This window comes from Myxocyprinus asiaticus, chromosome 44 (genome assembly GCF_019703515.2).
Source record: "Myxocyprinus asiaticus isolate MX2 ecotype Aquarium Trade chromosome 44, UBuf_Myxa_2, whole genome shotgun sequence".
Classification (NCBI taxonomy): Eukaryota; Metazoa; Chordata; class Actinopteri; order Cypriniformes; family Catostomidae; genus Myxocyprinus; species Myxocyprinus asiaticus.
In genome coordinates, this window is record NC_059387.1 from 5,896,109 (window position 1) to 6,040,287 (window position 144,179).

The 144,179-nt window shown below is 38.8% G+C and overlaps 1 protein-coding gene across 2 annotated transcripts; it reads left to right on the forward strand.

Moving 5' to 3' along the window:
* Positions 1 to 10,673: 10,673 nt before the first annotated feature.
* Positions 10,674 to 79,207, forward strand: LOC127434416 (procollagen-lysine,2-oxoglutarate 5-dioxygenase 2-like). 2 transcript variants are annotated; one of them, XM_051687150.1, is made up of 20 exons: positions 10,674 to 11,077; positions 32,724 to 32,815; positions 33,879 to 34,015; positions 37,923 to 38,086; positions 44,784 to 44,896; positions 45,122 to 45,185; positions 46,560 to 46,657; positions 51,425 to 51,526; positions 57,681 to 57,806; positions 57,902 to 58,023; positions 60,523 to 60,627; positions 61,944 to 62,069; positions 68,229 to 68,370; positions 69,518 to 69,580; positions 71,474 to 71,587; positions 73,003 to 73,068; positions 74,578 to 74,682; positions 74,999 to 75,145; positions 77,581 to 77,706; positions 78,101 to 79,207. In XM_051687150.1, the coding sequence occupies exons 1-20, from the start codon at positions 10,981 to 10,983 to the stop codon at positions 78,254 to 78,256; spliced, it is 2,265 nt and encodes a 754-aa protein (XP_051543110.1). In that variant the 5' UTR covers positions 10,674 to 10,980; the 3' UTR covers positions 78,257 to 79,207. The 2 variants fall into 2 exon arrangements, with proteins under 2 accessions (XP_051543110.1, XP_051543111.1); XM_051687151.1 differs by lacking the exon at positions 69,518 to 69,580.
* Positions 79,208 to 144,179: the final 64,972 nt, after the last annotated feature.

The following is a 144,179-nucleotide window of genomic DNA, read 5'->3' on the forward strand; positions in this document are numbered from 1 at the left end:
TCTTCCATGCAACACAAAAGGAGAAGTTTAGCAGAATGTTCATGCTCTTTCCAATTAAGTGAATGGGGAAGGGTTCTGTTGAGCTACAAAACTAATAAAAATCACCATGAAAGTATCTTAAAAGTAAATCATCCAACTCATGCTGTATATTTCAAGTCTTCTGAAGAGATACGAAGACCACAGTTAAAATGTTACTTGTTGGAAATCCTCCAGCGTTGCACTCAAATCTTTTTCACGATTCTGCATATTGAAACTTGCCACAAGAACTGGAAGAACCAATGGCATTTGGGATCATTGACATCAAACCTGGTGTGATGCTTCATGATGTGGCATATTGGAATATATGCGAATGCGGATTAAATTTCAGAGCTGCAGTGAAAGGAAAAAGTCCTTTAAAAAGTACTTTTATGTTGCGTTTTAGTCACTTTGGAGCTCAGCAACCTCAGTCACCATTCATTACCAAAATGAACATAGAACCGTGCTTCAAAGTTTAATATTTCCCCACCCACCATTCATTACATTTCTCAATAAATAAAGACGTCTTGACATACATAATGTAGCAGTCCTAAGTGATAAGAAAATGCCAGAACACCCCCACACAACTGGGGGAGATTCACATTACTTCAGCCCAGATTGTGCACACTTAACCTAATTTATAGTGTTCAACTAAAGTACACATGTCAGGAAAGACAATAGTGTGTTTTAGCTCTAAATAATAAAGGTTGGGAGCAATTTCCTTTCAATAACCAGACAAAATGATAGCTTTGTAAGAAAGTTGATTAACAATGTGTCGGTTTGCTTGCAAACAAAACAATGATCTCATTGGCTACATACACAAGCTGCAAGGACTCCTGGAAACAACAAATGGAATTTCCTGTATCTATGTGTGAAGACCACACATCTAAACAGAGGTCCTACAAACATCTGTGCAAACAACGCTGGGATATACAGTCTACAGTAGGACGGGACATTGAGAACTGGCTCAGGATGTAGTGCAGCTGATCCAATGAATATAAAATTGTTTAAGCAGCCACTCTGGAGTTATTGCCTATGTATGGCATAGCATACTACCATACCACTCTTACTATTTCTGCAGTAGACAGTATGTATACTATATTGTGAACAGTATGTGAATTTTCTGTATGTATGAACTATCAGTGTAACCTCCTATATTTGCCAAAATATACAAAATACAACCAGAGCACACTGCATGGATCACTGTATCCTACAATGCAATGCACATGATCTGACCATCCAAATAATATTTGCTACAATTTCAGACTGATCTCACACTGAATTCAGGAAGTCAAAAGTTCTGCTGCTGGAATTGGTCTGTGCTTACCGAAATTCAAATCACTGCCCCCAGTGGCCATAGCTAAAAAAAAAACCTGTGACTCTATAGTGCCAATACTTCACAGTTGCAGTGACTGACCATCTTTTGTAAGTGCCTTACCCAATAAAGTTTAATGAGATGACATGAAGTGGTGGCCTGAGGTTAGTTACGTAGATATTATCAACTACTTTGAGATGTTATGACAGCCAACAACTGAACAATATGAACCTGAACTCGTTTTTACTCCAACTAACACTTAAAATGTTAGTTGTTCTCCATTTGGAACGCTCGTATTGGTCATTTTTACATCGCTTCTTATGGAGACTAGAACGAGAGAACAGTTCAGCAACAACCAGAATCATTATGGCGGTGCCCAGTGGTTGGACAGGAAAACTGTAGATAGAATGCAATAATGTTGAGACTTTCCTCTTGGGTTTCATCCACAAACTTACATGCTCTCCTGAGATTTGCCTAAATGTCCAGAGAGCTGACCATTAAAATCTTGCCTACAATGCACATTCCATGTGAGGCTGGCCCTTCCTCATCTTTTTTCTCCTGAAAATGGTGATGGTCAGGGTGTATAAATACATCTGAGAATCTTATTTCAGGAAGGCCTCTAATGATCATGTTTGGTATTACTCTAATGAGAGACTGCTCATGAAACTCATCCTGTATAATTAAGCTGAGGGTGAAGAAATCTCCCAAAATGACAACTAAAGCTATCCACTGAAGCCCCACCTTTGAGCCACCTCAAATCTCACTGCGTTATAGCTATCTCACTAGCCAAGCTTATGGCACTACTCTAGTGAATTTCAGTCTGTTCTTTGTTGATTTCCATTTTTGGCAATCAATGAAAATTTAATTCAACAAATTGCACCAGCCCTATTTGCTTGGCAGATAGACTCAGTGTCCTGTACTCTGATTGTCTCGTGACCAACCCTGTTATCTGCCCTTTTTTCAAAGTTGCAAATGGTGCCATTGTGGATGCATGGATTGCATGCTTTAATGCCCATGAATGATGTGATCTTAATAGATGTTTAGTGGAAGATGACAAATGTGTTTCTCCTAGTGGTCAAGTTCTCTTTGTGATTTTGTCTTAAGTGTAGGATTCTGTAATTCCCTGTCCTCCAAACCCCTAACCTCACTCAAAACAGGGTACAGATTTGGAAATGAGGTGGTCAGGTCGAAAGCGGAAAGTTTATCAAGGAGCCACTGGACCTCCGTGGGCCAGCTTGTAATTAAGGCAAAGAGGCATGATCAAAGACAGACATTTGAAATGTAAAAAAGAAAGCTATTATTGGAAGAAATTACAGCAAAGACATCATCATGTTTATGAGACTATGGCGTCTTGGATGAGTGACTCATCATTGTGATGGAGAAACCATTTGCCAGACCTGCCTGTACCACAAGATGAAAAATATGGGATGTATTCTGGGTTTACTCTGTGTAATTCTGGGAAAAATAGGTGGGCTACAGTTTTAGATTGTCTTACTTTGTGATTCAAAACCAAAGTTCCCAAGGCCTGTTAAAATGATTAGTCCGGATTTATTTATTGGTTCTATAACTGCTTTGCTCTTTCCTCTGCATCAAAATTTACTGTATTTGACATTTTAGATGAATGGAAATAAAAGAAGAGTTGTAAATTATAGATCTATGTTCTGCTTTATTGTCTGCAGACATCCCAATCTCCTTAAACTAATGACTTTGCCTTTCGAGAACATTAGAAAAAAAGATACTTAAATTAAGATTTTTGAGGTCCTTAATGAACCAAAAATACTTCTAAAATGACTGTCTTGAATAGACACCATTAGCCTGAAATAAGAGAAAATTTTATTATAATTATTTTCCTAGACAGTCCTGTTCCAAGATAATCCACTTCCTGTTCCTATACAGTTATGCTACTACTTACAGAGAATTATGCAGGGGCGTGGCTACAGGTGGGTAAGGGTGGGCACTGCCTAACCAAAAGGGCTGCCTACCCACCCAACAGAAAATCAGTCAAATTAAAGTTGTACTTTGATGTTTTTTTCTCTCATAGAAACTCTCATTTCTCTAATTTTCTCTCTATGTCACACACATAGAAAAGGTGTGTCGGGAACCACAGGTGTCAGTACTGTGTTTCATGTAGGCAGTCTGCTCGGACTGAATGAAACAGGGAAAATAACTCATGGCAGGGATGTATCTAATACAGAGGAATTGTTAAGCATGAGCTTTAATTTTGTAATATGGTGATTACTATTTATTAAGGTTGGCTAGGTTCCAAAATCAACAGTGTAAATGTAAAATGGACAAAGACTAAAACTGACAAAAAATAGAGACTTTTAATGTCATCTTCCCCTGTGCATTATTTTCACGTTTTCGAAGCCTTAAAAGAAATCATATATTCCTTTTTTGTTATATGATTCCACGTTAAATATAAACAAATTACTTCTCAAGGTGTATGAAGTACACATACAGGTGCATCTCAATAAATTAGAATGTCGTGGAAAAGTTCATTTATTTCAGTAATTCAACTCAAATTGTGAAACTCGTGTATTAAATAAATTCAATGCACACAGACTGAAGTAGTTTAAGTCTTTGGTTCTTTTAATTGTGATGATTTTGGCTCACATTTAACAAAAACCCACCAATTCACTATCTCAACAAATTAGAATATGGTGACATGCCAATCAGCTAATCAACTCAAAACACCTGCAAAGGTTTCCTGAGCCTTCAAAATGGTCTCTCAGTTTGGTTCACTAGGCTACACAATCATGGGGAAGACTGCTGATCTGACAGTTGTCCAGAAGACAATCATTGACACCCTTCACAAGGAGGGTAAGCCACAAACATTCATTGCCAAAGAAGCTGGCTGTTCACAGAGTGCTGTATCCAAGCATGTTAACAGAAAGTTGAGTGGAAGGAAAAAGTGTGGAAGAAAAAGATGCACAACCAACCGAGAGAACCGCAGCCTTATGATTGTCAAGCAAAATCGATTCAAGAATTTGGGTGAACTTCACAAGGAATGGACTGAGGCTGGGGTCAAGGCATCAAGAGCCACCACACACAGACGTGTCAAGGAATTTGGCTACAGTTGTTGTATTCCTCTTGTTAAGCCACTCCTGAACCACAGACAACGTCAGAGGCGTCTTACCTGGGCTAAAGTCCTCTTTTCAGATGAGAGCAAGTTTTGTATTTCATTTGGAAACCAAGGTCCTAGAGTCTGGAGGAAGGGTGGAGAAGCTCATAGCCCAAGTTGCTTGAAGTCCAGTGTTAAGTTTCCACAGTCTGTGATGATTTGGGGTGCAATGTCATCTGCTGGTGTTGGTCCATTGTGTTTTTTGAAAACCAAAGTCACTGCACCCGTTTACCAAGAAATTTTGGAGCACTTCATGCTTCCTTCTGCTGACCAGCTTTTTAAAGATGCTGATTTCATTTTCCAGCAGGATTTGGCACCTGCCCACACTGCCAAAAGCACCAAAAGTTGGTTAAATGACCATGGTGTTGGTGTGCTTGACTGGCCAGCAAACTCACCAGACCTGAACCCCATAGAGAATCTATGGGGTATTGTCAAGAGGAAAATGAGAAACAAGAGACCAAAAAAAATGCAGATGAGCTGAAGGCCACTGTCAAAGAAACCTGGGCTTCCATACCACCTCAGCAGTGCCACAAACTGATCACCTCCATGCCACGCTGAATTGAGGCAGTAATTAAAGCAAAAGGAGCCCCTACCAAGTATTGAGTACATATACAGTAAATGAACATACTTTCCAGAAGGCCAACAATTCACTAAAAATGTTTTTTTTTTATTGGTCTTATGATGTATTCTAATTTGTTGAGATAGTGAATTGGTGGGTTTTTGTTAAATGTGAGCCAAAATCATCACAATTAAAAGAACCAAAGACTTAAACTACTTCAGTCTGTGTGCATTGAATTTATTTAATACACAAGTTTCACAATTTGAGTTGAATTACTGAAATAAATGAACTTTTCCACGACATTCTAATTTATTGAGATGCACCTGTACTCCTTAAGATGTAAGATAATTTGTATGTCAATTAATTGTCATAATTGTGAAAACCATATAACATACAATTAATCTTCATAATAGCAATTATTTGCTTGACATGTAATTGTCAGCCAGACTGCATAACCATGACAGCCCTATTTGTGATGGCATTTAATTTTAATTTAGTTTAGTTTCCCACCCAACATATCCAAATGCCCACCCCAGGACAGCACCCTTGTAATGTCACTGTAGTCATTAATTTCATTATATATTTATATATATATATATAATAACAGTTAGTTCTGGTCCTCAAATCTGACTGGACGAGAGACGTTCCATGAGCACTGATGGTCTGACACCATTATCACTCGGACGCTTCAATGTGTGTATCACGCCGCTTGTGTTTGTGCTGTTCTAAACTAAAGTGTTTTACAAAGGTTAGCCAGCAGGTGGTAGCAAAAGATCATTTTTGTGTGTAATATGAGCCAGTTAGGTGATGTGAAGTGAATCCGCGTCAGTCAGTGTTTACATACAACTGCGCTCCATGATCGTTCGTATTACTACTACACTACTAAAGCTAGAAAATATCTTTAAACCACTTTAAACGAACAACTTAAGCATTAAGGTTCATCACAGCTGAGAGACACAGACAGATTAATTACACAACTCAAGGCACTTACCCCTTACCGGACTTTCCACATTAGAGAGAAAGTACTGTTCAAAATGGTGGAGCAGATTGCGGTTTCTATAGTGAATGACCTTGCGCACCGGCTACCGCGAAATAGGGAGAAATACCCCCGCTTGGATGGCTATTTTTTCACTAAGAAAGCTGATCTTCAGAAAGCTGACAGCATCTCTGCTTGGGAGTGGCAACAGGTGATCGCACACACTCCATCTGTCTCTCTCTCTCTCTCTCTCTCTCTCACACACACACACAAATCCATCCATCCTTGTTTATTCAATAACTTGGTAGAAACAGCACAAGCCGTGATACTATTTCTGAAGTGACATTTTTGAATTACTAACAAAGGCTTGGACGCATCATTTGGTTTGAACCAGCAATGGCAGATTCTGATCCGTCGCGTAAGAAAGTAGTTCCATGCACAAATGCATTTTTATGACCTTACTCAGTTTTTCCTAATTTTTTACAATTTACTTGATCATTGAACTGTTGTATATAAGTAATATCACACTCGCAATCGTGCTATATGGCCCTAAATCAGCATTGCTGAATCACAGCAGTGCTGATGTAGGGCCATATCACACTCTTGCTCATGTGATATTGCTTAAATATATATATATACAGTATATACAAAATAATACAAAAAATAACGTGTGTACAAATATGCTATATGTACAGATAGTCAGTTAGACAGTACTGTAGATAGATGGACAGTTTTGTGCAAGGGAATATAATGGTTGTAGGGGCAGGGTATGTTGAATAGATATTAATTTAAATAAGAGTGAACTGTTATTGCACATGATTAAATTGCATAATGGTGAGTCCTTGGGTGCAGTTGTAACTGTTCATGAGGTGGCTGGCCTGAGGGTTAAAAAAAACTGTTCTTGTGGCTGGCTGTTCTAGTGTTCAGTGCTCTGTAGTGCTGGCCAGAAGGCAACAGTTCAAAAAGGCTGTTCAGGGTCCAGAGTGTTTTTTCTAGCCCTTTTTCACACGTTGGAGATGCACAGTTCTTGGAGAGTCAGCAGGGGAGCACAAACAATCAATTCAGCACTCCGAACTGTCCTTTCTAGTCCTTTGTTCTGTTTGTTAATTATGTAAATTATTGTCAGAGGATCTGTCACAAATAAAGTATGGAGTCCCACAAGGCTCTGTCTAAGGTCCTCTCTTGTTCTTCTCGTACATGTTCCCTGTAGGTGATATCATAAGGACAAACTGGGAATTAGCTTTATGATGATGCTTTACACAACCGGAATATTTGATTCTGAGTCAGTTGTGATTTTCTGCTGTAAGATATTTATGTATAGTGACCATTAAATTGTATATTTGACTGTTGTTCCTGACAGCCAATTCCCACTGTGTTAGTCCATGTCTCTCTTCACAGTCTCTTTATTCTCAAATTCTCAAATAATTTAAACCCAATTCAATATTTCACATCTGATTATTTATCAATTTATTTGATTAGTAGCAATGTAATAAGCGAGATAAAACACAGTCATCATTAAAAAATAATTTTGTCATTATAATGAAATAAATGCCTAATCACACTTTCTGTGCATTCTCCCTACTTATATTTCCTTCCAAGGTTTCCTTCCTCATCTACTTAAACATCATAGGAAGTTTTTTCCTTGCCACTGTTGCCCTTGCCTTGTTCACTGGAGTGATTTGTAAGGCAGTTTATTCTGTAAAGCTGCTTTGAAACAATATGTATTGTGAAAAGCGCTATAAATAAAACTTGTATGACTTGACTTAATAATTGTATATGGGGTTTTTCTTTTTTCTTTTTCAAAAGGAGCATTTCAATATTTTTTGTTTTAAATCATTGACAGTTTGTTCTTCTTCAAGCTATCAACAACATCTTTTTTCAATGTTGTAAAACCACTCTCATACAATTTGACTGCCCGCAGACAATGCATGTAATTTGCACATGCATGCTCACATCTATTCTGTCTCACATCTGACTAACCAAGAACAGATGTGCCAGATGAATGCAAGGTTAATGGGTTTCTCACTGTATAGTACACAAGTGATTTCATCTGCCGATGGTTTAGTGGTAGCCTCGGACCACATCCACCCCCATTACACAACAAACAATCCTAACCGTCTGTCAAAGCTGTGAAATGTCATGGGATGTATCGAGAAGACTTTTCTGCCATTATTTTTCATTTACGCCATTATTTATCTCTGCACCGTTGCACTGGGGGTTCAAGATGTGACTGAAACACTTTCCATGTGACAAAGTCTGCAAGGATAATTTTAAATGATCCACAGACAATTGTGAACTTGAACCTGTGTTTCGCTTATAGCTATATGCATGAATGTGACTTTGAATCTTGTAAAAAAGAATGAATGGGAATAAGTTGACCACAGTGACATCAGTCAGTGGCTGTTAAGAGTCTTGGATTTAAACCAGATTACCTCATTATAAAACTGAGTGAAACAACACCATATGCATAAAATCTTAAGACCAAAATAAAATGCAAATAGTATTGTTAAGGTCCAAATATATAGGTTTATGAGTTTATGTATGGCACAAAAGATTCCTCTTTCCAGTGTTTTGCAAGGTTTTTGTGATAAATCATTGTGGTGTTGTAAATGAAGCTCGGTTTGTCTGCATGAAAGGTGAAGGATAAAATTATTCAGTACAGCAATAATCAAGTGGTCAGTGCATGTGTACACACCAGTGCAAATTAAGCTAATTATTATTACTGTAGACTAACCCCAACTTTAAACTACAACGTTTAGTATTTTAGAAGTTGAAAAAATTACATTTTCAGCATACAGTATTTATAAGTATTTTTTTTTTTTTTTTTTTTTTTTTTTACTTAGCAGACACCCCAACAAGGTTTTAAAGCTAACTTCAGCAAACTATTTCAGCAATTTTGTCCCCAAAAGTGAAACTACCCTTATATAAAAGTTTTCTGGCAGTACCAGCAAACAGTGATGGAAGCATATCTGTGGCATGGGGGGAGTGGTCATGTGTCGGTCTGCGGGAGAGGGAGAGCGTTAAGGCTCGTCACCTGGATCGAAATTATCTCTAACACCTGTCTCTCATTATAGTGATGGCGGAGGGAGACCTGAAAAGGCTCGCCAGAGTGTCAGAGAGAGGGAAGAGTGACCAGTGAGTCCAAACCCTTAGAGTGTTTTCAGTTATTTAAATGTACATTTGTTTTGACGGTTACCATCAAGTGCGTTCAAGCTGATTGTGAAAAGGACTGACCTTGAACCTGCTTCGTTGTCTCCTGACTCCTCCATTGCCCACGAACTACGATCGTTTACAATATCTTAATAACATTTTATTTTTTATTTTTTTACTTTTTGTTAGTGTTACCTCTTTTTGACTTCTATTGCTTTTAAATTAATTTAATTATAATAAGGCTATTGGGTCAATGGTGCAGCATTCTTTTTTTTTTTTTTCTCAGATCTATTAAATTATTCAAAAATAAATTTAAAATGTAATTCACACAAAACAGGTAGTCTGTGTCAAACTGTGATTTGTTGCAACCATCCGAGAGAGAGAGAGAGAGAGAGAGAGACAGACACAAAAAACAAAAACAAATAAAAAACAGTCTCATTAAAAGCTTAAATTCTTGAAAAAAAAAAAAAAAAAAAAAAAGTTTTGCAGAATAATTTGTCATATTATTTCTTAAAAAATAAGCAGTGAAACTATTTTGTTTTAAACATTTAAAAATAAAACACTACCCAAAAGTAATATTTTAAACACTTTTGTCCACCACATCAAAGTCATGTGGTGTAACAAACATGTATGTATATTAAATCTCATTATGTTTTCATATCATTACATATAAATCTTAAATACATTTTGTTCTGGTGAAATGGAGTAACCCTGAAAAACTTCTAGATATTCTTGACTCACAAATGTATGGTTACATTTTTGGTAGAAAATTATATAAATGTTTTTCAAAAATTTGTGAAACCAGCATGGACACAAATATTACATTTCTACGAATTTGACGAATGTGTTGTAAACTAGATTTTTAAAAGAGTTCTAATTTTTGTCACCACAGACAACCTTATTTGTCACTGACAAACCCCAACCCAAACCCTAAACTTTTGACATTGCTATAAGCAAGGGTGTAGCCAGGAAATTACTTTTGGGTGGGCCTCAATAAAAAATGGATGAGCCAAGTTTTTGTCCCAATTTTATTTTTACCTAATTTTCCTTAACAACAGAGAAGTGGCACATTCAAACATTTCTTTCACACTTTCAGAAATTAGAATGTATGCATAACTGTTTTAAAAATATATATTTGAAGTCAAAGAATAATCTCTAATACTCTGGGTGGGCCTGGGTCTAATTTGGGTCGGCCCAGGTCCACCCCGGCCCACTCTTGGCTACGCCACTGGGTACAGGCTTTGTGAAATAAGACACAAAATCACTTTATAAATTGTTCTCTGTCCAGACAGACATGTTGGCACAAAGTCCTGACATTGTAGATTTGTAAGGTTTTACTATATGTGTGTTGAGTTTGTTATTCTTGTTTCTAGTATCATTCCTCAATTTGGAACATTATTGAAACAAACTTAATATTCTTATAGGCTACTTTTGGTTTATTTCTTGTAGTCAAGCTGAGCCTTTATTTTGGACTGTGGGTGTGAATGAGGGCGGTGCAGGGGGCATTATTTGAGCTCATATATTTGGACGAAGGGCACCGTAGGAGGCTGAGGGGTGCGCTCAAACACAGCTGTACTTGTTAAATCACACAAACTTCTGTCACCCTGTCTGGGGTATCGAGGGCACCATAAGCAGTCAGCTTGTTCGTGAGGGATTAACCACCATATTACAACTGATATATACAAGAGAAATGACCTCATCTAGGTGATCTACGAGTTTCTACGATTTTATTTATAACTGACCCCGGGTCTGCTCGGAGTTACTGCTCGCACTGACCAGTAGAGCCACTTAAAAACTTGGAAACTTCGCTCACGCGGTCTCGAAGGACTTCCGTGGAAGCTGCGATGGAGCGCCAGCGGTGCTGTTATGTTCTCTCTTTGATGCTGATGTTTAGTGTTCAATATTCCCAGAGCATGGAGAGAAAAAAGGATATTCCAGCAGGTAAGAGTCCGTTACATTTTAATTGCGCGCTGCTGCCTGCCGCCTACTCTGAACGCGACGCAAGTACAACGCGCTCAAGATATCTAGTGGCGTAGATGTGGGTCAGGAGAGCAATAGACAAAAACTTATGTCAGGTAGACTTTTTTTTTTTTTTTTTTCTTCACACATACGTGTTATGTGAGAATGTTTGTCTGTGGGATACAGTGGGGTCCAAAAGTCTGAGAGCACATGGAATATCTGGAATTTTTGTCCTCATTTAAACGGATTAAGGATAAAGTCGTAGGCTTTAAACATAAAACGAAAACATATGTTTAATATTTTGGACTACAGGCTCTAGATTATTACACAAACCCATACAGAAATCAGATACTGCAATATATGCAATATGTTCATATACCCAGATAGTACACGTACATCTCCGAGATGTCTGTTTTAGATCTTTTCATCTGGAAAGCATCTCAATCAAATTAACATCTGCTAAACATCTTAAAAAGATCAGATTTACAATCATTCTAAATCATAAACGAATCAGAGACATCTGCTGAATGTCTTATTGACATCCAAGAGGAAACGTCTTATAGTCGTATTGCAGATGAGCAAACAACCTAAAAAATGCGTCTTCCAGATGTAAACACACATAAAATAGACGCCTGGGTGATGTACGTGTGCTATCAGGGTATAGTTTTCATTGATACAGAAAAGGTCACATGTGTACATATATGCAACATAAATTTCAAATATACTACAAAATGTAACATATTTTTTGTAATATATGGAATTTAAATATGTACATATGCTCAAACACACACACACACACACACACACACACATATATATATATATATATGTGTGTGTGTGTGTGTGTGTGTGTGTGTGGGTGTGTTCATAAATGGCCATATTTCAGATTTCTGTATGGGAGTGTACACAAATGTATGACCTTTTATGTTAGCTCATTTGTGCAAAAAGTCAGATTTCCTTGCTTCAGTTGAAGCTCACAAGATGCTCTTTGGAACTTTCTTAAATCATGCTGGATAACAAACAGGTGGAGTTCATGCCACTGTAAGGGGAGCCAGCTGGTGCATGATAGCTGTGCGGATGTGTGTAAACTTCACTCCCTGGGTTGCACCAGCTCTGCGTAAGGTCTCACTTAAGATGAGACGTAAAGTTCACACTAAGTGCTCAGTAACTACTAGTTAATTTGTAACTAAATCAGTACTTAATTTGGTTGCACCACCTGTTCATAAAACAAGACTTAACTAGCGGGTCCTAAGCTCTCCATAAAGTGATGCATAGTCGCATAATATGACGTTTACCTGTATTGATCCAATAAGCAGCCTTCAAATTGCACACAGAAGTGTTAAGTCATGAATTTCAGTTTTATCTCGTTACAGTTGATGTTCAAACCTTGTTTGCTCACGTAACTGTCAGCTGTAATAAATTATATCCCCATTAAAATATGATACGTAATAAAACAAGATTTAATTCATGATATAGGCTATTTAGCTTATGTAAATAACAATATTCAACAACTGTATCTAAAATGAATAAGGGATAATAAATAAATACTAATATAACAGGCTGGAAAAATAGACATTTATTCATTTTAATACCTTATATATTTAGTATATGTTGAAACTTGACACCGTACACAGGAAAGTGCACCTTTAGATTGGTTTCATGCTGAAGTAAGTTTTTTTTCATAATGTTTTCTCCTGTAAATGTAAACGAGTGTAAATGCCAACATCATCATTTACATGTTGAGAGGACTGAAGCCTGTCAACCAAAACATGAGCTCATTGATATCATTAAGTGAGTCTGCTTTTTTATTCCAACTGTCGGAGGCTTCCGTAAATATTTAGTTTATACGTACGGTTATGTCCTACCTAAGTTTAATGGTGCAATGCTCAAATATTTAGTAGTGTGTAAATTGTGAGTTAGTGCCCATTTACACCACAACTAGGCTAAGTATGTATAGCCGGTGCAACCGGCCCCTGGCCTCAAGAGGTGAACTAGCAACTGAAGCTAGTAGCTATAGCTTTTAGCCTCCTAGATAGCGCGTCTGCCGGCAAAGCTGGTTCGAATCCCGCTCTGAGCGGGTCAAGCAGGACCGGTGATAATGGTGGCATGACCCGGATGGGAGTGAGGTTTAGGGGGGTGAGTGTAACATGAGCCAGCTGGTATGTGATAACTGTGCAGTGCGTGTAAAACTCACTCCCCTGGCCTTAAGAGGCGCACTAGCGACTAACCCTAGGGGCTGTAGCCTTTAGCCTCCTCGTTAGTGTGCCTCTCTCCCATGCCAGTGACGCCGGTTCAAATCCAAGCAGGACCGATTACACCACCATGAGTGCAAACTGTCATTAAAGGAAAAGGGAGCCATATCAAATATCAAAACTTTTTTCATTCATAGTTTAATGCCGACAAGATAATTTGTATGGATTCTTTTTATTTGTATTTTTATTATTATTATTATTATTAAATAAGAAAAATGCAAATTAGGAGCATTTTCACCAATGGTCTCAGACCTTTGGACCCCTCTGTAAAACACGATGTAACTGGAGGGCTCAAAGTTCTCTAGTGCAATTACTACAGGGATATAAAATGGGAAATTACACAGTTAATCCACATAGTAATGGGTTAGGTATTTCTTTGAAACATAAATAAGCTTTTTATTATTATTATTACTTTCTGGGTTCATTTGGTGGTACTGTAATTAGTTTATGATGGTAAACATTTACAGTCTTTTAAAACATGCTTAAATAATTAAAACTCTCCAGTGTTTTGCAAACAGTTGCCTGTGCCTTTTTTAAGTTGCTCTGTTGAGTGCTCAACAAGCCTAGTCAGAAGGAAAAATATGACCCATACAGTTTTCATTCATTTTGATATTCATCATTTCCAAGCAACATAACTGCAGCAATCTTTATTCTTGACAGTTGTAGAGCTACATTTACATTGTATACACGAGGCAACTACGCAAATGCATCCATCAAACCAGTTCTGGGACAAAGTGATGGGTGCTTGTGGATGCAGTGTATCCCTTGGAAAAATGAAAAGCATTTTTTAAACAATCTGCCATACTGTGGATCATCTCGGAAAGCAATCTTAAGTTCGTCTGTAGATAAAAGTAAAGCAGATTCTGTGTGAATGCAGCATTCAATTTGGTTCCAAATGCATAAAAAATAAATGCTTCGACAAAAGTTACAAGTATAATTAAATAGAAGTCTCATCCTAGAAGAAACTTCTCAGAAAGGTCCCTGGTTAAAATTTGCCAAAACCAAAACCCCTAAGTGCAGCCATATGTCCCATTTAAGTATTCTACGACTGCTACTTCACAAAAATGGAGAATAAAGGTGCACATTTCCTGTGAATATGGTAGTAATGTTTATAATATCTGGAGTTCAATATAACACAACTAAAGTACAGTAGTGTTTTTTAAGGAGTCAATCTTCTGTTTCACACTTGAAGCCTTTGTAAAGAGTTTCAGTAACGTGAGGCAGTGAGCCTTGTCACCTTCCAAAAGTGATGTTTCCTTAAACCTTGTCACTGCCAATTTACAAATTTCCTTGATTTTAACTGCTCCTGTATTCATAAATGCTCCCGATCTTTTGGTCTTTCAAGGAATAGTTCTCCCAAAATGGAAAATGTAGTCATCATGTACTCTCCTTTATGTCGTTTCTAACCGTATCTTTCTTTTTTCCGTGGAACACAAAAAGAATGATCATGCTGCTCTTTCAGTGACCAGGGGCTGTAAACTTTCCAAAAGTACCCAAAAATGCTACTATAAATGTAGTCTGTACAATTTGTGCACTCTATTTTACATCTTCTAAACTCATACAATAGCTTTGTGTCAGGAACAGACCAAAATTTAAGTTGTAATTCACGGAAAATTCACCCCTCCTCCTCCATGCTCAAATCATATTCACTTACAGTATGTGCATGTTCAAACTTGGCATATGAAGATGCATGCATGAATTCACTGACACCAAACGCCATTGAACGAATTTGCAGTGTATGATTACTCAATGAGTAAATTATGACAGGATGTTTTAATTTTGGGTGGGGTTGTCAAATTTTCGCCATGCAAATGTGGGACGCTTGAGCATTTTGAACTCAGACCAGGGGTCCCCCTCAAGCCTTTGCCCATCAAACCTTGGGGCTGGATGGTGTCCCCCTTGAGCATTTTGCTGCTCCAATCTGGTACATGACACGGTTGGTTTTGCCAACCAGTCGCTTAAATACTAGGCAATAGAAATCCCATATGGGGCGTCTTCATTTAAACATTTTAAATGAGAAAATAATTGCATGAGTCTTGATTTTATCTATTGGGAATTGATTGGATTATAAAAAGTGGACACAGGAGGGAAGGAAACTCGTGACGTCAGCTGAAAAGGAAAGTTATTGCAGAGGTGTAACAGGTTATTACAAAGACAAACTTTTTCTTTATTTAGAATAATGTGCACCAATGAATCATGCACAATAACACCAGGACCGTCTATTAAGAAAGTAAATAGAGTCAATTTCGATTTCATGTTGAATTTAAACCACCCGCACATATTGTTCTCAAAAAAATCTGGCTGCAAATTTCACAATTTAATGTGTGCAAAAGATTTGAGGTTCTGTGTATCTTTGCACACAGTAATTAAGTCATTAGCAGTTACTGGCATCTAGATGACGCAGACAACTGTTGCTGCGTCCCTAAACACGGGATGATATAGAAAGAAAAAAGAAAGTGAGACAGAAAGGGTGTGAGCAGCACAGGAAACCTCTGGCTTTTGCGACATGACATCACTGCAGTCTGTAAACACATCCGTCAGTATATCCTAGAGACTGGAGTGTTTTAAGTCTGAACATTCCAGCCTGTGACTCTTGATGTCGTCTCTACTGGAATGCCTGTGGGGAAACAATCACCTCCTGTAAATTCTCAATATCCACCCACGGTAGACCTCTATGTCCAGTTCACGATGAAATACATTCTGCAGTGTAAGATTTATGACTTCCGAGTCCAAGTTAATCATACATTATAAAACAGAACATATATGCTTGTCCATACTGCTGACTGCTGTACTTGGCAGGTCTAGCCTGCAATTGGTCTTGTCCAACATGTTGTCACTCAACCACAAACTTGATTAAAGAAGTCTGGTTTGTATAAAAAGCTTTGCTGGATCATGGATGTGTTAGTTAAACTGTTAAATGATTGTCTGTGGTACAATAATCAGAAGGCCATTTGCAAGCTGTAAACAAAAACAAAGCAGTATCATTAAGTCCTAAATTTGTGCTGTAACCTGGCCTGGTCTCTGGTTCTGTCTGATCAGTTCAGTTTCATTTATTTGTTGACTGCTCAGATTTTGAAGGGAGATGTTCAGATTTTGCAGAATTGATCATTTCTATGTCTGTTGCTTGTATCTGATGTCGATTGTGAGTGCTGAGGGGCATTTTAGCATGCTTGTCCAAGCAAACAGTGCATAATGAGCATATCAAACATATCAGCTTTCAGTAGCATCTGCTTTAACCCTCTGGGGTCTGCGGGTGTTTTGGGCCCTGGAGAGGTTTTGACATGCCTTGACATTTGTGCTTTTTTCAGTTGCTTAAAAACATATTAATGGCTAAAGTCTGATGACACTGTATTCAGCACAAACTGGGGCTACAATAATATGTGAACAACATGTATGTACATGTTTGTATTTTTGAGAAAATAACATTTATGCGTGGTTTTTGAAAAAACAAACATTTTATGTCACTGAAATAAGGCCATATATCACATACTAAACATTTGTTCACAAGACTTTTGAGAACTGGATCTTGTAGAACAAAAAAACTGTATCAACAAAATGATGTGAAAACCATCCTGATCACTCATTCATACAAAACAATATAGTCATTTAACTTTTGTAAGACACTTTTAGTGTTAGAAAGGCCATATGCGAGGAGGCGTGGATGATCATGAATATTGATGTGATTCACACCTGAAGAGACAAAGACCCCTCCCCTGAGAAAGAATGAATGTGAGGAGACTGTCGCAGCGGGGGCGTGGTCAAGCATCTCTCCGGAGAGAGAGAAAGTGGTAAGGGCGCCTACACCTGAGCTAAATTATGTCTAACACCTGTCTCCAATTTCAGTGAGCACGGGGAGAGCGGCATAAATAGAGACACACCGCAAATAGAAGAGAGAGAGCCTGGGAACCACAGACGGGAATGAAACAAAGAGTGATATTATTACAAATGATGAGAGTTTATTTTGTGTAGCGGTGTGCAATTGGAGATTAACTTAGTGGATAACGCAAAGACTGTGAGACTGTAATTGAGCTACAGACGCAGAAAATAAATCCTTACCTAAACAAGGAAAGCTGCTTCTCGCCTCCTCCTTTACAGAGACGTAATGATTGAATGTATTATCTGACTATACATTTTCTTTACATAAAGACTTTACTTAAAAACATTAGACCTACACTACCATTTCAAAGTTTATAGATTTGTAAGATTTTTAATGTTTTTAAAAGAAGTCTCTTCTGCTCACCAAGGCTGCATTTATTTGATCCAAAATACAGCAAAAACAGTGATATTGTGAAATATTTTTACAATTTAAAATAATTTTTCTATTTGAATATATTGTCAAATGCAATTTATTCCTGTGATCAAAGCTGAATTTTCAGCATCATTACTGCAGTCTTCAGTGTCACATGATCCTTCAGAAATCATTCTAATATGCTGATTTTCTAATATGGGCATATTTACAGCACATTTTACACATTTACACCCAAACAGATATTTGCAAGCACAAGCTTCATTGATGATAATGAGGCAGCATAAACACTAGTTAAAATATAATCTAAACATTCATATTATTTTTATATCATATTACATATCATATTTATATCATACAGCATACAATTTAAATACCTGCTTTAAACAACATTTAAATGTAACTAAAACTTGCCTATTAGGACATATTTCAAATTTCAATACTCTGAATACTGGCTGGCAAGTCTGGAAATAGTCCAGCTGGAAATAGTGTCAACTAGTGTAAGTAAAACTAAATGACTTACTCATCCGAAATTGTATCCTCGGCTGGATCAGGATGCTCTTCAAAATGCAAACGTTCCTCGTCGGATTCCCGCTCTTCTTCTGAGGAAAATGTGAACTCTTCGTCACTATCCAGGACCATCTGTAGAGCTTCCTCACCTGTGTAGCGTACCATCTTCCAAACGTGCAGGAAAGTGAATGAATCTGATGATGAACTTGATGTTTTTATAAGGCATTGTTGTGGGGGCGTTTACCGTTTGCATTGTTTGCCTATAGCGAATAGCACACTCTGCTAGTGGGTGTGATCACATTAGCGATAATTAGCTGAGCCAGGAGAAACTGTACATCGCTTTGTTTCATACAGATTACATTGCAGGAGAATATTTGTTTTAAATTTGAATTGTTTTTTTTAAAGTAGACATTTTTAACTTTCTTTAGACATATGTTTCATGTTTGTGTGATAAGTATTCGCGGAGTTTCACTTCATTTTTGTGACATGTTTCAGAAAGATGCTCGCGGAGACAGAGACGGCTGAAAGCGCACCCTGTTTATTTTCTTTATTTTACAAAAGCACAAGGTTTTGTTGTTATTGTGAGTGTACACAAATAAAAGTAGACCCTTTATAGTTTCTAATGATGTCTTACACTTATCTGTATGCCCAAAAAGTTGTTTCCACTGTTATACGGAAAAAATCCAACAGGACGCACCGGCACGTCCATCGACCCCAGAGGGTTAAAGACTATAACAGTAAAATACAATATTACAATCCATTTTACCTTTCAAACAAACCATAAGAGTCATTTTTAACAAAGGACTTTTTGTTTTTATCCATTTGTCTACTAAAAGCTGGATCACACTACACTATTAACACATTTTAGCCCTGAATTTCAGTCAGGCCGAGTCAGCGCTAGTTGGGGCTATTTGGTGCTAGTCAGCTAAAGTCTTTGGGCCAGCCAGAGTTGACAGATTTAAAAGAAAATCAACTCTGATTTCTTAATGGCTCAAAAATATCAAACAGTTTGGATATCCTCCGACTAGATGAATTGTCCACGACTACAGAGGAAATCTCGTAGTGTAAGATGCTCCACAACTCATATCTGAAGTCATATGGTGAGCTGCCAATGGAAACTCAGAACGCACGGCAATGCAGCTCAATAAATGGAGATGCCGAACAGGTGCTCAAAGTGAAGCTTAAATTGTTTTTGCCACTCAACTCCAACTTTCCTTATAGAGGCTGTACTGGCTACGTCTTCCCACCCAAGACCACACCCAAATGCGCTTGCCCTGTGTCTTTCGTGACTCAGAACTCAAGAGTAGCAGCAAGAAAAGCAGCACTCCCTAATATCCATGTAGCACACTGTGTGAACAACCTCTAAGACACAGGTTCTGGTCTCATGGGAACCAGGAATTAATCACGCTCACATAAACAATGGTGAGTTTGATTGTGGTGGTGAGATTGCATTTTCGCTCTAGAATTATATTTTTACCCCACTGACATAATTTACAACTAAAAATACAACTTGCTTCTGGCACCACCCTGTGGACATTTCACCTGGAAAACCAGTTCTTGCTTCAGCCACTGAGGTAGCAGTTGTTCGAAATTTTGGTAAGCACAAACTGATTTCAGCAGCAAATCTTTTTTTTATTTTTTTTTTTAATTAACATTTTATTGTTTGATTCTCAAACATAACACAAAACAAAGAAAAACATGCATTATCCCCATTAATTCCCTATCTCCCTCCCAGTCCCCCACCACAACCCCTAACATGCATTCCCTTGGTCCAAACCTGAGTATACACATATAAACACAAATAGAAAAAGAGAGAAAAAAGAGAGAAAAAAGTTCTCTCCACGTGGCCCTTACCGAGAGCCTTCCAGAAAGGTCATATATTTGTCCCATATCTTACCATATGCATCTAATCTGCCAAGCTGTTTGTATGACATCTTTCGAATGCCGCCACCCTGGCCAATTCGGTGAACCATTCTTGAAATAAGAGAGTGCCAGCAGCAAAACGTTTGACCTCCTGTTGCCGAATTCAAAGTAAGGACATTTTGTGAGGTATAATTCAAAATGTGAGGTCTTGGGACTCGAGGTTATGATGCTTTCCATAACCGAACAGAAGCTGTAAGCTTTTTGGCGTGTATAATTGTTCCAGCCAATACAGCATTCCAGCTCCACAGCAATGCTTGACTCATTAGGTCACTGCAGGGGTGACGTCAACCAAATGACCCCCATTTTTACTCTGTTCTTCATGCTTGTGATTGTTTTTTCAGTTAGGGTAAATTAATAAGAGTTACTGGTATATTCAAGTCCCAACCCAACCCTTGTGGGCAAGCCCCATGTTAAACCAGATGCTTATGATGTCATTCAATGTTCCATTTTGCAGGCATTTAGAGCTGAGTTGAAGAGGTGCGATTGAAGGCGCTGCCCCCTCTGCCGGTGTACTGCAAGATTCTCGGCTTGTAGTAACAGGCGCATGTTTAAACAATCAAGGAAGTTTCTAGGCCCGGAGAGAGTTCTTCCTATTTTAGTTGTGGACAGCTGAAATAATGTCTGCCTAACAATTGCCCCACCAGTGTTTCCCTGCTTTTTTTTTTTCTGGGCCCAGCCTTCAAATTAGGTTTTGGATCCCTAAGTGAAAGCACATTTGGCAGGCACCTGGCTACGGCTGAAGAGATTTAGAAAGTGTTACGCAGTATCTGCATGTCTGGATTTATAGTCAAGTATTGAATCATAATTGTCATATCCAAAGCAGCTACTTGTGGTTACATTACAGTTGTGTTGTTGGGTGGTTGTTTTTCTAACGTGTAATAGGGCATGAGTTTGACGTCAACACAATAGATATTTGTGTACAGCAGTTGATTTTGGTGATTTTGTTTGGGATTGTTTTTTTTTTATGTCATTGGAGTGTGACAGTATCAGTTCCTATTTACTTTAATTATATGCAAGAGCAAACTTTTGTTTCCATGGAAGAAAGTTTGGGACAACAGCTTTAAGTCATTTTGGAGTTTGAAAGCCCCAATCCCCCATTCACTTTTACTAAATAGTACAAAGTGGACTGGGTAATCTTCAAAAATTCACGCTTTGCGTTCAATGAAAGAAAGCCATAAGTGTTTGGAACAACATAGGTTAAACAATTATGACATCCATTTAGTTTTGGTGAAACTATTCCTTCAACATACTCTTATGTTACTGTAAGTAGGCAGAAAACAGGGTGCTCCCTACAAAAAATCGGAAGTGCTGGTCTGCTGGATAAACACAGTGACATACTTACAGTTTGAATTAATGGGTTCTGTGGTAGAGTCTGACTGTTGATGGATCAGACCGTTTAATAAGGTCATTTATGTGACTCAGTGGAGTTTCTATGTTCCCATGAACTGCATTCAGTGAGATCACTAGACATGGTAGGAACAATATACTGTATCATACAACTTGAGATCAAAAGACCACTCGACTGACACACTGTAAAATGTTCCACTGATATTAGTATATTTTTGTGTGTGTACTCCATTTTTGTTGATTCAGCATTTATTTTTCTTTTGGGGGAAAAAAATGCTTTAGCAAATATCCAGTTGGATTCACTAGTGAAAATGCTTCTTCACACCACAGTGAGGAATTTTAAACTCTTATTATTTAATACAAATGTTTTCATTGCAAATTATATTAAAAAGTAGTTGTATAAAAACTGTTTGTTTCCCACATTAAGAACAGTGTGCATTTACTTTTAAATTGTAACATAATTAGATTTAAGTTTAGCATGTTCAAATCTATAAGATGACTCTCCAACCCAGGGCAAGAAGTTAACATGTCCCAGCTGTCATCTGATTTTTATATAATGTATAAAATACAGTACATTTGATATCATTCTTAATCAAGTTTGTTTTGTCATCTAATGTAAAACACTAAACCAAATATTTCATGTAATCATCTTAATCATAAATCGTATTTTCACAATTAAGTTGAATAATGACAGACATAAATGCATAAATAATGTTGTTGCAACCAGTTGCAACAGTGAGAAGCAACATGCATCAAGACATTTTGTTGGTTGCTTGGTTTCTGTTTATACTTGGTAGGCCTGCCTACATTGAAATCTTTTTGGTCCCAAATCCCTCTTCACATAAATTAAAACTTCGAAGATGCTCTGATTGTAAGCATTTTTGATTTCAGTGTAGACAGACAACTGGAAACTGGTCACGTCACTCCTGGTTATGATACAGTGTTAGGGGTCATTCAGACCAAACACGCTCTAGTGCTAAAAAAAAGCAGTCTGATCTCAAAATTATTTGACTGTGGTGACATTTTTGCAAAAATTACACTACATGGTTCCTTGTATGTATCATGCAGTTCCAAGGTGAAATGTCTGCTGTGTGGTGCTAAAAGCGAGTTAAATATTCCCCCAAATAGATGTGGTTTTACGGGAAATGGTATATCGAGTTTTAAATCAACAAAACCTAACAAAAACCTCCCTACCCTGAACCTTAAACCTATGTGTCAAAAGCAAACGTGAGATGAAAACACAATTGTTGAAGCAACTACATCATTTATTTGTGCTTCAACAACACTTTTGGCTCACGTATCGGCTTTTTAGGATTTGTTCCCTGGTGTTTTGCATTGCAAGTGCAATGCTGTATCAGTTAAGCTATCATGCAATTTGATCATGCTCAAACAAACTTGTAAATGTATTTGGTTATGTAATACAGATGTTAAAATGTAGCTCCTACTGTATTAGTCATGTGCTATAGTAAAAGTGATTTTTTTTCCCCAATTTGGCATTCCCAATTCCTAATGCGCTCTAGGTCCTCGTGGTGGTGTAGTGACTCACCTCAATCCGGGTGGTAGAGGACGAATCTCAGTTGCCTCTGCGTCTGAGACCATCAATCTGCGCATCTTATCACGTGGCTTGTTGTGCGCGTTTCCACGGAGATGTAGCGTGTGTGGAGGCTTCATGCTATTCTCTGTGGCATCCATGTACAACTCACCATGTGCCCCACCGAGACCGAGAACCACATTATAGTGACCACGAGGAGGTTAACCCAAGTTACTCTACCCACCCTAGCATCTGGGCCAATTGGTTGCTTAGGAAGCATGACTGGAGTCACTCAGCACGCCCTGGATTCGAACTTGCGACTCCAGGTGTGGTAGTCAGTGTCTTTACTTGCTGAGCTACCCAGGCCCCCCAGTAAAAATGTTTTGATATCATGTTACTTGTGATTTCTGTGAAGGTGAATAAAAGTTATTGTTTTTGTAGCGCCCCTAGTGTTCATTTTAACAGTAAACTGCCGCGATATGTACAACGAGCCTCGTAAAAATAATTTAGCAGTGATTTAGTTAGTAACGTGATTATATCAGGTTGGAAAAAAAAGTGTCTTGAGACACGTTTATAAAAATTATTTTTTAAACTGCGTTTAACGGAGGCAAAAATGTGTTCACAGTCAATGCTGTTACTGTAGCTGATCAGCTGATAAACCTGTCTATTTTGTTAATTAGTTAGTTGCCATTTAGTAGTCACCTTTTCAAAAACCCATTTATAGTGCAACAATGGGGAATTGTAGAGTACTCTGAAGCAATCTGGGGTTAAGCATTCCGCTTAAGGGTTCAAAGTGATTATGCAAGATCTTAATGATTCTCCAGTGCCTGGATCAGTTCTACTTGGAAAGGGACCCACAACCATTGTGTAAGTATCCCAGATTTTTAACAGTCAAGGCCCACTATTATTTTAACCTCTTGAGGAGAATTACTTTGACCAAACTTTATATTTTTCTCTGTATAGCAGTAAATATTTGTATTGTATTATAAAATATAATCTTGGTGTGAATAGGCCTGAACAGGAATGAGCACAGTTCATTTCATGATTTACTCACCTGACATACGTTGTCCCATCAGAGACCAGACTATAAAAAAAGTGTTAGAAGGCTACGTTTTTGTAATCTGTGAGCTTTCTTAAACACATTCAGTCTCTGGGGCCCCAACCTTTGCTTGGAAGATGATCTGAGATGGCTACAGAGATACAGTAACAGTGAGTGTTCTCTAGTTTCCCTGTAAGAAAATGTGAGAAAAGACTTAGATTAAAGAGCTTGGTATTTGGTATTTCTTGGAAACAGATACACAGTTTCTCCTACTGAGAATTGAGTGTTCTTTGTGGTAGAAGTTTGATGAGTGCATCATGGTGCTCGTCCAGTGCAGTGTGAAAAATTACACAGACGACCCTGGACTGTGTGCGCAGGAACACTTTTAAGCACTACTAGGTGAAATGAAACAGCTTGCCTGTCTGAGGCGACATTCCTTTGGACCTCATCAGACTGTGTACTACATTCAAAATAGCCATCTTCTAAAACTCCACACAACTTTTTTTTCACAATTTTTTGCTTCAGCTACATCCAAAAACAAGGGCCTACATCAAGGGCAGAAAATGAAATTATTTGGAGTGTTGGACCTCTCTGTCTAGTGAACGTCTGCTTGCAGTACATTAAGTACTGTCTGTAAACTCCATTAACACACATTATTGCCCTATAGGGGGATACTCCCATAATACAACTGCTTTTGTCATTTTTTTTTTTATTGATTTACATGTACAAGAAACATGGAAAACACATTTAGCACAACATATAGACTGCATTATTATTATTATTATTATTATTATTATTATTTGTAGTAACAGCTACTTAAAGTGATTACATGCTGTATGGTGCCTTGGTTTGAGAAGATGCTTTAGAAGACATTTTATTACCACTAATTTCTTCAGTTCCTGTGAAGCTGACTTTCTCCATATGGCAGACATGTCAAGATTAAAGATACGCTAAACGATGACAAATCAGTCATTAAAGACGCTGTACAATGTGGATTTTCTGAAGGAAATAAGTGAAACAGCATTTTATCATCTTAAAGTTGAAATCACATTTAGTTGAGGGAAAGGTGAAAGGTAATAATCTTCACTTACCAAGCACCCAGGTGCGTGTTTCCCATCTAACGACGTAACTCACTGTTTTACTACCATAGTATGATGCATAGTTAGAGAAATGAACTAGCTAGTTATGACTGTTTTTCTGAAACTGTAATGATGTCACTTGTTCATTATTTGTTCACGTTAACTAATGTAGTTCTAACTAAAGTTAAAGGATAGTTCACCCAGAAATGAAAATTTGCTGATAATTTACTCACCTTCAGGCCATCCAAGATGAGTTTCTTCCTTCATCAAAACCAAATTTATGATTTTTAGGATTTCATTTCAGGCCTCCTCCTTTAAACAATGCAAGTGAATGTTCTCCATTTTTTGATGGTCCAAAATGCATATTTAGGGTGCATCAAAATAATCCACACGACTCCAGTCGACAAATAAAGTTCTTCTGAACCCAAAAGATTGATTATTTTTAGAAACAAAACAATACTTATATACTTTTTAACTACACATTTTCACTTCCATACAGCTCATTGGTAAGGTCCCACATCACGTGGAGGAGGAGTCAGGAAGCGCGTCATTGTTTACAAGAGAAACTTGCACCGACCAAGCGCCGTTCGCAAACCAAAACAGTCCAAAACAATTTCAAAACGATATAAAATAAAAAATAATTTCCAAATAATAATAAAAAAATCCATTACTCCAGTAAATAACCATCCTTTATTTTGGAGCAATGCCGTTGTGTTATCTACTTATGCTTTTTATATAGCAGAAACATATAGGCTATATGACTGTCAGGAATTCAAGCAACATAAATTGTAGTTAGTGAAACCAAGTGTCCTTTGCATGAGACTTGACAGTGAAGTGGTGTGAAGGTGAGTTATTTATGCAGGCAGTGATGAGCGAGTGAATTGAGTGCAGGTGCGGTGAATTAGAAATTGGGTGATGAGAAGCGGGGTGCTGAGGGAGGCGTGACAATGACAAAGAGTTCGCTGGAAAAACAGCACGGGCACAGCTCATGAATTCAGATATCGACCCTTTGTTTCTTTCGATGGTCTGAAATTCAATAACCTGTAGAACTCTTCCCTTGTCTTGTTCCAAACCCAATGTTTTCTTTCTTCATTGGTACACAAAAGTTATTTTCCTAATAAATCATGGTTAGGTTTAGGGTTTGGCGAAGGGGTTAGACTTTATGGTTAGATTTAGGTTTTAGTTGGGGTTTAAATTTAGGAAAAATCGTAATAAGATTATTCAATGGTTCATTCACTTTTCTTTATGGGAGTAAAAGTTTTAGCCATCTTGGGCCATCTTGTACTATACACGAGTATAGTATAATAGCTTTCGCTATTGCGCGAAATGTTCTCTGTGTTTATATCCACGTCTCCTGCTGAACATGCTACACAATATCGAACAGCCTTTATGTGACCCCCCCCCCCCCCACCCATATTTTACCGAAATGGAATGTGTAGGTCACCTGTCTAGGACTTTGCAGACTTTAATTTATTTGACTGTCACAGCACCAGATGCACATCATCAAACGCTGGTGTGTTTAATGTATAGCCATGGCAACTTAGTCTCTAAGTTTGGTGAACTGGACTTCTTCCCCTCAATCTCATCAGCATGGCTCAAAAGAAGAGTGACTGGAGTACGCTTAGCAGGCTGCCTTGGCCATTTGTTTTCGCTGTTGTCTTTAGGGTTCAGGAGAAGGTTTAGGTCACTTGTGGGTCAAAGCAATTGATGTTTACTTTCTGGCCTTAGAGAAACACTACAGAGAGAGAATGTAGCCCCCCAAATCTCTCACTCTCATTCATTATGTTTTAAGATGCCTGCTTCCCTCAGAGGCATGCTGGGTAATGCCCTCCAAATGCTGCAAATCGATCCCTTTTCTGGTGTGCTTCTTAGTTCTGTGCAGCCCCAATGGAATACAGCCAGATTGATATTGTGTATGTGTTTGATTATATACAGATTTGGATAAGTATGAAACCTTTTTTTAAGCAGAATTAGTTATAGTTATAGAAAGCTACACAAAATCAGTAACCACACAAGGAGAATCCATTTAAAGATGCTTGCTGATTGCAGAAACCACAGTTCCAGTGGTGTAATACATTCTAGATTTGCGGAGAATGGTGTACACCTCACTGAAATAATTTGCCATATTCTGAAATTAGTGACATTTGTTTGTCAATTTCCAATAAGATGTAGCTCAGTACATCTTGGTTAAACAGGATAGCAACAAGCAATCATTGTTATATCTGTAATGTGAGTTTATCCCCTCTGTTTTTTTTAACATGACCCATGTTCAAGGCTGACCATCATGACTGAATGAAAAATAGAAGAGGAGGCCTGGCAAATATCTCATTTCATGCAAAGTAGCAGTCTAGACATAATCATTGTTATTGATTTCCTCTGCTGTTACCTGAAACTTTGACCTGACTCTACAGAAAGGTCTTTCTCAGACAATGAGGCTCAATGAGACCTGTATATTTATGGCATGACCATCACCACTGCTGTCTAGCTGAGATTTACCTTTTGTTAGCTATTACATTACAGTCTATGTATGCAGATAAAATATCACATTGAGCAACATGTGAGTAATGCATGAGTGTAAAATCAGGGGATCATCTCGGTTCAAATTAAAAAGCAATGGAGCTTGTATGTGATGGTCTCTAGTGCAGTCTGGCTTCTCTGGAAAAATTCTTATCCATTACAAAACTGAGTAATGTGTTCTTCAGAATTCATTAGCTCTTAACATATGCCTTGACTTGAATGCCTTTTTTTTCACCTTTTAAGCACCAATTGTGAGGGAAAAAGGTGAAAAAAAAGGCATCCAAGTCAAGGCATATGAAAAGAGCTAATGAATTCTGAAGAACACATTACTCAGTTTTGTAATGGATAAGAATTTTTCCAGAGAAGCCAGGCTGCATTCACTGGAATATGGTCAAATGTATTGAAGTCCAAATGAAATGGCATTCACAAGCCATTTTACTTTGGTAATGTGACACATTACCGGTCAAAAGTTTTGAAACACGACTGAAATGTTTCTCATGATCTTAAAAATCTTTTGATCTGAAGGCGTATGCTTAAATGTTTGAAATTAGTTTTGTAGACAAAAATATAATTGTGCTACCATATTCATTTATCTCATTATAAAACTAAAATGCAATAAAAAAAAAATAAGTGCCCAACATAGATGGGAACTCCTTCAATACTGTTTAAAAAGCATCCCAGGGTGATACCTCAAGAAGTTGGTTGAGAAAATGTCAAGAGTACATGTCTGCAAAATCTAGGCAAAGGGTGACTACTTTGAAGATGCTCAAATATAACAGTTTTGATTTATTTTGGATTTTGTTTAGTCACAACATAATTCCCATAGTTCCATTTATGTTATTCCATAGTTTTGATGACTTTACTATTATTCTAAAATGGGAAAAAAATTATAATAAAGAATGAGTAAGTGTTTCAAAACTTTTGACACTGCCTGCATTTTTTAAAATGTAGGGCAAGTCCTGACTTCATCCTTAGGTAGTTGATTGAACCGTGAAAAGTGGTCTTTATATGACAATTCAAGTCAATAATTTTTATTTGTATAGCGCAAAACTCCATAAGATGTTAGTTAATGGAAAAAAATAACATTGGGGCAAACGAGGCTCACTGTGGGGGCCAATTCCTATCTGGCTAAATGGCCTGAATATAATGGTAATATTTTTTTTTTTTTTTTTTGTGTGTAGTGCAAGTCATGGTTTACAATTATTAAACTAAGTAAGTGTTAAGGGTCAATGTTTAAACAAAAAGATTTTGTATGAACTCTAAGATTAATGACTAATGTCTTTGAAGTTCATCCTGGATTAATTGCAGAAGTTCACATAGATGCACTGTCCTTTGCAAATAGGCTGATGAAGGCTTTTGTTGGCAATTAATTGATAGTCTATGTATTCCAGTTTTAAAGTGTAGTTTATCATTAGACCAAGGTGATACAGGCAGAGATCAGTGAGGTGCATCGCATTTCGACTGGCAGCTCATTTTGGTGAGGTCAATCATAAGTCCAAGGTTCAGGCAGTCGCACATGAAGTATACCATGTCTTACTGTTGGAGTTTGCATCAGCTCATTCTCTGTGAAGTCCATCACAGGAGACTGAAGTGATGTCTGGCTGGTACAGCCTGCAGTTAGTCATCATACTAATAGTGAGTCTGACACCTAGCAGGAACGGAGCTGGATCCGTCCAGCTCTGGTAACCTCGGAAATCCCGAGGTTGAGACAGGGAAACAAACAGAATAATATTAGGGTAGATGCCATTAAATTAATGCAGAATTATAAAATATGAGAAGTGTTTCTAGTTCTGGCAGACCTGACTAATGCAGCATAAATATGAGTTGATGGATAAATTAGGTGTATACCTGGCTAAATAGATGAGCCTTTAGTCTAGACTTAAACTGAGAGAGTGTGTCTGAGTCCTGAACAGTGTTAGGGAGACTATTCCATAGTTTAGGAGCCAAATAGGAAAAATATCTACCTCCTTTTGTGGATTTTGATATTCTAGGTATTACTAACAGGCCAGAATTTTGCGATCGTAGTGAATGTGATGGAATATAGCGTAATAGAAGCTCACTTAAGCAGGGCTGTGGCTAGTGGGGTGAAAGGTGGTAATGATTCTAGGGGCCCAGAGGTCCAGGGGGCCCCACAACAAATTCTAAACTGTATATTTTAATAGGAAAGGGGCCCAGAGCAATATACAGTCTGGGGGCCCAGATTACCTTGTTACGGCCCTGCACTTCAGTATTGTGGGGCTAGACCATTCAAGGCTTTGTATATAGTTAAAATAATTGTAAAATTAATACAAAATTTAACAGGTAGCCAATGTAATGATGATGAAATAATGCTGATATGATCATATATCTTGGTTCAAGTCAACACTCTAGCTGCTGCATTTTGAACTAATTTTATTTTATTTATTGAACCTGCAGGACATCCTCAAATGATTAATTACAATAATCTTGTCTTGAGGTCATGAACGCATGAATTAGTTTTTAATCAGAAACAAAAAGCATGTTCCATAACTTAGCAATATTTCTGAGGTGGAAGAATGCTGTTCTACAAACACCGTAAATGTGATTTTCAAAGGACAGATTGCTTTAGATGTCCCTTCTGCACTGTAGAAGGTGATGTAACAGTAGATCTATACAGAGTCAAATTATGTTTTAGCGGCTTATTTTTGGTCCAATAATTAGTACCTCTGCTTTGTCTGCATTGAGTAGAAGTACATTTCTAGCTATCCAATATCTGATGTAATTGATACACTTTGTCAACTTGGAGAATTGTGAAATTTCATCGGGTTTCAAAGAAATATAAAGTTGGGTATTGTCGGCATAACAGTGAAAACTAATTCCACAATTCCTGATAATGTCTCCCAGGGGAGGCATATCCAGTATAAAGAGAAAAGAAGAGGCCCTAAAACTGATCCCTGTGGCACTCCATACTTAAATTTAGTTTGATCTGACAGGTAGGTGGTGTGGAGGTGCTGAAAAATAAAAGGGATTGGTGACATCTGCTGAAAAGTAAATCTGTTTCAAAGGTGGATCAATGGGATGTGAAGAGATTTTTATCGAATTCTGTCAGCGCAGATTGCATGCAGGCCCACTGATTTAAGAAAGTCAATTATGTATCAAAAGGTTTGATACAAATATGTATCTAAAGTACTCAAAAGGTTATGGGAACTGAAGGGGTCATAACACATAAGAAACTTTCAATTCAATTCAATTTTATTTTTGATAGTGCTTTTCACAATACATTTTGTTACAGCTTTACAAAGAATAGTGCCTCATATACTCCCAGTAAGCAAGCCAAAAGCTACAATGGCAATGAAAAACTCCCTGTTTGGTAGGATGAGGAATAAACCTTGGGAGGAACCAGGTCAACTTTGCATGTTTGTCCCTTGAGTGTTGCTGTCCAACTTCAAAAGATTGCTTGTAACTACTTACTTTGAAACCTTAAAACCTGACATACATTAGATTTAGTAGGAGACAATCTTTATTGATTTAATCTTTATCAAAATTGAGCCCATTTACTTTCTTAACACACATTCCTGATCTTATTATGCACGAGTCTTCAGTGCATGTTATTCTGAAGAAAAGAAAATTGCTTATGCCACCTAGGCCATGCACACTATTGGATCCTTTTAATTAATAGTGTAAGTTTTAGCAAACTCACGTTAAGGTCTGGTATGGAATGCCCTATTTTCACAGTCCAGTGAATTCCTGATCAATAAACTGAGTTCTGCCTTACATTTTTTTTTTTACTCATTTTTTTTTACGCTTGAAAGTCTTTGGGTTTTATAACGTGTAAATGTTCATGAATTAAATTATAGTTAGGCTTTTGTCAAGTATACGTTTGTTCACACTATATTACTATGTCTGGCTCAGCACATACAGAGGCCTAGTACTCTATGCTAAACTGGCATAGTTAAGCCATTTCATGAGCTGCGAAATCCGGTTGCTCTTGCCATAACTCCTCGATTCAGAGCTGAGAGTGAAATCATGTGTTCCTTCCAGAATAAGGCAAAGGTGTTGACCTATTGTGACTTCCTGTTCAACTTGGATTTTTGCCCACCCACACTGTTGCTCTTGCAATGAATACATGTGCAATTTTTTCAATGCTAAAATACTTTCTTCAGTCTTAGTTTAATGTGAAGAGTCAAACATAAGTAAGGTGATTTTCAGAATTACTGAATTTGCAGAATTCTGGTTCGCTTGGGCCAAGGAGGTTATACCTGGAGAGAGCTACGCATTAGGTTTCTCATGAATAGTTGCTCGGACGGTAATTCAATTTCATGCTTTTAAAGAAATATTCCGGGTTCAAAACAAGTTAGGATCAATGGACAGCATTCATGACATTATGTTTATTACCACACAAATTATTTTCAACCTGTGTTTGTGAAGGCCTTGCCAAGGTGTGAAACAACCACTGTGGCTTAATTCTCCATACAGTATGTGTCATTTGTTGCAGTCTGTATGGTTGTAAAACCTACACTACTACTACAGTGCTACATATGACGAAAACACATTCTTTTTTTTTTTCACCCAAGTTTCCTTAAGATTTCTTTGGGGCTGTTCGCCAAGCCCCAGAGATGACGGACGATTGAAGGTCCCCAGTCTTTCACACCCTAGTGTGGAATTTATTTTCACACCATTCTCTACTGGCGAGTCTGGCCCTGCCCCACGGCACGTCTAGCAAAAATGTAGCGGGTGCTTGAGAAACTGAGACACTTCTCTGCTAGCTAACCATTCACACCATTGCTACCACCACCGAATACACCACTATTACTCATTATACATGGTGTTCTGCCAAAAACGTTTCAATTCATGGGGATTTTAACTTTACATGTATTGTCACAAAAGGAGTGCATGAACTTTTAAAATCAGTCTTTGTAGTGTTGACATGGGTTTGAGGTTTGGTTGTAGTTTGGTTTGGAGTAACTAGATACCCACTACTTCATACTGTAGGCAAAGAGCAACATATATACTTTGGTAAAGAGGCTCTTTTTGGAAAGCTTTAGGCTCTAGAATGCTAAATGCCTCAAAGCTTGTGAGGAATATTGCCTAGTTCTTCAATTTCAACAAGGTTTCTAAACCAAGGTCATGCTACTTTACTCTGTGCATACTGTATGTTATGCTTGATATTTCCTCTTTTATGCTCATATTTACTCTCAATAACACTTTATTTTCTTCTTTTGCCAGAAAACCTGCTTGTACTTACTGTTGCCACACAAGAAACAGATGGATTCCTTCGATTCATGCAGTCAGCAAACTACTTCAACTATACTGTGAAGGTAAGGCCTATTTGTTTCACATTAACCAATCACACAACACTAGGTCACGCATTCCCTTAACCAGGGTTGGGAGGGCTACTTTTGAAATTTATTCCACTACAGATTACAGAATACATGCTGTAAAATGTAATTTGTAACATATTCCGTTAGATTACTCAAGGTCAATAATGTATTCTAAATACTTTGGATTACTTCTTCAGCACTGGTAGATTTTTTCACTTGTTTTGACTATAAAAACTCTGCCAGTACAGTAAGACAAAATACACATGTTAAAAATACATTCTCTGAAAAACCTAAATATCTTATGCAGTGTTGTTTCTAAAACAAGATAAATCAAATTGATCTTGTTTTAAGGATTTTTTGATATTTTTACAGGAAAACAATACAAAAATTATTATCAAGAATACGATTTTTGCCCTAATATCAAAGGTCTTACTAGAAAAAAAGAAATTATGATCCAACGTGAATTTTCTTGATAAAAAAATATGATCGTGCCTGGTAATGTGCATGTAAAATGGCTAGAAATAGCATTTTAGCTTAGCGTAAAGCTGACAATTTACACAAGGTTTATTTCTATTTCTTCTGCTCCAAACTTACTTCAAACTTACTTCTCTGTCTGCTCGTATGAATGTAACACATCATAAGAAAGTGTTTCACCGCTGTTCAAATGCACTTTGTATCGCATCATTTATATGTATAAATTTTTCCATCTGAAAGGACTAAATATTAAATGAAACAAATGACAATAAAATGCAAAGTAATCTCTTCAGTAATCAAAATACTTTTTGAATGTAACTGTATTCTATTTACCAATGATTAAAATTGTAACTGTAGTGGACAGTTACTTAAATTTTGTATTTTAAATACGTAATCCCGTTACATGTATTCCATTACTCCCCAACCCTGCCCTTAACCCACCATGCTAGTATGTATAGGGCCATTGCTTCTCACCTGAGCTGTACTTCATTTAGCTTCATCAGAACTAAGGATGCAAGTATGACAGTAGTGTGTTGTGTGAGACACATGTCCATATGTCCTGAGAACACGTCTTTTCCTGTCCCAGGTGTTGGGGATGGGCGAGGAGTGGAAGGGAGGTGATGTGGGCCGTTCCATTGGTGGAGGCCAGAAGGTTCGACTGCTGAAGGAGGCCATGAAGGGACTGGCTGACCAAGAGGACCTGGTGGTACTTTCCGTAGACAGGTAAGTTTGGCATAGCATGGATGAGGAACTAAGGTTCCTTTATAACTGGGAGAAAAGCAAAAGTTTTCTGGTTAAAGGAATAGCTCCGCTAAAAATGAAAATGTACAATTACATGTATGACTTGTGAAACAAACAAAAAAATAGGTAGAATGTCTGGGCAGTGGATGGTGACTTATACTGTGAAAAAGTAAAAAAAAAAAAAACACCATACAAGTATCTGCGTGGGCCTTAAGCTAAAATCCAAAGCTAGCCTTTTGCCAAGAACCGTATGACCCGACCCAACTGGTACCATCAAATTGTAAGCTTAAACCTAATATCGCTCACTCTATTTATCATAGGCAACATTAGTAACAGTATATTAACAGTAAACACAGTTTACTACAAGGCACCGTGGTCCCACAGCACACCCGAATAAAATGGAAAAACTTTGACGTACAGTTTATCAAGCACTGAAACTTTGCTTGGTGAAGAACTATCTGGAAACATGTGTAACAGTGTAACAGTCTTCTAAATTAAAAATTATGTTGTTTATTAACTTTATTAACACACTGTTTCTAAAAAATATTACAGTCCTTCACGAGATGCTGTAAAAAAAACGAGACGCAATGGTCAAAGACATCCATCTAGCAAGTATTTACATAGAAAAAAAACAATGAAAAGCAGCACAGATGCAATCAAAAACATGTTTGGTTTGAACAGTCCCTAACTCCTCAGTTTGTGTGTGTCTTTTTTCATTATTTTACAAACCCAAACCCGACGAAAAGTTATATTTGAAAAACTGACCTGAACCTGGCCCGAAACCTGGTTTGTTGGGTCCCGTCGGGCTCAGGTTGGATAGAGTAGCAGTAGTCAATATCATGCATGCTATATTTTAAGTAGGGCTGTCAATCAATTAAAAATGTAATCAATTTATTTACATGACATGCCGATTAATTAATTTTATTGAATTAATCACATTTAATTGCATATATAAATATTTGCTGAGAAAGCCCCCCAGATAACACTAATTCAATATAAAAATGATTAAATAAATAGATTTGAATAATTATAAATAAAAAATATATTATACATACAATTCTAATAATTAGAAATGCATTACATTATTGTGGCAGACAGGTAAAGCATTGATAAGATAATATAAAAAAGTAGCTTTAGAAGACAATATATTTATTTCCATATATTTTTTTAATTTACATTTTTTTTGGAATGCCCAATTCCTACTACTTAGTAGGTCCTCGTGGTGGTGCAGTTACTCACCTCAATCCGGGTGGCGGAAGACAAGTCTCAGTTGCCTTTGTTTCTTTGTGCATGACACCGCAGAGACTCCCAGCATGTGGAGGCCCATGCTACTCTCTGTGATCCACGTACAACTTACCATGCGCCCCATTGAGAGCAAGAACCACTAATTGTGACCATTGTTTGCTTAGGAGACCTAGCTGGAGTCACTCGGCATGCCCTGGATTTGAGCTCGTGGCTCCAGGGGTGGTAGTCAGCGTCAATACTCGCTGAGCTACCCAGGCCCCCCTTATTTCCATATTATTGAACATAAGCCTGTCATTGGCCTACAAAGCAATCCAGTTTGCAATTGATTTCATCAGTCTGTCCGAGATAGATTTATTATAAGGGCTTTTCTAAGGACACGTCAATGTAGGAATGCATCAGCCGGATGCTTTTGGAGCATCTCACTTTGGTTGTGTCGCATCATAAACACATTTTTAGGTCACTATGTCAAGTTAAATGTAGTTTGAAATAAAAAAATAAAATAAAAAAATAAACATGTTTCAATCAACAGCCCTAAATTTAAACTCCTATGATAGCTTTGTGTGAGAAGTAGAACTTAATTTAAGTCATTAGTAACTGTCTTCCTCTTTGCCATACCTCCCATACCTTCATAAAATAAAAAAAATGGTGCCTGTAGACTAGGGTTGTCAACTGTCCCATATATCTGGGACGTTTGTATATTCTGAAGACTTATGGCAAAATGCTCAAAAGTTGGCAACTCTGTGTTAGACACGTCACGGCAATTTTGAGGTCACTGATGGCAAACGCTATTGGAGGAACGGCATGGGGGAGACTATTAGTGAGAAACATTTAACAAAATAACCTATGAACGGCCCATTTTTTACTAAAATCTCCACTTTCACGTTTACATCTGAAAGTCACATGTGGTGTTGTTTAGTTTCACTTTCACATCTGAAAGTAAAAGTTAAAATGGAGATTTAGAGTAAAAAAGGACTTAAATATTGATCTGTTTCTCACCCACACCTATCATGTCGCTTCAGAAGATATAGATTTAACCACTGGAGTCTATGTATTACTTTTATGTTTTCTTTATGTGATGTTTGGAGCTACAAAGGTCTGATCACCATTCACTTGCATTATATGGACCTACAGAGCTGAAATATTCTTCTAAAAATCTTTGTTTGTGTTCTGCTTAAGAAAAAGTCATACACATCTGGGATGGCATGAGGTTGAGTAAATGATGAAAGAATTTACATTTTTGGTTGAACTATCCCTTTAACAATTTCAAGTGTGAAAAGCCCATACATGACAACAAATGTACTGTCAACAAGATTGTTTATCAGAGAATAAATTTAATCATAATAATTATTCTAATGTAAATTCTCAATGTGGGGACCAGCTGTCTCTTAAATACACTCAATTTGCACCAAAATATTTTGCCACAGAATTACTTAATAATTTCCTGTAACTGAATGCAAATTATTATTAGCAAATTATCTAGCTAAACTCGCTAAAGGTATGTAGTAGCTTTTCAGTCGACTGTAACAAATGTGCCTTTATTGTAAATGGATATCCATTTTCAGCTGCCTCAGCGTGAGAAATCCTGCAACTTAATGTCAACCTAATGGAAAAATAGCAAGATTTTATGTGAACGCAAACCAGTTAGGTATTTGTTTAACAATTATAAAGGCCCACCTTAGTCTTATAGCCAAATGGTGGCTTTTCGCTCAATTTATGTTAATCTGCCATAATAAATACCTTGTTATTTAACTTAATCATTCACTGGAAATAACAGCATGTCAATTTATAATGAAAGTGTAACGAGGGTTCTTCATCTTGCCACGCAAGTCTGGGTGTGCTCTGTAGAAATTAGCGATTTATTATGGTCACAGAGCAAAAAAGGCCTAGTGTTTGAAGATAACTTCACACTTACCTGCCAGTGATTTTGTTAATCGAGGTTTATATATATATAAATAACGCCCTACCTCAAATCGAATCAAGTCCTTATTACAGGCCTCTCTGAAGTTTGAAGCTATGTATTCACACCCATATCTGGAGTTATTTCTAGGTCTCCAAAACAGCTCAAGAGTTCAGAGGAGTTTAAAATAACAACATTCAGGGGCTAACTTCTGAATAGCTAGCCTTGTGTACAACTGAAACATCTAGGTAAGTAAAAATATACAGCTAACAAATCAAAGTTCAGGATTCCTCTGTTCTTTTGAAATATCTTTCATAGTAATACATTTCCTTTAGAGGTACATTTGAAACAATTTTGCAATATTGAGGTTGTCAGATATTCCATAGATGAATTTTAAAAGTCATGATGGGAAAAGGATTTGTTTGCACAGGTGTTGCCCAGATGAGAGGAAACCTTGGTTCCTCCCCACAGTTAACTTCCTCTGATGACATTTATAGTTACTCCCGTTACCAGGCATATTAATAGTGTCAGAAATGCAAGATCTACACGGCTGCGAAATGCCTTTCGCTCCCTTCCAGCATGTCAATGAAAATAGACACAGCTGATTAAATAAACCAGTGCTGGATTAACAAATATTGTTTGTACAACTGTCTTATAGTGTCTTACATGTGAACATTTGGCTAATTGCTGATCATTTGATAAATTGGCAAGCATTGTGAACAGAATTTATTTCTTCTTTTCCCTCAGTTATGACCTCATCTTTGCTGGTGGAACTGAGGAGATCCTAAAAAAGTTCCAACAGACAAATCATAAGGTGGTGTTCGCTGCTGAGGGCATTATCTGGCCAGATACGCTACTGGAAGAGAAGTACCCCTCCGTCCGCAATGGGAAACGGTTCCTTAACTCTGGAGGTGTGTAAAAAGCATGTTAACTCAGAGGGAAATTATGGGAAATTTCATTGACCCATTCTGATTTCATAGGAAAGTTTTTACATACAAAGGTTTAACTAGCAAACTGGCCCAAAGGCACTGTGCTTTTCAAATTCAATTTGATTGCCACAGCACTAGCACTACATATCGTTTCAAAGCAACATTGAGATAACAAGACTTAGTACTGAGACATGCACAAGCATGTGAACAAAAATTGCTCTAGCTACAAAAGCTTGGTTTCATGTATCATTGTATTGAGAAAAATGTCAAAATAATACACATTACATACAATGTGCATTAGCATAAACTCTTCTTCTACAGTCAGTTTTTAACTTTTGTCAAGGCAGAGCAACAGTTTGAAAATAATCTTTTTGAGCTAGTTAATTAGAGTTAGTTAAACTGTTGAAACTTTTTTTAGATAGCTACCTGGATAACACATTCATTTTAATAGCAAAAACTTTTGAAAGTAACTATATAACCCTCTTGTGTACTAAGGTCTGTTACCACAACAGTAAAATAAGAACCCACGATAAAGGAATAGTTCAAACTTTTTACTCACCCTCATGCCATTCCAAACCCAAGTGACTTTCTTTTGTCTGAAGAACACAAAAGGAAAGATTTTAAAGAATGACACAAGTGTTAATTTCCTGATACCTTAAAAAAAAAATAAAAAAAGATTACAAATGCATCATGAAAATAGTCCATGCGACTCGTGCATCATATACTAAGTCGCCTGAAGTCATACAATCATATGATGAACAGGGATCATATAAATGTCTTTTATTTTTTATTTTTTTATCCCCTTTTCTCCCAATTTGGAATGCCCAATTCCCACTACTTAGTAGGTCCTCGTGGTGGCGCGGTTACTCATCTCAGTTGCCTCCGCTTCTGAGACCATCAATCTGCATATCTTATCATGTGGCTTGTTGTGTATGACACCACGGAGACTCCCAGCATGTGGAGGCTCATGCTACTCTCCGCGATCCACGCACAACTTACACGTGCCCCATTGAGAGCGAGAACCACTAATCGTGACCACAAGGAGGTTACCCCATGTGACTCTACCCTCCCTAGCAACCGGGCCAATTTGGTTGCTTAGGAGACCTGGCTGGAGTCCCTCAGCATGCCCTGGATTCGAACTCACGACTCCAGGGGTGGTAGTCGATACTCGCTGAGCTACCCAGGCCCCCCATAAATGTAAGTCTTAAAGAAAGTTAAGTTGTTATTCATACTCAAATAAAATCATTGTAAGCCCATTTAAACAATGCACAAATTCAATATGCCATCAGTAGCATCAAACCTCATTGGTTCTTGTGTCATGGCGTTATGATGTTTGGTCACAAGACGTGGAAGAACCAATGAGGTTTAATGTTATTGACATGTTGTATTTGTGTGCTGTTTAAATGGGTTAATGATTTGATTAAAGATAATAACTGTCACAGAACACTGAGGGAAGGACCCAAACATAGGAGGCATATTACATGGGCTTTATTACAAAATACAAACAAAGCTCTCTTGAGGGAGAAAAACAACTATAACAAGAATAACCAAAATTAGTCTTAAACATAAACCAATACCAGACTGACTGAGAGAAACATGAACTAACTGGAGACGTGAACACAGAACAAACTGGCAAAGACATGAGGGATGATGGCACAATGTATAGAGGAAAAAAAAAACACATGAACAGGTGACAACAATTGAATAACGAGCACTAGATGAGAGTGTGTGGTGAGGGGCAACAAGAAGGCAGAGTCAGGAAAGCACAAGGCTGACACACACAAAGCCAACTGACCCTGACACGCATTGACCCAGCGGTCTCTAGAGAGTTGGAGAGGTCATCAGCGGCCACTGGAAAGGGACTGACTGGGGAACTGAAGCTAACTCTGACCCCTCCAGGCAAGCTGCAGCGGACACAGACACAGGGATCCATCCCTTCCTCCTCTTGAGGGTGGTGGAAAGAACTGCAGCTGAGACGGGCACCCCCTGGAGGACAGCGGCAGACTCGGGCGCCCCCATGATGGTCAACGGCGGACTCGGGCTCCTCCTTGCGGTCGGCGGTTGACTCGGGTGCCTCCTGACAGTCAGCAGCGGATTCAGACACCTCCTCGGGTTGCTGCCTTTAAAGTGGCATCATTGCAGTCCCACCTGTCAGAGGCGATAAGGAACTCACAAGTGAAACACTGACATCAGACTTCCCTTGACAAAGGGAGTCAGCTGACCGAGCTGGACTGCATGCTTTCTAATGGAGCCCCGGTGACTAAGTGCAGGAGGCAAATAAAATGGGCTTTATTACAGAATACCTCAAAATACAAACAAAACTCACTCAAGGGTGAAAAACAATTAAAAGAAGAATAACCAAAATAAGTCAAAATGAATTTTCATTGATTTAATTCTCTTTAAATACCCGTTCTGTTATTTACAATCAGATTCATTCAAACACACAGCACGGATGTGGCAAAGAAACCACTCAACCGATACGTTCGCTGAACTGTTCTTAAAGAGACAATACCATTTTAGCGTTTGTTATACATAATGCAAACTCAGTGTAAATACTTGTATATACTACAAATTATGCATACAAAAAACAAGTAAGTGACTAAATGTGTATTAAATGTATACATCTGCATATATTTACAGGGGCAGTAATACATTATGAAATATTTTAACTTCATCAAGCACTTTAAATATTGAAGAATTTAACAAATAGACTCCGACAGCAAAGAGTTCAGGCAGTTCTGGCTCGCGCTGCCATATATTGTGTAACTCATCTGAATTATGTTGTGTTCCATTTAGAAGTAATCATCCCTAAACCCTGTTTCCTTCAAAGACTTTACCTTCCATTTTGAGAGCTTCAAAGGTCCTCCCCACAGTAGAGCCCGAAGGGAAGGGCTCAAAAATAATGGTCATTTGGTCATTTTATTGTAAATTCCTTTTGGAACGACCTTATAGCTTGGCTACCATTATTATTATCCTATTAAAAAGCCTGTGAAATCATCATTTAAGCCAAAATCCCCTAGACTACATTACATTGACAGAATGTTCAAATAAGCTAAAAGTCTGTTTTTGAATGTCCAGTTATTTTTTGTAATAAATGTTTTTGTTCGACAGCACTTTTCAAAGCATAAAGATGAGTGCATCACAGTATGAAGGTAGCCATTTTGGAAATTATATTACAAAGTCTTCTACTTCCAGAAGAGCATGGAAACTTTCACCACGAGGCAGTAGACATCTAGTGCATTGCATACAACCAGGTTTTCAGCAAAGTTTTGATCATGTTGATGATGTGGAGGATTTATAATGTCATGTATCAAATATGAAACAACTTAAATTTCAACCTTAGTTTCACTAAAGATATTATTGGGGAAAACTGGTCAATATGGTGACAAGTGTAGCTTTCTTTTTTATTATTTGATAGCAGGTCCATGAATCAGCATTTGCTTGGATGGCCAACATGCTGTTTGGTCTGCACTGCAAAGCTTGTAGCAGGTAATGGTTTACAACAAGCCATGTTATGTGTACACATGTTCTCAGGTTGTCCTCCTGCATTTGGGAGGTCAGGTTACAGAGTTCAACTCAGGCAGTGTATCACTGGAGGACTTTCTGCACACAAAATAATGGCCGGCAGCCATTGTAGGAGGGAGTTGTATCGTCATAGCACAGTTTGTCCCAGACGCTTACCCTAGAACAATGCAAGCAGAGTGATTATAGAGGGAAAAGAAAAACAGCGCAATTTCATTATCTCTAGAATTCGATTGAGAAAGTGTTTTCTGTGTAAACCAACAGGCAGTGGCCAGTCACCCTGTGGAATTTCCTGCGGGCCACCAAGAATAGTGCGCTATTCATTCAGGGGTCTGTGTAAATGGTGCATTCATCTGAGAGAGAGAGTATGTATGTGTGTGTTCATCAGTGTCAGAAATTTACTTTTTAATATGACTGTAATATTTGCCCGCTGGAATTCAATTGCAGGGCCATTTTTACCTTTATGAATGCAATTTTCCTAACCAAATATAAACACACAGTTTGCCGTACATTTATGTCTTTAAATACTTCAGTTGAATCTTCTGAGTAAAATACATTCTCAGTCTCAGATCATATCGTAACTGTATGGTGGTTTCTATATGGTGTGTGACTGTACTGCTTGTAGTTATGCCACTGCTTATTATATAAAGAATTTGAAAATAGTTTATGTTTCAAAAATGTTTTGGCTGCTTTCCAAATTATGTTTTAGCATCCTTAAAGTACAAAACTTTAAGTTTAAATGTTCCATACCAATGAATAATAATGACATATTTTCCCCCAACATTTCAAAGGTACTCTAAGCGATTTTAGCATTCTGAAGATTTCACGTGACTGAGCCGTTTAATTAGCCACGTCCCCTCATTCCAAAACCCCGCCCTTCGAAATTACTTTGAGACCAAAACTGAGTGAAAGAGCAGCATTGTTTGTTCCTGTGGCTGTCAAATTCAGCAGTGGCACAATAGCACCCTCAGCTGACAAACATTATGAGCCATAGATTCAATGATCTGCTTCAAATACAACTCTATGAGAACGAGCAAAATGATTGACAGGTGAAAAGCGTCAATGTCTGTGGTTTGCAGCCACATTTTTGTTTGCTGCTTACAAAGTCTACAGCTGTCACAGAGACCAGTGTGATATCTCAGGACACTTATTTCATTGGAGTAGGGACATTTTTTGCATACTTTTCCATGAAAAAAAATCGCTTACCGCAACTTTAAATATATTAGCCGATTTTGTCTTTTTTGTGGCATTTTTGCCCCTAGCTCTGGTTAATAAATGAATGAATGAACGTTACATTTATATAGCACTTTTCTGACACTACACACAAAGCACTTTACACAGTAAAGAGGGAACTCTCCTCAACCACCACCAGTGTACAGCATCCACCTGGATGATGCAACGGCAGCCATGGTATGCCAGTACGCTCACCACACACCAGCTATTGGTGGAGAGGACAGAGTACAGTTATAGAGCTAATTAATGGATGGGGATTATAAGGAGGCCATGATTGAGAAGGGCCAATGGGGGAATTTGGCCAGGACACTGGGGTTACACCCCAACTCTTTATGAGAAGTGCCCAGGGATTTTTAATGACCACAGAGAGTCAGGACCTTGGTTTAACATTGCATCTGAAGAACGGTGGCTTTTTACAGTATAGTGTCCCCGTCACTACACTGGGGTGTTAGGACCCACACAGACCACAGGGTGAGCACCCCCTGCTGGCCTGTCTAACACCTCTTCCAGCAGCAACCTTAGTTTTCCCCAGGAAGTCTCCCATTCAAGTACTGACCAAGCTCAATGCTGCTTAGCTTCAGTGGGCAACCAGTCTTGAGCTACAGGGTGATATGGCTGCTGGCCATTCCTGACCCTGATGTTTGTCATTATTGCCCAGTCTCTCCACTGAAGAACAGTAATGTCAACCCCTCCATACCCATAAACTCTGTGTGTGTCATTAACAGGGCAAGTTTGATTGTGTTGGGCCTTCTGTTCAATACCGTGTACATCCCAAATGAAAGGTTGGTTTTATTCCGTAGACTGCCCACGAGATTGCGGTGGCTTCTGTTTTGTTTCGGTTGGATCGGAGATGTTGTGTTGGCCACCATGCTTGTGGAAAGGAGAAAGACCATGTAACATGGCTCGTCTCTTTCGGATCATCCCTTGCATTGCCCAAATGCAAGGTTGTTGAAGGTAGCAACGTTTCATTTGGTGGGAAATAACGATCTCGATTCAAAATTCAAACCACATGTCATAATTCCTTAACATATGGCTTCAGCTACAGCTTTCGAACCTGGGAATTATGTCAAGGGTTTTACTTTACTGCACTGTAATAAAACAAGATTCATGTCACCACATCTGAGTTGACTTCTTTATGACTTTGATGATCTGCTAATTTAGCAAATGAATTGACTTGTACTGTAAATCATACTTGCCTTTTTTTTTTTTTTTTTGGCTTTTGGCCTTTGGCTTTCGCTGAATTGAAACATCAATGACGTTAATAAATCTTAATGACTACATTTCTAGAAATTGTTTGAGTTAGATGGTGCTTTTCAAGACTTTTGTAATCCCTATTAAAGCCATTGCAATGGGATTTGTGTGAAATGTATAGTTTTAGGATCAGTAAATGAATTTAGCTTATATGGGAAAGCCCCTAAGAATATTAAGAGTAAATAAAGTATAATATACAGTAAGCACAGTTCATGAGTCCGGCCAAATTATGGTATCTAAAACTGCACAGAAACCCATGTGAGAGCCAAACCCTAAATTTTTTTAGCTTTTGTCAGTGAGCTTCATGAAAGCAATGAGAAATCTGGACACAGCTGCTATTCAAACACAGAGAGCCAATACTGTACATAACTGAGGACCAACAGATACTGAAACAATGTAGACAGTTGTCACTATCTGAGGTTATATGTCACCACTTAACACTTGTTGCTTCTTAATTAGAACTTTCTGCCAGACTTCACACTATTTTGAGGGTTTGAGGATCCACACCAGAACTGGGAATGAGATTTTGGCTTTTTAGAGTAGACGTTATTGAAATTGAATAAGTTGAATCTTGGCATCCCACAATATCAACCCTTAACAAACCTTGTTTTACATTCTATACATTCTTTTACACCACACAGTCTGTAAAAATCCATTGTAATGTCTTTCACAGGCTTTATTGGTTATGCTCCATACATACACAAGATTGTGAACCAGTGGGACCTTCATGACAATGATGACGATCAACTGTTCTACACAAAGATCTACGTGGATCCACTGCAGAGGGTCAGTGTACAAACTTGACATTGTAAGGCAAGAGCCACTCTAAGAAAATAAAATTTGCTTGTAACTTGACCACATGTTCTTATTAAACACTTGAAAATGCATCCATACCACTCAAAAGCAAACAAACTGCCTATAAATACTCTCCCAAAGAGTCTACACAAGGACAAAGGTTACTTGGTCACTTTGTCATAAACTCTAGCTTGTTCTCTTGTTTCTTAATTTTAGGAAAGGCTTAATATGACGTTGGACCACAAGTGCGAGATATTCCAAAATTTGAATGGAGCAGTAGGTGAGTGAATACTAGATTGTTTCAAAATTTTCAGTGGGTCATTCCATGTCAACTCTGAAGTCTGCGGATCACAATTATTATTATTATTTAGTTGGTTAGTTTTTATTATATATTTATTTTACTGGTAAAAGATAAACATAAATGATGATGAAAGCCAAAAATATTAAATGCCAAGGATCGATATTTACTGATTAATCAGTTATTGTGTAGAGGGGTTCAAACTGACAATTTTCATCTATTATTTTGTAGGCAAACTACAGGCCAAAAAGTAGCCTAAGCATGGTGGCAGTATCATTATTTTATTTTCAATAAAGCAAAGGCCTGAAGTACAATTACTCTTGAAACTAGAAAGGTACCTTTATTTATTCATATAACAGTAAACAGTAATGTCAAAATCTTGATTTTCGAGAGTTTAAAAATACACTATTATTAAGAATAAGTGTACACTTCTAGTTGTAGGGCCTTAAAAAATAAAAATAAATAAATATATATATATATATATATATATATAAGGAAAGTTGGTTCTCAGCCAGAATCTAAAAGTTTATTTAGATACTTTAATATTTCTGTAGTTATAGGCACTCTAAGTCAACTAATTTTAATAATAGACCTACTTAACTCTGTGTACAAATAAAATAATGGCACTGCCACCTTTGTAAGGTTATTTTTTGACCTGTAGTTTTGCCCTAAAATCATAGGCAAAAATTATCATTTTGAACCCACTCTAAAAAATAATAGCTTACTCTGTAAATACTGATCCATGACATTTAATATATTTTGCCTTTTATATCTTTCTTTAGAAAAAGTATTAACAAATTCAAAAAGTTCAGCTGGGGAAGTTTCTGAAATTCGGTTGATTTGACATGGAATAATCCCAAAACTTTTTTCCAAACACAATTACAATTTCTGTTTTGAAATAGAGCACCATTTACAACCCATCAATAAAGAGTTTTCAGTGTTCAGATTGACATTTTTCATCATAACAATTTAGGCCTTTGGACCTATTTAGATCATGAATGATAACACAAATTGTGCAGCTTGTTGAGTGGAGGTGTTCTATTAGTTTTCTGTATGATTAGAAGTAAGATTTTTGCCTGGGGTATGATAAAATGGTAGAAAAACTTATTGACTTATAGAGCCATCTCTAGGCATGAGAATATCATTGGGACTTGGGGTTTGACTTGGACTAATAAGAAACCTAGCAACTACCTAGCAACACCATAGATCCACAACTTGCTAAAAATCACTTGGAACACCTTAGCAACCACATAGCAATGACTTAGCAACCACCAGAGGTGCACGGAGCAAATATCACTCCAGTTTTCCTTTGAAAATGTAAATATCTAGTTTTTAATTTTTATTCTTTGCATTTAGATGAAGTTCTTCTAAAGTTTGGGACAGAGCGGGTGCGAGTGAGAAACACAGTCTACAACAGTCTTCCAGCGGTAATCCACGGAAATGTGAACACCAAGGTAAATAACTTCTTTCTTGTTCTGAAATCAATGAACAATGCCTTGAGAATACCAAAGGAATCAAAATAGTGTTTACATTTCCTATACGCTGACTTCCAAACAACCTTCAGGCACAGACAAGCACAGATTTGTGGAATTTCAAAATGAAGACTCTGTCTAACAGATATTAATGTCCTGGAACTCGTCAGAACCTCAGAAGGAATATCACATTTCAGTGTACAGTCAGTGATTAAATACTAGAAGGTCTTCTTGCCAAATATCAGTCATTGCAACACTCTATCTGCCAAGACGTGGAGTTTGACATTTAGCAGGATGTCTGGGTGATACTGTAATCTCAACCCACAAATTGAGCTGAGTTTTCCTTTTGCGCTCTGTATGGCTGTAAAAGATTAAGCAAACACTGGACTATGTTGAGTCATTTTTCTGTCCACACTGAAATCGAAAATGCTAAGCATCACAACAAAATCACATGTACTGTAGTGTAGCCCGTCACTGTTGCGCCTGTTTAGGACAAAATGTAACCAATATGGAAGAGATTTTAATTGTGTGTTGTTTTTGAAGCCTGGATAAGACACTGCTTTATGATTTATAATTCAGACAAGCTGCCACATTAGTCCCGTAAGACATGCAGCCCATCCCAAGACCTCCAGGCTATTTAAAATGCCTTGGGGAATGCAGATGTTTTATCTGCTCGTAAATACTCACATACAGCAGTAGCTGATGACCAGATTGCAAAGGCAACAGCTCCTCTTCATTTAAAATGAGCCGGCACCTCCCATTTTCTGTCTGTATTGTTTAACCAATTGACCTCAAAGCCAGAGGTCATGACCTGAGTCTCCAAGGGATTGTCTGTGTTAGCCACTAACTAAAATGTTAAATTACCGGCAACTATTTAACATGCCTGAACATTGGATGAACTGCAAAGACTGCATCTGGAGAACATCTGTAATGCGGTCGAGGCTGGATTGAATTGAAGTTCCCGCCTTAGTTTTACATTCCAACTTCCTGTAATCAAAAGCAGCTTGACAAGCATGTGTGCGGCTCTCCTGCCAGAGTCCCCATGTACAAATTAAATGGGAAAGCTTTACAAATTAAATTAACTGGGAGGTGCTTTACTTTCAAGGAACAAATGCTCAAAGCTGGTCGTCTTTTAACTAAGTACAGACAACGGGCAGTTTAATAGACTGCAGCTCACTGATAATGATGTTTAATGTTGTTTTTACATTGTAATTACATTGTAACAAATTCATAACCACATAGAGGCATTATTTTTCTTTTTATCTTATCTCTACTTTTCAACAGTTGCACTTCTGCTCTAACTTTTGAATGACTCTGGTTTGCCCTTGAAATTCAGTATTGCGACACTGTTAATATTGTTTGCTATTGTATGATACATGCTTGTTTTTTTTTTTTTTTGTTTGTTTTTTTTTCTCAGCCAAGGACATATTTGAGAGAAGCATGTGCTAGATTTTTACATGTAAATATAGTGTCACATTTTTCACAACAATGCAACAAATACAGGTGATCTGTTAAAAAAAAAATAATGTCCTGTAACCTTAAAAATGTGCTTCATGTTGTTAAATCTAAATTAACTTTTTTTTTTATTTTTATTTTTATTAAAATCTTTTTATATATATATATATATATATATATATGACTGTTAATGTGCCTTTATTTATTTATTTATTGTTACTGCACATTTATGTCACAAGACAGGGAACATTCCAACATCATTAGAAACACCTATAAACAGAACCAAAAAAAAAAAAGGGGCAGGGAGAAATATTTAGGATGGGGTAATGTATGAAGATGCTAAACAAGACTGCAGTAAAATAATAGACATTTTGACATACAGGAACATAAAACTTCAGTCTTTTGATTTTGTTTCTTAAAGTACTTAGTAGCTCTGAAATGATGTTAATTAGAGGAATGAAAATTAGAGGGTCTACATTATTAATTATATTTTTATTTTTTTCTTATGATATTTACCCAACAAAAATACCATGCATACAGTGTCAGAAATAGGGGGATTCTAATGGCTCTATGAAAAAAAAAAAAAAAAAAAAAAAATCGTATAAAATAATTTATCAAATAAAGTCACAAAAAAAAAGTGTTTCAGAAATGAAAGAGCAGAAGCCAGAAGGATCCATTCCGAACTGGTGTTTTCTGTACAATGGATAAAAAAAAAGGATTTGTTCCTTACTGAAGTTTCAACATACTGACATTTCAATATTTAAATGATGTGATAGATAAAGCAGATTCACAGTTCTACAGGGAATGATGTTGCTCTTGTGATTGCATCGTTTACACATACGGAAAACATCTGGGATTATCTTAGATCAGGGGTTTGAGACATATTTACAAGTTTCCATAAACAGGTTGCCTCCAAATTTGCTGAAACAGTCAATCTTAAAAAAATTGTCTTTCATGGAGGTTGATTTGTGCGATAAAGGTGTCCATGTTTTTCAAAGCCCAACCCTTTGTGCAACCCAAGGAAAACAAGATTAAATGTTATTTATGTTTACCAACATTAGCTTTATCCCAGTAGCCTTTTACCTGAAATTGTCCCCTCAAGGATCCATTTCTAAGCCAATGATTTTGAATCTCTTCATAATGAGTCAAAATCATTATGGAACTCTATACCAAATCATATTTTTTAGAACTACTGGTGGTCTTGAGTTTGTGTTGAAATGTAATTATAATCTTTCTGGAATTCCTTTGAAGATGTGTAATTTTTATAAACAAGCACTGCTTTTTGGAAAATTATATTTATGCACGACTTTTCCCCTAACAATTCCACTCTTTGGAATAATAGGGCTATGGTTATTAATAGAAAGTCTCAAGTGATTGGCAAGATTTACGGTATTGGATGGTGACTGCAATTTCTTATCTTAAAATGATTCATTGATAATTATAGAGTAAGAATTACATTTAAAGATATGTAGGGCTGTGCCCACTGGTTTGTGAGACTAATTCAAAGTAGTTCATTCTTTATCCAGGCCTGTTGCTTCTCAGCCTCCTTTGAAAATATGTAATGTGGACCTGATTGATAACAAGTAGCAAATTTATTTACAAGGAGTTTAAGCAAATCGTTGTTGGCTTAGAAATGGATCCTTGAGGGGACAATTTCAGGTTAAAGGCTACTGGGATAAAGCTAATGTTGGTAAACATAAATAACATTTAATCTTGTTTTCCTTGGGTTGCACAAAGGGTTGGGCTTTGAAAATCATGGACACCTTTATTGCACAAATCAACCTCCATGAAAGATAATTTTTTTAAGATTGACTGTTTCAGCAAATTTGGAGGCAACCTGTTTATGGAAACTTGTACAAACCCCTGATCTAAGATAATCCCAGATGTTTTCCGTATGTGTAAACGATGCAATCACAAGAGCAACATCATTCCCTGTAGAACTGTAAATCTGCTTTATCTATCACATCCTTTAAATGTTGAAATGTCAGTATGTTGAAACTTCAGTAAGGAACAAATCTTATACAAATAAATACAGTATATACAAAGTCTCCCTTCCTGCGATGCATGTAAATTTCCAGCTCAGATACACAACTACTCCCATTTGTTGTTTGATGTGTGTTGTACTATAAATCTTAAGTCAAAATAAAGCAGAAATTACAGTTCAGTCACAGTATAGTTCATGAAAATCTGACAGCAAGTATAATTTTTGGTCTGCTGCCTCTACCAAAATCTGAGCAGGAGCAGCAGTGAACATTTCCAATCCATAAAGTAGCATGAATCAGCTTGACCACCGATAATAAATGGGTGTTTCTTCAACTATGGACATTGTTGTCCCATGGACCCTTAAAACATGCTTTACACTTTTCATTAGTTTATTTAATTTGTCATTTTTACAACAACAACATTGAACAACAACAACATTTCCACCCCAATTCAAATCATGTGCTTAGATTCTGTGGCGAAAATGACGGTGATAGAAATGGCATTTTAAACACGACTTTGTCTTGCGAATGCTACTTTCCGAGCAAGCATATTGCCTAGCATGTAATTTGACAGGTTGATGGAGAAATACTATTGTTGTGATGGATTTTCATATTTTAAGATTAAAACTCTGGGGGTCCTGGGTAGCTCAGCATGTAAAGACACTTACTACCACATCTGGAGTTGCAAATTCGAATCCAGGGCGTGCTGAGTGACTCCAGTCAGACCTCCTAAGCAACCAATTGGCCCGGTTGCTAGGGTGGGTAGAGTCATGTTGTGTTAACCTCCTTATGGTCGCTATAATGTGGTTATCGCTCTCGGTGGGGCACGTGGTGAGATGTGCGTGGATGCCGTGTAGAATAGTGTGAGCCTCCACACGTGCTAAGTCTCCACGGTAACACGCTCAACAAGCCAAGTGATAAGATGCGCAGATTGACTGTCTCAAACACAGAGGCACTACACCACCATGAGGACTTAGAGCGCATTGGGAATTGGGCATGCCAAATTGAGGAGAAAAGGGGAGAAACCCCCCCCCCCCCCCCCCCCCCCAAAAAAGATTAAAAGTCTGATCTATACATTAAATACATATGAAAAGTAGCAAAAATAAATAATGATGGTGTTTCCAAAACACTTTTAACGTGACCGCCATACTTCATAACAAAAAGAAAATGAAATTAAACTTGTTTTTAATCAAATCAACTCTTATAATAAATCTACAAATAAATAGATGCTACCTTATCTATCCCAAATGACATAACTGAACTATAACTAAAATGTGTTTTTTTTTTTTTTTTGTTTGTTTTGTTTTTTCAGATATACTTAAATTACTTGGCCAACTACATCCCCAATGTATGGAACTATGAGAGAGGCTGTACCATCTGTGACCAAGACATGGTGGATTTGTCTCAGCTTAAAGTGAGTCAACAGTGACTTTTTTAATTCCTTTTCCTCTCAGAACCAGAAAGTTATATCCTAGAACTCACCATTAAAAACAATGAAACTATTAATACATGATTGTATATGTTAAATGAAGAACTGAATATTCCATTTCAGTTTTCACTTTGAAATAATCCAAGAGAAGTCAAGCTTGGGAGATGTACTTTATGTGTGTTGTATCCAACTTTAGCAAGTGTCTTGCCCTGTGTCCCTTAGACACTCATTAAAGAAGTATAAATGCCCATGAGGAGCCACTTGAGGAAGAGGAAGTTGTGCACGACTGTGGTGCAGGAAATGGCTTTTAGTTTTTAGACAGCTTCACTTACTAGGGTGTTGCTGTCAACCAGACCTCTCTTTAGCGGGCAGCTCAGTATGGGTTTTATCCACAGGGTAACGTACAGTGGTTGGCCTGAAAATTTGCCACAGGGTACTGCTTTGGCTGGCGTAAAAGGAGTTTTGGAAGGTCAGTCATCCTGTTAAGAGATTGAGCAAAACGTATCAGGAAGTCAGATAAATCAGATTGATCATACTGTGAATTCAGCATCAAGAGGTCAAAATTGCTGCTGCTGAAATCGGTCTTTACTTACCGTAATTCCAACCACTGCCCCCAGTTGCCGAAGCTGGAAGTGTTGTTGAGGTGAAATGTCCACAGAGTGATGCCAAAAGTGAGTTGTATTTGTTGTAAATGATGTAATACATTCAACAGGAATGCATATTTTATTAACTTTACCTCCTAATTCAAATTCAAACCCCAAACCTTAACCTAACCGTCAGAGTTAAAATGTATGTTTAGAGTGAAAATGCAACCTCAAAAACTATGCTAACCATTGTTTAGGTGAATGTGCGTACTTCCAGGTTTACAAGGGACCAAAATCCATTTCTTAGAGATTGTATCAGTAGGGTGTGATGCAAAAAAGGCTGATGGGGGATGTTGCTTTTCAGCAATTCAACAGTATGAGGTTGATTTCAGTGTACATTAACTTTCGGAAGCAGCATGTTGATTTTCCGTGTGATCGTGTGTTGGATAAATTGTCCGATATTTGGCCATTTTGAGAATATCATATCAGTTGATGATAACCAAGCCCACATGGCCAATTAACAGAAGTGTTAGCTCTCTATTTTGTCAGTTTCAAAATCTTGTCAAAGGAGAACTTTTTCTTTAATTTCAATATATATGTGTAAATCTCAATTACTTCAATTCAATTGTAATAACCTATATCACATATATTTTTTTGGCCACCCCAATTTCTAGTTATCATTACAGGCATCGACCAATTAAAAAAAAAAAATATTGATCAGCATCTAATTAAAGGAATATTCAGGTTCAATACAAGTTAAGCTCAATTGACCGCATTTGTGGGACAATGTTGATTATTATGTCCTTCCTTTGCTTTAAAAGAGCAAAAATCTGGGTTCCAGTGAGGCACTTACAATGGAAGTTAATGGGGGACAATCTGTAAACGTACTCATTGTTTCAAAAGTTAAGCCACAAGACATAAACAAAATGGGGCAGATTCACTAAGAATGACTTGGGGCCGGTATTAGCAATGTTTTTTTTTTGCATGCGCTCTCTGCGCTGGTTTAGCGCCCGATTCACTAAAGAAATTATGCAGATCAGGCAACAGTACAAACGTGCCCACAAAATCACTGCTGAGAGCAATTTGCATGTGCAATTATGATCTTGCGGTCCGTTTTTGAGCGCTGTATGGTGGAGGATGCCGCAGATCACCGTATTTGACACACCCTGCCGAGACTGTACAGCATCACTTTGATTCAGATATCTAAATCATCTCTTATACATACTGAACGTACACTTGACAACACCGCACATCTGGATATATGCCAGGTTATAACGCTCTTCTCCATCATTTGATGATTATTTGATGAATTACTGCTGATATTATTTGTTGAAAATTATATTTTTTAAATAGAAATTTATTTTACGGCCTACTTTCTTTTGCTGGTAATAGTGTGATGTAAATTGCACAAGGCAAATTAGCCTAATTTGCATAGAAAGGAGGCGTGTTTGCGGAAAGGATTGACAATGACTTCACTTAAATACTCAAGACAGTGCTTATAGCGCCTGCTAAAATAGATTGCGGGTGGTTAGAGAATAAGACACCGGTGTTTGCGTTGAAATACCATGTGCAAAAGTGGCGCAATTGATTAGTGAATCTGCCCCTTTGTGTGTTAACATGATTTTAGTCTGATAAAATTGCTTACTAACCTTTTCTGTCTGAAGTTAAATACAATTTTAAAAATGTGTTGCTATGACAACGTGACGCCATAAACCCTAAACCAACCTACGATTTAAACAACTTTACAGCTCAAATAATACAAGAGAAACAAATGCTTCCAGAGCAGCTTCAAAATGAATTCCAATATCTAATGAGCATGCCAAAAGTGACAGTGGCATGAATAAAATCCCTAAGATTATTATTATTTATTCTTTTTTTTTGTGTGTGTGTGTGAACAGGCCTTTAGGAAATTTACACTCCCTATATCTATCTATACTATTAGATTTGAATGGGGAGTTCATCCGTTTAACCTTATTGAATCCCATGAATGGCCAAGTGAAACCAGATGCTTATTTTTCAACCCATCAGACACATTTGATTTATTGCTAGAAAGCCATTGGGAAAGTGTGATGAAACGAGCAGGTCCAGCCCAGTTCCTAAAGTCTGTTGTTTGTCAGGGTGTGGCAGTAGATGGGTCATACCTCCCTTATCTGCTTTGTGGTTTTGGGTTGGTTATTGAAGAGCAGACAAGGGTTCGGATTCTCACACTGCTTACACTGAAGTTGAAAGGGCCCTGTTAAAGAAAACTGTCCCAGTCTGGACTCAGCAGAATCCCTTGTGTCTCCTCTTTAGTCCCTGCTCCTTTGTTGGGAACAATTTACAGTCCTCTGGCTCGATCCAAGGACACTCCCTTCAGGAACCCAGAGTCAAGGTTGGAACTGGGAAATTACATGGTGCCACTGAGTTCCTGTTTCATCTAGTGAGCTGTGTAGACTGGTCAAGAACCATAAAAGTAGTGCTGACTGATCCATGTGACCTTAAGCTCAGTATCATGGGAAAGAAGCGCCTGCTTTCTCTAAGAACTCCTGCAGAGCTCTTCGCTGCATGAAAACTATAGGGCTCGACCAACATGATCTTATTTGTATCTGTAGGTATTCATATGTAAAGTAAAGGTTCTATCACATGTACACTTTCGCACGTTTGCATAGACACTGAAACATACAATGCTGACGTATTGACAGTAATGTTTACGAATCCTTTGATGTTTCGGAATGTCCTTGTCAAGGGTCCAGTAATTTCAATCAGAAGTTTTGAACAGGTATCAGAGGATTGATAAAGATCTTTACATCTCTAAAGCTGTACCAACAGCTGTATGTAAGCGTATAAGAATGTATGTGTAAACATTACGTAAAATATCTATGAATACTATTGAGATCACCCTGGTTTGACAGTATGAGGATGCTTTGCAGCGTGTCGCTGATTTAAAAACGTAGACAGTGCGCAACAGCGAAAGTGGTCCGTGTAGAGGATGTTCATGGAATAACAGTTCCGGTGGTACCTAAATGTACCCCTGCTGAATGCGTTTAGATGCGCTCCTCCTGCAAACGTCGATGGGGAACAATAGGGTGGTGGACGCCACAGATGGGGGTCCCTGTGCTATAGTCCGTGTAAGCCTGTGCATTAATGCACCCCTGAGGGCAAGTATAAATTTGTCAGCCGGTGGAGATTTTGCTATACTGATTATATTGTGGTAGATATAGACACATGGCTCAGTGTGCATGACTGCTTATTTACATGTAAGTGCAATGATGAAACATGCAGTAATGCGAAAATGCAAAGCAGGACATGTCCCAACGTCCTTGCTATTCAAGGGGGTTTTAAGCGCAATGTGACATGGATTTTAGTGGTATAAAATCCAAAAAAAGTTGTAAAATTAGCAATTTTCGGCATAGGAATAAAAAGTTTGTGTGTGTGTGTGTGTGTGAGCGTATGTGTGTGAGAGAGTGAGTATGTGTGTGTGTATGCGCGTGTGTATGTGTGTGAGTGTGTGTGTGTGTGCATGCGCGTTGCGCGTGCGTGTGAGAGCGTGTGTTTGTGTGCATGCGCGTGTGTATGTATGTGTGTGAGTGTGTGTGAATGTGTGTAAGTGCGGGGGAGGCGAGGGAGCGCGAGGGCTCTTTTTAACCGAAATTGAAATAAATGTAGGATATTTTAGACATTGTTTTGATGTTCTTAACCAATTTACTTTAACCAGTGACTTTGTTTTAATTTGTTATTTTGTTGTGGTAGCCTATAGGGCTCTTTGAAATAACTGAAATAATTTGGCGAAGTGATATGGAACCGTTATATGGTCAAGACCTGGAACTACTTTATAGCCGTGCATTTCCTTGAAAAATAATTGCGCACCTTAGAACGTCCGACAACCTATCAGAATCAAGGATTCAACAGACCCGTGGCCGTGGTGTATATATATATATATATATATATATATATGTATTACTTACTATATGTAATATTTCTCTAAACTAACTAAAATTATCACAGCCATCAAACTAATTCAGTTTCACCATACAGTACCAGATATGGTCCAACACCATATTGTTATATGTAGATAGATAAAAGTATTGTTATTATATGTACCTGAAAGTTGTAGACTGCCAAACTGAAAAAAATAAATAAATAAAAAATAACTACAATAAGTAACTAAATATTTTTAGATTGAAGAAAGAAAAAAAAAAGCATTATTTACTTAGTTACTTAATTGTTTACAGTGTAATGTTTCTGGAAATACCCTAAATGTATTATTAAAACTAAACAATGATTATATAAATTTCTTTGAATTTCATTTAATTGTACTTCCTTAAATTTAAATTTGAATCGCAATTTTACATCCTGTTTGCTACCTCAACTAAAAATGTAATTAAAATTCAGAAACTGAATTTTCATTCTTAATAAAATTCTGAATTGTGCACTGCCCTCACGCATATATCAGCTATTTTACAACAGCTTAAAATGTTGCTCAACCAATTGGAATTTACTATCAGTTTTCCAAAGTTAGGAAGCACTGTTTTGAGTCTCATTTTATTTATTTTTTATTTTTTTATTTTTTTTAACAATTTGTATTGATTCTTGTATTAAAATACAAAAAAAAACAAAACAAAAACAAAAACAGAATAAACAAAATGTATTTATACAGAATCATCTTTTACCCCCATCTTTTCAAATGCCACCAGCCTGCCCAATTCGGTGAACCATTCTTGAAATGAGGGAGCACCAATTGACATCCATCCTCTAAGAATTATCTGTCTGCCAATCATTACACTAGTTTGGACCCAGCTTTTTGTATATTTGTCACCTGCTTTAATAACCGCTCCATCAGCCAGTATACATAGTCTGGGGTAGAATGAGATTTGATGATCCAAAACCTCACTGATAAAATTCTGGACTCTTACCCAGAACTCTTGAATCTTAGCACAGAACCACAGAGCATGGGCCATGTCTCCATCCTTCAACTGACATCGCCAGCAGGTAGGTGTATCTTTTAAACCAAGCCTAAACAATCTAGAGGGAGTCCAGTAGAAATTATGCAAAATGTTAAACTGAAGAAGGTGTATCCTTGCATCCCTAGAAATGTTTTTTTTTAATTATTGTTCTTTCCCACTCCCCATCCTCCAATACCAAGTTAAAATCTCTTTCCCATAACCTCTTAAGAGCTGTTAAGGCCCTGTCACCAAGACTCCGAATCAACGAGGAATAATACACTGACGCTTCTTGCCCCTTTCCAAAGGCCGTGAGCACCAGTCTCTTGTTTTAACTCCTCAAGTGTTACCAAATATGAAGCTAATTTTGTACAGATGCCAGACTTATCATTCATTTCTTTATCACTATTGAATAATCTTTAACACTATTCCTTTTCTGACTTGCAAGCACTGATATTTAAAAATCTGTTTTTGTTGAACTTCCAGCAACAATATTTCAATCATGATATATACCATTACATTGATGCAAGTTTTTGTCAAACTGCCCACCCCAAGTCAAAACATTGTGAATTACCCAGGCACTAATAAAGTACTCTGGATTAATGCTTGACAAGTGTTTTCTCTTTATCTAAACAGGAATATCCACGAGTGACTGTTGGTGTATATATCGAGCAACCGACCCCATTCCTGCCTGAGTTCCTCCATCGGCTCCGGACTCTAGATTATCCCAAAGATAAACTGAATGTCTTTTTTCATAACAGTGTGAGTGTCTGGCTAAGAAAGCAATGAGAATCATTTGACCATTTGGATTTCAGAGGCTGTTCATGAACATTCTTGTTCCATGTCTTGATTTCCAGGAGGTTTACCATGAGAAGCACATCCAGAAGTTCTGGGAAGAGAACAAGGATGTATTCCACAGTTTTAAGGTTGTTGGCCCAGAAGAGAACTTGAGTCAAGGAGAAGCACGGAACATGGGCATGTAAGCGTCCACTTAATTTCAGAGTGACTCTCGAAAACATGCCAATAATGAAGTAAATTACAATACAAAATTGATTGGAAGTTGTGATCAAAGATAAATGCAAACTTTGTCGTCACACTATTTAGCCCTTTACAACTAAAAAACAAGGGAACAACATCCGACTCACCATGAAGCCATTCATCTGCCCCTCCTATCTCAATGTACCAACAGAATACAGAAGAAACTCTTAAGAACCCTTCCATTTGCCCTCAGTTTAGCACTGTACAGAACACTGCTGTCTCCAAGACTCCCATTCCAACCCTAAAACAACTTTAATCTGTTCTTACATGTCTGCTTTTAAACAGAGGCCCCAAAACATATTTTGACTCTTATGTCTTGTACTTGTAAGTGCATGAATGACATTGATTTAGGTAAGAAGAGGCATCTGTATATGAATGATGCAAGACGTTTTCTTACAACTAACTTTAATTATTATCTTTATTTATTTTTGTTAAAATATTGCATATACTTGTATTATTATTTGTGCTAGGGACATAAATTATGCCTCAACTTGTGAGGATTGTTGAGGAGAGGTGTGCTATTAACTTTTTAAGCAACTGCACATACATTCCCATAGATTTATACTTAAATGAGTAGTTCACCTAACAATTATCTCATCATTTTCTCACCCTCATGCCATTCCAGATGTGTATGACTTTCTTTCTTCTGCAGAACACAAACAAAGGTTTTTAGAAGAATATTTCTGCTCTGTAGGTCCTCACAATGCAAGTGAATGGTGACCAAAATGTTGAAGCTCCAAAAGCACATAAAGGCAGCATAAAAGTAATCCATACGACTCCAGCGGTTAATCCATATCTTCTGAAGCGATATGATAAGTGTGGATGAGAAAAGGATCAATATTTAAGTCCAGTCTTCTTTTGTTTTTGGTGATTCACATTCTTCGTACATATTTCCACCTACTGGGCAGGGAGGAGGATTTATCATAAGGTGAACTATTTTGGGCCCACCACAACCACTCAGAACACTCTAGCAACCTCTTATCAGTGTGGTGGACAGAAAATGTAATAATGTCATTTTTAGTGGATGTGTGAAGTCAGTAAACTTCAAATGCTTTCTGGGTATACTCTGTGTGGTGTACTGGGCTGTAACTCTGTATTTTATTCTCCTAACTTTGCTGGTGCTTGTTTCTTAAACTTCGTCTGTGTTTGGAGTGAATGGCTGTTGTCATGGTGATATCATTCCAGTTGTTTATCTTAATTACAAGGCCTGACATTTTTTGGTGTACATAAGTAGCCAAAGCAGACAGTAGAAAATGTTTACTTCAAACACTTGTTAAAGTGTTTCACAGTTAGGCACCCAAAGAGTATTTAGATACTGTGCAAATTGGATAAACATCATTTTCAGAGTTTGCTCTTTCACAGCTCACATAATGGAGTTATGTTTCAGATGTTAAACATAAAATTATTTTTGGAGAGCTAAAAATAGACCCAAATGAGACAATAGTAAATATATAGAGCTATAAAATGAATGTGGATAGGATTGCTCAGATAATCAGGTCTTGAAAGAATTTGATGAAAAATGATTGACTTCATACTGAAATCAGACTTTAATATCTTAGCAATTCTGAGCACATGAAACATATGTGAAAGTACAAGGGACTTTTTTTCTGGTGACAAGAATCTGTAAAGCTGGAGGTCTAAGCTTTCCATTCAGCCTAATCTCATAAAATACATTTGTATTTATTTTTTTGCAAAATGATATTGCGTGGTTCATGAAATGAATCACGGCAGTTATGAAGTGAAATGCCCACTGTGTGGTACTAAAAGCAAGTTAAATTTTCTCCTAAACAGTTGGGGTTTTGAAGGTTAATGCTCTATCAAGTTGTAAATCAACAAAACCGTCCTCCCTACCTTAAACCTAAACCTAACAGATAGTGTCATAAAAGCAAATGTGAGATGAAATACAAAATTGCCAAAGCAACCATGCCATTTTGTGGTGCTTCTAAGACACTTTTGTCTCGTGTCGACTCGCATGCTCTTTGGGACTCGTACTCCAGTCCTTTGCATCGCAAGTGCAACTCTCTATCAGTTGAGCTTCCACGCAATTTGATCACATGCAAACAAGCTTTTAAATGCATTTGTTTATGTAGTGCAAGCATTATGTCAAGTCATGTGCTATAGTAAAAGTGTTTAGATGTCAAAAGATAGCATTGTGCAAAGAACAGGGCAAAAGTGATAATCTGCCATTTTACTTGACGTTAAGTAATTGTCGTTGTAGTGCCTCTAGTGTTCATTTCACCAGGAAACTGCAGTGATACGAACAACAAGCCACTTAAAATCATTTTGTGAATTATAGGTATATTAACGTGATTCTATGAGACTGGTTAGCAGCCATTTGCTCTCAATTTAATCTCACTGCTGTCTGAGAGAAACAATTGACATGTTAAAAATATATTTACTTATTATTATTATGACATCCCACTTCATCATTTACCTACAGGGATTTGTGTCGGAAGGATCTTTCATGTGAATATTACTTCAGCATTGATGCAGACGTAATGCTCACCAACCGACAGACACTGAAACTCCTCATCGAGCAAAACAGGTAATTTCACTTTGATGCCTATCATTCCATTGCTCTGGAATCTTCCACAGTGGCTGTTTTGTCTGAGGGGACGGTCTTGTATCCCTCAAGTGCTAAGACCACAGGAACATTTCAGTTCCTGAACGCAGATCCCTCACGGTATAAAAATAAGCATGGGTGGCTTCCTGTTTTCCCATGGTGCCTGGAAACAGAGCAGCGCTGTGTCATATGAACTCTTTAAAAGCCACTCGACTTTAAACAATAAACAAGCTTGAACTCAGTCACATTTACCACGTGAAACGCTAAGCACTCTTTTGCATGACTATGGAGGAAGCCCTTTACGGATATTTAAAGCAGTCTTGGGAATTCTCTCTGCTGACCACTACTAGGTTGTTGTGTGAAATCGTAACTCGTAGAAATGTGGAATTTTACTTTCTTGCTTTCACAATGTTGACCAACACTATAATTTTCCACTAATGTATTTTGAATGACATGTTTACCTCAGTAAAGTGATATTCGGTATGCTTGTAGAGTTTTGGGACACAACATGTGAAGTACTGGACTGTGAATATTCAGAATCACTCCTATGATTATAGGCACAATAGCATAAGCTCTAACTGAGAACTGCATATAAAGCTGATTTCACACACCGAAATAAAACAGTGCCCTCTTCACAACCTCACTATTGTTTTTTTTTTGAGTCATCCTGTCTCAGGCTGTGAAATAAGCAGGAAAAGGCCATTACCCTGCAGAAAGAAAACAGATTAAACCAGTCTAAGATGGTTTGCTGGTCTTAGATGGTCATGTTTGGCTGGTTTTAGAGGTGAGCACCACCTTTGTCAGACTGGTAGACAAGCTAGACCAGTTGGAGACCAGCTTGGGAGACCAGCTTTAATCAACTACAATCAGCAAAACAGTTTTGGCTGCTTTTAAGTGAAAGTGAAAATATACTTGATGTACCCTTTTGGCTTCCTTATTTTGGCAATCTCTCAGAACCATCTGGAGAACCCTTTCAAAAGGGGAAATTCTCTGAGGAACTTAGCTATAGGCTTAAGTGCTTCATTGAACCCATAAGTTCCTCCAAGAGCTCTTAGGACTGTCAATGGTTCCTGAAGTTCCTTAAGTTATAGGATATTTGAGGCACCTTTTCTTTTTCTTTTCTTTTTTTTTTTTCTACTTTTAAGATTTCATGTAGTGTCAAGATCAGGAATATTACTTCTTTATTTCGAACATTTGCAGACAATTAAGGTACATTTATTGTATTGACAGTCTGAAGAGGCCGATGCTATCTGATTTTTATGTTTTTGAACTTTTCCTCTATCCTATCTTCTTTTCAGAAAAATAATTGGGCCTCTAGTCACCCGTCATGGGAAACTATGGTCCAACTTTTGGGGAGCCCTGAGTCTGGATGGTTACTACGCAAGATCTGAGGACTACATCGACATTGTGCAGGGAAAGCGAGTGTGAGTATTTGGGACCCAGGAATCCAGTATCTAGGAATGCTTGAGTTCTTACATTTCCTTTACAATTGAAACTAAATCAGTATAAATAATAATGTAGCGACTATTTGCATTAGGTGTAAATAGCACCTGCCACACTGTGCGGCTATTTGCACTCCAATAGTCTGGTGGAAACTCAGAAATTAAAGACGAACTGAACCCCTAATGTCGCTGCAGGCGCTCAGGATATAGCGACAATGTAGATGTTTTTTCATTCGGACAACCCGGGTTCGATTCCCGCATTTGTCCCACATTTTCCATATCCTGTACCCTTTCGTGGAACTCAATCTGCATTTGTCCGCTGTGGGACACCTTCCAAGTGTCACATGGTCTGAAGCCCTTATACAATCACGCCAATTTATTGGCTGATGGCGCTTAAGCGACACCCCCTTGGGAGCTACGTCATGGGTTCCATAAAGGTGCTCGCTTTCGCGCCATCGAGTCAGATTTTCTGTTCTTCAGTGCACAAAATTGTCTAAGCCTGTGTTTTTTTCTAGCGACTAGCATCGAAGCAAGGATTCTTTTTCTTCCTTCTGAGTGGCAAACACGTAAGGAAGTCGTTGACACAGCGGAAATTTCAGAGCAATTTCAATGTGTTTTTTTCCAAACATTACAAGAGACCGACAAGGACAACGGTGCTTCATCGAGGCTTGCAATTTCTCACCACGTGACGTTATCCCCACTTGTTCCAGTTTTACGGCCTCCAGATTTGGAGCTCTGTGTGCTGGAGCCATTTGGGATTTAGCCTTTGTGTCTGAGAAGATAGGAGTGCCAACGGACACCGGAATCCAACTCGTGTTTGTCGCCCTGCCCCTGAGCGAAAGCGTGAGTCTCATCGGATATGTTCTGAGGCTAGCTCGGTGGCCATTTTCTGATGAACAACGTGTGCGAGATACCATGCGCACGGTGAGCCATCACCATTAAAAAATGCTGTATGAGAGAATTCATCGTTGGACAGTAAGGAAACAAAATGGGCCCCTTTGTCCCTATTTTCTTTTTCTGTGTCGTTCTGGGAGAATGCACATGAATAAGGCAATGGAGGAACGGCCTCTGCCTCTCTCTCTCTCCCCTCCCTTTTCGAAGCACTGCTCCCAGTGGAGGGGATCATGAATGATGGCTGCAGAACGAGGGGGCTGGAATAAGAAAATATTCCCCAACTGAGTGATGGCGAACCAATGCATGGAGTGCTTCGTTGGTGTCATTATTCTCTCGGGATTCTATTAGGAGATGCAAGGTGTTTTAACTCGTTTTTCTTCCCCTTTCGCCTGTTTCTTGGTTCATGCGGGCGTTCTGGCGAGAGAAAAGACGCGCACTGTCTCATGCTCGATTTTTCTATGGCGGCATGGATGTCGCTCTTTTTAGACAGCTGTTGGATCTACACATGATGATTTTGAAGTCCAACCAAGCGCATCGCATTAATTGATGACTTTGAGTTCAAAGGCTCCGTTTGGACTTTCCCTCGATTTCCCCCTGCGGCTCGCGCTGGGGAACGAGTTGGTCAAGGTGATGCTTTTGTTTGCGAGGGTGATATACAACAGACTTTGTGCTTCCTTCTATGAATCGAGGTTAGCAAACGCTACCCCCCCCCCCCCACATGCATCGCTTCTCACAGATGAGCGTTTGGGGTTCGTATCAGTGCCGTTCAGAGGACCGCACTTCGAAGTCCGCTAAAGTATTTATTGATGATGCGGAGCTCACTGTCCAGTCAAGTACGCCATTCTTCACGCCTGGAATGCTTGAAGTTGTGTCTATCTTGAGTTTTGCCTCTGCCTCATGACCAAGGGTCTCGGTGCATACGTAATATAACTCGATGTACAAAAAAATAAAAAAATAGGTCTACACACGAACCTGACGGGCCTGCTGTGTAACTAAGTGTGAGCCCCAATTCAGTGAATGAAATTGGACTGTATAAACATATCCGTTTCTCCCGTTTGCCCTTCGATCAGTATCGTGATGAGTTCGCCGTTGTACACACCTCGAACATCCATTAACCAGAATATGGTTCAGTTTCCCCCGCAGCTTGCTCTGGGGAGCAAACATTAAAAAAATGCTTCCCGAATTCAGCCTCTGTCTCCATGACCAAGGGTCTCAAGACATGCATAACAGAATTCGATGTTCATCAAGCACAAGTGTACACAAAACACACAGTGAACATAAGCACCACACGTTGTCCCTGCATAAAGAATGCTGGGGCCATTGTGGTGAACCACTTTCTCAAATAAACATTCCCCTCAATGTTCACACACTCTTCCCTGTTCAAAATACCAGGGAAAAGGTTTATTCTGTCTGCGTCCCTGCTGTAAATACATTTCGGGGTGCTCATCATTTATGCTTGAACACAATAAAGGCAAAAATATTATTGAATCCCATTCAACCAGCCACAGTAATAGAGGTGTAGAGGCCCCCCATCCGCTGTGCCACTGGTTGTGGGGCAGTCGTCAAAAGTAAGCCAAGCATGCCATCTAGTGGTTACGTGTCGCCCTACAGGCGAGAGCCATGCATTAATTCCTCTGTCTGCCCATCTATCAGCGTGGAAGCAGTTGCAGGGTGTTTCGAACTGGGTATTTCGAATGATAGAGCATGGTTATGTCATTCAATTCAGGTGGGCTCTGCCAGTATTTAATCGGGTTGTTCCGACAGACGCGTCTATTCGAGAAGCCCTGTTTTTGATTTCGGGAAATTCAATCTCTTTTAGAAAAAGGGGCAATAGAGGAGATTCCCCCTTCTCAAATAGAATGTGGCTTTTACAGCCATTTTTTTCTGGTCACGAAAATGATGTTGGCTTACGTCCCATTCTGGATTTGAGACATTTGAATTTCACCCTAATGAAATGTCAATTCAGAATGCTGACGCAGAAACAAATAATGTCACAAGTACAGCCAGTGGACTGGTCTGTGACAACAGATTTGGAGGACGCTTATTTCTGTATTCAGATTGCACCGATCAAACCAGCCATTTTCTCAGATCTGCTTTTGGGGGCAAAGCGTACCAATTTTGCGTCCTTCCGTTCGGACTTGCACTGGCACCACGCACTTTCACAAAATGCATGGATGCAGATCTGATGCCCTTGAGGCTTTATGGCATCCGCATTTTGAATTATCTCAATGATTGGTTGGTGTTAGCTCACTCAGAGACTTTGGCTGCCCAACATCAAGATGTCATTCTCAGCCATTTGAGCAACATAGGGCTGCGTGTAAACCCAGACAAGTCCTGTTGGCAGGGCAGCAGACTTTGTTTCTAGGTGTGGAGCTGAACTCGCAGGCGATGCAGGTACACCTGTCTCCAGTTCGCGTTCTGTGGGACGTGTTCCTGTGAGAATATTTCACAGGCTTTTGAGGCTCATGATCGCGCCGTCTGCTGTCATTCCCCTGGGCATGTTGCATGCGAGACCTTTTTAGTGCTAACTCTACAAAGGGACTTCAACCACTGACGCATGCGTTTCGTCCCTTCAGAGTGACGCGTGAGTGCTACCAAACTCTGCTGCCATGGAAACGGACCTGTCTTCTGGTGTCGGGCATTCAATTGGGACAGGTGTGTTGCCACAAGGTGATAACGACAGACGCCTCCTCCATGGGTTGGGGCGTTGTACACAATTGTCATCCAGCCTATGGAGTCTGGACGGGCCAGTGGCAATATTGGCACATAAACTGGCTGGAGATGCTCACTGTGCTGCTGACGTTAAGGTTTTTCCTTCCAGAGATTCAGGACAGTCATGTCCTCATCTGGTCGGACAACAGGATGGTGGTGTCCTACATCAATCGCCAGGGAAGGGCGCACTCTCGTGCCATGCTAAGGCTGGCATGTCACATTCTTCTGTGGGCACAGGAAAATGTACTATCTCTATGAGCTGTACGTGTTCTGGGCTGGTTGAACATGGGGGAGGATCTCCTGTCCAGACAGGGTCTGATGCCCGGAGAATCTGACATCCTCAGATTATGGAACAAATCTAGAGGTGGTTTGGCAGAGCAGAAGTGGATCTGTTCACTTCGAGCGAGACATCGCACTGTCCCCTCTGGTTTTCTCTCTCACCGCCGGAACCACCGGGCATAGATGCACTGGTGCATCAGTTGCCTAGAGCGTGTCTTTACGTGTTTCTACCGATCAGTCTGCTGCAAGCAGGTCTGCAGAGGGTTCAGGAGGATCAGGTTTGGCTTCTGTTAGTGGTGCTGTATTGGCCATCTCAAGTAAGGTTTTCAACTCTGGTCTCTCTCAAGGAAAAGACACCTTGGGATGTTCCAGACAGAGCTAACATGTTGTCTCAGGCACAGGGCAGCATTTGGCACCCCCGGCCGGACTTGTGGAAGCTATGGGTGTATCCCCTCAACGGGGTGCTCTTTTGAATGATGGGTTATCCCCTCTGTGGTTGATACCATTCTAAATGCTAGAGCTCCATCACTGAATAGGCTATATATGTTTAAGTGGCCTATTTTTGCTTCTTGGTGTACAGCACAAAGTGAAAATTCAGTTCACTGCCCTGTTGGTACAGTGCTGGTATTTTTGCAGGAGTGTTTTGGGGCCGGGGTTGCCCCAGTGATGCTTAAAGTCTGTATTGGTGCAATAGCAGCTGAACATGTGCTTATCAATTTAGTCTCTATTGGTAGACATTCTCTTGTCTCTCAATTTATGCGCGAGGCATACAGGCTTAGAACTTTTCGTCCCATCCGCGTTCCTTTATGGGATTTGTCTGTTGTTTTAGAGGCGCTGTCGGGTGCTCCGTTCGAGCCCATAACAACGGTTACAGATAAGTTTTTGACTCTCAAAATGGCACTGCTAGTGGAGTTGGCATCGTTTAAGAGAGTCAGTGATTTGTATGCTCTGTCTGTCAATCCCTTGTGCATGGATTTTGCGCCTGGGTGTTCAAAGTTTGTGTTAAGACCTCGTTTGGGCTATTTGCCCAAGGTTAGTTCTACATATTTTAGTTCGCAGACCAGTATTTTTCAGGCTTTCTCTCTTCCCCCATTTGAGTCGGAGGAGCATGAAAGTTTACATATGCTTTGCCCAGTTCGGACGCTGCGAGTTTATGTTGACCGTACTAGTCAGTGGCGTAAATCAGAGCATTTGTTTGTGTGCTTTGGTGGCCACAACAGAGGTGTTTCAGTGTCCAAGAAAAGACTGTCTCACTGGCTTATTGATACAATTTCGAGTGCTTACGAAGCATGCGTTTTATCTTCGCCTTTGGGTATTCGAGTCCATTCTACGAGGAGCATGGCATCCTCATGTGCTTTGGCTAGAGGTGCATCCTTGGTATGGCAGCAGGGTAGCCTCTCTGCATACATTTTTTAGATTTCATAATCTGGATGACGGTTTGACTCCTACTTCCTAGGTTCTTTCTGTTGGAACAGGAGTAAATTCATAATTCCTTTTATTCAGATGCTTTAGTTAGTTTGTGCGCCACTATATACCATGATGAAACTATGGTTATTGTAAACCCACGTGACCATGTTAACCCATGTATTAGTAAAACCATGGTTAAGTTTTGTAAGGGAAGGTAAGGGTTAGTGGTAAAGGTTGGTGTAGGGTGTCTGTGGGACTCTTAATAATCATAATAAACATGCTGCTGCCCCTATACTGTATGCAAGATTTTAATTAGAGCTGTTCATAGCATCTAACACTATTTGCACTTACTGCAAGGAAAATGCTTTGTGTTGCTATTTACACTTAGTGTTGATACCATACCTCTGCCAAATAATAATGTAGTATTTGAATTTAGTAAGAAAACCATGTACAGTTGAAGGTATTGAACATGAGACAAGGGACATGATATGTAAAAATAAGTAAAAAAAACAAAAACAAAAACAAAAAAATCATGGAAAGCATAAACATTCCTGTAACTGGTAAATAATGATACTTGCAATACTGATATTTGATTTCCAAGGAACAAATATACTGGTAAAATGTATAACTTCAATGCACTGTAATTTGCTTTGAATAAAAAGTGAATGAATAAAAATGTATATGATATTAGAAAACTATACTTCAGACCAAAAATGCAAAAGAGATTTCTGAGATTTCTCTGTAAGACTCCTTGGTCACTGTTGACATCATGAGTATAAACTGTCCTTTCAAGCAAACTTAAAGAATTGTGCATGTATCCAATCTTAATTTTTTTTCTTGTGTAAATAGTGGCGTGTGGAACATTCCCTTCATGGCCCACATCTACCTGATTAAGGGCCAGGCTCTGCGGAATGAACTGAGAGAGAGGAATGTCTTTGTCTTGGAGAAGCTGGACCCTGATATGGCCATGTGCAGGAATGCCAGAGAGCTGGTATGACCACTGGAACAAAGAGCTGCTACATCTCTAGCACAGATTAAATCTAGATCAGTAAGAATTAATTAGGACTTTTATATAATCTACCAGTCAAAAGTTTGGACACACCTACAGTACTCACTCTTTAATATTGCCATTATATTTTAGAATAATAGTCTAATTAAATAATAATAATAATAATAATAATAATAATTTAATTCAATTTAATTTAATTTAATAACTGAATTTAATTTAAAATCTATTATTTGTTGGCTTAATTTATATTTATATCAACTGTCATGCATTTAAACATTTAAAACCTTTAGATAAAAATATTTTTAAGATCATGAGAAACATAGTCAAATTGGTCAAAACATTTGACTGGTAGCATAAGTGTATAGGGTTTTAATTATTAAGGAGTAATGTAAAAAGAAAATCTGTGTATTTCTTAGTATGAATGTGTTTGTTTAATTGAGGAAGAATGTATGGGTTTTAGAGGTAACATGTTGTAATTTTTCTCCTCAATTAAACACACAAACACAGTTTTTTGTTACCTTGAAAGCCATTTGTCTGTGACATTTAATGTTGGTTTATTAGTGCCTGATTTCTTAATGCTTTGAAACATCTGGTGCTCCTTTGTGTCCAAGATGTAACTGGCAAGTATTCCGAGTATATTGATGTGCTGTTTGTGTTAAAGGCATGACCTCTCTGTCTGTTTATGGCAGCTTCTGTGGTGCATTCACAGATTTCTCTGCTCCAGTAATGTCCCATCATCATCTTCCTCTGTCCCCTTTCACATCCATTATGAGACCTTGAACCAATGGGAATGTCTGGCTAGCTGCCATGTATTCTGAGTCCCTCATTTTAACAAACCAACCCAACTAATTGCTAACTATCCATTTTTTATTACTAAAATGCTTCATGTCTACATTTTGCTGCTAAGGACACCTTGAAGCTATGCATAAGCTCTATTCTGACCAGAAAATTGGCCATCTTAAAAACTCAATAAGGGATTTTTGCTTGTCATGCATCTCACAAGCGCTATACTAGAAGGGTCATCTATATGTGCCAATATCTTCACTCTCTCTCTTTCAATTTGACAGTTTTTATTTTTCAGTTTTTTGTCTCATTATATATTTTACATGGTGCTTTTCCTTCATTTTAGACAGTACAAAGAGAAAGAGAATCTCCCTCTCCGGAATCATTCCATATGCTCAGATCCCCAAAGGTTTAATCTTATTTTGATTATTCTATTATGTTTATCATTTAAAATTTGAATAAATGTCTTAAAGCAAGGTATCACTTTTCCAAATGTTTAGCAAGTGATACTGCAACCATACTGTATTACTAAATGTAGCAATACATTTACATTTTGTAAGGAAAAGGTCCACTAGGAAGTAATATTTGCCTGCTTCAAGTCCATACAATTTGTTAAAAGTTTGTTTTCAGATTACAATGCAATCTATACTAAAAATCTACTGTATGCTAAAAATCTTTAGATAAATTACTATGCATGAAAAAAATATATATGCTTTCAAACGTTTGATTTAAAACTATGTTCATTTCAGTTTGTATCTTTTCAAGACAGTGTTCAGGAAATCATCCCAGCCCTTTGGGAAGGTGATGCCATTGTTTTGAGTTGGATAAGCTACATCTGCTTTTTGATAGATTTCACCTGGAGAGAAAGCACCAGATATTAGGCCTATATGTAGAACCATAAAGTCTTGCTTTTCTTTTGGGTTAAAGTTGGTGGCAAGGCTTATGAAGGCAGTAAAAAAGATCTCCTGCATTACAGTTTTCCCTCCAGTAACATTTAAGTCCAAGAGCACACCAGTAACATGAAGCTTACCCTCACAATCTTCTTGACTTATCTCAGTCTAGGTACTTAAATAGTGCTTATCACTGACTTCAACATTCACATTGATATTTGAGATTGTTTTTGTAAAAGGCCTCTTTTTCCCAAATGTTGGTGAGTGTTTTGAAAAAGCCTAGAATAAGATTAAGTCTGGATCTTTACCCACCCAGGTACTAGAAACCTTGTCCCTGCTTCTAGAGTAGTAAACAGGAATTTTGATTCCTGCAGTTGCTCTATTCCCAGCACTTACCTGTATTCCCGTTCCCTCCCCCCTCACAGCACTTACCAATATCTGTCCTCCATTATAGAGTGCAACAGTGTCTGACAAGTTTTTCAGCCATCATGGTTCCAAAAGTATTTTTCCCATTTATTTGTTTTTTTGTTGGTATTTCATAAAATCTTTCATAAAGGAGTTGTAAGCCATGAAGTAAATCAACCAGCTCTGAGATTAATCATAACATTACAAATTTAGATTTGATGCAAAAAAAAAAAAAAAAAAAAAGTATTTGAAAAGCAGGCAAAAGACAAAGATAGAAGAATGTGTACTTAACGTCTTTAATGATGAAATGAACTACAATCCCATAAAGCATTTCAAATGAAGTCATTTAATTTAAAACTATTAATTTGAAGTTGTTCATTATAAGTATAGAAACAATATATTTATTGCAAGATATGCTGATACTGTATTTGCAAAGATACAACTAGTTTGATAATGTAGGGAGATGACTCAATTGCATCATTCACAGTGCATCATGGCGGTCACGACCATGCACTTTGGCGTGCTTTGTTTGCCATGATTCTCTGGTTGGTGGATATTTCCCTTCAGGATCATGGGTAGTGTAGTTCTTCACCAGGAATTCTGCTGTACAACATGATTTTTAAATAATGAAGTTGAGATAATGCAGACTGATTGATTTAACAGAGGCATATACTGTACTATCGATTAACAACCTCTGAGCTCTGAGCTAGGTCTGTCTTTAAAAGTTTGTAAGTTATCGTTAAAGATCAGTTCCCTTATAGAGAAAATGAAAGGGATTTTTACTTCCAGAACCAGTCTGTTGCACTCTGTTAATAGTCAGACATTATTTATCACAGCTTATTTGCTTATTGGTGATTTATTTTTATATTTGACTTTGGTTTACACCGGGTGTTTTATTTATTTCTTGTTTTATATTGTGTAACTTTTCTTTGAATTGTTTATGTTGGATATTTGCCATCATAAATAGAATTTGAAGGATCTAATGTAATTTTCTTTGTCCACCACAGGGAGTTTTCATGTACATAACAAATCTCCATGAGTTCGGAAGGCTCATTTCAACTGCCAACTACAACACATCTCATTATAACAATGACCTTTGGCAAATATTTGAAAATCCTCTGGTGAGAAACTAGATTACCAAATGTTTTCTCTCAAGTGTTTAAAAAAAAAAAAACATAATAATCCAATTTTAATTTACTGTTACATTTGTCATCAATAATGACAACCTGTTCTCACTCCCGAGGTGTCAAATACTGCCGCTTGTGCAAGAGCCCAGCACATCAGTCTACAGATGCCAAAAGCACCCTCTGCCAAAGAGGTATTGTGTGTTTAACCGCAATATGTTTTATTATACATATAAATATATCAGTGTGGTTATATTACACTATCATGTCGATTATTTTAGATCCCCTAACCCAACCCCATTCCTGAACCTAACCAATTATCAGCTGTATAATTCATGAATGAGGTTTCATGTTTAACATCGTTGATAATTGGTTAGGTTTAGGGATGGGGTTGGGTAAATTTAGTAACAATAATTTTAATTTACATTACACATTTAAAAAAAAAATATATGTTTAACCATTATGCCTAAACCCAACCAATTCTCAACATTATTAAAGACATAACAAGCAGATAAAAGTACAGTCACAATCATTTATTTAAAATAAAAATGATACAAAAGTACTATAATAATTCCAAACCATATGACAGCATTGTGTGAGGATCAGAGATTTTAATCGCTGAAAATCTTCCCCCTCTGTGAAGGCAGTGCCATCCAATACCAGTCACATATCTCATTCAAAAGATACATCCGAACTTCAGCTCATCGTAATTGGTCACAAGACATGCGAGAGCCAATGGCGTTTGACGCCTTCTCGTGGCGGCAATTTTTTAATTTGTTACTTGAACGAGTTGAGAGCTGAATGTGTTACAGCGGACGCTGGGGGACATTTGGGTCTGTTCTTCACACAAAGAGATTGGAATGCATGGAATACACCCAGAACTGAGCAGGTCACTTCAGCAGAGCAGAATGTGTATGTAAAATAACTGATTAAACATTAACCACTGTAAAATAATAAATGTTGCTGATTAAACATTACCATTGTGAATAAACGTGGCTGATTTCAAACATAATGAAAATCATACCCCAACATATCATGTCAGAATGACAAAATTCAACCCCAACATACAGTATAATTTGACAATGATAAAAATCGTATTCCTTTCGCGTTGGTCTTTGACCACGAACGTTTCTCATTGAAAGCAATGCGCTTGCCGGATGCGTCGGAAACTGACGCCAAAGGGTGCTTTGGCATCCAACCATTGACACGCTGGGCTCTTTCACAACCGGCAGTATTTGATGCTTTGGGAGTGAGAACGGGTTGATAATGAAGTGGAATGCTGAAAGGGTAAACATAAGTCTGTGCTGACCTCCATCTGGACTGGACTCAATGAACACATAGGGGCTTAACACTGTTTGGTATGCAGGCCAGTGAACAAATACTGTTAAGAAGTAATCCTTTCATTTCCACAGGACTGGAAAGAGAAATACATCCACCCAAACTACACACGGATTTTCACGGAAAACCTCTTAGAGCAGGTATAAACAAACATTTACATTTCACATTTACATTTATTCATTTAGAAGACTTGGTGGTATAGATGAGAAGATCATTCCATCCTTAAGGTACAGTGACAGTGAAAATTCAGGAAAGGAATTTTGTTCCTTTGTGTTCTTACCACACTCTGTGTTGTTGTTTTTGTATGTGTGTGATTTGAGCTAAAGAAGCATAATTTATGACACCATTGAAAAAATGTTATTTGCTCGAAATTTTGACCAACCATTTTAGAAATTTCTCTGCTTGTAACAGAAAATAGCTGCCCAGAAGCGTTATAAACATAGCTGCTGTGTGAACTGAATGAATGAATGTTACATTTAGATAGCACTTTTCTAACACTACACTCAAAGCGCTTTACACAGTGAACAGGGGACTCTCCTCAACCACCACCAGCATGCAGCATCCACCTGGATGATGCAACAGCAGCCATAGTGCACCAGTACAATCACCACACACCAGCTAATGGTGGAGAGGAGAGAGTAGAGTTATAGAGCCAATTAATGGATGGGGATTATTTGGAGGCCATGATTTAGATGGGCCAATGGGGGGAATTTAGCCAGGACACCAGGGTTACACCCCTTCTCTTTACAAGAAGTGCCCTGGGATTTTTAATGACCACAGTGAGTCAGGACCTCAGTTTAACATTTCATCCAAAGGATGGTGCCTTTTTACAGTATAGTGTCCCTGTCACTATACTGGGGCATAAGGACCACACAGGCACCCCCCTGCTGGCCTCCCTAATACCTCTTCCAGCAGCATCCTTAGTTTTCCCCAGGAGGTCTCCCATCCAGATACTGGCCAGGCTCAACCCTGCTTAGCTTCAGTGGGCAACCAGTCTTGAGCTACAGGGTGATATGGCTGCTACTAATACAGACCCTGATGCCATTCACTTTCCTAATGCAAACTAATTGCCCATGCAGAGAGGCAGGCTAGAAGTTAGTCATTGCAGTAGTCCATTCTATAGATGATAAGAACCTGAGCAAGGACTAAATGCCTATGCAGAATGGCAGGCTAAAAAATAGACATTGCAGTAGTCCATTTTAGAGATGACAGGAACCTGGACAAGGCATTGTGTAGCATGTTCAGAAAAAAAGGTGCCTGATTTTCTTGATGTAGTTAATGTGCTCATGGTTGTGATGTTAAAATGACATTTTTCAGAATTACCCTTTTGCAGCTTAGTTTTATAAATGGACTGTATGGACTGGGAATGGCACTTTGTGAACATTAGAGTATTCTGTATCTGCATAGTACATTGAACACTTTTATTTCAGTAGAGCAAGAAAAAAACCTGTGTTTTCATGATATGTCCCCTTTGACAAATTAGCATTTGTCTTCACATGACAATCCCACTGTAGAGTTTGAACTAGGATTTATAAGAATGATTTATTTATTTATTTATTTATTTTTATGCAGAAACAGCCGTGCCCATGCTGGGTGCTGAGGGCTAACATTGACAGGATGATATTAAGCACCTGTTTATGTTTCTGCAGCCATGCCCAGATGTTTTCTGGTTTCCTGTGTTCTCGGAGAAAGCCTGTGATGAGCTGGTGGAAGAGATGGAAAATTATGGGACATGGTCTGGTGGAAAACACGAGGTCAGTCAAACCTGCCGGCTTTAAAACAGTCTGCAAACATTGCACAGGTTTTTCCCAAAAGTGAGTCTCAAAAAGGACTTACAGTAAAAAAAAAGGATTTAATTCATTATTCTTAAAAGAATATTCAGTCATGCACATATTTAATTCCTATTTTGTGGAACATTAAAGACATGAAGAGTGTTTAAAAACAGTCTGGGCTTTGCTCAATGGAAATCACTTATCATTTTTGTAGACATTACACAGCAGGACAATTACTAACTGAGTGCATTCAAGGTTTGTCATGGACTCATGCCCATTTATTTATTTTTACTCTCAGGACAGGCGTATCACTGGAGGTTATGAGAGTGTCCCGACAGATGACATTCATATGAGACAGATCGATTTTGATAAAGAATGGCTGCACTTTATCAGAGAATTTATCTCCCCTGTAACTCTCAAGGTCTTCTCCGGCTATTACACCAAGGTGAGCCGGTCCATCTGGGTCTGGGCTGAGCTATAATCAGTTGTTAAATCAGAAAGTCTGAGCATGTGTTAAGGAAAGTCTGTCCCATCTTTTTTCCTGGACCTCTCTCTATCTCTGTTATTTTCTAAGGTGTGTTGTCATGTACTGTTTGCTGGATGAGCACTGTGAAGGTGAACCCCATGAAGCCTGTTTAGAACATATCCAGCTCATTTTTCCTCAGAATGTTTAAGATTTGAGACCATTTAGACCAAAATACCATTAATAACAATACCATAATACATTTTTTTCATGACAACGAAGCACATTTTCCCCTTAAATTCTCATTATTCTAATGTTGCTGGGTACTTTTGACTTTGTTTGTAGCCCCTATTGTTTTAGTTGGCAAACATTTTCTTCCTCAATGGGAGTCTATGGCAGCCCTATGAACTGGACATAGGAAAATTATGAAATCTGGCACACTGACTGGGGTGGGCATGAATAGCCACCTGACCAATTTTAGGGTCTCTATGCCAAACCGTCAAGTTTTCTTCTGGTTATAACTTTTTAAGAATTAAAAAATGTGGTATAGACACAAATTCTTCCTCTTATTACTCTTCTTGTGGAATTTACCCCTTACATTTAAACTTTTGAACCTTTTTTTGTCATTTTGGAATTAGACAGTACCAATTTTGTCATGATCAGCCATATAACCTGTCTACCATTTTGAAGTATGTTTACATTTTGATGTAATGGAAAGAAACTTGGTACTGTAGGCATTACTGGCACCATATCCTGAAGGTACCTGAGTAGTTTTATAATATTGCCACCTTGTCATCAAAAGAAATACAAATTTAAAATGTCAAAGTTTCATTACTTAAGTAACTTTTAAATTGCTGAGCCTAAAGTTATTTCTGTGGTCGCTTCTTATTCCTTTGGTCATGCATAGTCCAGTGATACCAAGGCTCAGACATATTACTTTGGCATTTTGAATATTATCAAAAACAATTTTTCTGCTATTCCTCTTAAAAAAATCACCCAGTCTTAGCCAAAATTGGCTCTAGACGATCTTCAGCCAAAGTTGCTTAAAAATTCACAATTCGCAAATTGCAAAAATAAAATAAATAAATAATAGTAAAAAAAAAGCTGTCATCCTAGAGGGGTACTTTTCGAGATATTAGCACTATTATTTCGACAGTGCCAGCACCAAAGAGGAGATGTGACTGTATCTTCGCAACGGAACATGGTAAACCTCACTAGTGCCATGCCCTGAGTGAACATTACTATGTTGAGGACAGTGCCACTCAGTGGTGTATTATGCCAATACGAAGGTAACCACTACATCACTGTGCTTGGCTGTGCTATCTCTCAGCTTGGTTTGTCCCTTTGGCAACTGTTCAACTAGTGGCAGCATTGTACAGTGGATTGGAGATCGGAAAGGTAGCCGTTCAAATCCGAATTTTCATTAAACTTCACACACTCAAGTGCAACCTTTCCCCTGTTTCTTACCTGTAAATAGGCCATACTCTTGTATCTAATTTTCCTAGTCAGCCACAGGGACATTTTATGCACATTACACATCAGCATGATTTCAGAAGCCTTATTTTAGCAGCCAACCTAAACGCTTCCACAGCCTGCTGTGGAGCTTTGTTTGCTCTTTGGTTGACTTGACTCATGGAATTAGTCAAGTCATGTGTCCCTCATCTCTCTCTCTCTCTCTCTCTCTCTCTCTCTCTCTCTCTCTCTCTCACACACACTGTTCTTTTGGAGGGCTCTTTGTCCACTGTTCACTGTTAGGTCTCTGGTTGATTTGACTCATCGAATGTGAACTCCAGTTGGCACCGTGTGTCTGAGGTCTTTAGGGGTCAGTCATTAAAAGAGCCAGTAAATTTAAAATAATAACAATTGAAGGTCCTCCTCCCTTTTTGCACAAATGTTAAATGGTTCATGTTATTCTTTATGGAATGTTTAACCTCGTGAATGAATTATTCTATTCAGCAAACCAAACACCCATCTGCTAAAGGCCGGTTCACACCAAGAATTATAAATATAACGATAACTGTAATGATAACTATATTATATTATTATTTAGTTTGCTGTTATAATAAGTGGTGATCTGGTGCTGGAGTGTGTTATTTTGAGGGTCATGATGAGTGCGGTTCGAGGCCCTTTAAAGTTGGATTGGTTTTGATTGGCTGTCAATGTTTTTATCGTTCATCAGCTGGAAGAAAATCACTCTGAAAGTGATCCAAACAATATTGTTCCTCGGTGATGTTATCATTATGGTGGACTCCACTATTCTCTTAGAGTTGGAACGATTTGTAAAACTTTATGGTTATAGTTATCATTATAGTTATCATTCTTGGTGTAAATGGGTCTTAAAGCTTAAAGGACTTTCAGATACTTTGATTGTTGGGGTTTGAATGTGTATCACATGTGTTTTTTTGTTTTTTTTTCAGGGCTATGCGATTATGAACTTTGTGGTGAAGTACACGCCAGACCGACAAGCCTATCTACGACCACATCATGATTCCTCAACGTTTACCATTAATATTGCCCTCAACAACAAAGGCATGGACTTCCAGGCAAGCTTGTTATATTGGCCTATTTCAAAGACAGTAGGGGTCCAAAAGTGTCAAACGGCATTTAAAATCTTGTATTATTAAATGAAAGTTATGTTTAGTTAAGTTGGTTAAGTTCATTTTAACTTGGAATTAATGTTTTTTTTTTTTTTTTAAATATAAATACATACCAAATACTGTAACATTCTGAAATGCATCTCTTATTTTTTTTTTTTTTTTATGTAACTTTTCACTCAAATTGTTATGCTGATAATGTAACTTAAAATGAAACATGCTGTATTAAATTAGAAAAGAGTGCAAAGTAGAAGCATTTTACTAGTGATCTCAGACTTTTGGACCCCACTATATGTCATTGTGAATTAAAAAGCTTCACATGTGGATTTCCCCTCTATTTTAGGGTGGAGGGTGTCGATTCCACAGATATAACTGTTCCATAGAGTCTCCTAGAAAAGGTTGGAGCTTCATGCATCCAGGCAGACTCACCCACCTTCATGAAGGACTACCTACCACCAGTGGCACACGCTACATAGCAGTGTCCTTTATAGATCCATAGACCCCCTCCGACAGTTCTACACTAAGAATTTAGTCTCATCTGTTTGGCTGTCTGTTTTGCTGATTTATTCTTGGTTTATGTGTTGTCACTGTTTGTGTTTGCTCTAAACATTTACTGCTGTCAAGAGAGAAGAAGAAATGCTGTTCAACACAAGTTTAATAAAGGTTTCTAAGTTGGTGCTCACATATTTACACACACACTCAGACATTCACGCATATAAACCTTGTTTCAGTTTCAGTATTACATTACAAGAGATATTTGACTGTAATTGTTCTACTGCAACATTGGCAACACATCAGGTGAGGTCAGTAACTGTTTATTTTTACAGGTGTGGTTCGGGGGTTTAGCAGAATAACTTCGTATAATCTTACTTGGTCACTTCAGTTTTCATTTTAGGTTGGTAAGGAGGACCTCATTGTAAGCTCAGCTCAGCTCAATGTACTGTATGTACAGTTATCTGGATGTTCAAATTGAAGAGTTAGAGGCAATATAATAACATAAAGTAACTAAGCATGTGTTTACAAAAAAAAAACAAAAAACAAAACACAACACAACTTTTCCAGCAGCTATGGATTATGGATATACTGTCAACATATTTGACCATCTTCAAAAAGGATAGACATAACATTGTATCTTTGCACAAAATGAAACAGTAGGATTTAAAATGAATTCTGTTTTAAGTTTTTTGTAAACAAATTCTTGCTAAAGGAAAAGTTTTACTGTAAAATTCAAGGTAAAATGTACTTTATTTTCTGAACTGAAAATGTCTCAGAGATGTTAAATGTTTTACTTTCTCTGAAAGTTGTTCCTTATAATGTCTCAGCCAGGTCAATCTCTTAACTTATTTTGAAATTGTTGAAATAATAAAATGTGTTTTTAAAAAGAAAGTTTTTTTTTATCTTCTGCTGACAAAAACTGCTTTGTTGCATAAATTTTGCATAAAAAATAAAATCAAATAAAAAAGCCTAACTGACGTAAGATGCAAACAATTCCACAATACCATTAGGAAATCATTAAGCACATTTAGCTAACCAGTCTTGCAAAGCACATTATTTAATGCACATTCATCAGACCATAGATCAAGGTTAAAAACAGTCCAATAATTTAATCACTGACTGAGTCAGTTAAATATAGTCCAGCTCTGAAATATGACAGACATTCCATTTTACACCATTCTTTTCATTTCACCATTTTTGAAACATGGAAATCAAGCGAACTAAACTAAGAGCACCTCCTGAGATGGTCTGTGATCACTTGCAGCGTTCTCATGGACGACACTGTTCTTGCAGTTGCAAACTACTGTATTTTCAGATGACTGAAACAGCAGAAACAGTGAGCACTCTGCATGTGTGTGTTCATGAGAAGCTCTGCGCTTATTGGCGGCAGAGCACCTCTGAATACACAGGGAATCAGACACGCATCAACGGCTTTATTCTTGCGTCTTCTTCAAGATATAATCAAGTGTGTTTCTTAAAATGCTCGTCTTTGTGTCTGACAGCATTTCTTGTCACATGTCACTACAAGATTTTTATAAGTCGCCTGCCACAGAAATAACCCATGACTGCGCATAAATATCCACATTTGGCGGGTATGTGGGTGCTAATTTTACTCTGAACAAAAGGAAAAACACAGAATTTACTAATTTAATTAACCAGAAGTTACATCACAAACACAATTAGTTGAAGGGAATCATGCAATAATATTTACAAGAAAAAGAGAGAACCGCTTGCTTTTTGGCTGGAGCTTTAGCCTTAATAAACCATCTGAAACCAAACTTAAAGGCCAAGGAACTGAAACCTGCTTAAAATGAATAATAGTCCAATGGGATGGAAACAATGCAACAGTTATTACATCTAAAATGTATCCTTGGACCTGTCCATGTCATTATTTCTGTGAGAGAAACTTCACTGTGGGATTGTGTTGTCACGGTCTCGGTGAGTCCGCTGGTTTCATTACATGTCATTACATGTTCTCTCTGTTTGGTTCAGGTGTCGCTGGCTTGCGTAATCAGCATTGCCATGGAAGCCTTGATTGTTTCCATGGTAACGCTGATCATTCCAGCTTGCTGCGAACAAGCAGCACCTGATCGCTCTTAGTTCCCTGACTATATTTACCTCACTCTGGTTGTGTTCGTCGCTCGATTGTTGTTTGAGTCCTGTTGCTTACCACTCTCTCCGCCCTAGTATACCCTGTTACATGTTCTGTGTATTGGTTACCAGTCATGTGGTGTCGTACCAATGTGCGTCGTGATTGTGGTTACCATCCTGCCTGTTGCCTCACTCTCCTGAGTTCCCCTCAGTAATACCTCTCTGCACCGGGACTGCTCCGCACATGACCACTACGCACACAAGCCTACGAACATACTACTCTCTGAGGATTCCTCCAGGTTCTACTCAACACGACCACTACGCACACAAGCCAACGAACACACCATCCTTCTCCAAACAGCAGTCAGTGCTGGGGTTCCCCTACTGAAGCTTTACCAGCATTGCTGTGTCGCTATCCTTTACCGTTGATGTCTTCAGCTTTCGAACTCTTGCAGGGGCATTATGAAGTTGGGCCTGATTATCACCTGATTATGATCAGGAAGGGGGATGAGTGGAAGACCCATATGGAGCACTTTGAATATTCGGTCATGCCGTTCGGATTGGTCAACGCCCCCGATGTCATCCAGGGGGTTCGTGAATGACGTGCTTCGGGACATGTTGATCGATTTGTTTTTGTTTATTTAGACGATATACTGATCTTCTCCCAGAATATCGAGGATCATATCCAGCACATCAGGCAGGTGCTTGAGCAACTACTAGAAAACCGACTGTTCGTTAAGGTGAGAAGTGTTTTTTTTTCATGCACAATCGGTTCTGTTCCTGGGTTTCATCATCTCATCCTAGGGAGTGCTCATGAACCCTGTTAAAGCTAAAGCAGTTTCTGATTGTCCAACCCCGGACTCCTGCAAGTCTTTGCAAAGGTTTCTTGGGTTTGCAAATTTTTTTACCAGCATTTCATTTGAAACTTCAGTCATCTCGCCATGCCCCTGATGGATCTCACCTCCACCCGTACTAAGTTCTGTTGGTCCTCATGGGCAGAAGCCGCGTTTTCTAAATTGAAAGAAAGGTTTACTACTGCTCCATTCTTAATACTCCGGACCCTTCACATCAGTTTGTGGTGGAGATAGATGCATCAGAGGTTAGGGCCGGTGCTGTCCTGTCTCAGCGCTCTTCCTCGGATGGGAAGATGCATCCTTGTGCCTTTTTTTGCACTGTCTGTCCCCAGCCGAATGGAATTACGACATCAGTAATAGGGAGTTGTTGGCTGTCAGACTGCCTTGGGGGAGTGGTGTCACTGGTTAGAGGGTTTGGGGTACCTTTCATGGTCTAGACTGACCACAAGAACTTAGAGTATATCCGAGGAGCCAAATGTCTTTACTCCATACAGGCTCGTTGGGTGTTTTTTTTTTTTTTTACCCCTTTTGATTTTATTTGATCCGGGCTCAAAAAATGCCAAGCCCCATGCTCTATCCCGATGTTTTGAAGTCGGGACCTCCACCACCCCTCCATATACCATCCTCCCCACCTCCCGGGTGGTGGGCATGGTGTCCTGGGATGTGGAGTCTAAAGTCCATTCCGCGCTGCGTAACACCACCTCGGCTGCCGGATGCCCAACAGGTCTGTTATTCATTCCATGGTCAGTCAGGACGCTCGTTCTCCAGTGGGGCCACTCGTCCAACATCGCCTGTCATCCAGGGGCTGCTCGTACTCAGGTGGTCATTAGACAGTGATTCTGGTGGCCATCGCTACCACAGGACATTCGCCATTATGTGTCCATTTGCCCTGTCTGTGCCACTAACAAGACTTCCTGTCAGCCTCTGGCCGGGCTCCTCAAACTGCTGTCAGTCCTTTCGAGACCCTGGTCTCACATTGCCATGGACTTTGTTACCGGTCTGCCCCCTTCCCATGGCAACATGGTCATCATGGTGGATAATTTTTTGAAGGTGGCTCATTTTATTCCCCTCCCCAAATCACCTTCAGCGAAGGAGACAGCGGTTGTAGTCATTAATCATATCTTTCGCATTCATGGTCTCCTGATCAATGTGGTTTCTGACAGGGGACCCCAGTTGGGCATATTTCTGCAGAGAGCTGGGGGCTACTTTAAGTCTGTCCTCTGGGTTCCATCCCCAGACTAATGGGCAGGCAGAGCGGGTGAATCAAGAGCTTGAAAAGACCCTGCGTTGCATTGCTTCCTGTAATCCATCTTCTTGGAGCTCTCATTTGGCCTGGGTCAAGTACGCCCACAATTCTTCTCCGTCGTCGTCTATGGGGCTATTGCCTTTCCAGTGTTGCCTAGGTTACCAGCCCCCACTGTTCCCTGCCCAAGAACCCGGCACTCAGTTCCAGTCCGCACACGCCTTTATCCAACGGTGCCGTCGCAGCTGGCGAATAGCCAGAGAAGCCCTCCTCCGGACTGGTGCTCATATTAAGAAGTCGGCAGATCGCCACCAGTCTAAACCTCCAGCTTACATTTGCATGCAGAATGTCTGGTTGTCTACTAAAGACATTCCTCTCTGACTCCCAAATTCATCGGGCCTTTTCCCATCACTAAGGTCATTAGCCCGGTGGTGGTCCATCTCAAATTGCCCCCTTTCCTTAGTCTTGTCCACCCGGTGTTCCATGTTTCCTGTGTTAAACCCTTCGTTAGGTCTTGTCTTCACCCTTCCGCGCCCGTCCCACCTCCGCCTCGTCTGGTGGAGGGCGCCCCGGCTTATACTGTCAAACAGTTACTCTATGTCAGACGCAGGGGCAGGGGGTCCAGTACCTGGTAGACTTGGAGGGTTATGGCCCTAAGGAGAGATGCTGGGTCCTGGCTCGGGACATTCTGGACCACGCCCTTATCAATCAGTTCCATCTCCAACATGGTAACTCTTCTGGGTATGCCGAAAGGCGTCCCTGAGTGAAGGGTACTGTCACAGTCTCGGTGAGTCCACTGGTTTGTACCAGTTTGTCATTTCATGTTCTCTCTGTTTGGTTCAGGTGTTGCTGGCTCATGTAATCAGTGTTGCCATGCCTTAATTGTTTCCATGGTAACGCTGATCATTCCAGCTTGCTGCGAGTGAGTGGCACCTGATTGTTAAGTCAGACTGAAGGTCTATTATTCATTCCGTGGTCAGTCAGGACGCACGTTCTCCGGTGGGGCCACTCGTCCAACATCGCCTGTCATCCAGGGGCTGCTCATACTCAGGTGGTCATTAGACAGTGATTCTGGTGGCCGTCGCTACCACAGGACATTCGCCATTATGTGTCCATTTGCCCTGTCTGTGCCACTAAAAAGACTTCCTGTCAGCCACTGGCCGGGCTCCTCAAACCTGTCACAGTCTTGGTGAGTCCACTGGTTTGTACCAGTTTGTCATTTCATGTTCTCTCTGTTTGGTTCAGGTGTCGCTGGCTCATGTAATCAGTGTTGCCATGCCTTAATTGTTTCCATGGTAACGCTGATCATTCCAGCTTGCTGCGAGCGAGTGGCACCTGATCACCATTAGTTCCCTGACTATACTTACATCACTCTGTTTTGTGTTTGTCACTCAATTGTTGTTTGAATCCTGTTGCTTACCACTCTCTCCCTCTGCCCTAGTATTCCCTGTTATGTGTTCTGTGTATTGGTTACCAGTCTGCCTCTTGACTCGCCTCCCTTGATGCTTCTCCCGAGTTCCCCTCAGTGATACCTCTCTGCACAGGGACTGCCCAGCACACGGCCACTATGCACACAAGCCTATGAACATACTACTCTCTGAGGATTCCTTAAGGATCTACTCAACACTAACACTATGCACACAAGCCTACAAACACACTATCCTTCTGCATGCTGCAGTCGGTGCCAGGGTTCCCCTGTTGAAGCTTTACCAGCATTGCTGTGTTGTTAAATAAATATCAGATCATTGTCTCCGCACTTGGACCTTTTGTCTCATCCTTCCTGACACTTGTGGCCATGGAACTTGTGTGGCGTTCTCTGATACGCTATGTCCCGCATAATTAAAATACATTTCACTGATCATGTGAACTATAACATAGCTACATGCAACACCACAAATTTAAATGATTATCTGTTCTGCTGTTGCTAATAAAAGAATAGTATTAATACATCTTACGCAAGTTACAGGCTAAACGTGAATGTATTTAAACATATTTTTTTTTTTTTTCGCAAATCATCTGGCCCACAGGCCGTATGTTTGACACCCCTGGTCTAAAGACTCCAAGCATGTGACTAGATATATTGAAAAGGTTAAGTCACACGATTCCAGTCTAGTCAGCTATAAAGATTATGATGGGAGTGATTTTGGTGTCAAGATGCTTGCACTCAAGGTGTGTTCACACTATAGTGGCGATAGCTTTAAGACTGCATGCAAAGCACAACTTTCCCTACAACTTAATCAGAAATGCGGCAATGACATGTTTAATATATAGACCATTTCAAGAATTTAAACAAAAACAAATGAATTAGAATGGTCCAAACATATTTCCGGATCCTTTCAACTAAGTCTCTTTTTCAAGGTAGGTCAGTCCACTCTGTGGCCATTTTTGGAATGCTATTTGGCAGTTTGGGCAGCTATTTTTCTGTGTAAACAAGCATCATGACAGTGCAGCTCCTATCTACTTGAATGGGGAAAGACTGAAATCTCCAAAATGGTTGGTCAAGATTAAGATAAAAGAACATATTTCAAATAAGCAGTAAAATGTTATTGGTACGAGGCACGTGTGGCGCCGACTTCACTCGAGCAGCCTAGCCACAAAGCGTGCTCCAATCCCTGGGGGTGCGGGTCCGGCGACGCATCTAACTCGCACTGGATACTCACCGCTCTGTTCCTGGACCTGCAAAGATGCCAGCAGGTAGAGAGCATTCTTCCGAGAAGAGGTGTGTTCAGTGTTTAAAGGCAGCTGTGATGAGGCTGTATTTTTTTCGTTGACTGTTGGCTGCCGTTGGGAGTTCCAATTTCTTCCATTCATTTTAATAGGAGTGGCCCGTCTCTGCTAAATGGTCTCTGTTTTGGAGCAGGAAATGTTCACGGAACAGTGACGTCACCAATGAACAGTCCTTGAAATGGTCTTATAGAAATTCTTTATATTATTTCAATATTTTATTAAATAAAAGTAAAACATTACACATCACTTTCACATTGTTTGTTTAAATAACATAAGTCTCATCAGACTTAAAAGTGCAGTTACTGTTTATTGGAGCATGTTTATTGTTTATTTACAGTCCCACAGACACCCTACACCAAACCCTAACTCTAAACTTCCCTTACAAAAATTAACTATGGTTTTACTACAGTAACCGTAGTATCACCATGGTATTTTTTTATAAAATCATAGTAACCACAAAATGAAATATGGTTCCTATATTAACACCATATTACAGTAGTAACGCCATGGTAAACTGCATTAAAACTAAGACTTTCGCCAAATAAATATGGTTACTACAATATTACTTTAGTAAAACCATGGTTAAGTTTACCTGGATAAAATCTTTCTATCAACTCCATGACCTTCACAGTGACCAACTCACTGTGAGGAAATATACCTTTATATTCATTTTTAATTATAAGTAGTATTAAAGGAATAGTTAAGAATGGAGACAGGAAACAGTATGGGGAAAAAGTGTGACAAAAGGTGTAATCGAACCTGGGTCATCCGCACGGAAAAAAACACATCCACTCTGTCGTTACACCACACGCCACTGCAGCGACACTAGTGGAGCAGTTTTTCTTTAATTTCTTCCACCAGAATATTAGAGTGCAAATAGCCATGCCGTGTGACAGGTGCTATTTTCATCTAGTGCAATTAGTCACTCTGATTTGTATATCTGTTCTGTTGAAATGTGAAATTTGGCAACAGACGGCTGAAGGCAATATGCAATAAAAGTGGCATTTCTTCCTTCTGAATATTTTTTAAGTCATTAATGGAATTAAGGAATCTGAATTGTTTAGAGGAATCAAATTCAGAACCAGAATCATTACATTTATTTCAATTACCATCTCTAAGCATGACACATGCTCCCATTATATTCAATGAAACTAGACATCATTGATTATAATGGGAACAATCTAATTTTGACGCTATACACTAAGTCGCCAAGCCGCTGTATTGTTGGTTGCAAGTAATTGTTACTGCTCAACTACAGTATTTGACATGAGGTGGTTCCACTGTCATTCACTCACTGCAGGTAGTCACCGCATTGCGCTGCTTATAAGAAAAAAAAAACAAACAACAACAACAAAAAGCTCAATTTCGCATTGCCACCCAGTCGTGGCCTCTTTTCCCCTTCTTTTTTCCACTCCCTTAAAAAAAAGGGGGATTATCCGACTGGGGTGACCAGGTCTAGTCGGGGGGTGTCCCTCCCAAGGGGAGGATACCGCAGAGACCACACCTCGCCCAGAAAGAGAGGGGGTATTTAAGTGGAAATATGTCACATGGCCTTGCCGAGCTTTGTCAGAAGATTGTCATGTGGAGAAGTCTCATGGTAGGTCCTACCCAACGGGGGAGGAGTTACTACAAACATGGAGACTGAGGCAGAGGGGCCTATGCCAAGGCAGATGCAGTTTGCCAACAGGGAAACTAATTAGCAGAAGATATACATTGGATGGGGTTTCCTACGGGGAACCGCCACATGCGGAGCACCTACCCCAGTACAGGGCTTTAGTTAGCACGTCTCGCCGAAAACTCGACTGCCACAGGGCTCGGAGGAAGTCAACCAGGGAACACAGTTTGTGAACACTACTGGGAGTTAATGGCACACGTCTTCAGCTCAGGGGAGGTGAAAGGCGCTATGTGCAAGCGATACACCCGGCCGGCTGTCCCGGACTTACCTGCTTGTATTGCGTGCCACTACACGGGACGAAACCGGTTCCTCCCGTTGGTTGTAGAACCTCGCAAAGGTGTTGGGTGTTGCCCAGCCCGCTGCTCTGCAAATGTCTGTTAGAGAGGCGCCCCTGGCCAGGGCCCAGGAGGCCGCTACATCCCTGGTAGAATGGGTTCATAGCCCTACCGGGGGCAGCACATCCTGGGGGTGATATGCCATAGTTATGGCATCAATGAGCCAGTGGGCGATCCTCTGCTTGGAGACAGCGCTTCCTTTCCGCTGTCTGCCAAAGCAGACAAAGAGCTGCTCAGAGATTCTAAAGCTCTGCGTGCGATCCAAATAGATGCGTAAAGCGCGCACCGGACACAGCAACGTCAGGGCTGGGTCTGCCTCCTCCTGGGGCAGCGCTCGCAGGTTCACCACCTGGTCCCTAAAAGGGGTCGTGGGAACCTTGGGCACATAGCCCGGTTGGGGTCTCAGGATCACGTGAGAGTAGCCCAGACTGAACTCCAGGCATGTTTCGCTGACAGAGAACGCTTGCAGGTCTCCTACCCTCTTGATGGAAGTGAGCGCAGTCAGGAGGGCAGTCTTCAAGGAGAGTGCCTTAAGCTCAGCTTACTGCAAAGGCTCAAAGGGGGCTTTCTGTAGACCCTGAAGAACTAAAGAGAGGTCCCATGAGGGAACGAGGCGTGGTCTGGAGGGGTTCAGCCTCCTGGCGCCTCTCAGGAACCTGATGATCAGGTCATGCTTCCCCAAGGACTTACCGTCCATTGTGTCTTGGTGTGCTGCTATAGTGGCTACGTACACCTTCAAGGTGGAAGGGGACAGCCGCCCTTCCAACCTCTCCTGCAGGAAGGAAAGCACCAATCCAACTGCGCATCTCTGGGGGGTCTTCCCGTCAGGAAGAAAACCACTTAGCGAACAGACGCCACTTAAAGGCATACAGGCGCCTCATAGAGGGGGCCCTAGCCTGAGTGATCGTGTCTACCACCGCGGGTTGTAGACCGCTTAGGTCTTCCACGTCCTGTCCAGGGGCCAGACATGGAGATTCCAGAGGTCTGGTCGCAGGTGCCAGATGGTGCCCCGTCCATTAGAAAGAAGGTCCTTCCTCAGGGGAATTCGCCAGGTGGGGTCTGTCGCGAGGAGCATGAGGTCAGAGAACCACGTCTGGTTGGGCCAGTAGGGTGCTACCAGGACGACCTGCTCCTCATCCTCCCTGACCTTGCACAGGGTCTGTGCAAGTAGGCTCACTGGGGGAAATGCATATTGCGCAGTCCAGGGGGCCAGCTGTGTGCCAGCGTGTCTATACCGAGAGGTGCCTCGGTTAGGGCGTACCAGAGCGGGCAGTGGGAGGATTCTTGCAAGGTGAAAAGGTCTATCTGTGCCTGACCGAATCAACTCCAAATCAGCTGGACCACCTGCGGGTGGAGTCTCCACTCTCACCTGAGGGTAACCTGCTGTGACAGCGCGTCCGCTGCAGTACTGAGGTCGCCCAGGTTGTGAGTGGCTCGCAGCGACTTGAGGTGCTGCCGACTCCAGAGGAGGAGACGGCAGGCGAGTTGTGACATCCAACGGGAGCGCAGACCGCCTTGATGGTTGACATATGCTACCGTTGCCGTGTTGTCTGTCCGAACTAACACGTGCTTGCCCTGGATCAATGGCCAGGACCTCCGCAGGGCAAGCAGAATTGCCAGCAACTCGAGGCAGTTGATGTGCCAACACAGCCGCGGGCTGTCCACAAGCCGGCAGCTGCGTGCCCATTGCAAACGGCGCCCCAGCCCGTCTTGGAGGCGTCTGTCGTGACCACGACGCACCTGGAAACCTGCTGCGGCGGAGCCGAACTACCCTCGTCCAGTTCTTTTAGCGCCTTGGCTTGGTGGACCTGCAGGAGAGCCATGGCGTGCAGGGCAGAGGCGGCTTGTCCAGCAGCACTGTAGGCTTTGGTTGTCAGGGACGACGTGAACCTACAGGCCTTGGACGGGAGCTTTGGGCGTCCACGCCAGGTGGCGGCACTCTGCGGGCTTAGGTGCACCGCGAGCGCCTTATCCACCAGGGGAATCGCCGAATAGCCCCTGGCCACCCCGCCATCGAGGGTAGTGAGGGTGGGGGAGCTGAAAGATCAGGACCGGGCAGTAAAAGGTGCATCCCATGATTTTGTCAGCTCCTCGTGCACTTCCGGGAAGAAAGGTACTGGAGCGGGGCGTGGCTGCTTTGAGCAGTGCCGCGAGCCCAGGAACCAGTCATCGAGCTGCGAGGGTTCAGAGAAAATCTGAATGAGTGGTTGCTTGCCAGCTCCTTTTATACCCGTATGTCCGGGGGAGTGGCATGCAAATACCACTCGGAAATTTTCATTGGCCTTTTATCAAAGTCCAGAGGTGCCTCGGGCTCCCAAGAGTGACCCCTAGTGTCACTACATCAACACAACATTGAGTGAGTGACAGATAGGGAATCCAGGATAGATTCCTCTCCTTTTACGTCATTTAATGTTAGAATACCTTTTATAGCAAAGGATGGCTGCACAAAAGGATGTCTGCCAGAAAGTAAATTCAAATTGTGCCAAACAGGAGTATGAGTGTGCAATATAGTTTGAGTCCACCTGTAGATACCCTGGCCATGGATAGAGTTTGTATCATTCTAATAAACTGGTCCCCAAAATTTAACTTTTTCAACGTATACCATAAATAGCTCCATTCCAGCCGATCAAAGGCTTTTTCGGCATCAATAAATAGGAGGCCACTGGGTGTTTCTAATGATATGTAATACTCGACGAACATTGTCTGAAGCCAAGCATCCCATAATAAAACCTGATTGATCTGGATCAATTAATTTATGTACCACTGACTGTAGATGTCTGGCAATAACTTTAGCATAATTTTTTACATCGTCGTTAATCAAGGAGATGGGCCTGTAATTAGCACAGTCCGAATGATCTTTGCCGGGTTTAGGTAAAACCGTAATTAGAGCTGTATTGAGGTCTTTGTGAAAACTGCCTTTGAATATAGTCTCATTTATAGTGCGTAGCCAAATGTGGCCTAGTAGATCCCAGAGCACCAGGTATAAATCTATTGGGAGGCCACTGATTCCCGGGGACTTTCCTTTATTTGAACATAACACTGCATTGTGTAGTTCTTCTAAAGTAATTTCAGAGTCAAGGCTGTCAGATTCCTCCTTTTAAAGTATGTTTAAGTTCAACTGCTTGAAAAACTTTTTTAACTGGACAGTACTGGGTTGCATTTTTGAGGTATATACAAGTAAATGCAAGTTTATTGTTTATTTACAGTCCCACAGACACCCTACACCAAACCCTAAGGGTCGGCTCGGTCTGCTTCCATCTATGTAATATTTATGTTTTGTAATATGCATTAAATATTCTGCTCTTCTTCTAAGCAAATTATTGAGTGCAGCCCTTTCTACCTTTAATTTTTGTTGTGTAACATTGGAAAATTGGTGACCCAATTCATTTTCTAGTTCCCCACATCTTTTCTCTAATACAGATAGTTGTTCAAGATAGTCCTTTATTAAGTCTAGCAGAAAACGAGATAGCATTTTTCCTTAAAACCCCTTGATGGACACCCATAACATATCTTGATTGAAAACAGAGTCCTGGTTTAATTTGATAAAATCAATCAGTCCTGCTCTCAGTTGAGAAAGAAAGTCTTCATTTTGCAACTAAGCGCACCCTCCCTCTCCCATATCCCCCCTCTAGCAAACGTCTGTGGTGCTCATGAGGCAATGTCTAAACACTATTCACCTTATTAGCCCCCTATGAATTTAACAAATTGAGGAAATAAAATTATAAATTGAATATTTCCAAACTCCGAAAAACAATCTGAAATGTAACAATTTTCATAACGGCAACCAGATTTAAACTAAGAACTGTGGCCTGCCTTTTCTAAGTAAACAAACATACAATAGTTAAACAAGAACTTTACATATAACGGTCTACCAACCTGCACATGAAAATTGTTTAAAGGAGATTAAAAACAAAATGCAGTTGAATATAAATAAAATACTAGTTACCATTTCACTTTGGTGAATTGAAACACAAGCGTACGCTGAAAAAGTCTTTGGTCCATGTATTGCACAGGTTTGTCAGCAAAAGCATTACATGTCTCTTTAGTCAGCCTCCTCCATTGCCTCCTGAAGCGGGAAGTTTAAGGCTTTAAGGGCAGCAGGTACCGTTGCGGCATCAAGACCCTCGAGATATATTTCCGCATCCTCCGGAGATTCAAACGAGTATTTCTGACCCTTATGGGTGACTCTCAGCGATGCTGGGTAGATCAGGAAAGTTTCAGCGCCTTTCTGATGAAGCTTGAATCTTACAGCTGAGAACGCCTTTCTCTTTTGTGCCGTCTCATGACTGTAATCAGCATAGAATTCCAGGCGCGCTCCACCGGGCAGAATGGGTTTTGCTTTCCAGGCTCCTTGAAGGTTGGCTTGCCTGTCAGGATATCGGAGGAGCTGGAATATCAACGATCGTGGTTTAGGTGAGTTGAAGTTTGAGTATACTCGATGAGCTCTATCGATCTCGATCAGGCTTGAGCATGCCGAAAGGTCAGGGATCCATTTAGGTAGCATTTTCTGTAGAAAGCCGACAGGATCATCCCCTTCCATTCCTGTTGGTAGATTTACCAGGCGGACATTGTTGCGACATGACCGGTCTTCAAGGTCATTGCATTTTTGCTGCATCTGTTCAAGCTGAGACAGGCAGAGGTTCGTATCTTTTTTGTTTTGCATAAACTGCCTTGGAGATTGTCCACTATCGTTGTGATAGACGCCATACTTTTACTCAGAGAATCCATTTCTTCTTCAGAGATCAAAGAACAGCTCTGTTTTCGTTAATATAGTCATTGAAGGGATTTAGGGCCGACTTTATTGCCTCCGTCAACATGCAGGAAACCATTTCGCGATTTGCCTCCTGTTGTGCTTCGATTGCTAGGCTAACAATTGAAGCTATGTCGTCCACGAGCAGTTTGAGGTGTTTGCAGCCGAAGCTGATTTTTGGGGAGACATCGATTTTTTACTAGTTGCCATTCTTGCAATAGAAGTGTCCAGTTGTTAAAGAAGACGTTATCTTTCCTCCCAGTGAAAAAAATACCTTCAATTAGGAGGTTTTAGTCAGGAGCCTCTGTGCGGCCATCTTGCAGCGCATGCCACCGGAAATCCCCCCCACTGAGAATCATGTTGAAAGAGCCTTAATAATTGGTGATTCTATTGTATGGAACGTGGAAAAAGAGACTCCAGCCACCATTGTTAAATGCATTTCCAGGACTCGAGCATCTGGCATCAGATCAAATTTACAAATGCTGGCTAATGCTAAATGTAGATTTTCCAAAATTGTTATTCATGTCGGCACTAACGTTGTCCGGATTTGCCAGTTGGAGATCACTAAAGATAATGTTGAAGAGGTGTGTTCATTTTTTAAAGAGAAATGGTATATATGAACAATTTTAGTCAGTGTTTAAGCCGCATCACAGTACAGAGACTGTACTTATCAGAGTTACAAATGACTTGCTCTTATCATCTGATCACAGCTGCATTTCTCTTCTAGTGCTTTTAGATCTTAGTGCAGCCTTCGACACGATAGATCACGACATTCTCTTGAATAGGCTAGAGAGTTATGTTGGCATTAGTGGACTTGCATTAGCATGGTTTATGTCCTATTTATTAGACCGCTACCACTTTGTATGTGTAAACGAGAAATTGTCAAATCAAACAAAAGTTTGATTTATGGAGTGCCACAGGGATCAGTTTTAGGGCCTCTGCTTTTCTCCTTATACATGCTTCCCCTGGGAGATGGAATAAGGAATAAGTTTCCACTGTTATGCCGACAATACCCAACTTTATATTTCTTCTAAATACAACAAAAATTCACAATTCTCCAAATTAGCAGAGTGTATCAATAAAATAAAAGATTGGATGGCCAGAAATTTCCTTCTACTCAATTCCGACAAAACAGAGGTACTAAATATTGGACCAATAACCTAGAACCAAGAAATATGACCATATTTGCCCCATTTTATCGTCATTACATTGGCTACCTATTAAATTTCGTATTCATTTTAAAGTTCTTTTAATTCTGTTTCGGTCTACCGGAATGAGAAACATTTATCATAATCTATAACTCTGCATAAAATTGAATGGCATCTGCACTAATATTATTCTATTTGTTTCCATGTCTCAACCTCGGGTAGATCCAGCTCCATTCCTGCTTGGTGTCGGACTCCACTGCTATGTGTCTCTGAGTTATGACGACTAAATGCAGCCGGTGCTAGCCAGACATCACTTCAGTCTTTTACGATGGACTTCAGAGAATGAACTGATGCCAACTCGAACTGTAAGACATCAGATACTTCATATGCCACTGCCTGAACCTTGGACTCAGGATGGACCCCACCGAACCTCACCGAAATGATCTGCCAGTTGAACTGTGATTCACCACATTGATCTCTGCCTGCATCACCTTTGTCTATTGATGGACTACGCTCTTGAAATGGAAAACATAGACTATCATTTAATTGCCAACAAAAGCCTTCATCAGCCAACTAACATAGGACAAATCATCTATGTGAACTTCTGCAGTTAATCCAGGATGGACTTCAAAGACATTAGTCATTAATCTTACAGTTCATAAAAAAAAAAAAAAAAAAACTTTTTTTTTAAACACTGGACCTAAACACTTACTAAGTTTACTAATCTTAAACCATGACCTGCACTGCACATAAATAACTAATATTTACATTATATTAGCCCCACAGTGAGCCTAGTTTCTCCCAAGGTTATTTTTCTCCATTAACCATTAACTTATGGAGTTTTGTGTTCCTTGCCACAGTTGCCTTTGGCTTGCTCACTGGGGTTCTAAATACAATTATTATTTAATTATCTATTTTTATACTCAATTTACAATCATATTTAATCAAACTATACAATAATGACTCTAAGACTTTATAGATATTACAGTTTCCTTTTTTGTTAATGCATGATTTTCTGTATAGCTGCTTTGAAACTATGTGTGTGGTGAAAAGCACTATACAAATAAAAATGACTTGATTTGACTCATGTCGCCTCAAAATTGTCCAACTCTCATTGAAAATGAATGACTTCTTTTTACTTTGTTACTTCCAATTGCTGTCAATGTGAACATACGGTATCTTATAGTGCTGACATGGTGAAATGTACTAGAGAATGGTTGTAAGTTCTTGTAGTGATGGATGATGGTAGATATGCCCTCTGAGCCAGAGGTGTGAGATTTCTTCCCTTCCTTCATCTTTTGTTAACTGGTTGAGGTTTGCTAGGAAGAGCTCCCTGCCTTGTTCAGTGTTTCTGTCTGGCTCCGTGGGTTTGAGAAGCTGCTGAGAAATGCAGGAATGGAGAGAGCGGTGTAGGTCAGAGACAGGACTTCAGTGGCAGGCCACAGAAAGACTCCTTTGTGGCCACTCTCCCCCTCTGCCCTCGGCTCTGAAAGGTGATATTGATGCAGGGCAGCAGCACAGAAAACCTGCAAGGCAAGTAAACTAACAGGTTTGCCGAAGAAAATGTATCAAACAGAGTTGAGAGGGAAAGCTGTAGTTAAGATCAGAATGAAAGGTCAAAATGGACAGGAAGTGTGAAGTCAGATAAGGCCACTTGACCAGATTTATTCCTTTTTTTTTTACACGCAGTGAATTCCACGATATGGTGTTATATATCACATGTTAGCAAAGCATTAAGGTTTGCCAGCAAGACCATAAAAGTAGATGTTGTTCCTACATCATTTTGTGCACAAAAAGCATTGTTCTCCATTGACAGCAACAAATGCATTGCAATTATTTAAGTTATAATAATCACTGAATATACAGTTATAAATCAAAATATATCGTTATAAATCTGAATATATAATTATAAATCTGAATATATATTTGTGAGTGTTCAAAATATCAAAAATCCATTCGCAATTTAGCATCTACAATGACTTGCCATGATGTTGCACAAATTCGGTGCCAGTCATATGAATCCCCTAGGACAGTGGTTCTCAACCAGTGGACCGGAACCCACTAGGGGGCCTCATCACACTTCCAAGGGGGCCTCAAGATGAATTAAAATAAATGTAAAATAAGAAATATTAAAATAATTAAAATAATACAACTTAATTAAAATGCTTAAAATACTTTAAGATGTATGCCCACAAATTATAAACAGACACTTTCTGAAACATGTAGAATCAAAAATGATCCATTTAATTATTTTAATCAGAAACATCTAGTTTCGGGCGAGGGGGCCTTCAAATATTGTCTTGGATAGTGGAGGGCCTTGGAGTCAAAAAATGTTGAAAACCACTGCCCCAGGAGGAGTATTTAAAAGTTCAGAGCCTGCAATTTTCAGAAAATCCAAAATGTCCGACTTCCTGTTGGGCGAGCTAATGACTGTAAGTATGAAAGTTGTTCAGCTTGATGAGAACAATATATGTACCAAGTTTGGTGACTCTAGGTGAAAATGAGGTGCTACAGAGACCCTGTTACATGCCCAATTTAAAGGAGGCGCTACAGAGCCCCCGCTACATGCCCATGTATGAACTTTTGCCTAGTCCTAATGGCCAACGACTGTGATGTGTGTGCAAATTTCATGAAAATTTAAGCACACCAAGTGCCTCAAAAACACCCAAATATAGGAAGAAAGGAATAATAACAATTAATGCACTGCCACTGCAACAGTATTTAAGATATCAAATATTCCTTTACATCAAATATTTTATATCAGCAGTGTCTTGACATTATTCTAAAGGATTTTGAAGATATTCATGTAAACACAAGAGGGTTATTTCAAAGAATGTTATAAGTTCCATACTTCCTCCTGCCAGTTGGTGGCTCTATGACCGTGACCCATAATCACCACATCAGTGTGATCAGCCCCCATTATCAATCATACAGCTGAACTTTCATCAAAATCACACAAGGCACACAGAAGATATAAGGCTGTGACGAGGAGGAGGGCATGGCCGGGCCGTGATGGAGCACGGACAGCGCTGAATCAGCTGATCAGCGGGAGAGTTAGATAAGGGGCAGCTGGAGACGCTGGTTAGAGAGAGAGAGATACATGCGGCCACATTGCATGTGTGTCTGTGTCTTTATGCTTTTTGTTGTTTTAAGTTCTTTTATATCATTAAAGTTTATGTTGATAAACTTTTATGGTTTATGGTTTATTTATGGTTCCCGCCTCCTCCTTGCCCGTCCTTACCTGTTACAAAGGCACTTCCAGTTTTGATTTTTCACCATAAATTTATTGCTTAGTCATGGCGACGTAAAAAATCACTTAGCAATATAGCATCTATAATGTCTTGGTATGATGTTGCACAAATTTGGTGCCAGTCACATGAATCCACTAGGAGGAGTATTTAAAAGTTCAGATTTTCAGAAAATCAAAAATGGCCAACTTCTTGTTGGACGGAGCTAATGATGTGAGTAAGAAAGTTGTTCAGCTTGATCAGAACTATATATGTACCAATTTTGGTGACTGTAGGTGAAAATGGGGTACTACAGAGCCCCCCTTACATGCCCAATTTCAAGGTGACTCTACAGAGCCCCCCTGCAAACCCCCCCCACCCCCCACCCCGGAACTTTGCCCAGCCCTAAAGACCAACGACTCTGATGTGTGTGCAAACACGTTTGTTAAGAACCCCAAAAGTATCAAAAATCTTAAAAAGAATGATAATAATAGGGGGGCCTGGGTAGCTCAGCGAGTAAAGACACTGACTACCACAACTGGAGTCACAAATTAGAATCCAGGACGTGCTGAGTGACACCAGGCAGGCTTCCTGAGCAACCAATTGGCCTGGTTGCTAGGGTGGGTAGAGTCACGTTGGGTTAACCTCCTCGTGGTTGCTCTAATGTGGTTCTCTCTCTCGGTGGGGCACGTAGTGAGTTGTGCGTGGATGCCACAGAGAATAGCGCGAAGCCTCCACTCACGCTAGGTCTCTGTGGTAACACGCTCAACAAGCCACGTGATGAGATGAGCGGATTGGCGGTCTCAGATGCGAAGGCAACTGAGATTCATCTTCCTCCACCCAGATTGAGGCAAGTCACTATGCCACCACGAGGACTTAGAGCAGATTGGGAATTGGGCATTCCAAATTGGGGAAAAAAGGGGAGAAAATCCCTCCCCCCAAAAAAGAATGATAATAATAATTAAAGCTGCAAGCAGCGATGAACGGGCCCTCGCACCCTGGTGCACATTGGGGTTGCTGTGCCAGGGGAACGGCATTCAATTTTTGTTATAATGTAATTCATTCTTCAGGTCATGTATTTGTATGTAATTTTGAGAGGACAGGAGAGCTAAGGAGGTAAAGGCTTTTTATTTCACAACAGATCTGATTTAACTCTAGGAGGAGTTCGTTAATGTATGAGGCCTGGAAATGGCAAAAACTGAGCAAAAATTTAAGAGAAAAATCAAAATGGCTGACTTCCTGTTAGGTTTAGGGCATGGGTCCTTTTTTTAGGTATTGGCATGTTACACATGTGTACCGATTTTCATACGTGTAGGTGAAACTTAGCATAAAGCGCACATCATTGAATGTTTGTAGGTGGCGCTATCGAGCCATTTTGCCACACCTAATTCTGAAACCCATATCAGATGTACATTTTCACCACTTCTGATGCATGTGCAAAGTTTCATGAGTTTACGAGTATGTTTAGGCCCTCAAAAATGCGATTCATTTGAGAAAAAAATAATAATAATTAAAGCTGCAAGCAGCGATGAATGGGCCCTCGCACCCTGGTGTACTTTGGGGTTGCTGTGCCAGGGGAATGTCACTCCAATTTTTTTTTTAATTTTTTAGCACTTAAATGTTGTTAAGCGTGTATCACAGTGTAAAACATGTCATTTCCTGTTGCCAGTAGGTGGCACTATGACTATAACTGAATATTGGCACGCAGATGTATTCAGGCCGGGACTATTATCAAACCTGAAGTTTGGGGCAGATTGGACATTGTATTTATGAGTTACAACAACTTCCTGTTTCATGGCGAAACATCGAACTTTGTCAGACCGTCATGGCGACAACGTGCAGTGAAAACTCAAAAGCTTTGCAATTTAGCATCACCAAGGCCTTTAATTAGAATAACCAAATATGAAGTAGATCTAATGAAATCTCTAGGAGGAATTCATTAAAATACGAGGCCTGGAAAATCAAAATGGCTGACTTCCTGTTGAGTTTATGGCAAGGGTCCAAGAGACATTTTTGTAGGTATTGCCATGTTACATGTGTGTACCAATGTTTGTATGTGTAGGTGAAACGTAGCGTAAAGCGCACATCGTTGAAAGTTTGGAGGTGGCGCTATCTAGCCATTTTGCCACACCTAATTCTGAAACCCATATCAGATGTAAATTTTCACCACTTCTAATGCGTGTGCAAAGTTTCATGAGTTTTCGAGTATGTTTAGGCCCTCAAAAATGCGATTCATTTGAAAAAAATAAAAATAATAATAATAATAAATAAAGCTGCAAGCAGCGATAAACGGGCCCTCGCACCCTGGTGCACGTTGGGGCTGCTGTGCCAGGGTAACGGCATAAAATTGTTGAAGCACTTTTTAACACTTTTTATGTTATAATGTATTTTATTCTTCAGGTCATGTATTTGAATGAAATTTTGAGAGGACAGGAGAGTTAAGGAGGTAAAGGCTTATTTATTTCACAACAGTTCTGATTTAATCTCTAGGAGGAGTTCGTTAAAGTATGAGACCTGGAAATGGCAAAAACTGAGCCAAAATTGAAGAGAAAAAATAAAAATGGCTGACTTCCTGTTGGATTTAGAATATGGCTATAAGAGACTTTTTTGTAAGATGTTGACGTTACATATTCCTACCAATTTTCTTAAGTGTAGGTGAAATGTGGCGCGAGGGCAGCTTTGTTGAAATTTTGTAGGTGGCGCTATCGTGCCATTTTGCAACACTTAATTCTAAAACCTGTGTGCCATTTCATGTTTCAGGCCTCAAAAATATGATTAATTTCACATCTAACTTTGTCAGGCCGCCACGGATACGCCCTTGAAGGAAAACTCAAAAGCTTTGCAATTTAACATCACCAAGGCCATTGGATTAGACTGACTGAATATGATGTTGATCTGATTAAATCGCTGAGAGGAGTTTGTTAAAGTACAAGACCTGGAATTAGCTGTTGTCAGTAGGTGACGCTATGACTGTAACTGAATATTGGCACGTAGATGTGTTCAGGCCGGGACTATTATAAAACATGTGACGTTTGGTGCAGATTGGACATTGTATGTATGAGTTATAACAACTTACTATTTCATGGCGAAACATAGAACATGTGTCAGACCGCCACAGCCGCGCCGAGCATTGAAATCTCAAAAGCTTTGCAATTTAGCATTGCCAAGGCTTTTAGATTAGACTGACCGAATGTGATGTCGATCCGATGAAATCTCTAGGAGGAGTTTGTTAAAGTACGAGGCCTGGAAATGGCAAACACTAAGCAAAAATTGGAGAGAAAAATCAAAATGGTTGACTTTCTGTTGAGTTTAGGGCATGGATCTAAGGGACTTATTTGTAGGTCTTGACATTTTTTTTAGGCCCTTTTTTAGGCCCTCAAAAATGCGATTCACTTTGGAAAAGTATACGGAATAATAATAATAATAATAATAAATGGAGAAGATACAATAGGGTCCTCGCACCATGGTGCACGGGCCCTAAATATAGCTACAAGCAGCAATGACGGGCCCAAGCACCATGGGTCCATTTCCACTCTGTGGCTTTCGGAAAACAATGCATGATGGACACAGCAACAACTCAACATCAATGTAAACTTGGACCCTAATCATACGAGTAATAGATATATGCCATCATTCCAGTTTGACTACAACTTCACAAAATGTTCCATCAGCAGTGTTTAAACAATTTAAGCAATTTGGGTAAGATAACTTTTTCAAAGTCTGTTGTAAGTGCCACACTTCCTGCTGCCAGTTGGTGGCGCTATGACCGTGACCAACAATAGCCACATCCATGTGATTAGCCCCCAAGAAAAAACATACAACTCAATTTTAATCTAAATCACACAATGCACGTGGAAGAAATTAGACTATTTTTGCCATTAATTTAGTGAATTGCCATGGCAACACCATTCGATATTTAAAAATCTGTTTGCAATTTTTCATCTTCGATGTCTTGGCATAATGTTGTCTAAATGTGGTGACAGTCTCATGAATCACCATTCAGAGAATCTATCTATTTTTAATTTGCAATTTAAAACATTTTGCTAACTGATTAATTTAAAATTTTTGCTATAATTTAATATAATTCTTTATTGAAAAAAAATATGTGGATCTAAAGATTATATTGTAATGAAGTTATTTACCATTTTTATTTATCCATAAACTGGCTTTAAATTAAACAAATGTAATTCATGGCACTAGGTGTTAAAGTAGTCTAAGTGGATTTTAATATGAGCACAGAAGTCATTTAGGTTTGTAATTTCGTTGCAAACCTGTTGTTGCATTTTTTTTTCTCTGTGCACTGTCAAAATAAATGAAGTACATTAACTTTGAGTCTGCATTCGTTATTCATACGCACAACTGTTTAAATAGCCTCTAAATTAATGTAGGGCAAATTAGGACATAAATAAGTTTAGAATGCTACATGTTCGCCCATAGAATAATTATTCAAAGCATAAATTACCAACTGGTTACCAACAAACAACTATTTGTCACGGTTCTGGCATTTGTGCCGGCTCATACTGTTGTTTGCTTTTCTCTCTCCCTCGTGTCTCACAGGTGGAGATGACACGCGATCAGCGTTTCCATGGGAACGGTCATCGATCTCGGGGAGATGCTGATCACAGCAATAATTTACTCACCTGTTACCATCTGCTTCACTCTGATTGCACTCCCTACTTATTCTTTGTGTGTCACCTTGTTATTTGCCTGTTTATGGTTAACTGTTATGTTAACTGTGCTCTCTCGTGTAGTTGGAGCATGCTCGTGTGTCTGTTGTTTGCACCTCTGTAGAGGTGCGGTTACCTTCCTGCTTGCCGTCACCCTCTCCAGTTCTATGCACAGTTCACGTGGAGGAGAATTCCTCGGTCTCTGCCCACGTCTCGGGGACTATATCATCTGGGCTTTGCTTCGCAACGCACCAACTTCAACAGATTCTCTTCGGATTGTTCCTGATTTCCACAAAGCACACTTATCATATGAACACACCTTTCACTAGCCCATTGCGGCTCGCTGGATTTCAGCCTTCTGCAGCCGGCGCCAGGTGTGCCTTATCTTGACATTGAGAACTTTGTTAATAAAACCATTGTACCGTCATCTCTGCTTTTGTGTCCTTTGTCCCCTCTGTAACACTATTGAACCACGACCTTGCCACAACGTCGTCATGATGGACTGGCACCGCTCCAAAGTTATGTTGTGTAAATGAATACAGAAATTTCACTTTTCCGGTTGTCACAACATAATCAGTTACATTGCCACAACTAAAGTTTGGTCATCAAATTACAGTATAGTTAGGAAATGGCCATTTAATTTGGCTAACTGGAATTACAAAATGGCTGAATTTGCTGCTGCTTTTCTCAATTTTTGCAATGCAATTTTCTGCATTTTTTGGGATTGTTTTGCAGTGAAAACTCACAAATCATCATTATATACCTATGTAATTGTGTTAATTCCATTTTAAATGCAATTACATGTAAATATTTTAGTGCATAATAACTGAATATGCAGTTAGCAACCAAAAAAAAACAAAAAAAAAAACAAATTCAAACAAAAATAACATACATTTAAATTTCTCAATAAATAAGATGTTGTATGCCCATCATATATTGCGTGGCAGTCAACTAATAATACTAACTGACATTTTAAAAACACATCCATGCATTAAATCCAGAACCAAGGAGGTCTAATACAAATAAAAAGCTCTCTAATAATATTTGCGATTTCAATTTTGTTTGCAATACATTTTGTTTCGTCAGGGTACACGATTACTTTTCAAAACTTGATCTGACACTGAATGCTCCAGCAGCCTAATTTACTCTAAGAAAACTCCTATTGTTGCTATAACAATACAAAAAACACTTTACCAATTTACTAGTGAAAATGTGCAGCAACAAATAAAAAAGAATAGGCAAGTGTGATCAAACTTTTCTACAGAGTTCTTGTCTTACACTGAGGGGCCGTTCACATTGAGCGCGTTTGTGTCCGTCTGCGCTGTTTTATATATGATTTCAGTGTAAATAGATAGACATCTCTGATGGCTTGTTTGTGTTTTTAGATGCCATGTCAAGTTAAAAAGAACCTTAAACTGTGAAACGTCTCGAGTCAAGACTCATACGTTTTGCTCTTTTGTGGCGCTGCGTGTAATTTTTGTGCAAAAACAAACACATTCAAGCATGTGATAAGAGGTTGCATAAGAGATTAAAGGTTCTAATCCATCTATATAAAACTATATGTTTTAATTAACAAAGATTGCATCCGCACCTCAGTTGATGTATATAATGAATGGGGACACATTTGTTTGCATTTTTCTATGGGATTCGACTGGAAAAGAGCTCAAACTCAAATGCGGGGTTAGTCGTCACACACGTGGTTTAAACCTTTCCACACACGCTGGTAAGACGAAACTTCATTTGTTTACTTGTTGCCATATCAACACTGCATAGATTAAAAAAATAAAAATAAAATAAAAATGAATAAATTGTGCGAGAGCATCGGTGACCAAGATGGCACAGCTCACGAACCCCCATGGCACAACAGAGCCATGAAACACTTGATTTATATAGGAAGAAAACACACTGCATGCGGGCGCTGCACATTAACAATCAAATCACCTGGTTACTCCACACCTGAGAGCAATTAAGAGAGAGAGAGAGAGATAAAGACAAAACACACACTCTACACACACACAAACAATACGGCCGAGAAGGCGATCACAATGGGGGACATATTTTGCTATTCTATTTCCTGGAAAAGAGCGCGATCTGCATAAAAAACTGCTGACACTAAACGACATTGATAACAGCCAAAACAAACATTTATCATAAATTCAAAATAACACATTCCAGCGCCGGATCAGCAATCAAAACATACACAGATCAAATGAAAACTCCAACTCAAGAACTGGAGATGTTTAACACATGAAATGAGAAATATAATTAACTGAAGAACGTAGTTACACATACTTCATATACATACATACATACATACATACATATGGTACAAAACAGGGATCCCTTCTAAACAGGACACCAAATATCTTCTTTTATTTTGGGAATCATTCATGGAGCTTGGATACCCTCTATTGGACATTTTTTGTAATTGCCACTCATTACAAATACACATTATGACAGTTTTCTATTATTTTTACATTTCAGTTGAAATTTTTATTATATTTTTTATATATATAAAAATTAAGACATATGTTTATTAACAATACATTTTAAAAACCAAGCATGCCAAATACCTCAAAACATGTGAATATGCACAAAAAGGAATGATAACATTTAATGCATTGCCATGGCAACAGTATTTAAGATGTCAACAACCCCTTCAGAATTTTAAATCTGCACTGTCTTGACATTATTCTAAAATCTTTTGAAGCAATTCAGGTTAACAAAATAGGGATATTTCCTATTCCTAAGTCTGTTAAAAGTGACACAATTCATTCCGCCAATTGGTGGCACTATGGCCGTGACCCACAATAGCCACATCAATGTGATCAGCCTGCAAGGACAAACATTTGGCTCAGTTTTTATGTAAAATCACGCCATGCATGCAGAATATTTCCTTATTCCATTTTTTTGACATTATTTTATCGCAAGACCGTTCGATATATCAAAAATCCCTTTGCAATTTAGCATTGTCAATGTCTTGGCATCAAGGACACTCAGTAGACAAAAAACTCCAGACAACATGAGTTGTGGAAAATCAGATGGGATCTAGGAGCTTTTTACAGCTTTTTACATTCAAATCATTTCGTTCATTTGAGCAGAATTAAATTAAAATGTTAAATTTTCGATAGCCAAACCCCCCCAATACGTCTGCTTACACAAACTTCGATTATAGTTTCAATAAGGAAAAAATTGTAATGCATGAATATTTGGATTCATGTTTTGGAATACACCTTGTTAATAAAGTGCACTTGGGATCATCACACTTCATCATCGTCTCTTCGTTTACCTTGTTGCCAGCCAACGTTACAGATTAACCGATGGGGACGAGACACAAGAACATGGGAAACACATGACAAGATGACATGACAAGGAAACAGGAACAAACATGGCATGGAACTAATTTAAAGTAAAAGACATGAACAAAAACACATACAATCCTGACTGTATTAAATACTTGAAAATAATTAATTATGCAGATTCTTATGATTTTAAAATGTATTTTATTGTCACACTACATGTATTTATCACAATAAAAACAACTGCAACACAATGGACTGTAAACTGTTAAGAGAAAATGTAACATTGTTTGTTTTCTATGCGGAGCCTAGTAGCAGTCTCGTGACAATTGAACGAAATTACTTGAATAAAAATTTGTTCATTTTGCTGAACTAGATTCAAAGATCCAAGTCAATAAAATGTTTAGATCTTTCCATCACTACTACTTTCAAGGCAAGGCATTTGACATCTCAAACGAGCCTAACGTGAAGGTCCACTGATGAAAATGGACTCAACCATTTTGTCCAAAACATCGAAAATAGGGGGTAAATGGGGAAAACACCCGACTGATTCTCTATTTTTATGTGATCATGTAATCAAAAAAATATAATTTCAATAAAATATTGATACTTATTCATTTTTATGCTATCAAAATGGATGACTCCCCTATTCTGTGGACTTTTCTGCATATTTTGAGCCACCCACACCTTGATCTTTGATTCACAGCCAGAGCTCTCATTCAACACAGATCAGACACACCATGGCAATAGGCTCGTTTGAGATGAGTAAGTTCTGCAGAGAATCGATCACCGGTGATCACCGACAGGTGCATGCCGTTTAGAAATCTGTCCGACTTCCTGTGATGTCATGACAACGTATGTCAAAAATACTCCCGCGAAAGCGAGGTGGCCGCAGTTGCTTTTTCCGAGCTGTGCAAACTGCAAGCATGATAGAAAATGACTTGCTGATGACACAGCTTAATGCTCATTGGCTTAAACAACTGTGATGTTTCGTTATATTCTGAAATGTTAGATTTTTTATCTATAAAATCATGTTTTTATGTGAGAGGTGTTTCTAACATGAGTTTCATTTAGATCCCAAACTTTATATCTACTGTCCCAACTTTATGGCATTTTATGAAAAATTAAATGAAAAATACTTGTCCTGTCCTTAGAAAAAGCTTGATATTTTTTTATTATTGTTCTCAAATTCATATTGTGTTATTATGACAATTCCTGCCTAGTTTACTCGTGGAGTAAATTGTGCAGATGTGGACTTTTGGGCTGCACTCTATTGGACATTTCTGGTACTGCATCTCAGCACTTTGGCACTCCACCTAAAATTTGAAACAGAACTGGCTTTGATTTTCTAGTATTTTTAAATTTCAGTTGATGTTTTTTTTATATTTTATTTATATAAAAAAATAAAAAGTTTGTGCAGTACATTTTCATAACAATAAACCATTTTATTTCACTTTAAAAACTGCTTTCACTTGCACAATAAACAGTGTTGGCAACTGTATTTAAGAAACTTTTGCATTGACGGAAGATCACTTTTACATTGAAGTTCCCGGCCAGATTGAGAATGGACACTATAGATGACCGCAAAATATCCACATGCCCACACAAAGGATGTCTTTTATAAAGATGAGGACTGAGTTAGTCATGATGTATTTTCTTTTTATGCGGCCTCCGAGTGAATTTGACTCTTGATCATCCAATGAACCGGTATGTCTATTTTGTTTCTTTTTGTGCTGGTTCCGCCTAGTGGCTGGAGCATGTTTTGTGGAATAACACTACTTTGGGACAGTTATGGATGAATCTGTTCATTCTTTGTACATATGCCTCCTGTTGGCTGGAGTTTGTTTTTGTGGAGTATTTTTGTGGGAATTGGAATGATTACGTCATCTGCTGCACTCATAACAGCCGGCTCACTGAACAATTGTTTGTCTGTCCGAGGAAACTGAACAGCTTTATATCAGCTGGAGTTTGTTTTGTGGAGGAACACACCTTCAAGGCAGTTCTGTGAATGAATCTACACGTTCTTTCTGTTTGTTCTGCACGTTGGCTGGGGTCTGTTTTACAAAGTATTTTCTGTTATGTACTTTTGCCTCACAAAATCTGTATAGAAGCACCGGACTTGTGCAATCCGTTGGCAAAGTTGTCACAGGGGTTTTTCGTATGCGTACATGGACCTTCTGAGTTTAAAGGGATTGACGCTGGTTGGCGCTGTCGTGCGCAGGGTTAATGTGCATGTTTTTCTTTTTTCTGTTTGTTTTGTTCTGGGGAAAGTTTGGGGTTTGACTGTTGCATTGATGTTGAAATGTGGTCTTTGTAATCTTGTTTTTGACACACAATTTTATTTTTTCTATTATATCAAATGTCAGTTGTTAAAATGAGTGGGATATCTTTCTCCACGTGGAATGTGAATGATTTGGGGCACCCCATAAAAAGAAGGAAGGTTATTTCTTTTCTTAAATGCAAGAAATATGATATAGTGTTTCTTCGAGTAACACATCTTTCCCCACAGGAAGCTGAAAAATTTGGGAAGATATGGGGTGGGCATGTTTTCTTTAGTGCTGGCTCAAGTAAAAGTAGGGGGGGGGGGGGTCATTATATTGATAAATAAACATCTACAATTCAAATTCCTCAAACAGATTAAAAATAAACCAGGAAGGGTCATTGTTGTTCTAGCAGAAATTCAGGGGCAAAGGTTTATTTTGGCTAATATTTAACGCTGATGATCAGGGCTTTTTTATAGATCTTGAAGGGATGTTGCAAGCCCTCATGATATAATATTAGGAGGAGACTTTTGTCAGTGGACAAAGCAAGGAAGCTTTTGGCTAGATATATAAAGCAGAGAGAGTCTTTTTCTACCATTACCTCAGTGAAATCTGCTGGTGGAGAAATGTTTACCTCGGCCATTGATATTAATAATGCCTTTAAAGAATTCTATCTTGATCTCTATAGTTCCACGTCTTCGTCTACTGATGATGATATTAGAAATTTTGTGGAACCATTAGAACTCCCTAAATTGACGACTGAGCAAAAAAACTCTCTTGATTCTGAGATAACCTTGGAGGAACTTGATGAGGTAATTAAGGCCTTACCGCAAGGCTCTGGGGCCAGATGGCTTTGCTGCTGAAATTTTTAGATCTTATACTACAGAATTGCTCCACTTTTGTTAGAAGTTTATTTGGAATCATTAAAGAATGGAAAGCTTTCTCCAACCATGATGCAAGCCCAGATCAGTCTGATTCTTAAAAAAGACAAAGATCCAAGTGAGTGTAAGAGTTACTGTCCAATTTCCCTGATCCAGCTAGATGTAAAAACTTTGGCTAACTGATTATGTAAAGTTATGACATCTCTTATACATATAGATCAGGTGGGGTTTATTCGGGGTCGTAGCTCTTCTGATAACATTAGACGTTTCATCAATATCATGTGGTCAGTGGCGAATGATCAGACTCCGGTTGCTGCCATCTCACTTGACGCCGAAAAGGTGTTTGATATAGTAGAATGGGGTTATCTTTTTAAGAATTTGGAAATGTATGGGTTCGGGAGTACATTTATTGGTTGGATCAAGTTAATTTATAGACACCCGGTAGCGGCGGTACAAACATATGGATTAATTTCAGATTATTTTACTCTGAACAGGGGCACCCGGCAAGGTTGCCCTCTTTCCCCATTATTGTTCTGTCTTGCCCTGGAACCATTAGCAGCCGCGATAAGAAAGGAGGATCATTTTCCAGGGGTGATGGCGGGAGGCGTGGTGCATAAGCTTCTGCTTTATGCAGATTATATTTTATTATTCGTCTCTGACCCTACTAAATCTATGCCTTGCCTCCACAGAATTATTAATTCCTTTTCCAAATTCTCAGGATACAAAGTCAACTGGTCTAAATCCAAAGCTTTGGCTCTGACAGGGTACTGTCCAGTAACGGCCTTCCACCCAGGTGCCTTCCAGTGGTCCAAAAAGGGCATTAAGTATTTTGGTATTTTATTCCCAACATATTTGTCTGATTTAGTTTGAGTTCACTTTGACCCTTTAATAAAAAGGATTTTGAGCAATGTAGGCAGGTGGGCTTCATTACATTTATCAACTGATTGGGAAGGTCAATGTTATTAAAATGAACTGTATTCCAAAATTTATCTACCTGCTACAGTCTCTCCCAGTTGATGTCCCCCTCTCTTATTTCAAGCAATTTGAGAGCATAGCAAAGTCTTTTATTTGGAGTGGCAAACGCCCCAGATTACATTTTAGTAAGCTACATAGGCCGATTGACAAAGGTGGGCTAGGCCCACACAAGATCTTGTTTTATTATTATGCGTTCGGTCTCAAACATTTGGCTCATTGGTTGCTTCCACCTGAAAGAGCCCCTCCCTGATTCTGCATTGAACAAGAAGTTCTTGCCCAGTGGATTGCGAGGGGGGTTAATACTCTCGGTGATCTTTATGAGAGTGGTGTGATGAGATCCTCTGAAAATTTGGTTCAATATTTTGGGATCCCCAGATCTCAGTTTTTTAGGTATCTTCAGCTATGCCACTTGCTCTTTACTCTTTTTGGGAACAGCATACACCCCCCTAAAGCAGCAGATACTCTGGGAGATGTGATTTCTGCTTTTGGAAAAGGTCATAAGGCATCAGTGTATTACTCCCTGCTAATTCAGAGTCTGGGGGACGGAGTCTCAACCACTCTCAAGAGATTATGGGAGAAAGATTCAAATTAGAATTGGAGGAGGGAGAATGGGCTAGGATTGAAAAAAAACATAAAAACTGCATGTAGAGATGCAAGGGTGCACCTTATACAATTCAAGATTTGACATCGGTTCTATTGGACCCCCTCTAAATTGTATAGGCTTGGTCTTAAAGACACACCCACCTACTGGTGATGCCAATCAGTGGACGGAGATATAACCCATGTCTCTTGGGGGTGTGTTGAAATTCAAAAGTTTTGGTTAAAGGTGCAGAGTCTAGTGTGCGATGTGTTAGGCATTCAGGTATCATTCTGCCCCAGACTCTGTATCTTGGGTGATGGGGTGGTCATTGATATTGAAAGTAGACACATAAAGAGTTGGGTCTTAACTAGTGTCATGATCACCAGGCAGATCATTTTGAGGGGCTGGAGTTCAGCTGGAGCACCCTCTTTTCAGGAGTGGAAGTAACATTCAGAGGAAAGTAACATTCAGAGGAACGGGGAAGTATAAAGTGTTTGTGGAGAAATGGGGCGGTTATTTGTCATTTGTGGATATATGATTATTGTTGTTGTGTTTATCTGCTTATTTATTTATTTATTTTTGTGCATATGTGTGTCTATGTCATTTGGGACCACTGTTATGTTGTTGGGGTTAGGGTGGGATTGCAAGGGGTAATAGTTGGGGTTAAGTTTGATTCTGTGTATATGTTTTGTCTTATGAGTTACTTATATGTGAATCAATAAAAATTGTTAATCAGAAAAAGATATCAAATATCCCTTTACAATTTTACATCTGCAGTGTCTTGACATTATTCTAAAGAATTTTGAAGTTTCACATTCACTTTCACATTTATGCCCTTAATTTATTGCATCGCCATGGCAACACCGTTCAATATATCACAAATCCGTTCGCGATTTAGGATTTTCAATGTATTGGCATAATATTGTCTAAGTTTGGTGCCAGTCACATGAATCCCCTAGGAGGAGTATTCAAAAGTTCAGGGCCTGCAATTTTCAAAAAATGCACATTCAATCCAAAATGGCCATCAATACTATTGGGTGGAGCTAATAACTGTAATTTTGAATGTTGTCCGGCTTGAAGAGAACAATATATGTAGCAAGTTTGCTGACGTGTTAACTTTTGCCCAGGCCTAATGGCCGACAGCTCTGATGTGTGTGCAAAATATCATGAAAATTCAAGCATGCCAAATACCTCAAAACATGTGAATATGCACAAAAAGGAATGATAACATTTAATGCATTGCCATGGCAACAGTATTTAAGATGTCAACAACCCCTTCAGAATTTTAAATCTGCACTGTCTTGACATTATTCTATTTTGTTTAAGCAATTCATGTAAACATAAGAGGAATATTTCAAAGTCTGTTAAAAGTGCCACACTTCCTTCCGCCAATTGGTGGCACGACGACCGTGACCCACAATAGCCACATCAATGTAATCAGCCTGCAAGGCCAAACGCAGAAGATATGAGACACTTCCTTTTTTCCATTTTTTTATGTTATTTTATCGCATCGCCATGGCAACACCGTTCAATATATCAAAAATCAGTTCACAATTTAGTATCGTCAATGTCTTGGCATGATGTTGCCCACATTTGGTACCTGTAACATAAAATACCTAGGAGAAGTATTTCAAATTCCAGAGCATGCATTTTTCAAATAATCCAAAATGGCTGACTTCCTGTTGGAAGGAGTTTATGACTGTCAGTGCGAAAGTTATCTGGCTTGATGAGATCTATATGTGTACACAGTTTGGTGATGGTAGCTCAAAATGGATGTGCTACAGAGCCCCCCTAATAATAATAATCCTTAGAAGAACAGTAGGGTCTCCATACTTTCAGTGTTTGGGCCCTAATAATAATCCTTAGAACAACAACAGGGCCTCTGCACTTTCAGTGCTTGGGCCCTAATAATCCTTAGAAGAACAATAGGGTCTCCGCACTTTCAGTGCTTGGGCCCTAAATATACTGTATACTTGAACGAGAATATATGGTTATAAATGCAAATATATAACTGTAAATGCAAAATATGTCATTATAAATCTGAATTTAATGTATTGAGATGAATGTGAGTGCAAACTGATTATATGTATTATAGACCTTTATTGGTTCAGAAAAAAAGTAGTTCCTTCCCATTTTCACACCACTGATTGGGGGTAGAAGCTGACATGGGACCACTCCAGAATATTTTCAAACAGAATATTCTGGGTCTCATATTAATCACTGTATGTAAACTCCTTAGGAAATCAACTTCTATTGTCTCTGCACTTTAAACAGTTTCAAAGAACAGTCCACTGTTTAGTGGACATTACAAATTTCCACATCTATGGTCTCCATGTAAGGTCAAAGACAAGAAATCATGGTTTGTGAAGGAAATAGCTGAGAGTCGTTGTTAAATATGTAAGGCTATTCATACTGACGTGTCCCTCTAACTGCAGTGCCCACTGACAGGTAGTGATTACACAGTGCAGGCCTGACCACATAAGGAACTAGGCCACACATCTGTTTATGTCCAAGGAGAAATCCAGACACACACAGGTCCTTCCTATTCCTTTAATTACACACACACACACACACACACACACATTCATTGTGGGGCAGCATGGAGGTAAATTTGGGACTTCGAGCTATCACTCAGTGCTGCCACCCTGTTTACTGTGGCATCAGGGTGGAGTCTCTTGTTTAGTAGCTGGCAGGATGTAAGCTGCAGCCCATAAACCAGTGCCAGCCATCCACCAAAGCACTGCCAAATACACCAGACTGAGCAGAGTTTGCCCACTGGCTACAGTTTAGGTATTAAAAACATTATGCGATTTATATCACATTCATTCATACAACTATTTAGAGGGGGTGGGGGTGGGGGTGGGGGGGTATCTTCATTCCCTCCTGAGTAAACCAATATAGCTGGTCATCAGCATGTCATGTGTTTTGGATGCCAATGTCCCCACCAGACTTCTTAACAAGCTCAACTTTCAAGACTTCCTTGCTCAGCCTCACAAGAAAGACCATGCTGGTTGACTAGCTAGACTAGCACCAAATCAGCACTTAACAGCAAAAAAAAAAAAAAAAAAAAAACCAGCAGGAATTTCCATTCAGGTTAAAGCAGGTTTTATGCTTGATAATGCTGGTTTGGTGCTAGTTTAGTTGGTGGACCAGCATAGCCATGCCGTTCACAATTTGCTGATAAATTTGCAAAAATTGCTTAGTCTCTTATAATTAAAGAGGTGTTTTAGAAGGGTTTTGGGCATTTATCAGTTGGTCAGGATGGGAGATCAGCTATACCAGCTCTTAAACCAGCTAACACCCTTTGGTTCTTTTAAAGGGATATACAGGTTCAATACAAGTTAAGCTCAATCAACAGCATTTGTGGCATAATATTGATTACCACAATAATTAATTTTGGCTTGTCCCTCCTTTTCTTTATAAAAAAACAGAAATCTGGGTTACAGTGAGGCATTTACAATGGAAGTGAATGGAGGCCAATTTTTGAATGTTAAAATCCTCATTTTTTCAAAAAGACACAAGACATAAACAATATGTGTGTAAATGTGATTTTAGTGTGATAAAATCACTTACCAACCTTTTCTATGTAAAATTATAGCCAATTTTTCAACTTCGTTGCCATGACGATGTAATGTCAACAAATCCTAAAACCCTAAAATGACTGTAAAAACAACAAATAAACAACTTTGTAGCTCAAACAATACATTAGATTTAACAGAAGCATTAATATATGTACTTTTATAAAATTATAAGCTTCAAATTTTTACCTTTAACCCCTTACAGCCTAAAGGCATTTTGACAGATTTCTGATAAAAATGCATACCCAAAAAAAAAAAAAAAAAAAAAAAAAAAATGCAAAGATCGTCAATTGCATGGTATCAATTTTTAGAAAACCTTTCAAAATTTAAGAAAACATATTTGGATCCTGCTCAGAGACACTTATGCTACAACACATGAATGCTAAAAAAAAAAAAACAAACAAAAAAAAAAACAGTTTGACATTATTCCTTTTAGACAGGACATATGGATGGCCATAACATTTACTTTGGTGTTTTTCTCCAACATTTCAACTGTACCATGAAAAAAAAAAAAAAAAAAAAAAAAAAGAATTGTTGATAGGACAAAGCAATCCAAAGTTTTACCGCATGGAACCATGGTTCCCAATGTGGACATTTTATTTATCAAAGTGTCCAAAAATCCTCTCCAAACTATAATTGATGTGTTTTATTGAACATTAAAACAGAATAACTGAAAACTATGAATGCAAAAATAAAAATAAAAAAAATTAAATTAAATCAACTATGTCCCATGTAATACATTTCACCTCACTTTGCCACCTTATTCCATCACTCCAAAAATGTGCATTGAGGGCCCTCTTGTGCGCAGTCCATGTATGTGCGCTCTGGTTCTATTATTGACCCCATGTGGATTGCCCAAATATGGAATCTGACACTCAATAGAGATCCAATGAGAGCCATCTGACACATCTATGACATAAAGGATCCTGTTTCAGTGAGACTAACAGAGAACACCATTGCTATAGCGATCATCATTAGTGCTAGCGACGGTAGCTTTCATGACACTCTTTGATGAATTTCTCTGGATTTACAAATCGTATGACATCGAGTGAGAGCTTGTTTGATTCAGGATCACCTGCTGTAAGTTGTGATATGTCTTTTTTTTAAATAAATTAATGTGATTTCACACGCTAATACTCACTGTAGATTAGTCTCTGAATGAAACAAATGTGCTCATTATATTCTACTAATCAAGACCTTTCCAAAGATATATTATACAAGGCTGTGTGATCTTTTTTATCTTTTTCACTGCTTTTTTATATGATTGTTGTGATTGCTCTCGATTGAACTTAACTTGTATTTAATATGGAATATCCCTTTAAGAGAGAGAGAGACTATATAATTTATCACTATATTATTTATAAATACTATCCCAGAAATCTAACATTCTATTCTCATGCCCTGTTTTCACTATTTAAAAGTGAAAGTGAACAGGGCAAAAATGTTCCCAGTTTGGAAAAAATATTCAGAGGCCTGTAATTGGGGAATGACATCAGGTCTGAGAGGAGGAACAATGTAGACATTTTAGATCTTTTCAGAAAACTCCACAGCTCTGAATTGACACACTACTCTTATATCTGGGACTGTTAAGTTTGATTAGAAGGCTTACAGTGTTTACAGTACAGAAACATTTCAGTTCAGCACGGAAAGCTCATTAGGGAATAGATGAATAGCTAAGTTCCTATTTTTGATGAGTGGAAAAGTACTGATTGAGAAAATGACGAGAAAGGCAAAGACAGAAGAAGAGACAAATCTGAGGCAGGTGCTGTCTTCTGAAAATAACAGTTTAGTGAGGAATATGTACAGTCAGCTAGTCATTAGCAGGTCTTGAATTGAATTGAGTTTAATTTGCGATAATGACTGGGCTGACTGTACCTTATCCTGCTTATTAAACTGCTACTTACCAATTAAATAAATAAATGGACATGAACCATTAATTTGAATTGAAATTATGTTATTATGTGGGAAGAAAGAGACCACAGAGTCTCCAGAAACACTGAATTCAACCTGTTTATTTTGTGAAAATGGCCATTTGACTATGCATTATCCCAGTTATTTCACAACTACATGACAAATAAATAAATACACGGACATAAAATTATATAGTTTGTAATGTTATTTGACTTATTAGCTTACTTATAGATATTCCATAGTGATACAAGAGAACATTAGCACAACACATTCAGTAAATAGAAAAAAATAAAAAATAAACAAAAAAACCCCTGCAATACCCAGATGAATCCTCAAAAATCCGCTTTTGTCCAGATGTGCAGTTATTATGTATATATATATATATAAAACAATTCAACCTCTGAATGCCATGATTAACTAATCAGAATCAAGTATTCCAGAAAGATGTGTAATAACCAGTAATAACTGTCTCAGTGTATGCATGTTAATGTGTCTGCCCATGTATTTGTACATGTGTGCAGTTGTGAATGTAACATGGATAGTCCTGTTGGGTCATTAATCAATATTTTCGTCTAAGTTACATTTAACTGTACAACCTATATAGATATAAATATACTTTTGGGTTATTGTAATATTTAGCGGGATGAGCAAGAGACAGACATAGTGGGTGTGGCGTCAGGCCTCGGAGAGGCTTTAATTAAAAATAATAATAAACATAAAATGTTCATAATGGGTAAATATAGTGATCGAAGGGGATAAGTGTCCAAAATTGGGGGAATGTTGGGGGAATGTCCATGGAATGGCCCAGGCCTGAGCGCGATTTGACGGCCACACACGCTCCCCTCCTGGGACTGTGGTGCGTGGGGCTGCGGCATACTTTGCAAACTATCTTACCAGGCCCGCAGAAGGTGTGAGTGAAAGGCAGCCCGATCTTCTAGCCTGTCGACCACAATGCTGTCCTCCCCGGTGACTCATTTATTTCACGCAGGGGGTCCGAGGAGTGGGTCCGGTGATGCATCTAACTCGGTCGAACCATCCCCTTTCTGCTCCTGGGCCTAAAGGATGCCAATGTGTGCACACATGGTGAATGGAAGCCAGCACCCCAAGTAGAGGCACGCTCTGCATTTATTTGTCAGCGGTGATGAGGCCAAACACACATCAGGTGTGCTTCGTTACCCCCTGCTGGCCAAACGAGGCTTATTTACTATGTGCCTCTTCTCTCTCCTGGCCACTTCCGTCGTAAGCCTGAAGGATGTTACTCAGAGGTGGGGCGACAATCACAAAAGGGAGGGGCGGGTCATTCCGCCACATGCTGGGCTGTCCTTGTGTTTTCTCCATCCCACTTTAGGCTTTCCATCTAACCGGCAAACGAGAGGAAGAGTGATGTCACCGTGTTTTTCCAACTGTGCCGTCTCTGCCCACACTCATGCCTACAATTCTCCACCACTGTGGTGGGGTGAGCGGAGAGTCATTTATTAATAATAATAATAAATATAAAATGTTCATAATGGGAAAATAAAAGTGTCCGAGGGGGATAATGTCCATAATAAAGGGGGGGATCTGGCTGCAATGCGTGCTTCAATCCCCTGGCATCGCATGTAATTCACGCCAGGGGTCCGGGGGTGCAGGTCCGGCACACAACTAATCCAGTGGGACCCACCCGCTCTGCTCCTGGATCTGCAAGAGCGCCTCTGTGTGCACACATGGAGATTCGAAGCCGGCTCCCCGAGGTGCACTCCGCATTTTAAAGACAGCGGTGATGAAGCTTTATTAACATCAGGTGTGCTTCATCAACCACTGTTGGAATGAGGCTTATTAACTATGCACCTCTTCTCGCTCTCCTGACAACACCCGTCATGAGTCTGGCTGAAGTTGGCCCTCAGAGGCAGGATGACGATGACGGGTGGGGGGGGAGTTGTTCCGTTACAAATGCTTATCTGCAGTATGAATGCTTTGCGCCTTAATAAATTTAAATGCAAAGCCTGTTTGACACAGCTTGTGTAAGCAGCAGATAAATGGCACATATTGGTTTTAGTTCCTATTAACAGTTTAGAGCATTCACACTGTGTGCATAAACAGCAAAGTGCTATGCAGCAGAAGTTTAGCTGCTAGAATGCTGAGCCTTTTTTTCCCCCCACATATAATACACTGAACTCAGCAAAAAATACAGTGAAATGCACTATAAATTGGTTGCATTCAGTCTGGCCTTGTATCTTAGCCAAATCATGTTGTCTTGGAAGCAAGCATAATTTAAGACAAAATAATTTGATATAAATTTAACACAATTTAAGAATTTCACAGAGCGGTCATACAGACATAAACAACCTGGTCTCATAAAATCACGTTTCTATATATCTATATTTTTGCAGAATTATTTTTATGTGGCTGGTTGTACTTGTACAACAACAACAACTCTTTACTTTCAAACAAATCATGAGTAAAATGGCAGATTATCAGTTCATAAACATTTACTTTTCACGTTGTTCCTCACACAATGCTATAATATGTAATCAAAAAACTTTTACTATAGTGCATGACTTGTTAGGTGATACATTTTAATGTCTGTATTACATAACCAATTACATACTACAAGCTTGTTCAAGCACAATCAAACTGTGCAGTAGCTCAACTGATAACATGTTGCATTTGTGACGCAAAGGACTGCGGTACGAGTCCCAAATCGATATTTGAGCTGAGAAGAAGTACCCCAAAATGATATGATTGCATCAGCAATCACATTTTGCTTCTCATGTTTGCTCAAAACCTCATCTGTGTGGAAAAACATATAAATCACTTTTAGCATCACACAGTGGAAATTTCACCTCTGAACTGCCACGAAACATGTAAGGAACCTCGTAATCATTTTGCACAAATGTTGCCAAAGTTAAGTAGGTAACTAGAGATTAGGCAGGACAAAAATACATAAAGACAACTCTTTTGTTTTCTGAATGTTCTGCTTTAGCTGAGCAGTTTTGCTTATGTGGCATTATCATATTCCTCCGAGGCCTAGGGTGTGAAATCACACTGATTTCCAGATGCTTAAAAGGACAATTAGCCCCTGGGCAACAACCAACACCCCATAAAAGCCCTCTCATTCTTTTATTTCATAGCCAGTAAATGTGGGCTTCTGTCACTGGGCCTCTGTAGGGCCTTTTCAGACCACTCACAGCAAAACAAAGATACCACAGTGTGTAGAATATGTGTGGGCTTACTGCCCTCAAAGTTAAGACCAGTCATTTGACGCTAATGCCCATAGTCATGACTACTCTTTCAGGTGAGTGGTATATCCTTTCTCCTAAACAATAATTATAGTTGATTGTATGCTTGTGAGTGCATCAACTTGTTTACTTTTCAGGCAAAAGATTGTTTAACAGATCATTTTAAATGCAAGGCAAAGCCCATTTAGCCAAATTACACAGCAACACTCTGGAAAAACCATCTGCAAACTCCAATACTCCCAGACATTTATCCATCGACTTATGGAAAGAGACAAAAGGAGATCTTTACCCACAAAGTTTCATGAGCACGGGTGCACAGCACTGTCATTATTTTTCTCTATTTATCTACCCTCTCTAAAGTGGTTTTATGAGTCTAGTTGTGGGTACAAAACGGGTCATTGGCAAAAGCTCCTGTTTGAGAGCAAAGGGTTTACGTGTGTGTTGTGTGTGTGTTTAATCGGATGTGTGTTTGTGTGGGTAATCACACAAGTATGATGCCTACAGGTCCGATCTGTCAGCATGCTGTGCCAACCACAGCCAGACATTGAGCACACAGCAATTTAGCCATGTGTCAAACAGTCTTTCTTGACATAGACAGACATATGCACACACAGTTCATGTGGTTTAACAAGATGAATGGGACCAATGAAATCTGTCTTTCGCAATAGTGCTTCTCCTTCTGAACTGCCAGACAACGACAAAGAGAAAGACTTCAAGGTGGATGTAATGTATTTTTCAAGCTTGAGCAGTGAACCAGAACAGTCCTCCATCAAATCTTACCACCAAGAGTCAATAGGGCCATAACTCCACAACCTCTTTCCTGCCTGATCTGGTCTATGTCTATCGACTGGACGACATGTCTGCAAGTAGCTACAAAAGACCAAACCAAACAAACATTTAGTTTAATAATTTAGTAATTCAACTAACAAAGCTGTGGGAAAACCTTAACGAGAAGGAAAAAAGATATTTCAGTCAAGACAGATTTGTTCAAACAGCATGAATGTGATTAAAGCTCTTTGAGGTACTTGAAAGATGTGATTCTAAGGGGCTATCAAAGGCAGTAAGCCTGTTCACCTTATGCCTGTCTATGATAAATCATATTAAATTGTGCATGGCAATGGGAAAAATCTGCATTAGGGTGCATCCCTGTCATGTTTGTTTTCAGTGCTGTCATCTCGCGTTAGTGTTGATATGCTCAGTGTCACGGCTGTCTGCTCAGTGTTTATTACTGATTATTGCTGCCCACCCGGGAGCTGTCTCTCTTGAGATGTGCAGGATGAGTATGCCTCACATGACACACATGTGAATGCATATCCACAAATGTTACATCTCAGTAGGGCATCAGTTTTGACTATTGGTATCATTACATCTTTTTAATTTTAGAATTTCCTTGGTCCTACATCCCAGACAATTCAACTTCCAGCACCAAGAGCTGGTTCTAGACATTAAGAGACCATAGGCAAAATCAATGTTTGTAACTTACGTTATATTTGCATGCATTCTTATCCTTTGAAAAAAGTTGAAATATTGAGCTCTGGCAGGGAAAGGCTTACCTCTGGCTTGCCTCATTCATATTAACTGAGAAGGCAGTACCTGATTAATAAGGTTTGGGCATATCAACATGCAACCTGAACATCATAGCCATCAGATGTCCTCATGATTATGAATGAGCCTTCCCCTCCCATCCAGCATTTTGGAAAATCATGGACCAGAACGGCTAACTATGAAGTGCCAGTACAACACGGAGGCCCTAAGCAATTGCCTGGTCTGCCTATAGCTAGTGCGAGCCATGCCTGCATCTGCATCTATTTTAACACTTCCTCCGAAAAACTAAATTTCCCATAAAATCAACCCCTCTTGTGGTCTATGACAAATTAATCACATTTATCAGCTCAACTTTGAAATTTGAAATTGGGATGGCTGTTGAATTATCTCACAGGAAGTAATAGGGAAGACTTCAAACAGATTAAGGGGGTGGGGGAGGGTTTGGAATTAATCAAACATTCAGCTCTGGAGGGTGAAGTAATTTAATAACAACATATGGACTCAGTTGATAGAGTATACCACAGTAGATCCTTTCAAGATCTAGCCAAAAAGTCCTCAAGGAGCTGCAAATACATTGAACCCCATGCATATCAGATTTTGCATAACCGTAACACTGAATCAAGACTTCTCTATGATTACAATGGAAGTTGGTTAAATTCTCTCATGTTGTATGAGAGGAAATATCCCACACAGACAGACTGAGTACTCTGTTCCTGTGGTTTGAATCAAAGTTTGTCAGCAAACACTCCATTCAATTAGAGCCAACTGTGCATCCATTTCCCAGATGTTGCCCAACAACGTGCATTGTTCCAGCTTCTTAAGGTAATGCATGCGTCTTTTGGCCCAGTGCTTGCTGCATCTACACTTAGCACTGCTCCAAGTCCCCATTTGCATGCAGGGTGGAGGTCTGCCTTGCCCTTGTCTCAGAAAGAAAAGTGTATTTTGGGTCAGTCTATGTGAACTCATTGCCCTCTTGCTACCTCTTTGAAAGAGGAGTAGTCCAGCTCAACTTCTAGACCACAAAGGCCAAGAGATCAAAATGGTTATGTTGAAACCCAGTGACTTGAAAGAAGAATCTATATAGATCCTGACCAGACTTTGACATACAGTTGGGGTGGGAATCTGGAAGGATCTGGTGATTCAATACTGTAACAATACCTGGGTTGCTATGTGATATCACAATTCTTACATAGTTAGTGCATTGCAATTTTAAAATGGTAATAGTTTGTGAACTTTTATGCACTTGTTTCTCTTTTATCTTCAATAGACATGTGCTTTGCAACAAGTGGTGAACTTCCTGATTCATCATAGATGAATCATCAGTGTCAGTAAAAAAGTGAAGTGAGGGAATAGCATACTTAACAATAATTTACTTTATTTATCACACATTATACATTTGCACATATACAGTGAAATTCTTCTTTTTCACATATCCCAGCTAGGCTGGGGTCAGAGTACAGGGTCAGCCATGATACAGCACCCCTGGAGCAGATAGGGTCAAGGGCCTTGCTCAAGGGCCCAACAATGGCATCTTGGTGGTGCTGGGGCTTGAACCCCTGACCTTTTGATCAGTAACCGCTGAGCTACCACTGCCCCTACATAACCAATACTTTGGTTGGTACCTTGAAACAGGTTATATCCTCAGCTCATTCTGAGTTTGTGTTTTGGTTGAAGAAAAATCTAAATAATCTCTGCTAAAATATACTTGACACCCTTTTCCTCCAGTCTCTCTTTCAAGAATTGCTTGCGTGCCTCTAGAAGCTGTTGCAATGGTTTATCCTGGACACTGGACTGAGGTTCTGTCTTGTGGCAAGTCTAATTTACTTTTGGACTCCATGCCTTTCCCTTCTTTCCTTTATGTCTCTCGACTTGTTTAAATTTACAATCATGGTGATGGGTGCATAGCGTGAATCGTATTGCATTACGCCCGATTTAACAACAAAGGATTTTACCACAATAACCATACCACGCTCTATTCTTACTCATTGTCCCCTCCAACTCTTCACCAGTCCTGTTGGAAGCATCTTATTTTAGCCCCATCAGTACAGTGAGACAGAGGACAGATGCACTGGGCTGGTCCTTTTTTTGGTTTTCAGAAGGAAGAGCACAATGGCTAATTGCAAACAGCTAGATCTTCCAGGAAAGTAGCCACTTTAGGGAATAACATGAACTGGACGCAGTCTGCCTTATCAGTAATAGGTTGCTACTTCAGAACAGATAAAATAGAGTCAAGACAGAGCAGTTGAATCAATTTGGCTTCTCTTAAAGCAATCTGAAGTCACTTTTCAATAAAAAGCCAATAAAAAGCAGATAACTTCACAGGGACATTCTAAGCCACAGGGCTTGCTTTGGCTCATTCTCCTTTATTTGCTTCTGTTGCCAGTTCTTTTGTTACTCCCAAACACTCCATTAGGAATAAAGATTGCTCCCAGTGATGAGCTCTTTTTCTTGGTGGACATGTAAGCAGTGGACTTCACTGTGGCATTCTTGGCAGCTCTCTCATTCCTTGTGCTCTGTCAGACCAACCCTGATCACATTCTATGATCTCAAAACCTTGTGCAACTGGAATTTCTTCCAACAAACACAGCCCTAACCACATTAAATGATGGATCAAACTATTCTCTCCACTCAGCTCTGGAATAATTCCTTAAAATAATTTCTCTCCATATTAACCACATTGAGTTGGATGGTAGATTTCAGGAAATTGCAGGATGTATCATGAGTAAAAGCAGCTTTGTAGAGTGTAATTACTATATGTTAATAAAACATATCTTCCAGATGACAGGTAGCATTTAGCAGAGGTACGTGTTGATGTTGAAGGAGTATGTACTTCCTTAGGGGTGCATACTTAGGTGTATAAACACAGAAGTACCAACAGTAGGGCTCAGTTGTGGGTTAGTTCAAAGGTCAGTAGAGCACACATATTTAGAGTAGATGATGTGACGTGACTGAAATCAATTCAGAACTTCAAACTTAACTATAACTGTAAATTTTATGGGACATATATGATGGTTTCTTTGATTTATGGATTATATTCTTAGTGCCGCTGAAATTGAAACAGGCTTAATATAAGACTAATGAGGCATATCAAATTAGCTTTAGAAATTAAGAAAAAGATAATTCTTTGAAAGAGTGCATTTGACAAAATCCCTTCAATAAGGGATACATTTAATAAATTTAGCTCTACAAATAAGCTAATATCGGTGGAAGAAAAGGTAGCTCTAATTTTTTTCTAAGAATGATCTTACAGAGTTTTTGGTAAACTAAATATCTGACCATTTTAAATATAATGAAGAAAAAGTGAAAATAGCTTTCTTAACAAAAATCAAGGTTTAAAAAGACTACTACCACCCCTGGAGTCACATGTTTGAATTCAGGGCGTAATTGGCCCGGTTGCTAGGGAGGGTAGAGTCACATGTGGTAACCTCCTCATGGTCGCTATAATGTGGTTATTTCTCGGTGAGGCACATGGTGAGTTGTGTGTGGATGCCGCGGAGAATGGCGTGAAGCGAGTTGTTTTTGCCAATCATCACATTGTAGTTGTCACTGCTAAATCCTACACAATTAGACCATTCAAGGCCTTTGTCATGCAAGGGTGATGCAATGTAATTGAATATGTTTTTAGCTGTGGCATCACTGCACACTGGCATGTCTACAAATCCAACCGTTACCTTATCCTGTGTTTCATTATAGTACCTGGCTAAAATGGCACATTCCTTCTCACACATGATATTGTTGCTTTCGTCAACCAAAATACTGTATGGCCTTTTTTCTGTCCGGATGAACTTGTACAGATCCTCTGAACATTCAGGTTCCAGTGCCATGTTCACAATAGCTGCTGTCTTGGTTGATGAGCATGCATAGTTGTTTTTGCTATTTCTGAATCTGAAAACATTTTCCTGAATAGCTTGCCTGTGTGTGTACACACCTGGAATGGCAGGTTATGCTCAATGTTGAAAGATGTAAAGTACATCTCAGCTCTAGTGACCTTCTCTGTCAGACTTTGGTTTTCTGCTGAAAAGAACTGTGAAATACATGAGCAGCCTTCCCTGCACTTAGCCTCCCTAATATGTTGTGGTCCCTAAAATAAATAAAAGCATAAAGTGTTTCCTTATTATATTGTCTTATGTAACACTTTGTTTAGTGATTTTGTCTAATCTGTAAACCAAGTTGGGTATATGCAGAACATGTGACATTAAAATATGTGAGTCGTTTTTTTTTTTTTTTTTTTTTTTAATTCTATTACAACTTTAAGCAAGTCTACAGGGAGTTTCGCCTCATCACATAGGACATCAATAGAGTAGCTCCTTAGCAGCTAGCCAGCTAGTTTAAATAACATTAGCTATGCTAATGAATGAATGACACCTGTTTAACTCACCTCAACATGTCTTTTACATTCATTTAACCCACCATGGGCTATCAAAAAGTCACTGTTGCAAACAGTGCAGCTAGCAAAACTGTCATTATTTTTTACCCCTATTAAGCAGGGGTACACTTTAGTGTAGTCTGGGGTGAAGTGTGTCTTGTATTTTCTTTTTTTCTTTTTTTTTGGACACTCTGCCATAGCGCTGCAGGACACTACAGTGTTACTAAACTACAGTGGTACACTGAACTGATGGATGAACTGAAGAGAGAGAGAGAGAGAGAGAGAGAGAGAGAGAGAGAGGTCGACTGTAAAGTTCCCTCGCAGAGAAAACTGATAGGTCTAGTCAGCAGAAAGAGAGACCAACGTCTGTCACTCTCTCGCTATGCCTTGTCAATCGCTCTCTCTGTCTCTCCAAAACCTGGCTATTATTAGAAATTCTCTGGTCTCTCTCTCTCTCGCTCGCTCGCTCGCTCTCAAAAAATCTATTTCTGGGATATTGCAAAGAATTTGTGGGCATCAGGGAACCGCTATCAATATGCGGGAGATGTCTGTTATTCAAAGTAAGTCTATGAGATTTTTTTCACCTGTTTTATTGTTCACTTGACAAAAGTCTATTCTTCAATGATCATGCAGTCTGATGTATCATTCATGTCCGTGGCACAAATGGTGTTGCATTTCAAGCTACACGCAAAGTTTAATACTTAGGGCTAATGTTTTGTTCAAATCCTCAAACCTATATATGACGAAAAGTAGTGATGCTTGCAGTAGCAAATGGCACCTCAATATCTGCAAACCAGCTCCTAGAATCAGTTATTCATTGTTGAAGCTTTTCATGCCTCAGAACCACATTCCACACATCTGCACATTGTAAAACCTCATGGCCTGATAAAAAAAAAAAAAAAAAAAGGCATTGCTTCTTACAAGTGTCTGTAAAACAGATATTTTACATATGTGCTTTGGGTTTATGAGGGTAAACTGTGAATGAGCTGGTAGAGTTTACACATCTTTCTCTGGCCAAAAGAACACCACTCAGCTGGGTAGGCCTGAATGCATGAAATTTAACTTGGTGTAAGAACCGAAGAAAATTTGCCAGTCTGCCAGTGGGCCTGAATCCACCCACTGCCACCCTGTGGAGGTTCCTGCATGTCTGCTTCGAGAACAGTGAAATGTGTGGGCCATTCAAGAAGACTCAATGAAAGCCGAGTCACTCTGAGATTACATGAGTAATGTATTTCATGACTGGTGTTCAGTTTCACACAACAGTGCTGACCAATGAAACTGATGCTGTTAACGTCGAGTAAGAACGCCTGTGAAACCCATTAGAATGAATAAGCTTGCATCAGATCTCCAATCTCAGACTTAGCGTAATTTTTTTTTGACATTTCTGGGCATTTAGAGAACATTAGCTTTGAAATAAATTATTGTGTCCCCTTTAAGTCTTGCAAGTCTAAGTGCAGTATGAACTTTAGCCATTGCATATTACTGTGTTACCATAATCATCAAAGGAATAGTTCACACAAAAATCATTTACTCACCCTCATGCCATCCCAGATATGTATGATTTTCTTTCTTCAGCAGAACACAAACAAAGATTTTTGGAATAATATTTCAGCTCTGTAGGTCGATAACATACAAGTGAATGGGTGCCAGATTTTTGAAGCTCCAAAAAGCACATACAGCCATCATAAAAGTAAACCATACGACTTTAATTTATGTCTTCTGAAGTGAAGCGCTAGGTGTGTGTAAGAAATAGATCAGTATTTAAAACCTTTTTGTTTACTGAAAATGTTTTGCTTTTGGCCAGCTAGTTGAGGAGGATGGAGTTCAAACTACCTCTTGCATGATGTAAGAGCGTAAGCCTCCTCTGCCTAGATAGTCACACGTAGATACCTTATTAGCAGCTGTTCCTATGGACCACGATACTGTTTCCACGCAAATGCAGTTTATGGAGCGGTCTGAGCAAGGAGCTCGGTCTGAGGCATCTCCTCCATTCACTTTCATTCAAACTGGTTCAAACAGCTCTCCTCGTTGATGTTTCTAAGATGTCGCCGCAGTTGACAAAGCCAACCCAGCCGAATGAGGCATCTATGTATGATTACCTATGCTCCTCTGTTGTAAACAACACTGCTTTTCCGAATTTGTTCATATTTCACACATCAGTTCTCGCGTCTGTCTGATTTTGCCCAGGGCACCATGTGAGTCAGAACCGCCACTGCCGTTAACATCTGCAAAAGTGATTTCAAATTTAGCATAAGAAGCAGAACTGACTGTATGTTCAAATAATATGAGCTAACACATCTCATATTATTTGGCTGTTTAGATACATATACAAAATGCTACAGAGGAATTGTAATGTACTCTCACCATACATTATGTGATGTTATGTGCAAATTATACTGTACAAACTAGATATTTAAATTTTTTACAAAATTTGAGTGGTGTAACTTGTGTAAAACTTGCCATCACGATCCAGTGCATTGTGGGTGGTTGATAGGGCATTGCTAAGTGGTTGCTAAGGGGTTCTAAGTTATTGTTTAGCACATTGCCAAGCACCTAACATTTTATGTGGTTGCTCGGCTGGTTGCTAAGGTGGCTGCTTGGGCGTTCTAGGTGTTTTCTTACTGGCCTATAGGTAAAAAAAAAAGCCCACCCTCAAGTCTCTATAATATTTTGGCCCCTAGATATGGCATGTGACCCTCCTTCAATGTAAATCCATAGGATTTTTGGCCCGTTTTATAATCCTCCATGTGATAATCATCAGTGTGGTCACTTAAAAGTATAAGCACCTCTCTGCTCAACAAGCCGTGCAGGTGCATATCCCAAAAGCATTGTTAGCCAAATATAGTTGCGAGTTCCATCGTTACCAACATAGTTCAAAGATTTTGGGACTTCAGAAAAGTGACAGAACTACAGCTCTCCACTTGTGGTTAGATGCATAGTTTCTTATAAGTTTATGGTGTTGACGTCCTTTGACTTTGCTGGGGCTTCTATATCTTTTATTCCAAATATATATTTCATCCTGTAAGACTTTAAACCCAGTTTACAAGCACTTAAGAAAACCTGCTTATTCCAGTGGTTTTGCAGAAAGCGGCGTTCTGAAACATCATGCTAGTGTGGCCAGTTTCCTTACATCAATTAAAATAATTAAAAGAATTAAATTAAAATTTAACACACTTATGTGGCAATGTAAACACATAAGTGGCGTACTCAGGGGTGTAGCAGTCATTTTAAAAGTGTTGGGGGGGGGGAACACAGCTGTCAGTAGATGGCTCGTACCAACCCAACACTTACAGTGCAGTATTAATATAATACAGTATATATTAATATCTAAGTATGATATGAGTATTATATTAATATATGTATTATTTACATTTAATATTTTTAGTATTTTAAAGATTCGAGTATTGCCAAATTTAGCAAAATTAGCTGCAAAAATAAAGGGCATCTAGTGGAGCACATGCTGCTGTTTCACACATGACAATAAAAGACTGAGAACAAGCTGGTCCTGAATAAATTATTTAATCAATTGCAATAATGAAAATTGTGCATGTGCACAATTGTATTTTTTACACTGTGCTTATGCATTGTGGGATTTAAATGTATCCAAGTGGCTCGAGTGTTTTGAGTATGTTAACCAACATTCGTTCAGATCCATTTAATGATTCAGTGACCATTTCTGGTGATGTCAGAAGGTGGTGACAAATGAGTGTCTTGTGAGAAATTAGTTAGTCACTGAATCAACAATCAAAAGAAAAATGTAATCCTTAAAAATGTGTATGTCTACAGACCTACAAAGAGACTTTGTTAGAGGTTTTATACATTATAAGAACAAAACAAATCTATAATTTCCTACAGTTTGTGAGCTGCTGAGCATGACTTTTATCAAAAGACAACAATAATTACTTATAATAATTATGAGTTTCAATAACTTCTGTATGTTTTCATGTATAAAAAAAGTGTGTCTACATATCTATTGACTTCAGTAAAATGTACAGGTGTTCTAAGAGCACAGCAGATCTATCTTTTTCCTACAGTTTGTCGACTGTACACCAACAGAGGTAAAAAAACCCCCACAAAAACAGGAGCTAATATTAAAAATAGCTTTACACATTTAACATAGATCTAGTAATCTGCTTAAATTGGCAAAAACAACCGATCAAACTGTTACCTCACAAAAATAATGTAAAAAACATAACTTAATGAAGACTCGGGCGCTGATATAAACTCCTCTTACAATGTGCGCTTAATGCAGTGCATTTCACGTAATGCTGCCAATCAAGAATGATATGCCGATAAATAACTCTTGTTTGTGTGATCCTCATCTCTTGATTATTAATTTAGATCTACATCAATGCAGATTAAAAACATGGATAAATGAGCATTGTTGAAAGCAACTTTGTAGAAATGAACGGAGCCGTGTTGATTAGATTGTCTGACTGACGGCCTATTACGTAAGGGTTGTTTCGGCTCTTGAAACTCACCTGTGATTGGCTGGATGGTCGCTCAATCAGCCCAAAGTAACAAAACGCAAATAATACTGTGTACAGATCTACCATTTGGACTCGATATGGGTTTAGCTTGAAAAAATGCGGCGGACCAAATCACCTTTTTTAAAGAGTACGGGGGACATGTCCCCCACGGGGACCCCTATAACCCTTGGGCGTACTTATGGGTTATTGAAGGGTGCGCATGTTCTTATGTGCTCAAATGTGCCGTCTTGGACTTACAGTGACACTGTAGTGGTGTGGATGCAGGATCATTAATAATCAGTAGTTTTCAGTTACAGATGCCATTGTAGAAATTCACTATTCACAATCAGCCATGATTAATTTAATCCAAGAGTGAAAGTGTCCAATAACAAGACGGTTACTGAGATTAACATTTGACTCTGGTAGAGAGACAGAACATACTGCATTAATAAAACACATGAAATAGAACTACAAGAGGATGGATCCGATGTGGCGGCTTTACCCTCTCAATTTGCTGAGATGGGCAACAGGATCTGTGCTCATAAATCAGACACTTAGGGCTAAATCTTTTTTTATGTATTTATGTAATTAAATGTGCATGATTTTGCACATTTAAGTACTGAACATATACAGTATGTAAAGTGTTTTCAGTATTTTTTGGGAATGCCACTCATAAACTGTCCCTCCTACCTGCCAAATATGACTGAAATGGGTGTCCTGAGAAATCACAGTGTTGAGAGCTCCATTCTATCGTGCTGCTCTTACTATTTCTGCTGTAGTTTATAGCCTATATAGTGTGTGTGTGTGTGTGGGCAGGTTTAAGTGGTTTACAAACTGGTAATTACAAGGGTATTATGCTATAAATGTGGTTTATGAGGACATTTCTAGTGTCCGCATAATTTAAATCACTTAAAAAACATACTAAACGATGTTTTATTAAAAATGTTAAATGCAGAATGTTTTTTGTGAGGGTTAGATTTAGGGGTAGGGTTAGGGGATAGAATCTATAGTTTGTACAGTATAAAAATCATTATATCTATGGAGAGTCCTCATAATACTAGCTGCACCAACATGTGTGTGTGTGTGTGTGTGTGTGTGTGTGTGTGTATATGTATATATATATATATATATATGCATGGGAAACCTGGATGACCTACTACTTTTGCCAAAATGTGCATTATATAACAAAGCACACTGTGTGGAAATACAATGTGCATGACCTCCCTTTTCCAGTGTGATGAACAAACTGAAAGTAATATCAGCATTGAGTTTCAACAACTCTATTTTGACTCACTATTACATCTGACTGGAAAAAGTAAAAACATTTGTACACAAAACTTAACTAAAAATGCAAAATAACAATATTTATTTCCAAGACTGGCTAGACGCCACTCACATGCCATAGTGTGCAAATGTAGCAAACATTTATCACTGTATAATGCAAGATTTCCTTTCCTATTTTTAGAAAAAAGAAGGCAGTACGCAGTGTGTATTGCATAGTATTTAGCGAGTCGTAAGCATTCTGAATATAGGAATCTTTGTTCATACAGGGTCTGTTCCAAAACTTAGTGAGCTGCCTCGCTGTCTCCTGTCTACATTGTCAGCTGTCTTCTATGGCAGAATCCTTACTGAAATGATGCCTCATAAGACAGTGATTTGGAACACTCCAAATATTGGTAGCTCCGCATATCTTTCAAATAACGCTCCTCACACGGAGCGCACGCGAGACTCGACTCGCAACTGATTTCAATACAGATCACGCAAGGGAAATGACATGAGCAAAAATAAGCACAGCACCCACACATTTTGGGTAAAATAGTCGGTTTTGTATCATATTAAACTGTTATTTGTCGCTACTTTTCTATAGTAAGTATATTTATAATAAAAATGTCTCTTGCTTTGTCCACAATCTTGGATTTATTTTTCTGGCTAGCTCATCACGGTGCATTCTGGGATCACCTACCCAGGGAAGAATGCATACGATGCTAGCTGAGAATTTGGCCACAATGAGATATCTTAAGAGGCAGCATAATTAAGATACCTACCTTTTGGAATAGCCTTCGTGTCGGGAGCGTGCCAATGATGCCTTAAAATGCTGCCTCCAGAGGATGCTCACTAGGTTCTGGAACAGACCCACAGTGTTGTTTACAAATACAGCTGTTTAGGCTTACACTATAACTCTGAATGAGTATGTTTTAGTCCATTAGATCGTAGCAGGCCTTCACAAAGTGTCACTCTATATTATGCAAGATCTAACACCTAATCTGCATTGAGTGCTATGCAATTATGACATGTTTTAGGTGAATAAGAGTGTGTTACTCTTTTAAAATTATGTATTACAATTATTTATTATCTTAACAAAATGTTATCATATATTATCATATTTTATCAACTTTGAACACGAAACATTTCGACACGACTGAGAGCAACTCCTCCGAGTAATTCAGTTAGTTCATTCACTGAAGGATTCGTCAAACTGATTCAAAACAAGAACTCGTGAGCTGGTGAATCACTGTTTTAAAAGTACTGGCTAATAAGAGTCATTTAGTCATGAATCGAACTAAACCAGTCATGGTGTTTGTTGTTGAGTACAGCCAGCGAACACAACGCAATAGAAAGGCGCGCTGTTTTGGTGTTATTTCACAGTGCATGCTTTTTTATGTCATCACGTTCAATTCAGATTGCACTCTCATAACTTGGATAAAATATAATTTCTTTAGTGACGCTTGTAGATCAGCGGTGGAGCAAAGGAAATCTGGATCAGGAAAATAGTTTTCATAGCTAACACTGTGGTAAAAAGATAATTTTTTTTTTGGCTGTGAATGCCCAATTGCACCAGCCACTTTGATTTTTTTACCAGCTCCTTTGGCTTTTCATAAAGGTACTGTATATAAAACACCACTTCTGATGCTGTAGTGAATTATGATAACACACATGACAATTCATTAATGTCGCTGCATGTCATTTGCTTTTTGTGGTTATTTATTCGGCCACAAATGTTTGGAATTAAGCAATGTTGCATTCACAATGTGTGTAAATGCGAACTGCTCTGTGGAAATCAAGGGAACTAAACTTCACCTCCTGAGATAGTCTGAGATCATTTGCAGCATTCTCATGGATGACACTGTTCTTGCAGTTGCAAACTATTTTCAGAGGACTGAAACAGCAGAAACAATGAGCACTCTGCATGTGCGTGCTCCATGAGAAGCGCTGCGGTTATTGGCGGCAGAGCACCTATGAATACACAACGAATCAGACATGCGCGTCAACAGCTTCATTGTTTCGTCTGTTCTTCAAAATATAATCACGTGTGTTTCTTCAAACGCGCGTCTTTGTGTCTGACAGCATTTCTTGTCACATGTCACTCCAAGATTTGTATAAGTCTCCCGCCACAGAAATAACCCATGACTGCGCATAAATATCCACATTTGGCGGGTATGTGTCTGCTAATTTTACTCTGAATAAAAGGAAAACACGGAATGTTCTAATTTCATTAACCAGAGGTTACATCACAAACATACACAGTTAGTTAAAGGGAATCAAGCGATAATATTTACTAGAAAAAGAGAACCGCTTGGTCTTTGGCTGGAGCTTTAGCCTTAATAAACCATCTGAAACCAAACAGAAAGGCCAAGAAACTGAAACCTGCATAAAATGAATAATAGTTCAATGGGATGGAAACAATGCAACAGTTATTAAATTTAATATTTATCCTTGGACCTGTCCATGTTGTCATTATTTCTGTAAGAGAATCTTCACTGTGGCCAAGGAACTTGTGTCACCCTCAGACATGTGGGGTGTTCGCTGATACGCGTGACTCTCTGGGCGCTGAATGTCCCGCATAATTAAGAGAAATTCCACTGATCATGCAAACTATCACATAGCTACATGCAACACCACAAATTTAAATGTTAATCTGTTCTGCTGTTGCTAATAAAATAATAGTATGAATACATCTTACCCAAGTTATAAGCTAAATCAGCATGAATGTTTTCAAACATTACTTATTTATTTTTTCCGCAAATCATCCCGCGGGCCGGAGATGACTCCTTGGCGGGCCGGATCCAGCCCGCGGGCCGAATGTTTGACACCCCTGATCTAAACCATTTACATAAATGAGTTAATAAATAAACAGCCCAGCCTAGAGAACAGTATAGACAGTGAGAAATCATCTTAGTGATCATAAAAAATACATTATTAACTACAGCTCAAAAATGTTAAACACAGGCTAGAGTTTGCTTTCTTTGATATTTCAGTATTAGATATTGCATAGTGACCAAGTGGGAAAAAAGGAATTTACATTAGACAAAGAGAAACGCATAAACAGCTAGAATCAAAAAGCACTGGGACATTTTTTATTTTAAATAAATATGGCAGAAAAGATTAAAGGAATAGTCCGGGTTCAATACAAGTCAAGCTCAATCGAAAGCATTTGTAGCATAAAATTGATTAACACAAAAATGTATTTTGACTTTCCCCTCATTTTCTTTAAATACAGCAAAAATCTTGGTTACAGTGAGGCACTTATAATGGAAGTGAATGGGGCTAATATTTGAACGTTAAAATACTCACTGTTTCAAAAGTATAGCCACAAGACATAAACAATATACATGTAAACATGATTTTAGTGTGCTAAAATAACTTTCCTTTTCTTTGTAAAGTTATAGCCAATTTTACAACTTCATTGCCATGATGGTGTAATGTCAACAAACCCTAAAATGACTTTAAAAATACAATTGAAACAACTTTACAGCTCAATTAATACATGAGTTTTAACAGAAGAATTAATGTAGGTGCTTTTATAAAATTCCAAGCTTCACATTTCTGCCTTTAAACTCTCCAAATATTTGCCACATTCACTTCCATTGTAAGTCCATTTTCTTTAAAGAAAAGGAGGAGCAGGTCAAAATAAATGTTTGTGATAATCAATATTATGCCACAAATGCTGTCGATTGAGCTTAACTTGTATTGAACCCAGAACATTACTTTAAGTACTTTCTACATTGAATAACTGAGTTAAAGTGTTTACTTGAAAATATTAAATAAATACTAAATTTGCACTCAATTCAAGCATTTAATAGTTAATAATCTAGCTTAAAGTAAATATTATTTATTATTTATGATTACAAAACTAATAGTCCATGGCACTCAAAGTAGGGCATACATTTAAAAAGCCTTTACTGAATCATGGCTATTAGGTTAAAACATTTCCACAAACCAATGAAGGCTTTCTAAGCCGCAACAAGTCGTTTTTTGTAATGTTTTTAACCTAATAGCCAAAAAGGCTTTTTAAAATGTATATACCCTTCTTTGAGTGCCTTGTAGTACTAGTTTTGTGTTTGAACCGAAAAGCACCAATATTGCTTCACACCCATGCAGAACTACTTGCGTGCTTTGTTTGACTGTGATTCCAATTATTTATGATTGTTTGTTATCTTTATAATATGTCTTCATGTATCAACCCCAAAGTAGAAAACCTTGTCATATTTATTTGTTAATTTGAGTAAATTTCACCAGTAATTAAGCAAATTTAACTTTTCGAATCTGGTGTTCCCAGCATGCACTGGGCTTGAATAATTAATGAGTTTGCATGGTTTCACTGTTTGCAAGTTGATTTACACCATTTTTAGTGTTTATTTTGATGTTATGTTTGGTAACTTCTTGTTTTGTAAAGTCTGAAGTTAATTTTCTACTCAAAATTAACCAATCATGATTAAAAAAAAATAAAAAAATAAAATATGGTTACTGTCATTGTGTTTTGTGCACCAAGTGTTGAGGTCTGCCTTAGCAGCTCTGTATTCTATTTCAAATGACAGTAATGCAAGTTAATGTTGTCTGATAGACTGCATAGCATCCATTAAGCTTCCCCATGGAAGGTATGTCATATGTTACATAATTAAACACGTTTATAAGGAAAGTTCTAAATGTGAATTGTTCTGATAAAATACAATGTTGATTTTAATTTTACTACATTTATTTAAGTACCATGCACATCATTTGTAAGTAAAAATGGTATTAACTGAAATGTTTGTTAAATTTACTCATTAACCTTAATCAATATTATGCCATGAAGTTATGCAGATTTTACTCTTTTTTTTTTTTTTATAGTAAGCCTTTAATTTCATGTTAAATATGTTCAGGAGGAATTTATAAAAGGGAAACACAAAGGAGTGAAAAATGCACCGATGTACACCACAAGGAGGAAGCAAAGAGCTTTAAATAAAAACACTGAAACTTCACTCGTCCATGTGCTCTACCTAAACATTATTAGTGGTGCCTGCTAAGGCAAGCAACACAAAATGCCCTAGCAACCACACACAGCACCTTCACAACCACAATATGCTAAAACCACTCTGAACATAGCAAGGCCCTGGCACCCAGAAATCCCTAGCAACATGGCGGCAAGTTTGGCATGGCCATGCGCCACTCTCATTTTCTTCAGAACATTTGAAAATCTAGTTAATAAACTCCAGTTATGACCTTTTTGCCAGTTAATTTGGTAAAAACTTGGTCATAATTTAACACTTTATGCAAGATTCTTATTCTTTAGTCCCCTGCACCAGCTCTTTTATCAGCCTGATGGATGAATGTATTTGTCTCAAGAACATGAGCTCATTTTTAACATTAGCCTACAGAATTTACTGAATGAGTTGTTTTGTTGTGTAGCTGTAAATATGTGCCTGTAGTATTATTTAATACTTGACCACAAGAGAAGGAACGAGACAAACATGTTGGCCAGCAATAGAACAGCTGTCACAACTCAGAGTGTGGTTTTTGATGTTTGAATATTCCTTTAAGCTTAAGTCTTCACGCTCATTCTTTTGACACCATAAGCACCATTCTTTTGACATCAATGTGACAAGAAAAGTGACAACACAAGTAAGTCAAGACATTATCATGAATATAAACACAAAATGGCATAATCCCCCCTTTTTAATCTCACTATAACAGTATGTTGTTGCTGCATTGTGACAAATCATGAAATAGGGCATTTTATGTTTTTGATAAATGCAAGTATGTATAAGTGTATTTATTAAGCATTTATAACCTGTATGTTAAAATGCTCACTATTTGGCAAGTATTGTGTGAAAGTCGCTCTTTTTATTCATGCTGTTATAACTGCATATAAATCACTAATATCCATTTGTAAATGACTTATTAGTCATTAATTAAACCCTTTAAAACACTTAACAAAGGGAACATTTATGTAAAGTGTTACCAAAGATTCCTTGTTACTATGAAATAAAAGAGCGTAAATCAAACAACTTCCATATTGTCAACTCACAAAGATCAGCGATGGCATGTTGAATTAATGGAGGTGTGTGTAACCCTGTATGTGAAGAATAATCGGGCTTTGTTTTTGACCAGGGACACAAGATTGATGACTGTGGATGACTTGTGCCAGCGGGCCTGTCCTGGTCTAATGGAAAGTGAAGGATTTTTTCAAGGTTGAATCTACAGAGGCGTGGTGTCCAGGGCCAGAGGTATCTGGCCAGACAGTCGATAATGTGGAAGAAGATCAGGAAATCATGGGAGAACTCACTAATCTCTCCACATTACAGCCCAGAGAGCCAGCATACAGATGCACACTGGCCCTAATAACCCTGCTCTCGTGTTTTGTGTCAGAAAAATGTGACAACTCAGAGCTTTCACCATAATAACCTCTCTGAGGACAAACCCTGAAACCTGTGTCACTTTTCAAAGCCACAAAACTGTCTCTAAAGGAGGGGATTTTTTATATATTAAATGACAAATTCAAGCAATAAGCCATTTGAGGTTGTGCGTCACAGGCACTACACAAATGTTAAACATCTCTGTTACACACAGATTCAAATGGCATATTTATGAATGCAGTATGATATAAAACACTATGGTTAGACAAAAAATGGTTTACATTTGATAATAAGAATTCATCACAAGAAACAATTCTTTTCCTAAGCAATATAGTTCATTAGCCTAACTGTAGGTGGGTAGTTGACATGAAAAACTTTTTGGAAGTTGACGTGTCCTGTTGTGTGACATGTTATATTCCATCTAAAACTAAATTCTTCTAAAATTATTAAGCATTGCAGTGTTTATGAGCTCATATTAATTGAAACACTACACGGAATATTTGAACTTTTAAGAACTCATTTGCTGCACAGAAAAACATTTTAAAGAAATAGTGACCAGTCACAGCACCTAAAATATATGCCCCTTGTACATTCAGATGAATTTGAAGCTACAATCTTGATGTTCAAGGACATTTTATGCTTCATTGGCTATTTCACAGTGACTTTGAACATGGCTCATCCAATCAGATTTCAGGATCAGAACTATCAGTTTTATGAGCTTTCCCCCCCACCCCTTCTCTCCTTAAGTGTGCAATATAACGATTTGTAAATGGTCTTAGTCTTAAAACCATTGATCCAGACATTGTTATAATGTTCTCACTTTATTCTCAGCAATCTAAAATGAGTCTGCAGTTCAAAAAAGTTTCTGAGTTGCCCTCAATAGAAGGTCAGAATAATTCTGCACATAAACATACAGTGAAAGTAGTGTTTCTTTATCTAGTAGGTGACTAGGGATATTATAGAAAGAGATGGGTCACTTGTATACTCTAAATATGGTGGCTACAGGAATGGAAGTCCTACATTAGAGTTAAAAGATCTAATCACCTTTTTGCGACATTGCCTATTTGATCACTCACATTTGTTACGGGATTTAAGCTCATGAATCAGAGTGTATGATGCAATTGTTGTCCAATTTTTTTGCTGATTTGAAATAAGTTATTTGAATGTAATTTTGTCCATCCGTTTTGGAGATTTCAGAATTCATAATCTTTGGCGCTGTAGCTGAATGACTCAAAATAGCTGCCCCGAGGTGTTATGAACATGGCTGCCACGTATAGCCACTTATAATACTATAAGTAAGGGATAATGTACAGTCAGCCTGTTGTAATCGCACAATAAACCCTGACAGGATGATCAGGACCCTGATGCAAAGTGGAGGACTCTTGTATCACCCTGAAGGGGTTTATTGTGCGATAACAACCAGCTGACTGTACATTATCAAATCAAATCACTTTTGTGTCACACAACCATATACACAAGTGCAATAGTGTGTGAAATTCTTGGGTGCAGTTCTGAGCAACATAGTAGTCGTGACAGTGATGAGACATATGCCAATTTACAATAAACATCAGATTTACAACATAATTTAAAATCTAATTTACACATAATTACACAACACAATATACAAAAAATAACACAATGTACAGTATACAATACACACAATATAGAATACACATTATACAATAAAAAAGTATATATAGTATATATAAAATGTACAGTAGGTTGTATTGTACTGTATTGACATTCAGGCTGTCAGTTGATAGTCAGTTGCCAGTGTATTATTAAGAGAAAATATAATATAATAATAATATAATTTATGACAGTCCGGTGTGAGATATAAGAGTAAGAGTAATAAAGTGCAGTGCTGATGTATTTTGATCGTGGGAGATCAAGAGTTCAAAAGTCTGATTGCTTGGGGGATAAAGCTATCATGAAGTCAGCTGGTGCGGGTCCTGATGCTGCGATACCGCCTGCCTGATGGTAGCAGTGAGAACAGCCCATGGCCCGGGTGGCTGAAGTCTCTGATGATCCTCCGAGCTTTCTTCACACACCGCCTGGTATACAGTATATGTCCTGGAGGGAGGGAAGCTCAACTCCGATGATGTGTCTGGCAGTTCGCATCACCCTTTGCAGTGCTTTGCGGTTGTGGGCGTTGCTATTGCCATACCAGGCGGAGATGCAGCCAGTCAGGATGCTCTCTACAGTGCATGTGTAGAACCGTGTGAGGATGTGGCGGTTCATTCCAAACTTCCTCAGCCGTCTCAGGAAGAAGAGGCGCTGATGAGCCTTCTTCACAACGGCTTCAGTGTGGATGGACCATGTGAGTTCCTCAATGATGTGGACACCCAGGAACTTGAAGCTGCTGACTCTCTCCACTGGTGCTCCGTTGATGGTGATGGGGCTGTGTTCTCTGTATTTTCTCCTGAAGTCCACCACAAGCTCCTTTGTCTTACTGACATTGAGGGAGAGGTTGTGCTCCTGGCACCAGCGTGTCAGATTGTGCACCTCCTCTCTATAGGCTGTTTCATCATTGTCAGTGATCAGACCTACCAACTTCATATCATCAGCAAACTTAATGATGGCATTGGAGCTATGTGTTGCCACACAGTTATGTGTGTACAGGGAGTACAGGAGTGGGCTGAGAACACAGCCCTGTGGGGCTCCAGTGTTGAGTGTCAGTGATGAGGAGATGTTGCTGCCCATTCTAACCACCTGGCGTCTGCTTGACAGGAAGTCCAGGATCCAGCTGCACAGCGAGCTGTTTAAGCCCAGAGCCCGGAGTTTCTCATCAAGCTTGGAGGGCACCATGGTGTTGAATGCTGAGCTATAGTCTACAAACAACATTCTCACATAAGTGTTCCTTTTTTCCAGATGGGCGAGAGCAGTGTGTATTGTAGATGCAATGGCATCATCAGTGGAGCGGTTGTTGCAGTAAGCAAACTGCAATGGGTCTAGTGATGGAGGCAGCACAGAATATGTATATGTATTTATTTATTACTAACCAAATAAATAAATACATGTACATAAAATAATGATTTGCATTGAAATTATGTAATTTGAGAAGATAGAAATGGCTGAAATCAACCTCTGGTTTGCGTTGGAGTTCTCTTGGTGTTTACTTTGTAAAAATGACAGTCTGACTCCTCAATATTCAGCCTATTACAAGACTGCTTGCCAAATATATAAATAAATGCAAAATGAAATTATTTTATTAGCATACTTGTAGAGATCGCACAGTGATTTGTGTTGAAATGATGTAATTATGTGAACAGAAATTATTCGCTGAACAGCTGTAATCCACCTCCAGTTTGCGTTGGTGCTTATTTTGTAATTAATGAATGTGTGAATGTTCATTTTGCATCTTATTTTAAGACTACTTGCCAAATAAATAAATAAATGGACATGAAACATTGATTTGAAATTATTGTTATTATTTTATTAGCTAACTTGTATAGAACACATAGTGATCCGAGAAGCAGGAGAGACAGCTAGCAGAACCCAGATAAGCGGTCTGATACGGGGATGTGCGGTTGTTACTGGGAAATATCAGACCACTAGATGGCACCATTGACCAATCAGAATTGTATTCCAGATAGTTGAATAATAATCATTTGTAGGACTAACTTGGTATCTTTTAAATACGATTTTGTTTTACGATGGACTGGAAAACCTGTGCACCTGACTCTTGATCAATCTGATCAGTTTGCAATTTTTTTTAGTGCTTTCCAGTTTTGTGTGCAATATGCATTAGACGGTCAGTTGGCTTGCTGTTTGAGGCTGACACCATAGTGGATGCAAGACTGGAACAGAGAACATGTACCTGAAATACTGACATAACACACCTCTGGCCTTCCCTCTCATAAATGCTGCTGACTGCCAGCGACACAGAGGCAGTTAATCTCTCAGAAGCAAAAAACACAAACTCACAAACACAAAAGCTATCAATATGACAAGACAAGGCAGTTCAATTTACCAAATTTTCATTGCTATCAAGTACACAAATCGCAGTGATAAACCTTTTCATGCTGAACAGTAACAGATTGCATTGTGGGATTTTGTTGATGTGTCCATAATTGAGATTTTCAGTTTAGCAGGATGAGCTGTAACACACATCTGTTTGTTATCAGAGTGGAGAGAAATAGTACCTAGAGACAAATTACAGTAGTTTCAATGGAATTAGACAGACAGGCAGGCAGGGAGACAGACAGAAAGACAAAATTGCCTGAAAATGAGTGTTTGAAATCGAATACTCGTTAGATGCTTTTAATAGTGTATACTTTCAGTGCAAGTGGCAGTGAAAGTAGTATTTCTAATGCTGATGTTTTTCCCCACACCATTTCTATTGCAGGCATGAATGGTACCTCAAATTGTGTGGCTTGTTGAGGAGAAACGTTTTGACTTTTATTTCTATAAGATGATGTTTTTTTTGTTTTGTTTTTTTGCCTGACGGACGTTAAATGGCCAAAAACTATTTTGGATTATGGCCCTGTGCTAAATGGTAAGCACTATTCACATGTTCTTCAAAAAACATAAAAATCTAGAAAAAAATTAAATGATGCATGGCTCTTGAGCTAGTAAACAGAATAACTGTGTGCTAGATGGAGGGGGGAGGTAAGAGTTTTGCCTTGACTCTGCATGAGGAACAGCAAGTGAAAACGTGGTTTAACCACTGTTTATATGTCTGACTGTATTACTCAAACACATTTGCAGTAGAAAAGTTCACACTCACATGCATTTTGGGAAAAAGCGTGTGAGTTGCAGTTGGTGTCATGATGGGGGACCGAAAGTAATTAAATAAGAGCTAATTCAAGACTGTATGAGAGACAGAGGTAGACTGATTATGTGTTCGTCCTGTGATATCATACTCGCCTTGTGCAAGCTTTCTATCTGAAAACTGAAAAAAGTTTATGCTTAAAATGTAAAAGTGCCAGGATACATAAATAGACATATGTGGTACCATTATAGGAAGCATAGAATCTGAGCTTTTAACAGAAATCAATCACTTTTGAATTGATGAAATAACAAGATAAGACCTGAAATCCTTTGCTTCACAAATAAGGATCACATTGTTTTAGTGATGTACAAATATGAATATAAAAGTTTTTGAAATACCACTAAAATAGACAAGTCAAATGAAAGCTATCGTTCTCAAGAATGTAACTGTGCAGTTGTTACCATAATACAACATTTCAAATGATTATCAAAAGAATCACAATTTCTGTGAAATTCTGTAAGACGACAAAGACAAATGTCTTATGTCTGCTTTGATCATTGCTTCTGTAAGCCCCAAGTAGCCACAAACACTGTATCAGCTCTTACCTTAGGCTGTTTCTTCAAAATGAGCCATTTAATTTTTCTCTGCATGGGTAAATAATCCAATGTTATGTCTCAGATTTCCAGAACAATAGATGCAATCCAGCAGAAACAGCATGATAAACAAATCACTAGTAAAATATGTTCTCGACTACTGATGGTGAAATATTATACATCATCACAAATCTGAGGATCTCAGCTTTATAATGACACAGAGGTGAAGCTTCTAGTCCACTCAGAGGCTGAGATATTACTGAATGTCTATGGACGATCACATGCGTTAGAGCGCCACCTACATTTCAAATTTGTATATTATGATGGAAGGTGATGGAGCAGACATGGGTAACTAACAGCCCACGGCTCATTTATCCTAAAATTGTTTTTTCATTGGATATTTCAGTTATCTTGCATTGGGACCTAACGTGTCTCCACAAGCAATTATCATGCTCAGGGTTGCCAGATAAGAGATGCAAACCCCCCAATTAGATATTTATACTTGTGCAAATTGGAAATATTCTGCCTAATGTTATACTTATTTTGTGCAGTCTGGCAACCATGCATGAGAGTGCGCTATTTCTAGCTCTCGCTTTCCCCTTTGAACAAACATAGTGACCTCTACTGCGATATTCTTCTGCTCAAGGAAAAGTGTGATACGTCCACTCTTTGTCCATTCTTGAGGCTGCGTGTGCTGTTTGGTGCTACTTAGTTTGTGAGCAAACCTTCTCAGTGATGAACTTTAATAAAATATAAACATACAGTAGATCTCAGCATTGACACGTGGAGGGGTACTCACTGACGTGAGCAAAAGTAAGCGAGAGACAAATATATATATATATATATATATATATATATATATATATATATATATATATATATATATATATATATATATATATATTGCTGCAGTTTATATGTTGAAGTCCCTCACACCTGTATTTTAATTTAACTCTTGCAATTAACATTTATCATAGTTATGCAGCCTGTTTTATTCAGTTGGATGCTGAATGAAAAGCCAAACCATTGGTGGACAAATGGTTTTGCATCATGACCCTTTTAGCGCGTAAATGGGTAATGTTTCGAGAATAAAATAAGTAAACTGGCCCGCTTTGTGACAAACGTTAAAAGTTCTATAATTAATTTTTTTATTTTTTATTTTTTTATTAAAACAGATCCCTGATTTAGAGAGTGTTAAATTGAATAATAAATTACCAGGGAAGTAGAGATGGTAAAATAAATAATTTATAATTATTCTCAGCCTTTATTCAGTTTTATAAAAAAAAGTATCTACCTTTGTAGAGCAATACAGTACTTTAGGCAATTGCAGAATAGTCCTATTAGTCACATATACACTTGTGACTAATAGGACTATTCAATACAATGTGGCCCCCACTGCACTACTTAAATCCTGATGTGGCCCCTGTACCAAAATAGTTGCCCACCCCTGTGACAGAGGAAAATTTATGCATTGCAGTATAAACAACTGACCTTTAAAAAAAAAAAAAAAAAAAAAATTATCCATTGGGTCAACTTGCCCCAGGATAGGGGTAAGTTGCTCCTGGTCAGTGGGAAAGATAAGCCATCTCGGGGTAAGTTGACCAATTTAATTTATAGTGATACACTGAATAAAATTCCACAAATTAAATTTGATATATAATATTTAATCTAAAATATATTTATTTATTTATATGTGGATTGTAATTGCATGTTAATGATGGAACGCTTTAGATCAATCACTTAGCATAGCCTACAGTAAATACCTAAAGAAAAGAAAAATCACTTTTTTGGTTCTTTTAATTTAAAACATAAATAGAACAGTTGGAAAAAAAAAATTGATACAGACGTATAGCTGGACTTAAATCTTTGGCAGGTAAAAAAAAAAAAAAAAACACTCCTTTTAGGTCCCTTTTTAATTGCAAACATTATAAACAGAACAGCTAGTTATTAGAATACATTTATTTCAGTAAAAACCAGTGGCTCAACTTTTCCTAAACTGTTTGGTTCATTTTGTCCAATAGTGTTGATTTTGTAAAAAAACCCACCTAGCTTAGTGCTTCAGGGCTAAAATTGTGCTAATCAAATCATGGGCATATTTTTATTTGTATTTTTTTTACACTGGATATACACCATTATGCATGATATGTAATTTTGTACCTGAATACATTTGCTGTAGCAAAACAAACAGTAAATCTTAAATGTGAAAAAAAAAAAAAAAAACCTGACCAGCTTTTCTTGTACAAAACATACTTGGATCTTTTCCCATGTGTTTCACCTCTTCACTGAAATTATGTATACTTCCTGCTTACAAGATCATATGACAAAAATAAAATAAAATAAAATAAAATAAAATAAAAAAATTAATTGCCGAGAGACTGGGGATGGGTCACCTTACCCACAGGCTCATTTTACCCCAATCTTCCCTACTTGCTGCCATCTGTTGGAATTAGATAACTTTTTGCAGGGACATAGAGCAAACAGAGCCTTTAAAGACAGGATAAATAATAATAAAATGTTCATCATAAGATTGTTAAAATATTGTTGGTATCTGGAGTGGAAGAGGAATTGAGGAGACGCAGGAGTAGATTCCTTAAATCTTTTAATAATAATCGCTGGAGTGGAAACAAAAGCTAAACATTACAAACTAACTACACAACGTAACACTTCAATAACTCAACATAACACTTCAAGGACTGACAAATGATGAACAAAACTAGAGGGAAACTAATGAGGGAATGGAAGGCAGGTGCGTATGATGATGTGCAGATGGAAGTGATTAGGGCAGTGAATTCTGGGAAATGTAGTGCAGGGGAAAATTAATTTTGCAATTCATTTGCAATACTTGAATCTTTAAGGGTGTGTTCAGACTTGGCAGGTTTGATTCGATTAGAACGAACTCTGGTGCGATTGTTCTGTTAGTGCGCTTCATTTGAAGAAGTGTGAACGCTGCCATCCGAACCTTGCTGCGCACCAAACAACCGCCTGAACAGTGGGTCTCGGTCTGCTTCCAAACGAACTCTGGTGCTGTTCAATTGATATATGTACTCAACATGGACCAAAGACGTCTAAACGGACTAAAAACAGGAAGTAATTTGCCTAATACTGACCTCAAGCATACCTGGTTCATCATAGGAGTTATGCTGCACATTACAGTTCGGTACAGGCGTTGGAACCGTCCTTGCAGCATATCTTCATTTCTGTGTGCAA

What these genes read in the sequence shown, in the direction of transcription:
- LOC127434416 (XM_051687150.1), top strand. Translation starts at nt 10,981, where the DNA reads ATGGAGCGCCAGCGGTGCTGTTATGTTCTCTCTTTGATGCTGATGTTT. An exon ending in ACGGTTCCTTAACTCTGGAG is followed by an intron (nt 38,087 to 44,783) that starts GTGTGTAAAAAG and finishes TGTCTTTCACAG; the next exon opens with GCTTTATTGGTTATGCTCCA. An exon ending in GGTCTGGTGGAAAACACGAG is followed by an intron (nt 74,683 to 74,998) that starts GTCAGTCAAACC and finishes TTTTACTCTCAG; the next exon opens with GACAGGCGTATCACTGGAGG.